General features: G+C 55.1%; 9 protein-coding genes and 1 long non-coding RNA gene across 18 annotated transcripts; 4 read left to right on the top strand and 6 right to left on the bottom strand.

Annotated features, from left to right (window-relative positions):
* Positions 1 to 20272: 20272 nt before the first annotated feature.
* SMAGP (small cell adhesion glycoprotein) lies at positions 20273 to 25406 on the bottom strand. The gene is made up of 4 exons (XM_079329123.1): positions 25108 to 25406; positions 21733 to 21805; positions 21566 to 21640; positions 20273 to 20679 (listed from the first exon to the last, which is right to left on the bottom strand). The coding sequence occupies exons 2-4, from the start codon at positions 21761 to 21763 to the stop codon at positions 20516 to 20518; spliced, it is 270 nt and encodes an 89-aa protein (XP_079185249.1). The 5' UTR covers positions 21764 to 21805; positions 25108 to 25406; the 3' UTR covers positions 20273 to 20515.
* Positions 25407 to 25523: 117 nt separating this feature from the next.
* On the bottom strand, positions 25524 to 31725 carry BIN2 (bridging integrator 2). Of its 5 annotated transcripts, none has more exons than XM_079329108.1 (12): positions 31635 to 31725; positions 29877 to 29957; positions 29707 to 29761; positions 28853 to 28947; positions 28663 to 28758; positions 28474 to 28581; positions 28293 to 28378; positions 27503 to 27578; positions 27168 to 27250; positions 26666 to 26936; positions 26006 to 26530; positions 25524 to 25717 (listed from the first exon to the last, which is right to left on the bottom strand). In XM_079329108.1, the coding sequence occupies exons 1-12, from the start codon at positions 31710 to 31712 to the stop codon at positions 25622 to 25624; spliced, it is 1650 nt and encodes a 549-aa protein (XP_079185234.1). In that variant the 5' UTR covers positions 31713 to 31725; the 3' UTR covers positions 25524 to 25621. The 5 variants fall into 5 exon arrangements, with proteins under 5 accessions (XP_079185234.1, XP_079185233.1, XP_079185232.1 ...); XM_079329107.1 differs by having other exon boundaries at positions 26006 to 26464; positions 26594 to 26936; XM_079329106.1 differs by having other exon boundaries at positions 26594 to 26936.
* Positions 31726 to 33522: 1797 nt separating this feature from the next.
* On the top strand, positions 33523 to 35592 carry LOC306813691 (chymotrypsin-like elastase family member 1; the record flags this gene model as incomplete). The annotated part of the gene is given in 9 exon segments (XM_079329256.1): positions 33523 to 33565; positions 33667 to 33749; positions 33844 to 33912; positions 33916 to 33944; positions 34180 to 34305; positions 34391 to 34527; positions 34775 to 34920; positions 35322 to 35471; positions 35575 to 35592. Coding segments are annotated over 9 exon segments (801 nt in total).
* A 3084-nt stretch (positions 35593 to 38676) lies between these two features.
* Positions 38677 to 40849, bottom strand: CELA1 (chymotrypsin like elastase 1). 2 transcript variants are annotated; one of them, XM_079329120.1, is made up of 8 exons: positions 40678 to 40849; positions 40494 to 40576; positions 40299 to 40399; positions 39939 to 40064; positions 39717 to 39853; positions 39320 to 39465; positions 38913 to 39062; positions 38677 to 38809 (listed from the first exon to the last, which is right to left on the bottom strand). In XM_079329120.1, exons 1-8 carry the CDS (start codon positions 40718 to 40720, stop codon positions 38792 to 38794), a joined length of 804 nt encoding a protein of 267 aa, XP_079185246.1. In that variant the 5' UTR covers positions 40721 to 40849; the 3' UTR covers positions 38677 to 38791. The 2 variants fall into 2 exon arrangements, with proteins under 2 accessions (XP_079185246.1, XP_079185245.1); XM_079329119.1 differs by having other exon boundaries at positions 40299 to 40789.
* A 1192-nt stretch (positions 40850 to 42041) lies between these two features.
* On the bottom strand, positions 42042 to 55648 carry GALNT6 (polypeptide N-acetylgalactosaminyltransferase 6). 4 transcript variants are annotated; one of them, XM_079329100.1, is made up of 11 exons: positions 55108 to 55648; positions 49126 to 49719; positions 47970 to 48142; positions 46849 to 46998; positions 46541 to 46775; positions 45549 to 45666; positions 45248 to 45448; positions 44707 to 44838; positions 43267 to 43368; positions 43027 to 43179; positions 42042 to 42909 (listed from the first exon to the last, which is right to left on the bottom strand). In XM_079329100.1, the coding sequence occupies exons 2-11, from the start codon at positions 49611 to 49613 to the stop codon at positions 42796 to 42798; spliced, it is 1866 nt and encodes a 621-aa protein (XP_079185226.1). In that variant the 5' UTR covers positions 49614 to 49719; positions 55108 to 55648; the 3' UTR covers positions 42042 to 42795. The 4 variants fall into 4 exon arrangements, with proteins under 4 accessions (XP_079185226.1, XP_079185224.1, XP_079185225.1 ...); XM_079329098.1 differs by lacking the exon at positions 55108 to 55648 and adding an exon at positions 52364 to 52502; XM_079329099.1 differs by lacking the exon at positions 55108 to 55648 and adding an exon at positions 52209 to 52316.
* Positions 55649 to 55993: 345 nt separating this feature from the next.
* LOC306813693 (uncharacterized protein) lies at positions 55994 to 58466 on the top strand (the record flags this gene model as incomplete). The annotated part of the gene is made up of 3 exons (XM_079329262.1): positions 55994 to 56139; positions 57064 to 57512; positions 58308 to 58466. The coding sequence occupies exons 1-3, from the start codon at positions 56022 to 56024 to the stop codon at positions 58464 to 58466; spliced, it is 726 nt and encodes a 241-aa protein (XP_079185388.1). The 5' UTR covers positions 55994 to 56021.
* A 3560-nt stretch (positions 58467 to 62026) lies between these two features.
* SLC4A8 (solute carrier family 4 member 8) lies at positions 62027 to 91402 on the top strand. The gene is made up of 24 exons (XM_079329096.1): positions 62027 to 62165; positions 67358 to 67439; positions 69832 to 69966; positions 70637 to 70772; positions 71399 to 71559; positions 73441 to 73626; positions 74926 to 75014; positions 75094 to 75251; positions 75589 to 75676; positions 77151 to 77297; positions 77435 to 77526; positions 78713 to 78887; positions 79111 to 79244; positions 80705 to 80950; positions 82284 to 82389; positions 83135 to 83296; positions 83868 to 83981; positions 85005 to 85166; positions 85700 to 85951; positions 88346 to 88414; positions 89256 to 89429; positions 89527 to 89664; positions 90779 to 90876; positions 91297 to 91402. The coding sequence occupies exons 1-24, from the start codon at positions 62121 to 62123 to the stop codon at positions 91382 to 91384; spliced, it is 3237 nt and encodes a 1078-aa protein (XP_079185222.1). The 5' UTR covers positions 62027 to 62120; the 3' UTR covers positions 91385 to 91402.
* A 24672-nt stretch (positions 91403 to 116074) lies between these two features.
* Positions 116075 to 120445, bottom strand: AQP5 (aquaporin 5; the record flags this gene model as incomplete). Its single annotated transcript, XM_079329122.1, has 4 exons — positions 119320 to 120445; positions 117733 to 117894; positions 117449 to 117532; positions 116075 to 116260 (listed from the first exon to the last, which is right to left on the bottom strand). Exons 1-4 carry the CDS (start codon positions 119680 to 119682, stop codon positions 116075 to 116077), a joined length of 795 nt encoding a protein of 264 aa, XP_079185248.1. The 5' UTR covers positions 119683 to 120445.
* A 4486-nt stretch (positions 120446 to 124931) lies between these two features.
* Positions 124932 to 128739, top strand: LOC306813609. Its single transcript, XR_013777007.1, has 3 exons — positions 124932 to 125013; positions 127532 to 127616; positions 128655 to 128739. It is a non-coding gene; the product is annotated as an uncharacterized lncRNA (long non-coding RNA).
* AQP2 (aquaporin 2) lies at positions 128262 to 134644 on the bottom strand (the record flags this gene model as incomplete). The annotated part of the gene is made up of 4 exons (XM_079329121.1): positions 128262 to 128477; positions 129268 to 129348; positions 129953 to 130117; positions 134282 to 134644. The coding sequence occupies 4 exons, from the start codon at positions 134642 to 134644 to the stop codon at positions 128262 to 128264; spliced, it is 825 nt and encodes a 274-aa protein (XP_079185247.1).
* Between the last annotated feature and the right edge of the window lie 2019 nt (positions 134645 to 136663).

Below are 136663 nucleotides of genomic sequence, written 5' to 3' on the forward strand. Positions count from 1 at the left end.
CACCCCCAAATTTACAGCACCCCCACACCTCTACCAGCAGCACCCCCAAATTTACAGCACCCCCAAACTTACAGCACCTCCACACCTCTACCTGCAGCACCCCCAAATTTACAGCACCCCCACACCTCTACCAGCAGCACCCCCAAATTTACAGCACTCCCAAACAGAGGCAGCACCCCCAAAGAGAGCCGGCACCCCCGAACAGAATCGGCACGCCCAAACCTACAGCACCCCCTGAATAGAGCCAGCACCCCCAAACCTGCAGCACCCCAAAGAGAACCAACACCCCCAAGCAGAGCCGGCACGTCCAACCCTACAGCACCCCCAAACAGAACCAACACCCCCAAACAGAATCGGCACCCCCAAACCTACAGAACTCTGCAAACCTACAGCACCCACAAACAGAACCAACACACTCAAACTTACAGCACCCCCGAACCTACAGCACCCCCTGAACAGAGCCGGCACCCCCAAACCTAGAGCACCCCCAAACAGAACCAACACCCCCAAACAGAATCGGCACCCCCAAACCTACAGAACTCTGCAAACCTACAGCACCCACAAAGAGAACCAACACCCGCGAACCTACAGCACCCCCAAACCGAGCCGGCACCCCGAACCTACAGCACCCCAAACCGAGCCGGCACCCCGAACCTGCAGCCCCCCCAAACCGAGCCGGCACCCCGAACCTGCAGCAGCCCGGCCCGGTCCGGGACGCTGACGCTGAGTGACCCAAAGCCCGCTGCCATGGCCGAGGGGGGCGGGGTGGGGGGTTTGGGGTGCGGGATTTGGGGTTTGGGGTTTGGGGTTTGGGGTGCGGGATTTGGAGTTTGGAGTTTGGGGTTTTGGGTTTGGGGTGCGGGATTTGGAGTTTGGGGTTTGGGGTTTTTGGGGTTCGGGTTTTTGGGGTGCGGGGTTTGGGGTTCGGGGTTTGGGGTGCGGGGTTTGGGGTTTTGGGTTCGGGGTTTGGGGTTTTGGGTTCGGGGTTTGGGGTGCGGGGTTTGGGGTTTGGAGTTTGGGGTTTTGGGTTTGGGGTGCGGGATTTGGGGTTTGGGGTTTTGGGTTCGGGGTTTGGGGTTTGGGGTGCGGGGTCTGGGGTTTGGAGTTTGGGGTTTGGGTCAGGGAAGGGACGAGGCCGCGAGGAGCGGCCCCTGCGGGGGCGGGATTGGGATTTTCACCCTCCCGGACGGAGTTTCTTATCAGGCAGGTCCTGCCCTCCAGAACTGCCCAACTCCCCCGGGCCCGCCCCGGAGCAGCCGGGACGCTCCCAAGGGACATTCCCAAGGGACATTCCCACTCCTAAGGGACATTCCCATTCCCAAGGGACATTCCCAAGGGACATTCCCACTCCCAAGGGACATTCCCATTCCCAAGGGACATTCCCAAGGGACATTCTCACACCCAAGGGACATTCCCATTCCCAAGGGACATTCCCAAGGGACATTTCCATTCCCAAGGGACATTCCCAAGGGACATTCTCACACCCAAGGGACATTCCCATTCCCAAAGGACATTCCCAAGGGACATTCCCAAGAGACATCTCCAAAGGACATTCCCATTCCCAAAGGACATTCCCAAGGGACATTCCCAAGGGACATTCCCACTCCCAAGGGACATTCCCAAGAGACATCTCCAAAGGACATTCCCATTCCCAAGGGACATTCCCATTCCCAAAGGACATTCCCATTCCCAAGGGACATTCCCAAGGGACATTCCCATTCCCAAGTGTGGCCCTGAAGGGGTAAATGGGGTCCTGGAAGAGAAAGAGGATCCCCAGGGAATGAATTAATGGGGTCCTGGAAGGGTAAATGACCACTGGGTTTACAGGGAGAACTCCCAGAGCACCCCAGGATTTGGGGTCACTCCAGGATTTGGGTTCACCCCAAGATTTAGGGTTACTCCAGGATTTGGGGTCACTCCAGGATTTGGGGCCACCCCAGGATTTGGGACCACTCCAGGATTTGGAGTCACTCCAGGATTTAGGGTCACTCCAGGATTTGGGGTCACTCCAGGATTTGGGGTCACCCCAGGATTTGGGGTCACTCCAGGATTTGGGGCCACCCCAGGATTTGGGACCACTCCAGGATTTAGGGTCACTCCAGGATTTGGGATCACCCCAGTATTTAGGGTCACCCCAGGATTTGGGACCACTCCAGGATTTAGGGTCACCCCAGGATTTGGGGGGTCAGAGTTTCACCCTGGAGCTGCCAGAGGAAAAAAGGAGCAGGGAATGGAATCAACACTCAGGAATTTTCCTGGGCTGAATTTTCCCTTTTTATGGGACTGATCAAGGTTTGGGACCAATTAAACTTTTAACTGCCCCCAAATTAACCCTCTGTATTATCATTATCAATTTATTAATAACTGTTGATTTGTTTTTATTGTTGGGCAACTCAATATTAGTGGGATTATCCAAACCAGATAATATTTTATGTGCTGTCAGTTTGATTTTTTTGCTAAATTGATTTTTTTATTTACTGGAAAAAAGAGAATTGTGTGGGAAAAGCTTTTATTTTTCTCTTAGGTTAAATGTACCAGGTGTATTTAAATTAATACTTGAATAAATTTAAATTTATAATTGAAAATCAGGGAGTTGAACTAAATTAAGCCTGGCAGTTGTTACAAACATTAATGATTATTTGGAATCATCCAGTTGAAGGAATTTGTATCAGTTTTGCCTTGGAAAATTTAGATTTGTGATGATTTGGTTGAATTTCAGATTTGTGATTATTTGGCTGAATTTTAAATTTGTGATGATTTGACTAAATTTTAGATTTGTGATTATTTGGCTGAATTTCAGATTTGTGATTATTTGAATTTTAGATTTTTGATGATTTGGCTGAATTTTAGATTTGTGATGATTTGGCTGAATTTTACATTTGTGGTGATTTGACTGAATTTCAGATTTGTGATGATTTGGCTGAATTTTAGATTTGTGATGATTTGGCTGAATTTTTCAGAGGATCAACCAGGGAATAAAATAATTTTGCCAAAACACAAGAAAATGTCCCAGAGCAGGAGGAAGGACAGAACAGTGAAGGGAACAGAGAACAAAAATGAACAAAATGAGCCATTTACAAACTCTGTGCTGGCAACTTCCCTAATTAATAATTTAAATTAACTTTCCTAATTAATGGTTTTTATTAATCACAGGCAGCACTCAGCAGGGTTTGTCACCAGCTGCTATTTTGGGAACCCACTTTGGGAAAATCACTGAAACTTTTTGAGTTTTGCTGAAGAAAAAAAACCCAAAAAACCAACAAAAAAAAACCAAAACAAAACAACTTGATAATTTTTAACAAACAAAGCCTGGGAGAGGGAGATGTTTGGGATTGGAGTGAGGAATGCAGGATTTGCAGAGCTCAAGGACATTCTGCAGCAGCCAGAGATAAAAAACAGACACAGACAGAGACGAGTGACCTGGGAAAAAAATACAATTGTGAGACTAAAAATAGGGGCAGAGCAGGGGGGAAGAGAAATTAATAACTAATAGAGGATAAACTGCTAATTAATGATGATTCTGTAATTGATGGTCAATTCTGTAATTGATGGGCAATTCTGTCATTTGTAGACAATTCTGTCATTTATAGCCAAATCTGTAATTAATGCTAATTTTGTAATTTACAGCCAATTCTGTCATTTATAGCCAATTCTGTAATTTATAGCCAATTCTGTAATTAATGCCAATTCTGTAATTAATGCCAATTCTGTCATTTATAGACAATTCTGTAATTTACAACCAATTCTATAATTTATAGACAATTCTGTAATTAATGCCAATCCTGTAATTTATAGACAATTCTGTCATTTATAGCCAATTCTATAATTAATGCCAATTCTGTAATTAATGCCAATTCTGTAATTTATAACCAATTCTGTACTTAATGCAAATTCTGTAATTTGTAGCCAAATCTGTAATTAATGCTAATTCTGTAATTTACAGCCAATTCTGTCATTTATAGCCAATTCTATAATTAATACCAATTCTGTAATTAATGCCAATTCTGTAATTAAGGCCAATTCTGTAATTTACAACCAATCCTGTAATTTACAGCCAAATCTGTAATTTATAGCCAATTCTGTAATTAATGCTAATTCTGTAATTTACACCCAATCCTGTAATTTATAGCCAAATCTGTAATTAATGCCAATTCTCTAATTTACACCCAATCCTGTAATCTACACTCAATTCTCTGTTTGCTCAAATGTAGAAATAGTGAAAATTTGTGGAAGTGTGTGGTGGGCAGTGAATAAAGCAGTGCTGCTCTCTAGGATTAAAAACAGATTTAGGGTTTGATTTATCCCAATTTTTAGGCAGGAGAAGATGAGCTGAGCCCACAGAAACCTGGAATTTCTTGGAGCTGGGAACTGGAAGCAAATCCTGAATTTTTCTCCAGGGTTATCCCAGCTGGGGATGCCCACAGGGGTCACACCTGGTGGGTCACACCTGGAATTCCAGGGAAAAGGCACAGGGAGCACCCTGGGGAGCCCAAATATCCCAAGAGGAAGAGTTTGGGTGGGAAAAATCCTCCCCAGCTGTGCAGATGTGACAGGGCTGGATCCAAGGGAATGTTGGGGTTTGGGAATTCATTTCACAATAAATGGGAAAGGAAGGGATGGATCCCAATGGGCTGTATGGAAACCAAGGGATCCTGGCAGGGGGAGTGTCCCCAGTGCCACAGACCACATTATCCTCAGAGGAAACTGGTTTATTCTGGGAAGCATCACCTGGCCCCAGCCTGGCTCACAGCCCTGGGCTGGCTGTGCCTTGGGGAAATAAACCCCAGGCCCAGCAGCTCCCAAAACTGCAAAACCATTCCTGTGGGGTTTGGGTTCTGATCCCACTGGGATTGGGGTCCTGACCCCACTGGGATTTGGGGTCTTGATCCTGCTGGGATTGGGGTCCTGATCCCACTGGGATTGGGGTCCTGATCCCGCTGGGATTGGGGTCCTGATCCTGCTGGGATTGGGGTCATGAGCCCACTGGGATTGGGGTCCTGATCCTGCTGGGATTGGGGTCCTGATCCTGCTGGGATTGGGGTCATGATCCCACTGGGATTGGGGTCATGAGCCCACTGGGATTGGGGTCCTGATCCCGCTGGGATTGGGGTCCTGATCCTGCTGGGATTGGGGTCATGAGCCCACTGGGATTGGGGTCCTGATCCTGCTGGGATTGGGGTCATGAGCCCACTGGGATTGGGGTCATGAGCCCACTGGGATTGGGGTCCTGACCCTGCTGGGATTGGGGTCCTGATCCCACTGGGATTGGGGTCATGAGCCCACTGGGATTGGGGTCCTGATCCCGCTGGGATTGGGGTCCTGATCCAACTGGGATTGGGGTTCAGATCCTGCTGGGATTGGGGTCCTGACCCTGCTGGGATTGGGGTCCTGATCCCACTGGGATTTGGGGTCTTGATCCTGCTGGGATTGGGGTCCTGATCCAACTGGGATTGGGGTTCAGATCCTGCTGGGATTGGGGTCCTGACCCTGCTGAGATTGGGGTCCTGATCCCACTGGGATTGGGGTCCTGACCCTGCTGGGATTGGGGTCCTGATCCTGCTGGGATTGAGATCCTGATCCCGCTGGGATTGGGGTCTTGATCCTGCTGGGATTGGGGTCATGATCCCACTGGGATCGGGGTCCTGATCCAACTGGGATTGGGGTCCTGATCACACTGGGGTTGGGGTTCAGATCCTGGTAGGATTGGGGTCCTGACCCTGATGGGATTGGGGTCCTGATCCCACTGGGATTACAGTCTTGATCCCGCTGGGATTGGGGTCCTGATCCTGCTGGGATTGGGGTCCTGACCCTGCTGGGATTGGGGTCCTGATCCTGCTGGGATTGGGGTCCTGATCCCACTGGGATTTGGGGTTCTGATCCTGCTGGGATTGGGGTCTTGATCCTACTGGGATTGGGGTCATGATCCCACTGGGATTGGTGTTCAGATCCTGCTGGGATTGGGGTCCTGATCTTGCTGGGATTGGGGTCCTGATCCTGCTGGGATTGGGGTCCTGATCCCACTGGGATTGGATTTTTTGTCAGGCAGGTCCTGCTGTTCACAGCTGCAAAACTCCCCCAGACCCACCCCCAGAGAAATTGGGCCATTCCCATTCCCAAGGGACATTCCCATTCCTGAGTGTGGCCCTGAAGGGGTAAATGGGGTCCTGGCAGAGAAAGAGGGTCCTCAGGGAATGAATTAATGAGGTCCTGGAAGGGTAAATGGGTTTCTAAAGGGTAAATGGGGTCCTGGAAGGGTAAATGTGCCCCTGCAAGGGAAATGGGGCTCTGAAATGGTCAGTGGTGTCCTGAGGGGTAAATGGGGCCAGGAAATGGGAAATGGGGCCATGAAGAGTCACTGGGGCTCAGGGAGGGACATTCCCACTCCTGGGGCAGAGCTGCCTCAGCCCCCAGAGGGAACACGGGGTCCCAGCAGGGCCAGGAACCCCCAGAGCTCCAAAAGTGCCCCCAGACTCATTTTGGGGTGACCCCGGGGACACCCCAGGGCTGTTCCATCAGAGAGGGCAAAACTCCCCCAAGGGGGGATTAATTAATGATTAATTAAATCTGGCTGTTCCACTAAGCCTGTGAACCCATTGAGCTGGCACCCCCACACCTGGAGCACCCCCAAACCTGCAGAACCCCCTCACCTGCAGAACCCCAAATCTCACCAGGTACCCCCAAACCTGCAGCACCCCCACACCTGCAGAACCCCAAATCTCAGCAGGTACCTCACACCTGCAGCACCCCCACACCTGCAGCACCCCAAACCTGCAGAACCCCAAATCTCACCAGGTACTCCACACCTGCATCATCCCCACACCTGCAGCACCCCCAAACTGCAGCACCCCTCACCTGCAGAACCCCAAATCTCAGCAGGTACCCCCAAACCTGCAGAACCCCCTCACCTGCAGCACCCCAAATCTCAGCAGGTCACACCTGCAGCACCCCCACACCTGCAGCACCCCAAATCTCAGCAGGTACCCCTCACCTGCAGCACCCCTCACCTGCAGCACCCCCACAACTGCAGCACCCCCACAACTGCAGCACCCCAAATCTCAGCAGGTACCCCAAACCTGCAGCACCCCCACACCTGCAGTACCCCCAAACCTGCAGCACCCAACACCTGCAGCACCCCAAATCTCACCAGGTACCCCCACACCTGCACCATCCCCACACCCACAGCACCCCCAAACACCCCAGCCCCCCCCAGCTGCAGTGTCCCCCCAGGTGTGGCACAGCCCAGGTGAGCCCTGCAGGTGTTCCACACACTCAGAGCCCCCCCAGGCAGGTTTTGGGGGGCAGGGGGGCCCTACCTGCTCGTTGACAGTCAGCAGGGCCTCCTGGGGCTGCCCCTGCTCCATGGTGAGCTGGCACAGGTGGGCAGGGTCACACCTGCCACATGCTGCAAGAGGGGACAAGGAGGGGCTGTCACCACCTGGGGGTGCCAGGGGATGTCTGTGACCCCCCCCCGAGCCCTTTGGAACCCCAAAAACCAGGGATGGCCCAGGTGAAACCAGCCCAAAGCTGCTCCCCAAATCTCCAGGTGACACCTGGCTGCCCTCCCAAGCACCTGCAGGGGCTCAAATTTGGGGACACTTCCCTCAGCAGGTGACAGGAGTCACTCCCCAGGTGGGATTCACCTGTCCCTGGAAGGACAGGGATGGGGGGAGCCTGAGTGACACCCCAAAATCCTGGGGCAGCTTTTCTCTCCACCTGAGGCTGCACAAGGTGGGAAAGCTCCAGGTGGGGTCACCACCCTTCTCCCTCCCCAAACTGGGGGGGCTACAAGGCCAAACTGGGACCCCGAAGGGGAGGGGAAAAGGGGGAAGGGGGAGGGAATCCCTGGAGTTTTGGGGGTCCCAGGGGGTCCCAGGTACTCACCCCCTGTCTGCTCTGACCCTCCTGGCTGGGTGGGGCTGGGTGGGGCTCCTGCCCCCAGAAGGGGCTCCTGGGGGGCTCTGGGCTCTGATGGGGGGTCTCTGTGCTGGCTGCAGCTGCCTGGGATTCTCTGCTCTGGATCTGCTGATTTTGGGGTGTCCAGGCTCTGTCTGTGCTGATTTTGGGGTGTTCAGGCTGTGTCTCTGCAGATTTTGGGAAGTCCAAGCTCTGTCTTGTAGATTTTGGGGTGTCCAGGCTTTGGTTCTGCAGGTTTTAGGGTGTTCAGGCTCTGCCTCTGCAGGTTATGGGGTGTCTGGGCTGTGTCTGTGCAGATTTTGGGGTGTCCAAGCTCTGTCTCTGTAGATTTTGGGGTGTCTGGGCTCTGTCTTTGTAGATTTTTGGGGTGACCAAGCTCTGTCTCTGTGCAGATTTTGGGGTGTCCAGGCTCTGTCTATACAGATTTTAGGATGTTCAGGCTCTCCCTGTGCAGATTTTGGGGTGTCCAGGCTCTCCCTGTTCAGATTTTGGGGTGTCTGAGCTCGATATTTGCAGGTTTTGGGGTGTCCAGGCTCTCTCTCTGCAGATTTTGGGGTGTCTGGGCTTGATCTGTGCAGTTTTTGGGATATCCAGACTCTCTCTGTGCAGTTTTTGGGATATCCAAGCTCTGTCTCTGTGCAGATTTTGGGATGTCCAGGCCCTCTCTCTGCAGATTTTGGGGTGTCCAGGCTCTCCCTGTTCAGATTTTGGGGTGTCTGGGCTCGATATTTGCAGTTTTTGGGGTGTCCAGGCTCTGCCTCTGCAGATTTTGGGGTTCCAGCTCTGAGCTGCTCCTTTTTTGGAGTCCCTGGGTGTCACCTGGAGGGACACAAACCCCGAGTTCTTCCCCTGCCCAAAACCACGAGCAGCCCCAAGACCCTCCCCCTTCTCCCCTCCCCCTCCCAGGGGAAAAAGGGAAATTCTGGGATATTTTGGGATTTTTGGGGACACAGAATTCCATTATCCATCCCACCCCAAACTGGATTTATTCCAGTTAAGCAAGAGCAGGACACAAAATCCCCAAAATTTTTGGATTTCTCTCCCTGCTGCTGGTGGGAGGAGACACAAATCACCCAGGAGGGGCTAATTAATGAGAGAATTAATTAGATATTTGTAATTCCAGGCTGGATGCAGGTGGCAGATTTGGGAGCAGGATCCTTTCCCGTTTTTCACACTTTTGGGGGGATTTTTTTTGGCAACAAAAAATTTATCCAGATGGTGCTGAGGGCAGGCAGGGAGGAGCAACAGATGGAGGGAAGGCAAGGAAATGCATGAAATGATAATAAAAATATTAAAAAATTAAGAAAGAGGGAAAAAAAGGTGAGAGAAGGATATTTAGGATGCTCCATGCAGATTTAATTTCCATGTTAATTAATATTTTTTTTCCTCTGAATTTGATATCTTTGAATTTTTTGTGGTATTTACAGGTGGAGAAGCTGAGGCAGGGGATGAGATGTCACCCCCAAAACGCCCCAAATTCAACAAGTTTATATTATGTAGTATATACAAAATATAGAACTTAAAATATATAATATATATTGTATATATTCTATATACTGCATACTACACAATATATAATATATACCAATATGTAATACTTGAATAATTTTATTATTTAAATAGAATACAATATATATTATATATATTGTACACACTATATACTACACAATATATAAATATATAATATTTAAATAATTACATTATTTAAACATAATGTATATTTTATATATTATATACTACACATTATATATATATAAACTTATAATACTTAAATAGTTGTATTATTTAAAGATAGTATATAATATATAATATACAATACATAATGTATAATGTAAATGTATAATATATAATGTATAATATATAATGTATAATATATTATATATAATACATAATATATAATACATAATGTATATTAAATAATGTATAATACATAATGTATGCATAATAATACTAACACTACATAATAATGTATTATAAATTATGTATTATATATATTATATATTATATATTATATATTATATATTATATATTATATACAATAAACACATATAAATACATAATTTTATTTACACTATTATATTATTTACATATTATTATTAATAATAATGATAATAATAATAATAATAATATCACTCCATCAGAGCGGAAATCTCCTGTGGAGTGGCCCCAAACCTGCTGAAAACCCCAAACCAGCAAAGGTCTCCTGCCAGTTCCCTTTTTGCACCATTAAACAGCAATAATTTCCCTGGTTTTGCCATTTTTTTCCCAAATAAAACTCTGGGAGCAGCAGGTGGCTCTGGGACCATTGGAATTCCCGAATCCCAGATTTCCCTCCCACCCCAAATGGGTTTTTGGGGTGTTGGGGTGTCCTGGCCCCGCCCCTGGGGGGTCACCCTGCACTGGGGGGTCACCCCGGGAATTTGATTTTATTTTTATTCCTGGGATTCCAAAGGCTGGGGCAGAGCTCCCCCCACCCCAAAATGTGTCCTGGGGGGCAGCACGGGGGGCTGGGGGGCACGGGACCCCCGGAGATACAGAGCTACAGCCCATGGGGGGGGGGTCAGTGGGACTGATGGGGTGGGATCAGTGGGGTGGGATCAATGGGATCAGTGGGGTGGAGTCAATGGGATCAATGGGATCAATAGGATCAATGGGATGGGATCAATGGAATCAGTGGGGTCAATGGGATCAGTGGGGTGGGGTCAATGGGATCAATGGGGTCAATGGAATCAATGGGATCAGTGGGATCAGTGGGATGGGATCAATGGGATCAATGGGATCAATGGGATCAATGGGATCAATGGGATCAGTGGGATGGGATCAATGGGATCAATGGGATCAATGGGATCAATGGAATGAGGTGGCATCAATGGGATGGGGTAGCATCAATGGGATCAATGGCATGGCATCAATGGCCTCAATGGGATCAATGGGATGGGATGGCATCAATGCAATCCATGGGATCAATGGGATCGATGGGATGGGATCAGTGGGGTCAATGGGATGGGATCAATATGACCAATGGGATCAATACGACCAATGGGATCAATGGGACCAATGGGATGAATGGGATCAGTGGGATCAATGGGACCAATGGGATGGGATCAATGGGATTAATGGGATCAGTGGGATCAATGGGATCAATGGGATAGGATCAATGGGATCAGTGGGATGGGATCAATGGAACCAAAGGGAACAATGGGATCAATGAAATGGGGTCAATGGTATCAATGCTATCAATGGTTTCAATGGGATAATGGGAAGGGACAGGTTGGGATGGGATCAATGGGATCAATTTGATCAACGGTATCAATGGGATCGATGGGATGGGATCAATAGGATCAATGGGATCAATGGAATCAATGGGATGTGGGGGGGTTACAGCTGTGCCCCATTGTTCAGCCAAACCCCCCCTGGAATCCCCCAATCCTCAGCACCCCCATCTGCCCCCCCTCAGTGCATTCGTGTGTCCCCAACTCCCCCAGACCCCCCACAGCTCTCTCACCCCCACCCCCCCCCCCCAAACTGCCTTTGCCCCCCAAATCCTGGCCCCCAAATCCTCTGCACCCTCCCCAGGCAGGACCCCAAAACTGTCCCAAAAACTGCACCCCGACCCCAGTGCCTGCACCCCCAATTCCTCCCGACCCCCCCAATCCTCCCCTTTTCCTGCCGGGGTTCTCCAGCCCCTTTTCCCCCTTCCCTGGACCCCAAAACTGGGGACCCCCACTTAGCCCCTGGCACCCCTCAGCCCCCTTCTGCGCCCCCAAAACTGGTGTCCCCCCAGTTTCCCCCACAAACCCAGCGCCCCCTCCCACCACTCTGCCCCACAGCCCCCCCAAAAATTCCCCAACAACGTCCTGCCCCCCTCAGCACTGCTCCTACTCTCCCACACCCCAAAATCCATCCCCCTTCCCCAAAATTCCTCCAGGGCAGTCACCCCATTCCCTGCCCCGCTCTCCAATCCCCCCTTCACGGACCCCCCCCAATTCCGGGGTGCCCCCAGGGACCCCCCACTTGTGCGCCCCCCCCTCAACTCCCACTCTGCTCCCTCTGCCCCCTCTCACAGCGTTCCCGTCCCCCCAGTTCTCCCCAATTTCAGCCCCCAGACCCAGCGCCCCCCCCCCCGAGACCCTCTCCCAGGACCCCAAAACTGTCCCCACCCCCCCGCCCTGGGTCTCCTCTCCCGCCCCCCCCCGGACAGTCCCCCCCCCCTCCCTTTTCCTGTCCCGGGGCTCTCCAGCGCCCCTTCCCTGCCCCCCCCCCTCCCCAAAAAAAATTCCGGGGTCCCCCAGCGATGCCCCCAAAGCTGAAGACCCCCCTGGCACCCCCAAATTCCCCCCCCGTCCCCATCCCCCCCCCGCCCCCCACCAGTCCCTGCGCGTTTCTCCCCAGTTCTCCCAGTTCTCCCAGTTCTCCCCCCGGCCCCACCGCCCCCCTCCGACCCCCTCAACCCCCCCCAACCTCCCCCGACCTCCCTTTCCCCCCCAAATCCCGCTGCCCCCCCCTCGCTGCCCCCCGTTTTCCGCCGTTTTCCGCCCTCCCCGCCCCCCCCAGCGCTCTTTATCATAAATATATAAATTATGCTAATTACGCCATTGCATATTCACCGCGCCGGGCCCGCCGCCCCCCGCCCGCCCCGGGCCCGCACTCACCCAGCCGGGGGTCGGGGGTGCGGGGGGGCCCCGGGGGGGTCCGGGGGGGTCCCCGCGATCGCGGCGGCGGCGGCGGCGGCGGCGGCACAAAGGGGCGGGGGGCGGCGGGGGGGGCGGGGCGGCCCCGGGACCCCGGGCCGGGCCGGAGCCCCGCGGGGGGCGGCGGGGGATGGGGTCTGGGGGGGTTCACGGGGGGCTCGGGGCCGCGGGGGTCCCGGCGCGGGGGTTTCGCCTCTTGCCGGGGTTTTGGGGCTGCTGCGTCATGAACATAATTTATGCGCAGGCCGCTGCCGCAGGGGCGAGACCGGCCGCGGCCGCTGGGGGCGCTGCGAGCGCCGCGGAGACCCCGAACAGGCGGGACAGGGACCCCCGAACAGGCGGGACCCCCGGGACAGAGACCCCCAAAACAGCCGGGATAGAGACCCCCGAACCGGCGGGACAGAGACCCCCCAAAACAGCCGGGACAGAGACCCCCAAACAGGCGTGACCCCCGGGACAGAGACCCCCAAAACAGACGGGACAGAGACCCCCGAAACAGGCGGGACAGAGACCCCGAAACAGGCGGGACAGAGACCACCAAAACAACCAGGACAGAGACCCCCAAACAGGCGGGACCCCCGGGACAGAGACCCCCAGACAGCCGGGACAGAGACCCCCAAACAGGCGGGACAGAGACCCCCGAAACAGCCGGGACCCCCGGGACAGAGACCCCCAGACAGCCGGGACAGAGACCCCCAAACAGGCGGGACCCCCGGGACAGAGACCCCCCAAACAGACGGGACAGAGACCCCCAAACAGGCGGGACAGAGACCCCCAGACAGCCGGGACAGAGACCCCCCAAACAGGCGGGACAGAGACCCCCCAAACAGGCGGGACCCCCGGGACAGAGACCCCGAACTGGAGGGACCCCCGGGACAGAGACCCCGAAACAGCCGGGACCCCCGGGACAGAGAGCCAGAGGCTCCCGAGACACCCTAGGTCCAAAAGCCCCCCCCGAACCAGAGACCCCCACCCCAGCAGAGGGACACCCCAGCCTGAGACACCAGGGACGCCCCCAGACCCAGGAACTCCCTGAAACCAGAGACCCCCGAGCTGCAGAGGCTCCCTCAGCCCTGGGACCCCAAACCCTCCCAGGTACCTGAACAAGAACCCCCCTCCAGCCCCAAGACCCCCAAATCAGAACTTCCCAGCCCAGAAACCCCCTAATCTCAAACCCCGAAATGCCAGGACCCCCCCAAACCCCAGACCCCCAATCCAGGACCCCCCACACCCCAGATCCCCAATCCAGGACCCCCCCAAACCCCAGATCCCCGATCCAGGACCACCCAAAACCCCAAATCCCAAATCCAGACCCCCCCCAAACCCCGGACCCCCCAATCCAGGACCCCCCCAAACCCCAGACCCCCAATCCAGGACCCCCCAAACGAGAGGGGACAAAGGGGGCACGAATATTAATGACCCCACAGCCAGACCGACCCCTCCTCATTAATAATCATTAATATTCATTAATATCCTGATTAGCCCAGGCTCACCTGTTATTGGCGGCCCGGTTCTGCCGGGCTCATTTGCATGCGCGCTGCCGTGATGATGAATATTTAATAGGAATCGTTAAATACCCACCGCTAGTTAAACCCCGGGCTCATTTGCATACATTTGCATAAGCGCTAATAGGTTGCGTACGGGGAAAGGAAAACAGCTCGGCTGGGGGGGCGGATTTTAATTAACAAAGAATCGGCTGAGGGGGGGGCTGGGGGGCACTGAGGGGGGGGCTTGGGGGGCGAGGGGGGGGTGAGGGGGAGGGGCGCCCCCAAATGGGTCTGGGGTCCCTAGAGGGGTCTGGGGTTCCTTAAAGGAGTCTGGGGATTCTTAAAGGGGTCTGGGGTCCTAAAGGGGTCTGGGGGTTCCTAAACGGGTCTGGGTGTTCCTAAAGGGGTCTGGGGGTTCCTAAACGGGTCTGGGGTCCCCAAACGGCGTCTGGGGGTCCTAAAGGGGTCTGGGGTTCTCAAGCCGGGTCTGGGGGTCCCTGAGCCGGGTCTGGGGGTGGCTGAGGGGATCCGGGGGGTCCCTGAGGAGGATCTGGGGGTCCATGGGGGGGGGCCTGGGTGGCCCGATCCGGGTCTGGTGGTCCCAGCCGGGTCTGGGGGTCTCTGATCGGGGTCTGGGGGGTCCCTGAGGGGATCTGGGGGTCCCAGCCGGGTCTGGGGGTCCCTGAGGGGGTCTGGGGGTCCCAGCCGGGTCTGGGGGTCTCTGATCGGGGTCTGGGGGGTCCCTGAGGGGATCTGGGGGTCCCAGCCGGGTCTGGGGGTCCCTGAGGGGGTCTGGTGGTCCCAGCCGGGTCTGGGGGTCTCTGATCGGGGTCTGGTGGTCCCAGCCGGGTCTGGGGGTCCCTGAGGGGGTCTGGGGGTCCCTGAGGGGGTCTGGGGGTCCCAGCCGGGTCTGGGGGTCCCTGAGGGGGTTCTGAGCCGGGTCAGATCCCCTTTGAAATGATTAATTTTTTTTTTTTTTCCATTTTTGCGCATTTTGAAGGCGAGGAACTCTCCCCCTCATGAATTATTCATGAGCCCGCCCCAGCAGCCGGGTCTCATTTGCATATTCATGAGCAGCTGCTGAATTATTCATGAGCGGCTTGGGGCGGAACAGGAGAAACCGGAGCCGTGGAAAAGGGATGGAAATGAAGGAAAAAGCGCCAAAATCGCCAAAAAAAATCGGGAATTTTGGAATTTCAGAGCTTATTTTCCAATGAACAGAAATATGTGGATTATTTTTATATAGTTTTATATAGGTGATAAACATTATATAAATTTATGTGCTATAAATTATATATTCGTTGAGTTTTTGATATATTATTATGCTGTGTGTCGTGTATTTATATAAATATTTATTGGCAAATATTCATGTTATACTATAAATTATTTTATATATTTATTAACGCATAATTTATTTTATATGTTTATTAAGTCCATGATTTTGGACTAATGCATTATAATATTAATTTAATGTTTTATTTATTAATGCTCGTTAATGTATTATACATTACATGATTATATTGATGTTTTTGATATTTTTTACTGTTTTTATATATAGTATAAACGTATTTATTTATTTATTTATTTGCTTATTTATATATTTATTTGTATCTTTATATGTTTGTTTATGTATTTATGTATTTATACGTTTATTTATATATTTATTTTTATATTCCGTTATTTATACATTTATTTATATATTCATTTATACTCTATAATATGCGTTATGTATCCCTAAAGATTTATAGGTATTTTATAAATATTTATTTAAACTGCATTTGATATTAAATTCTTAAATTAATGCACAAATATAGAACGCGATTGTTTTATTAATTTAACTATTCTAATATTTTTTATGTTATTTATAACGATATTATTTTATTTTATTTTATTTTATTTTATTTTATTTTATTTTATTTTATTTTATTTTATTTTATTTTATTTTATTTTATTTTCTCTCACATCCAATTCCATTTTAAACCATTAAATACTTTATTTTAAATAAAATATTTTCCATTCCCGCTTCGTCTCCCCCTTCACCTGGAGCAGGTGAGCCCCGCCCAGGTGTTCGTCACCCCAAAAAAGGGGGTTCAGGGGACCCCCAAGCGGCTCCAAACCCGGCTGAGGGCGACCCCAGACCCAATTTAGGGACCCCTCCCCCATCCCATAATGACCCCAGACCCAATTTGGGGACCTCTCCCCCATCCCATCGTGACCCCAGACCCAATTTGGGGACCCCTCCCCCATCCCATAATGACCCCAGACCCAATTTGGGGACCTCTCCCCCATCCCATAGTGACCCCAGACCCCATTTAGAAACCCCTCCCCCATCCCATCGTGACCCCAGACCCAATTTAGGGACCCCCTCCCCCATCCCATAATGACCCCAGACCCAATTTGGGGACCTCTCCCCCATCCCATCGTGACCCCAGACCCAATTTGGGGACCCCTCCCCCATCCCATAATGACCCCAGATCCAATTTGGGAACCCCTCCCCCATCCCATAATGACCCCAGACCCAATTTGGGGACCTCTCCCCCATCCCATAATGACACCAGACCCAATTTGGGGACCTCTCCCCCATCCCATCGTGACCCCTGACCCCATTTAGAGGCCCCTCCCCCATCCCATAATGACCCCAGACCCAATTTAGGGACCCCCTCCCCCATCCCATAATGACCCCAGACCCAATTTAGGGACCCCCTCCCCCATCCCATAATGACCCCAGACCCAATTTAGGGACCCCTCCCCCATCCCATAATGACCCCAGACCCCATTTAGAGACCCCTCCCCCATCCCATAATGACCCCAGACCCAATTTAGGGACCCCTCCCCCATCCCATCGTGACCCCTGACCCCATTTAGAGGCCCCTCCCCCATCCCATAATGACCCCAGACCCAATTTAGGGACCCCTCCCCCATCCCATCGTGACCCCTGACCCCATTTAGAGGCCCCTCCCCCATCCCATAGTGACCCCGGGCTCCATTTAGGGACCTCTCCCCCCCGCCCCCATCGTGACCCCTGACCCCATTTACGGACCCCTCCCCTCCAGCCCTTATCGAGACCCTCCCTCATCCACCCCACAATTTCCCGCGGCTCCTTTAAGAACGCGCGGCCCCGCCCCCAGCGCGATGACGTCACGACGTCCGCTTCCTGCCGCGTCTGTCACCCTCCCTCAATGGCCGACCCCGCTTCCTCCTCCCCCCGCCGTGACTCCGGGAGCCGCCGCCATGAGCGGCAAAGGCAAAGCCGGGCCGGGCCCCGGTCCCGTTTAACCGGAGCCGCGAGCGCGGCGCCTTTAAGGGCGCGTGAGGGAGCGGGATGGGCGGGGCTGAGGGGCGGAGCCAGGGTTGCCATAGAGACGCGTGCTCAGCCTCGGTTTGACCCCGGGGCGGGGCTGGGGAGATACCATGGGAGGAGCGCGGGGGGAGATACCATGGGAGGGGTCACGGGGGGAGATACCATGGGAGGGAGCAGGGGGGAGATACCATGGGACGGGGTACGGGGGAGATACCATGGGAGGGGACAGGGGGGAGATACCATGGGAGGAGCGCGGGGGGAGATACCATGGGACGGGGTGCGGGGGGGAGATACCATGGGAGGGGACAGGGGGGAGATACCATGGGAGGGGGCGGGGCTGGGGAGATACCATGGGAAGGGGTGCGGGGGGAGATACCATGGGAGAGAGCAGGGGGGAGATACCATGGGAGGAGCAGGGGGGAGATACCATGGGAGGAGCACGGGGGGAGATACCATTCGGGGGGCAGGGGGTGACACCGCTGGGGGGACACCGAGGCCGGGCTGATGCCATGGGGGGCACTGGGGGGACACTGGGCCCGGGGCGATACCATTTCCCAGCAGGGTGATTCTGGGCTCATTCCCAAACCCCCCAAGCCCCCCGATCCCGGCTCTCCTGACCCCTCTCTCTCCCCCAGGGCCGTCCCCCCCGTGTCCCCAGCGTGCCCAGGTGTGTCCCTGTACCTGCCCCTGGCCCCGCCCCCCCTGGGGGCTCCCCCTGGGCCAGGTGTGCCCACCTGGATCCACCCTGCTGCTGGGGGCGGGGCTGGACTCTGGGGCCAGGCTGGGGGCAGGGGGCACCAGCAGCATCCTGGTGAGTCTGGGGGTCTGGAATTGGGTGGGAATGTTTGGGACAGGTGACACCAGGAGAATCTCAAGGATCACAGGTGGATCTGTGGGATTTGGGACAGGTGACACCAGCAGCAGCTTGGGATCACAGGTGGATCCACAGAACTTGGGGGGGTTTGGGTGGGGAGGGACCAGCAGATCACCTGGCCCAGGTGAGTCCCAGCCCCATCCCACCTGGCCTTATCTGGCCCCACCCCCGGCAGCTGGGGAGGGTCCTGCTCACCTGGCCCTGCTTCCCCCGCCCCCCTTGGCTCCCCTTCCCTGGCACCTGAGGGGCTCCTGCTCCCTGGAATCCCCCCCTGGGGGGGATGGACAGGTGGGGAGTGTGTCCCCAGGTGACAGCACAGGTGACAGTGTGTCCCACAGGTGTCAGTGTGTCCCTCAGGTGACAGCACAGGTGACAGTGTGTCCCTCAGGTGTCAGTGTGTCCCCCACCTGGCCCAGGTGCCACACACCTCAGGACCCAACATGTCCCTCAGCAGGGGTTGGGGACATTTCTGTGTCCCCACAGCCCACGGGGACCTCGTGCCCATCCCAGCTCTGACACCAACCTCAGCTGTCCCCCATGGTGACACTGACATTGGCTGTCCCCTGTCACAGTGTCCCCCCTGTCCCCTGAGGTGACACTCAGCCCCTCCCCCCAGGTACCTGTGCAGGTCTGGGGACCCCCAGAGCCGGGGGAGGGACCCCCCGTGCAGGTGACACGAGTGGGTGCCAGGGGAGGGGTTTGGTCACTCGGGGGTCAGTCACAAACAGGGCTGAGCTCAGCCCCGCCCCATCCTCATTTACACTCAGCTCTAATTAATTAATGGCCTCATTATTCCCTGGGGCTGGGCTTCTCCTTCTGCTCTGCTGGACCCATCCGGGTTTCCTTTTTTTGGGGGGGAAAGTTGGATTTAGGGTAGAAAACAGGCAAAAATCTCCTCTCTAGAGACAAAATCTCCTCTCTAGAGACAAAATCTCCTCTTCAGAGATAAAATCTCCTCTCCAGATGCAGAGTTCCCTTCCCAAAAGCAAAAATCTCCTCTCCAGAGGTCAAAATCTCCGCTCCAAAGGCAAAAATCTCCTCTCCAGAGGCAAAACTCTCCTCTCCAGAGGTAAAAATCTCCTCTTCAGAGACAAAATTCCCTTCCCAAAAGCAAAAATCTGCCTCCCAGCAGTGGGAGGACACCTGAACCTCACTCCGAGGTGCCCCCTCACCCCCTCCCACCTTTCCTCTCCCCGGGGCTGTTTTTAGCTCTCTCCACTGGGGGGTTATCGGTGGGTTTATCAATGAGCTGCTCGTGGCAGGGTTTGGGAATGGGTTTGGGAATGGGTTTGGGAATGGGTTTGGGAATGGGAGGTCGGTGGATTTTATGAATGGGTTGATAACCAAACCCCCAAAAGCGCTGGAGGAGCAATTCAGGGATCCTCAACCTTCTTTTGAGTTATTTGATGAAGAAAGACTCAGATTTATTTATTTCACTTTAATCTGAATCCTCTGTGTGTGTGTGTGACCATCCCTGACTCTTCCCTCTGTGCTGCACTGAACTCGTGGAGTTTTTATACAAAAAAAACCCCCAAAATAAAGATTTTGAAAATTTAAACGAGCTAACAGATTTCTGTTTTCCTTTGAGAACCCCTTTGGCTGCTGCCAGTTGGGGGTTTCCTCACTTCTTTCCTTTTTCCTGCTGGCTTGGGAACTTCCTCTTTTGGGATTATAAATTTTTTTTGGGAGTATTTAGTTTTTATCCCACATATTCCTTCCACTGTTGGCTTAATAAATTAAGTGAGGGGGGAAAAAAATTCACCCAAACCAAACAAAACCAGCCTGTAGATCCTCAGCTTTAGGCAGAATCCCAGGGAATTTAGGTCGATCACAAACTCCAGGGAATTCAGGCAGATCCCAGCTCCAGGATATTTAGGCAGAACCTCAACCCCAGGAAATTTAGGCAGATTTCCAGTTTAGGTGGATCCCCAAATCCAGGGAATTTAGGCGTTTCCAGTTTAGGTGGATCCCCAAACCCAGGGAATTTAGGCAGAACCCCAACGCCAGGAAATTCAGGTAGAGCCCCAGCCGCAGGGAATTTTAGCAGATTCCCAATTTAGGAAGATCCCCCACCTCCAAAATTTTGGCAGATCCTCAGCTCGGGGATATTTGGGTGCACCCCCAACTCCAGGAAATTGGGGCAGCTCCCCGATATCAGGGAATTCAGGAACCATCTTATCTCCTGAAAATCGATGTAAACCCCCAAGTCCAGGGAATTTCGGGAGCGGTGAGGATCCCAGGGCTGTCCTTAGATAAAATATTCCTCTTTTTCTTTGGACGGAGCCTCTTCCCGCGGGGCCGTGTCGGGCTCGGGCTGCTCGTAGGTGCGATAAGAGCCCTGATTCCTGTACAGGTAAATCGCGATCACCACCAGCACCGTCAGCAGCGTGAGGAACACCAGCGTGATCACCACTGCGGGGGGACAACTGCTGTCAGAGCAATCGCTGCCCATTTCCTCCTCATTTTTGAGGTTAATTGTTTTTGCAACAGTATTTAAGCGAATGTTAACGGTAATAATAAAAAAAAAATTTGATTTCAGTGGCGCATCAGCAGCAAAAGTCGCCGATTCCTGCCGAAATCTAAAGCTCAAAGTTAATGGTAATAATAAAAAAGTCTGAATTCAGTGGCACATCAGCAGCAAAAGTCACCGATTCCTGCCGAAATTTAAAAGTCGCTTCACAGTTATTTAGGGAGGGTGTTTGGTGATAGCCAAGCACTGTGGCTCTTCTCTGGCCCATGGAGAGCATTTTATTTATCAAAAGCATTAGAACTCACCCAAAAATTACTGACTTATTGCTGCTTAAACGTCTACTTTATGTGGGAGAGGCTTAATGTACTTTAATTCACCCAAAAGCTTTAATTCAATCCCTGCACTCTGATTTCTCTCCTGGCTCACTAACATCTCCCCCTCCTCTTAGAACTACAAAGATGTTTTAAATAGACTTATTAATTATTTGTTAAATGCATGGAGAAAGCAAGGCACTATGAAACACTAAAAAACCACAACTTTTAAATTATGATGCTAACTTTTAATTTGCTGAACAAACTATTTAAACCTAACTATTTTGAGATTTTTGCAATGATTTCCACCGAGGACAACTCATGGCCGAGGTGGGCACCTGGAAGTATCAGAGCATCAATTGTTTCTGCGCCTCTGCATTCATCAAAAAATAGTTTTTAACTGATGCGTTACGCTGTTCTGACAAGGGAAAGAAGGTGGGAAATGCTGTTTTGTGGGATTCGCGGTAGTCTGAGCCCCTCTGCTGTCCGGGGATGAGGAGGGGAGCGGGAGCCTCACCTGCGATGACGGCGGTGTCGGCGTCCTCACGGCCAGGGGGGGTGGGAGCCTTCCTCAGGTAGGGGGTCGTCAGATCTTCCTCGGGAAAAGGGGAGAGGGAGGTGAGGGAAAGCTGAGCCAGCTGGGGAACGCGGGAAGAACCCGAAAAAGCGGCTCCAGGTGCTCACCTGCGCTCAGGTGGGGCTGAGCTCCCTCCATCGCATCGGCTCCTTCCAGGTGAAGGTTTGGGGTCCTTCAGAGCTGCCAAAAACAGCGATAAAAGCCGTGAATTCCCACTCAACCATCACCTGCGCTCAGCTGCGGCTGAGACCCCTCCTTCAGGCGGCTCCTTCCAGGTGAGGGGAACTGCCAAAAATAGGGAGAAAAGTCGTGGATTCTGGTGAATCGCCCCGAAAAGCTCCTCGCGAGGAGGGTGGTGCAGCCCCAGTAACGCACTGGTGTTACTGGGGCTGGGGTCGGAGCCGGGGCAGGGAAGAACCAGCCCCTGATTGGAGTCACTCCTAAATTTTAAGAGCTTTAAAACGCCTAAAAAACGTCCTTGAAAATGCCTGAAATCCGGGTCGGAGGTCGGTACCGCAGTCGGGACCAGGAATTGTCGGACCCACCTCGGCTGTGCCCGCTGGGGACCCCCGGGACCCCCCCAAAGTGTCCCGGCGGCGGCTCCGGGGCTCGGGGATTCCGTGACTCAGCGCGGTCGGGAGGGAATCAAATCTCATTTGTTGGGGATTTTAAAAAAAGAGGAAATCGAGCGGCGGGAGCGCGGCCGCGGGGCAGGAGCGGGGCGGGGCCATGACCGGGCCGGGAGCCGGGAATTGGGGCTGGGGGAGAGCCGGGAATTGGGGCTGGGGGAGAGCCGGGAATTGGGGCTGGGGTAGGGGAGCGGGGAATTGGGGCTGGGGGAAGAATTTGGGCTGGGAATTTGGGCAGGGGAGAGCCGGGAATTGGGGCTGGGGGAGAGCCGGGAATTGGGGCTGGGGGAGAGCCGGGAATTGGGGCTGGGGGAAGAATTTGGGCTGGAAATTTGGGCAGGGGAGATTAGGGAATTGAGGCTGGGGGAGGGCAGGGAATTGGGTCTGGGGGGGGATCGAACCGGCAGTTGGGGCTGGGGGAGTAATCGGGGTTCGGGGAGGAATTGGGGCGGGGGGAAGAATTGGGGCTGGGAATTTGGGCGGGGGAGATTAGGGAATTGGGGCTGAGGGAGTAATCGGGGTTCGGGGAGGAATTGGGGCGGGGGCCCCCGGGGAGTTCGGGAAGGGAATGTTCTCCTCGGGGAGGGGACCCCGAGCAGCAAAGCCGGGCTCGGGCTCGGGCTGGCAGCAGCCACCCGCTCACTAAACTCAGTTTTAGCTAAAACCAGCCCTGCTTTAAACCCAGTTTTAATTTAAACCTAGCTTTGCTTTAAACCTGGTTTTGCTGTAAAACCAGTTCTGCCTTAAAACTAGTCCTGCTTTCAACCTTGCTTTGTTCTAATCCGGTTGCAATTTAGTTTTTGTTTTGCTTTAAACCCAGCTTTGCATCAACCCGATTTTATTTCCTGCACAATTTTGCCTTAAGTCTGGTTTTACTTTAGTCCAGTTCTATGCTAAACCCATCTTTTCTTTAAACTTGATTTTGCTTTAAACTCACTTTAAACCCAACTTCACTTTAAGTCCAGCTTTTCATTAAACCCAGCTTTGAATGAAACCTGATTTTGCCTTAAAACCAGCTTTCATTTAAAATCAGTTTGATTCAGGAACTATTTTGCTTTGCATTAAATACAAAGCTGCTTTAATCCCAGCTTTGTTTTAAACTCGGTTTTGCTTTAAACCCAACTTTGAATTAAACCAAGTTTTGCTTCAAACAGTTTTGCTTTAAGTCCGGTTTTGCTTTAACCCAACCCCTAATTAAGCCCGGCTTTGCTGTGAAGCTCTCCGGGCTCTGGGCCTTTCCCGAAGCCAAGCGAAGCAGCTGCTGCTCCCGGGCGGCTCCGGACTAGAACCGGGTCTAATTTGCCCAGAGAGGTTTAAGAGTAGAGGAGGAAAAGGCGCCGCTGGGTGGAACGGGAGCTGCTCCCAGTCCTTGGGAAGAGCCTGGCAGCGGGAAACACGAACCGGTTCTGTGCCCCAGCACCAAAAACTGGAATCCTGGGACTCCCCAAGGGTTTAAACCCGGTTTTATCCGAGGGAAAGGTTTGAGTTCCATCTGAGCGGAGCTCCCGGGGAGGGGGATGCTCCCCTGGATCTCCCCTGCTCCGCTTTGGGACCGTGGGAAGGAGCTCCCTGCCCCGACCCGCCGCTTCACAGTGCGAAAACCCTCGGGAATTTTGGCTCCAGCCCGGAAAAGGGGGGCTGGAGAGGGCGGTGAATCATTCCCAGCGCCCTGCATCCCCACGGAATTCCGTGGTTTTAGAGCAGGGTTGTGAAAACCCCTCACGTTCCTCATTCCTGCGCTCCGGCCGAGCGGCTCCGGAGCCGTTCCCGGGGGAAACCCAACCCCGCTCCGCTGCTCCGCTCCCGAGAACTCCTTCGAGGAGCACTGGGGATGCAGCGCTGCCATCCCTGTCCCCATCCCTGCCCCTATCCCTGTCCCCATCCCTGTCCCCATCCCCAATACTGTCCCTATCCCTGTCCCCAGCCCCATTCCTGTCCCCATTCCCATTCTTGTCCCAATTCCTGTCCCCAGCCCCAATACTGTCCCTATTCCTGTCCCCATCCCCATTCCTGTCCCAATTCCTGTCCCCATCCTCATTCCTGTCCCCATTCCTGTCCCCATTTCCATCCCTGCCCCCATCCCTGTCCCCATCCACTATTCCTGTCCCTATCCCTGTCCCCAGCCCCATCTCTGTCCCTATCCCTGTCCCCATTCCCATTCCTGTCCCTGTCCCCATCCCTGTCCCTATCCCTGTCCCCATCCCCATCCCTGTCCCTATTCCTGTCCCCAGCCCCATTCCTGTCCCCAGCCCCACTCCCGTGCCCGTTCCCGGTGCCCGGAGGGCGGGACGAGCGAACCATCCCCACGGGGATTTTTTCGGGGCGCTTGGCAGCGCCTTTACAGCCAAGCCCCGCTCAATTCCCCATTCCCATCCCACTTCCACTCCCATTCCCGTCGGATGGAGGATGGGATCAGCAAACCATCGCCGCAGGTTTCTTTTGGGGTTGCTCAGCAGTCCCTCCCCAGCCCCCGCTCCCCTCCCCAGGAGGGGGAGGGCGGGATTTGCTGCTCACCCTCGTTTCTCCTCCGTCACTTTGGGATGATCCCCTGGGATCAGCCCTTTGCTCCCGCTGTTTCCCCCTCAGCTTTCCTGCCGGATTTCCTTCTTTCAGCCTCTCCCGGTGACAGGATCCGGCCTCTTCCCTTCCCTCCCACCCCAAATCCAGCTGGAAAAGCCCGGCCGAGCCCCGACATTCAGCTCAGAGCAGCTGCAGTCCCGTCCATCTCTGCAGGGCTCCCCTGCCCCCGTGCCCAAATCCCTTTGCCTGCCGTGGCCGCCCCCTGAAGCCCCCCAGGGAAGGGGAATTTCGGGGGGCATCCCGGGCTCCAGGTCCCACTCGTGCAGCTCTTACCTGCCGGCACCATGTGCGGCTGCAGGTGAAGGCCTTGCCCAGGTGAAGGCGTTGCCCTTTTCCTACCTCACCTTTCCAGTTCGGCTGGAATGAGGATCCAGCCCCAGGATTCCTCCCCCGTTAACCCCTCGCTGGCTGTGGGGACAGCCCATCACCCCGGAAATTGGGAACGGGGGAATTCTGCATCACGGGAGGGGAAAATTGGGGTGTTCGGGGTTTTTTTTTTTAGCATGACGGCGCATTTTCCGGGAGCTGGTGGAACAGACTCGACGCCTTTTCCCTGAGTCACGGGTGTTGTGGAGGGGGGGAGAGAGTGACAACGCCCAACCTCCCCCCACTTCACTCCTCAGCCACCCCAAATCCGCCGGAGGGGATCCCCCCCAGACCCCTCTGCTGTCCCAGACGAAGATTTGGGATTTTGCCACCTTTTCCATCTTTATTTCGTGGGGGACAGGGGGCTGGGAAATGCATACCAGGGAATAAATTTGGGGAAGACGCCGCATTTCCCGTGGGATCACAGGGCGCTGAGGGACTCGGGGGGATCCTGGGAGGGGTCTGCAGCACCTGAGGGGTCCTGGCTCGTGTCCTGCTCAGGTGTCGCAGAACAGCCCTGGGGGAGACACGAGGGTGACACCGGCACCTCGTGATTCCCTTTAATCCCACCCAAAAAGGACCGAGCCCCCCGCCCGCTGCACCGCCCAGACCGGGGATCCAGAGGGGGCTGGGGAGGGGCAGCTCCAGCCCCACCTGCAGCCGAGGGTGTCCCACGAGCTGGGTTTGTCCCCAAACCCTCCCTGGTGTCCCTAAATCCCGCCTGGGTGCCCCCCCCAGCCAGGAATCCCCCCGGGCGTCTTCCCCTCTCCCACTCCCAGAACTTTCCCACCCGAGTTTCGCGCACCTCTGGCTCGGCATCCGCCACCTCCGCGCTGTGCTCGGTGTCACCGCCGAGCTGGCACGGCTCCCGGGGACACGCCGCTGCCACCGCCGCGGGACCGAGGACACGGCAGGGGACAGCTGTGCTGGGGGAGCGACCCTCGGCGTTGCTGGCCGTGCTGTCCCCTGCCGGCTCCGCCGCTTTTCCCGGCCCTGGGGACACGGTGCCGGTGGCCTGGGCGATGGCCTCGGATACAATCAGTGACGCCAGGGAGGCGGCGATGCGCTCGGCGGCCCCACGCGCTCCGCTGTCACCCCTCGGCTCCGCGGCTGTCGCCGACGTCTCCTGAGCAGGGGACAGAGAGCCGGGGTCGGAGAACCTCTCCTCCCTGGACAGTGTCACCCATGTCCCCTGCTCGTTGTCGCGGCCAGGGCTGGGCTCCGGTGTCTCCTGGCTGGACACCGACACTGTCACCGATGTCCCCTGCTCGTTGCCGGGGCCGGGCTCCGCGGTCTCCTCGCTGGACACCGACACTGTCACCGATGTCCCCTGCTCGTTGTCGCGGCCAGGGCTGGGCTCCGGTGTCTCCTCGCTGGACTCCGACCCTGTCACCGATGTCCCCTGCTCGTTGTCGCGGCCAGGGCTGGGCTCCGGTGTCTCCTCGCTGGACTCCGACACTGTCACCGATGTCCCCTGCTCGTTGTGGCGGCCAGATCCCAGCTCCGGTATCTCCTCGCTGGACACCGACTCCGTGTCCAGGGAGCCCCCGCTGGTGGGCGAAGCCGGGGGGGGCCCTGGGGAAGCAGCCCCCAGGTCCTCGTTGGTATCGGTGGCAGCGCTGTCCCCGCCGGGGGACCCCGGTGTCACCTCCGCGTCCAGCAGGGGCGCCTTGTCCGGGCAGGGGAACATGGCCGGGGGGCTCACGGGCGCGGAGATGACCAGCGAGCGGCGGTTACTGGGGATGGGGGGACACAGGGGTTCAGCTTGGGGTGTCCCAAACATCCTCGGGGTGTCCCCGTCCCAGCCTGCAGGTGACATTTCCTCATCCAGCAGCAACCCGATCAATTCCCCAGGCCCCCCCAAAAAAACAGCCCATCTTTGGCAGAGCCCGCCCCAGGACTTTGGGTCCGGAGCCTATTTGTGGGGGTTGGGGGCGAATTGTCCCCTCATCTCCCGCAGGTATTACCCGGGGACACCTTTGATGATGAACAGCTTGCCCGAGTGCTTCCTCTCCAGTTTGCTCATCACCTCGTACAGGTCCCGGTTGAGCTGGGGAGGGGGACACAGAAGCACTTTAGCTCCTCCCCCCCACCGTGGCCCCCATCACTCGGGGGCTCAGCAGAGCCCCCAACACCTGGGGACACCCCGAACACCCTCGGGCTGCTCTGAATGAACGAATGAAATTAAGAGCAAGGACTCTGGAGAACGGCACCGGCACCGCCACCCTGGGACACCTGGGGACACCTGGGGACACCTGGTGCTGCCGGGGGCGGGGGAGGTGTTTTGGGGTGCCCTCCCCACCTTGCTCATCTCCTTGTAGAAGACGTCGCGGAGGTTGGAGATGTTCTGGAAAACGGTGACGTAACAGGCGATGCGGCTGCGGGGGACACCGGAGGGGTCTGGGGGTGTCCCAGGATGTCCCACGGAGGGGACACCAGAGGGGTCTGGGGGTGTCCCAGGATGTCCCACGGAGGGGACACCAGAGGGGTCTGGGGGTGCTCAGCCACGTCCCACCCGCTGAGTCCCCAACTCCACAGACACCGCCCAAAGGGGAATATCCCCACCAGGGCCACCCCACTCCTGCCGTGCAGTTGCCACCTCCCACTGTCACAGGCCCCCGTGGCCAATGTCCCCCAGGACCCCTTATGAGTCCCTAGAGTGGACTTTGAAGGGAGACCCCCTCAAGTTCCCCCCAGCCGCGCCCCGCAGAGCCCCCCAGTGCCACAATGTCCCCGAACCCCCCGATCCGTGATGTCCCCAAGCCCTTGCGATGTCTCCCATCCCCGTGGTGTCCCCAAAACCCAGCAGTGCCTCCAGCCCCCTGAATGTCCCCGAGCCCCCTCGCTGTCCCCAGCCCCCTGAATGTCCCCAAACCCCCGCCTGCCCCCAGCTCCACAATGTCCCCAAACCCCCACAGTGCCCCCAGCCCCCTGAATGTCCCCAAACCCCCGCCGTGCCCCCAGCTCCACAATGTCCCCAAACCCCCACAGTGCCCCCAGCCCCACAATGTCCCCGAGCCCCCGCAGTGTCCCCAGTTCCCTGAATGTCCCCGAGCCCCCGCGCTGTCCCCAGCCCCTTGACAGCCCCGTACCTGCTGTACAGGACCGGCAGCTCCTCCCGCAGGTCCCTGTTCAGGTCCTCGAACACGGCCTGGGCTTTATTGAACTCCTCCTCAGCCTGCGGGGAGGGACAGGGGTGGCCGTGGCTTTGTCCCCACGGCCGGGGACTGTCCCCACACGGGGTCTGTGCGGGGGCGTCCCGGGAGCCCCAACCTTGGCGATTTTGGCCTCGTCCTTTTTCTTGGCGCCCTGCAGAGCCTCCAGGTGGTGCCGGGCGCTGTCGTAGTCCACGAGCTTTCGGCCCCGCTTGGCGATGCGCTCCTGGGGGGGGGGGACAGGTGAGGCAGGACCCCCCCCGTGTCCCCGCTGTCCCCAACCCCGCCCGACGGCGCAGGGGGGCACCTTAAAATCCCCGAACTGAGCCAGGTAATTCTCCATGAGCCGCAGGGCTTGGTCGGCCAGCTTCGCCTCGTAGTCATCCCACAGGAGGTCATTGCTCTGGGGGGGACAGGGACAGGGACAGCGGTGACAGCCGGGACCCCCCAACCCCCCCCGGGCCTGCGGGGGAGCCTTGGGGACACCCAGCGCTCACCTCGGCGATGGCTCGGAGCTCCCCGTGCCCGTCCCACTCGGGGCTGTAAATCTCCTGCAGCGTCTCGGCCACTTTGCGGGAGCTCTCGTGCATCACTGCGGGCACGGGAACCCGTCTCATTTATTCATTTATTAATTGATTCATTTAGTCCTTATCGTTATTGATTTATTCACTGCTGTCTGTCGCTGTTTATTAGCCCTGGTGTGTTATTTAAATGATTTATTGTCTCTATTATCTCATATATATCCGACAGATAGTATCTGTTTTCCTATTTAATATCCCATATTTATCCCATATATATTTATTATCTATTATCCCACATATATTTATTATCCATTATCCCACATACAGTATTAATATAGATATTTTATCTTAAAGAATTCTTTGATAAAAATATATTTTATCTCTTCATTATCTCTATTGCTTTTATCTCTTCATTATCTCTCTGTATTATTTTTATCTCTTTAATGTCCCATATGTATTTAATATATAATGAGTTATAAAAACATATATTGAATATGTCACATATGTAAGATATATAATATATAGCTCATATATAATATATAGCTCATATATAATATATAGCTCATATATATTATCTATTATCCCATAGTAATTTTATTATCTATTTTCTCTTTATTATCCATTTGTAGCTTACAATCTATTTATTCCCAATATTTCTTTTTATTGATTCTTTCTTGAAATTTAATACTAACTTTTATTAATAATCCATTTGTTGATTAATAATCAATTTTATTTCTTTCCTCTGCTATTCCCTATTTATTATCCCGGCTCCGCCCCGAGTCCCTCCCTGTTCCCGGGTTTTCCTGGGACATTCCCGGCCGGTTCCTCACATCTCACGGCTCCCACGAACCCCTTGAGGTCCTTGTAGAGTTTGTGCCCCTCATTCTGCAAAACACGGCGGGGAGGGGGGGTCAGGGCTGTCCCTGGGGCTGGGGTCCCCCCGGGGGGTCTGTCGGGGTGTCCCCAATGTCCCTCAATGTCCCTCAATGTCCCCCATCACCTGCTGCAGCTGGAAGTTGTAGGCGCTCTGCTCGAACTGCTCGTCTTTGGTTTCCACCGTTTTGCCCAATTTTTGTAAAACCTGTGATGGAGAGAGAGGGGGGGAAGAGCTCCCTCCCCCCACACACACCCCGAGATCACCGGGCTGTGCCCCCCCGACCCCCCAAAACCCCACCCCGAGGGGCTGCGAGGGTCAGGCAGGGCAGGATTTATGTGGAAATGCAAAATTTCTTTTATTTTTTTCAGGAAAACGGTGAATTTTCGGGTGCCAATAAACCCTGTGGGTGCAGTCCAGTCCTGTGCATCCCAAAACACCCCGAGCCCCGATTGTGGGGCACAGGGGGCACCACGAGGAGGGTGAGGAGGGTCTGAGGCTGAAGGAGACAGGAGAGGCTGGGCCGGGTGGGGAGATTTGGGGTGTCGAGGCTGAGCCTCCCAGGAAGAGGCTGAGTCTGCACTGGGGCAGTTTTGGGGTGTCCAGGAAGAGACTGAGCTCCCCTGGGAAGAGACTGGGGCGAGGCATGGAGGTGTTTTGGGGGTTCCCAAAAAGAGGGTGACCCTATGGAAAATGAGTGGAGATTTGGGGTGTCCAGGAAGAGGCTGGGGCTGAGGGAGGTTTGGGGTGTCCAGGAAGAGGCTGGGGCTGAAGGAAATTTGGGGTGTCCAGGAAGAGGCTGGGGCTGAGGGAGGTTTGGGGTGTCCAGGAAGAAGCTGGGTCAGAAGGAAATTTGGGGTGTCCAGAAAAAGGCTGGGGCTGGGTCAGAGGGAAATTTGGGGTGTCCAGGAAGAGGCTGGGGCTGGGTCAGAGGGAAATTTGGGGTGTTCAGGAAGAGGCTGGGGCTGGGTCAGAGGGAAATTTGGGGTGTTCAGGAAGAGGCTGGGTCAGAGGGAGGTTTGGGGTGCTCAGGAAGAGGCTGGGTCAGAGGGAAATTTGGGGTGTCCAGGAAGAGGCTGGGTTAGAGGGAGGTTTGGGGTGCTCAGGAAGAGGCTGGGTCAGAGGGAGGTTTGGGGTGCTCAGGAAGAGGCTGGGTCAGAGGGAGGTTTGGGGTGTTCAGGAAGAGGCTGGGTCAGAGGGAGGTTTGGGGTGTCCAGGAAGAGGCTGGGTCCCCCGGGAAGAGGCCGGGACCGGCTGGGAGGGAGATTTGCTGCGTGCAGGAAGCAGCCAGAGCCTGGCCAGAGGTGATTGAGCCGTGGGAAAGTCAAATTTAGCACCAAGCCCCGGCCAGGAAACCCGGGAGGGTGAAGGTTTGAGGGGGGTCTTTGTGTCACTCCCCCAAAAGAGGAGTCACAGCTGCTTTTTGGGGGGAGGAAAGGAAAGAGGCCCCCCCAAAGAGCCCCAGGGCAGGGGAGGATCGCTCTGCCCGTGCCGCTTCCGCAGCCCTTCCCCCTCTCTTCCTGCGGGGCCGGTCTCACCAACATTCCTGGGACCCCCGCAATGCCGGGTCCTGCTGGAGACCCCCGGCACCAGCCAGCCCAGGGACCCTCTGCCACCACCCCACAGCTCCCCATCACTCTTTTTTGGGCGGAAAACCCCCCAACATTAGAGAATCCTCACTATCTCGGAGTGCTTTGGGTGATGCCATCCTCCAGACCCTTGGAGCAAGGATGATGCTGACCCAGAATCCCCCAAATTCCCACTCTCTGAGCCCCCGAAACTGCTGAACTGCTCCGCTTGGACCCCCCCCGGGGGCACTGCGGCGGACAAGGAGGACAAATCCAAACCAAGCCGGGATTTGGGGGGTGGGTGGCACCTCCGTACCTTCTCCTGGGCGCGGCTGAAGCGCTTCTGGACCTGCCTGGCGAAGAGCCCGGCGCTGCCGCTCCTGCCCTCGGCCATGGCCCCGGCGCGGCCCCGCCCGGCTGCCGTTGAGGTTTTTGATGGAGGAAGTTGGAGGCGAGGCCAGGCAGCATCCGCTGCTCACCCCGGAACCCCCAGAACCCCAAAATTCTCCTGCAGGGGCTGGGCTGCACGGCTGGGGGGCTGTGGAGGATCCAGCGCTGGGTGGGACTCATAAAACTGGTTGAGGATCATCGAGAGAGATCCTGGTCCTGCACAGGACAACCCCAAAAGGCCACTGGTGATAAAATCCCAATGTTCAAGGTTGTTGTCAAAAAGGTTCCTGAGCTCTCAGATCATGGAATAACCAGAGGTGGGAAGGACCCAAGAGGATGAGAAAGGTCACCTGTTGGTTCTGCAAAAACAGCCCTAAAGATCCCCAAAATCCAAGAGTTTTGTCCAAATCTCCAGATTCATGGAATCATGGATGTCCTGAGCTGGAAGGACCCACTGGGAACAAGGAATTGTGGAACATCTGGAGTTGGATAGGACACAAGTGGTGTCCACCTCTTGGTCCTGCACAGGACAACCCCAAAAATCTCATTAATCCACAAATCCCGACTTTTTAACCCAAAAATGAGTTTCCAGGTCTTGGTTCCACAGCTGGGGGCTCAGTTTTGGGTTGGGGTGTCCCTGTGTGGGGTGGAGCCATTGCTGCTGTCCCTCACCGCGTGCCCTTGGTGCTGACAGAACAAACACGCTGACCCCAAACATGGGGTCCTGCCATGCTGACAGAACAAACTGTGAAATCTCATGTTTTCCTTGCAGATAAGGGCAGAAGTGCACCAGGTGTTTTCAATCTCCTTCATTTCCGTTGACCTGTGTCAGGTTTTGTCCTTTCTGACCCTGAGATTGGCAACCACGAGGTGTTTTACAAAATTTTTATTCCATTTTCAGTCTCAAAAATGGGGAAAACAATACAGATGTTATAATTCAGGCAATCAGAGGTCCCCTATTTCCCAATTAAAATAGACTATAAGCACTTCTTGGCCTTTGTCACATCATGCTGTAAAATGCCTTAAAGCCAATCACCTAAAATCAGTGGGTTTGACTACAATGCACCTCTCCCACTTCTACTTCTCCAAAATATCGAGTCTTATTTGCAAGGACATCCTTTGAAACAATTTTCTAGCTCCATTTCTCTCTCGACAATATCTGTCCTATCCCATGGCATCTCTGAGGCCAAATCCGTGTCATTTTTTACCCCATGACCCCCGTGACCCCAAATGCTGTTTGCCGGTGCCTGTGCCTCCAGGGACAAAATTCCCCCCAAAACAGCCTCGATTTGGAGTTGAAGGGGTGAAAATGACCCGGTGTTGGCCAAATCTCCCGGGTTCCTTTCGAACCATGTGGCTGTGCCCCAAACTCAGGCCCGGGGGGGCCGAGCCCCGGCGCTGTCCCGGCGCTGCCCGTGCTGGGCGCTCGGCGAGGGGCTGAAGGTCGAGCCCCGCTCGTGCCTCCATTCCCCCAGCCCTGCAGCCGCTGTTGGATCAACTCTCGGAGCCAGGGCACGGAGCGAGGCCCTGGAGAGCCGCCCCAAGGCCCCGGGGCCGAGCCCGAGCCGCCGCTCCGGGACACGGCAGCGGGAGGTGCCGGCCGGGGCAGCGCCTCCCGGGGCTGCGGAGCCGAGGGGCGCTCGGGGGTCGCCGCGGTGCCTCGGCCTCGGCGCCGTGTGTGCTTTGGCACAGGGGCCAAGGCCGCTGGCCGCGCCCGCCGCACCTGGGGCCCTTCCCGCGCCACCCCCGCCGCCCCGTTAAAGCGCCCGCGGGGCAGCGCCCCGGTCCCGCCGCGGACCCCGCGCTCCACCACGATGATGCTGCAGCTCGTGCTCCTCGCCGCGCTCGCCCTGTGCGGTGAGTCCCGCCCGGAGCCTTCGGCCTCCCTCGGCGCCTCCTGAGCCCCCCCGCACCCACCCCCAGCCCGCGGGGGACTCAGGCCGCCCCTCTGTCCGCAGGGCGCTGCTCCGAGCTGGATCTCGATGCGATGCAGCGCGTGGTCGGCGGCACCGAGGCGCGCTCGCACGCCTGGCCCTACCAGGTGCGTCCTGCCGGGGTCCCGCCGCCGCTGCCGGGGCTCTGCTCGCGCCGCGACCCCGCGCTCAGCCCCGCCCGTGTCTCGCCCCCCTCCCCAGGTCTCCCTGCAGTATTACTCCAACGGCGGCTGGTACCACACCTGCGGAGGCTCCCTCATCCAGAGGAACTGAGTGATGACCGCCGCCCACTGCGTCAACAAGTGAGCAGCGCGGGGACCCCTCCTGCCTCTCGGCAGAGCTCCTCTCCCCCAAAAACCTTTCCCAGGAGAAATTCTGGCTGCCCCGACGCACAGAGGGACCGTAGGCTCCTCAGGCGCGGGCTCCGTGCGGCTTCTCCGGGAGCATCCTCTCCCCGCTCCGCCCGTCCCGGGGCAGCGCACGCTCGCAGTGACCGCAGCTGGGGACTGACGGGGGGTTTTTGCACCTTGCCGGCAGTAACCTGAACTACCGTGTGGTGGCCGGAGAGCACAACCTCAACGCCAACGAGGGCAGCGAGCAGATCTTCAGCGTCAGCAAGATCATCGTCCATCCCTACTGGAACAGCAACAACGTGGCCGCCGGGTAAAGCCCGCGGGAGGGGCACGTGGGGGGAGCGCGGCCGGGATTTGGGGGGGTCCCGGTAACACCCTCTCCCTCGCCCCGGCAGCTACGACATCGCCCTGTTCCGCCTGAACGGCTACGCCTCCCTGAACGGCGCCGTGCAGCTGGCCGTGCTGCCCCAGGAGGGCACCATCCTGCCCAACAACTACCCCTGCTACATCACGGGCTGGGGCCTGACCCGCAGTGAGTGCCGGGGGACCCCCGCCCCGCATCGCCCCGAGCCCGCCCCGCCGCCGCCGCCGCAGCTCCCGGAGCGCTCGGCGGCCGCGGGAGGCTCCGCTCGGGGCTCCGCTCGGGCCCCGCGGGTGCCCAGCGCCGGCCGGGGCCGTGCCGAGCTTTGGGGGGCCGCTGGGGGCCGGAGGGGCTGCGCGGGGCCCGCGGGCTCTGCTCCGGCTGCGCGGCGGCGCTGACCGGCGCCCGCTCCGTGCAGGCAACGGGCAGCTGTCCAGCGTCCTGCTGCAGGCCTACCTGCCCGTCGTGGACTACCAGACCTGCTCCAGCGCGTCCTACTGGGGCTCCACCGTCAAGAACACCATGGTGTGCGCCGGCGGCGACGGCGTGCGCTCCGGCTGCCAGGTCCGGCCGCGGCCCCGGCTCCCCCCTATTCTCCTTGTGCCCTCCTGTGCCCCCTGTGGCCTCCCCTGTTCCCTCCTGTTCTCTCCTGTACCCCCCTGTGCCCTCCTGTATCCTCCTGTGCCCGATGTGCCTTCCTCTTCCCCCTGTGCCCTTCTGTGCCCCCTGTGCCTCCCCTGTGCCCTCCTGTTCTCTCTTGTACCCCGCTGTGCCCTCCTGTTTCCCCTGTGGCCTCCTGTGGCCTCCCGTGCCTCCCTGTGTCCTCCTGTACGCCCTGTAGCCCTGTGTCCCCTATTGCACCGCTGTGCCCCCCTGTGTTCTTCTGTGCTTTCCTCTGTGGCTCCCTATGCCCCCTGTGTCCCCCTGTGCCCCCGTGTCCCACTCACGCTCTCCTCGCTCCGCAGGGCGATTCCGGCGGTCCCCTGCACTGCGCCGTCAATGGCCAGTACCAGGTGCACGGCGTCACCAGCTTCGTGTCCAGCCAGGGCTGCAACGTCCTCCGCAAACCCACCGTGTTCACCCGCGTCTCCGCCTACGTCTCCTGGATCAACAGCGTAAGGGCCGGGCCGGGCCGGGCCGGGCTCAGCCCCGCGCTCTCGGGCTCCGCTCGCCGGCCCCGGCCCCGCGCGGCTCAGCCCGGCCCTTTCTCCCTTCCAGGTCATCGCCCAGAACTGAGCGCAGCGGGACCAGCACTCGCTGCCCCTCGCCCATCGACATCCCCTGACTCCCCCCCGCCGCGCTCCGGCCTCCTCGGCCCCGAGCCGGCCGCAATAAAATCTCTCCTCCCGTCTCTGTGCCTCCGTGCTGCCTTGGCCCGCGCCCGCCGAGCCTTCCTCCCCCGGCCCGACACCATCCCCCCCTCCCGGCTCCCGCACCAGCCTTCCCCGCCTCCTCCTCCTCCTCCTGCTCAGGGAACAGCCCTGGCGAGCAGGAGCCGGCTCCGAGCTCTCGGGGCAGCCCGAACATCTCTGGGGTGCTGGAAAAGGGGACAGTGCTGCAAATCCGCTTCTTGGGCAGCGAGGAAATGGCCCTTGGGAATATGGGGGGCACACGGAGGATTCGGGGCGACCCCATTAGGATTCTCCCTGACACTTGCTCCCTTTCCCTCCCCGAACTGACCTCCCCGGTCGTGAGAGGTGTCACATTCGGGGACTGCCACCTCCTCGTCCCTCAGCTGCATACTGGGCCACTCTCCCCCAAGCCTGGCGACAATCCGCCAGCCCAGCGTGCCCCAAACACCAATTCCCACCCGGAACTGGCCCCGCTGACAGGATCCAGCGCCCGCGGGGGCTCCTCTCACCCCGTGCTCGTCTCCTGCTGAACAAAACTGCCGAGTGGGACCAGGTGGCTCTGCCAGCACCGCGCTGGCCTCAGGAGCAGTGGCTGCCCCTGGCACTGCTGCAGCCACTCGGGGGCTGCGTCCAGCTCTGCCCCTCCCATCAAGGAAAACACGGAGGGGCTGCACCGTGTCCAGAGAAGGGACCAGAGCAGCTGTGGGAGCTGGGGAGGCTCAGCCTGGAGAAAAGGAGGCTCTGGGGGGCCCTTGTGGCTCTGCACAACTCCCTGGGAGGAGAGGGCAGCTGGCTGGGGTCGGGGTCTGGGAACAGGGACAGGAGGAGAGGGGAGAGTCTCGAGCTGGGCCAGGGGAGCTCAGGGTGGACACCAGCAGGAATTTCTCCATGGAAACGGTGCTCTGGCCTTGGAACTGCCCAGAGAGATTTGGAGTCCCCATCCCTGGAGGTGTCCAAGGAATGCCTGGATGTGGCACTCAGTGCTCCGGGCTGGGACAAGGGGGGGGATTTGGCACAGCTTGGACTCCATGGCCTGGAGGGATTTTCCCACCTCAGGCATTCTGGGGTTCTGTGCTTGGTGTGTCGAGGGATGCAGCTGCTGCAGTAGCTGGGTTTGAGTTTGAGATGAAGGTTGATCTCTGGGTGGTACTGAATCATTAAAAATCAATATAATCACGTACAAAGGTCCTCTAAATAATTAAAGTTAGAAGGTGGTGTGTTTATTCAGCAGCTGGCAGCGTGGGAGTCACCTCCAAAAGGCATGACCACTCTGAACAAGGTTCTTTGCCATCCATTTATTTCCCAAGATCTTACATTCCACACACATGCACAACCCTAGCACCTCCCATCCCATTCTATATTAACATGAGGCTGTGAGTCCCTCACTCATGTGCAATTCTTCTCTTGAATTGGGTTGGTGGTCTCGAAATAGGTCAGTGGCCTCAAAGGATGAAGTCAGGAGAGTCTTCGTCAGGTCTCAGTGACCCCGTGCTTCATGATGCAGTCCAGGTGCTGGCCATTGTTCTTACTGGTTTCAGTTTGATCTTATAACATTTCACTTGCTCTGTGTTCTATACTCAAACTGATAATAGCAGATAATACAGCAATTAGCCCTAGCTTCAATATCTAGTAATCATTCACCTACCATGTGCCTTCCTAACTTACGTCTTGGTCACAGAAGTTGTTTCTACCCTTAGCAAAAATCTTAACTCTTTAAAATCATGATCCAGTACAAGAGGCAGTTACCTGCTGTGCCCTTGCTGACCTTCAGAGAGCAGTGGCACAGCCAGATGGGAGGAGACAAAGATTTGGGAGGAAGAGCAAAACTTGCACTCTTGGAGTGTGAGGGGATAAACCCCAGGGGTTCCTCCTCAGTGGCACCAGCTCGGGCTGTGTCTGTGTCCCTGCACTGGGAATCGATGGATTTGTGGAACAGCAACATCTGTACTCCAGTCCCTGCAGTGAAAACCCCTTGAGGTGAAAGTGAGACAGAGAACCTTGGGAATGCTCAGACTGGGAATTTTCCTTAACAGGAGCACCAGGCCGGGCATCATGGCGGGTCAATGGAGAGGAATGTGACAATCTCCTGATGTCCACCCTGAGCTCCCCTGGCCCAGCTCGAGACTCTCCCCTCTCCTCCTGTCCCTGTTCCCAGAGCCCGACCCCAGCCAGCTGCCCTCTCCTCTCAGGGAGTTGTGCAGAGCCACAAGGGCCCCCCAGAGCCTCCTTTTCTCCAGGCTGAGCCTCCCCAGCTCCCACAGCTGCTCTGGTCCCTTCTCTGGACACGGTGCGGCCCCTCCGTGTTTTCCTTGATGGGAGGGGCAGAGCTGAACGCAGCCCCCGAGTGGCTGCAGCAGTGCCAGGGGCAGCCACTGCTCCTGAGGCCAGCGCGGTGCTGGCAGAGCCACCTGGTCCCACTCGGCTGTTTTGTTCAGCAGGAGACGAGCACGGGGTGAGAGGAGCCCCCGCGGGCGCTGGATCCTGTCAGCGGGGCCAGTTCCGGGTGGGAACTGGTGTTTGGGGCACGCTGGGCTGGCGGATTGTCGTCAGGCTTGGGGGAGAGTGGCCCAGGATGCAGCTGAGGGACGAGGAGGTGGCAGTCCCCGAATGTGACACCTCTCACGACCGGGGAGGTCAGTTCGGGGAGGGAAAGGGAGTAAGTGTCAGGGAGAATCCTGATGGGATCGCCCCGAATCCTCCGTGTGCCCCCCATATTCCCAAGGGCCATTTCCTCGCTGCCCAAGTGGCGGATTTGCAGCACTGTCCCCTTTTCCAGCACCCCACAGATGTTCGGGCTGCCCCGAGAGCTCGGAGCCGGCTCCTGCTCGCCAGGGCTGTTCCCTGAGCAGGAGGAGGAGGAGGAGGAGGAGGCGGGGAAGGCTGGTGCGGGAGCCGGGAGGGGGGGATGGTGTCGGGCCGGGGGAGGAAGGCTGGGCGGGCGCGGGCCAAGGCAGCACGGAGGCACAGAGACGGGAGGAGAGATTTTATTGCGGCCGGCTCGGGGCCGAGGAGGCCGGAGCGCGGCGGGGGGGAGTCAGGGGATGTCGATGGGCGAGGGGCAGCGAGCGCTGGTCCCGCTGCGCTCAGTTCTGGGCGATGACCTGGAAGGGAGAAAGGGCCGGGCTGAGCCGCGCGGGGCCGGGGCCGGCGAGCGGAGCCCGAGAGCGCGGGGCTGAGCCCGGCCCGGCCCGGCCCGGCCCTTACGCTGTTGATCCAGGAGACGTAGGCGGAGACGCGGGTGAACACGGTGGGTTTGCGGAGGACGTTGCAGCCCTGGCTGGACACGAAGCTGGTGACGCCGTGCACCTGGTACTGGCCATTGACGGCGCAGTGCAGGGGACCGCCGGAATCGCCCTGCGGAGCGAGGAGAGCGTGAGTGGGACACGGGGGCACAGGGGGACACAGGGGGACAGGGGGTACAGGAGAACAGGAGGGCACAGGGGAGGCACAGGGGGCACAGAAGGGCACAGGGGGAAGAGGAAGGCACATCGGGCACAGGAGGATACAGGAGGGCACAGGGGGTACAGGGGAGAACAGGAGGGCACATGGGGAGGCACAGGGGGCACAGGAGACACAAGGAGAATAGGGGGGAGCCGGGGCCGCGGCCGGACCTGGCAGCCGGAGCGCACGCCGTCGCCGCCGGCGCACACCATGGTGTTCTTGACGGTGGAGCCCCAGTAGGACGCGCTGGAGCAGGTCTGGTAGTCCACGACGGGCAGGTAGGCCTGCAGCAGGACGCTGGACAGCTGCCCGTTGCCTGCACGGAGCGGGCGCCGGTCAGCGCCGCCGCGCAGCCGGAGCAGAGCCCGCGGGCCCCGCGCAGCCCCTCCGGCCCCCAGCGGCCCCCCAAAGCTCGGCACGGCCCCGGCCGGCGCTGGGCACCCGCGGGGCCCGAGCGGAGCCCCGAGCGGAGCCTCCCGCGGCCGCCGAGCGCTCCGGGAGCTGCGGCGGCGGCGGCGGCGGGGCGGGCTCGGGGCGATGCGGGGCGAGGGGTCCCCCGGCACTCACTGCGGGTCAGGCCCCAGCCCGTGATGTAGCAGGGGTAGTTGTTGGGCAGGATGGTGCCCTCCTGGGGCAGCACGGCCAGCTGCACGGCGCCGTTCAGGGAGGCGTAGCCGTTCAGGCGGAACAGGGCGATGTCGTAGCTGCCGGGGCGAGGGAGAGGGTGTTAGCGGGACCCCCCCAAATCCCGGCCGCGCTCCCCCCACGTGCCCCTCCCGCGGGCTTTACCCGCCGGCCACGTTGTTGCTGTTCCAGTAGGGATGGACGATGATCTTGCTGACGCTGAAGATCTGCTCGCTGCCCTCGTTGGCGTTGAGGTTGTGCTCTCCGGCCACCACACGGTAGTTCAGGTTACTGCCGGCAAGGTGCAAAAACCCCCCGTCAGCCCCAGCTGCGGTCACTGCGAGCGTGCGCTGCCCCGGGACGGGCGGAGCGGGGAGAGGATGCTCCCGGAGAAGCCGCACGGAGCCCGCGCCTGAGGAGCCCACGGTCCCTCTGCGCGTCGGGGCAGCCAGAATTTCTCCTGGGAAAGGTTTTTGGGGGAGAGGAGCTCTGCCGAGAGGCAGGAGGGGTCCCCGCGCTGCTCACTTGTTGACGCAGTGGGCGGCGGTCATCACCCAGTTCCTCTGGATGAGGGAGCCTCCGCAGGTGTGGTACCAGCCGCCGTTGGAGTAATACTGCAGGGAGACCTGGGGAGGGGGGCGAGACACGGGCGGGGCTGAGCGCGGGGTCGCGGCGCGAGCAGAGCCCCGGCAGCGGCGGCGGGACCCCGGCAGGACGCACCTGGTAGGGCCAGGCGTGCGAGCGCGCCTCGGTGCCGCCGACCACGCGCTGCATCGCATCGAGATCCAGCTCGGAGCAGCGCCCTGCGGACAGAGGGGCGCCCTGAGTCCCCCGCGGGCTGGGGGTGGGTGCGGGGGGGCTCAGGAGGCGCCGAGGGAGGCCGAAGGCTCCGGGCGGGACTCACCGCACAGGGCGAGCGCGGCGAGGAGCACGAGCTGCAGCATCATCGTGGTGGAGCGCGGGGTCCGCGGCGGGACCGGGGCGCTGCCCCGCGGGCGCTTTAACGGGGCGGCGGGGGCGGCGCGGGAAGGGCCCCAGGTGCGGCGGGCGCGGCCAGCGGCCTTGGCCCCTGTGCCAAAGCACACACGGCGCCGAGGCCGAGGCACCGCGGCGACCCCCGAGCGCCCCTCGGCTCCGCAGCCCCGGGAGGCGCTGCCCCGGCCGGCACCTCCCGCTGCCGTGTCCCGGAGCGGCGGCTCGGGCTCGGCTCCGGGGCCTTGGGGCGGCTCTCCAGGGCCTCGCTCCGTGCCCTGGCTCCGAGAGTTGATCCAACAGCGGCTGCAGGGCTGGGGGAATGGAGGCACGAGCGGGGCTCGACCTTCAGCCCCTCGCCGAGCGCCCAGCACGGGCAGCGCCGGGACAGCGCCGGGGCTCGGCCCCCCCGGGCCTGAGTTTGGGGCACAGCCACGTGGTTCGAAAGGAATCCGGGAGATTTGGCCAACACCGGGTCATTTTCACCCCTTCAACTCCAAATCGAGGCTGTTTTGGGGGGAATTTTGTCCCTGGAGGCACAGGCACCGGCAAACAGCATTTGGGATCATGGAGGTCATGGGGTAAAAAGTGACACGGATTTGGCCTCAGAGATGCCATGGGATAGGACAGATAGTGTCGAGAGAGAAATGGATCTAGAAAATTGTTTCAAAGGATGTCCTTGCAAATAAGGCTCGATATTTTGGAGAAGTAGAAGTGGGAGAGGTGCATTGTAGTCAAACCCACTGATTTTAGGTGATTGGCTTTAAGGCATTTTACAGCATGATGTGACAAAGGCCAAGAAGTGCTTATAGTCTATTTTAATTGGGAAATAGGGGACCTCTGATTGCCTGAATTATAATATCTGTATTGTTTTCCCCATTTTTGAGACTGAAAATGGAATAAAAGTTTTGTAAAACACCTCTTGGTTGCCAATCTCAGGGTCAGAAAGGACAAAATCTGACACAGGTCAACGGAAATGAAGGAGATTGAAAAGCACCTGGTGCACTTCTGCCTTTATCTGCAAGGAAAACATGAGATTTCACAGTTTGTTCTGTCAGCATGGCAGGACCCCATGTTTGGGGTCAGCGTGTTTGTTCTGTCAGCACCAAGGGCACGCGGTGAGGGACAGCAGCAATGGCTCCACCCCACACAGGGACACCCCAACCCAAAACTGATCCCCCAGCTGTGGCACCAACAGCTGTAAACTCGTTTTTTGGCTAAAAAGGGATTTTCTAGAAGAAGAAGTGGGCGGGAAATCAAGTGAATTTGGGGAGCTTAGAAGCACCGGGGACAGGATTTGTGTAAAATAAATCATCTCTTTATTTGAGGTTGCAGGTCTAGGACAGATTCTCCCCCCTCCTGTCATGTCCAGGAGGATTTTTCCCCTACTATGAACGAAATAGCAACAAAAATGGCAGGTACAGGAGTTGGAATAGACAAAAAACCGAGATGTGGCACCTGGGACCTTCTTGAGAAGGATTCTGTGGTGCCATCCAGGTAAAACTCTTCCTGCTCAGCACAAGCAGAATCGCACCCAGGAATAATTATAATTTAGTAATAACAATAATAAAAACAATCCAGCTTGCTCCCCACTCCAAGTCCAACTTGATTTCTAAGGCACAGATCCCAAGTCCTCCCATTGCCCGCCAGGGGCCACCTCAAGCCACGAATCCCCCCGGACGGGAGGAGCCCCACGGTCACCATCCTCCTCCTCCTCCTCCTCCTCGCCGGATTTTCCCGCCCGGATTCCCCATCTGAGGAGGCGCACGCACGTTTTTAATGCCCGATATGGACCGAAGAGGCTCTGGCTGGAGCCGGGATGGGGAGGACGAGCGGCGACACCCGAGGAGCATCCGCAGGAGCGTCCCCGCCACGATCGCTGCGTTTCGGGGTCCGCGGGGCCCCTCAAAGGCACGGGAGTCAGTTCAAGGCAACCACGAAATGCAGCATATTTAAGGCTTTTCACGTCTTAAATTCAAGCGAACGAGGAAGTTTTTTTTTTTTTTTTGGATCCTGGTTTCTTGAGCGTGGCCGGGGGCTCCGCTCTCCTTTAGGTGAAGGACCAGAGCTGGTGCGGGTCCGTGAGGTCGCAGGGAACGAGCGCCGGGTGCTTCCCCCGGGCCGTCAGACACAGCCCCGAGCCCAAGCTCTTGATCAGCCGGTTCTGCCGAGAAACAACCCAGGAGATCAGTGAGCGACCGCGGGATGCGCCCGAGGGGAGCAGCAGCTCGGTGCGCACCGTGCCCGGGGGCGATGCCCGGGACGGAGGGGGTCTCCTCACCTGTGCCAGCTCCCACTCCTCGCTGGCGGGCACCCGGCCGGGCTTCCCTCGGAACTGGCACTCGCCCAGCTCTGCCGAGCCCCCTCCCGCTCGCAGGCACAGCTCCTTGCCGATGTTGTGGCGCAGCTCCCGCTGGCTCGTGTACTCAAAGTACTGCGGGAAGAGCCAAGCGGGGCCGTCACTGCCGCGCCCCGGGAGATGAACCCCAGGGAAAATGATGGGGGTGGTTTGGAGACCCACCTGGTTGCCCCCCAGCCCGTGGCAGGGGTACATGATGAGAGGTTTTCCACCGTGGTTGTTCTCCCCGACGTCCAGGCAGCTCTTGGTGCCATCATTTTTTATCTGTGGGGGGAAGAGAAATGTTGGGAGGGGGAAAGAGGTGATGGGGAAAAGAGCGGGGAGAAAAAGAGGGAGAGGAAAAAAAAAGGGGAAGAGAGGGGGAAAGGAGGAGGGGAGGAGAGGGGGGGAAAAAGACGGGGAAGGAGTGAGGAAAAAGGTGGGGAGAGCTCAGAGGAGCCGGGGTGGGACCCGCCTCGGATTTGGCTGTGCAGGGCTCTGGGTTATTGCTGTGCAAACACGATCCCGGCTCACAGCGCCGGCTCCGGGTCCCGTGTCCTTTCCAGGACACGGGGAACGCCCGAGCCACCGCCTCGGGCACACGGAGCCAGAGGGAAGCCGCCCGGGCTGAGTTTCAGCAAATAAAGCTGAATGAAAAGAGCTGGATGGGAGCCAGCACCCTGCACCCGGCTGTCACCCGGCCGTGCCTGCTGCTGTCACATCAGCCGGGCTGAGAGGGGCAGACTCAGGATCCAGCACACGGCTTGAAGGAAAGAGATTTTCCAGCAGCTCATCCTCAGGGATGGAGCTGGAGCCCTTCACCCTGTCTGTCCCGATTTCCTCAGGGATGGAGCAGGAGCCCCTCACCCTGCCTGTCCCGATTCCCTCAGGGATGGGGCCAGAGCCCCTCACCCTGTCTGTCCCGATTCCCTCAGGGATGGGGCCAGAGCCCCTCATCCTGCCTGTCCCGATTCCCTCAGGGATGGGGCCGGAGCCCCTCACCCTGTCTGTCCCGATTCCCTCAGGGATGGGGCCAGAGCCCCTCACCCTGTCCCGATTCCTCAGGGATGGGGCCAGAGCCCCTCATCCTGCCTGTCCCGATTCCCTCAGGGATGGGGCCGGAGTTCCCATCCTGCCTGTCCCGATTCCCTCAGGGATGGGGCCGGAGTTCCCATCCTGCCTATCCCGATTCCCTCAGGGATGGGGCCGGAGTTCCCATCCTGCCTATCCCGATTCCCTCAGGGATGGGGCCAGAGCTCCACATCCCGCCCCCAGCTCAGGTTTTCCAGCCCTCCCTGCTCTTCAGGACAGTGTTTGGGGCTCAGAAATCTTTTCAGCTCTTCCCCTGAGTTTAACCCAAGTCCACGTCCCCGTGGGTCCCCCACTCTGGAACTCAGCCCAAACCCGCTCTGCTGGATTCCAGCTTAGCCGGAGCCCAAACCGGTGACAGATGAGGTGACAGACAGACGCGGTGACCGGTGACAAACGTGGCAGCACTAACCCCGCCCCAGTTTAACGCAAAACCCCCAAACCCAACCTTCGGGCCCTTCCCCTCCTCGCTGTTCCCAGCCCGAGGCTCCTCGGGCACTCCGGCAATTCCCCCAAAAAATCCGGCAAACTCACCGCTCCGTAGAACGTGGGGGTCAGGTCGGGCACGAACATCTCGGGGTAGACGTTCTGCAGGTACCAGGTGAAATTCCTGCAGTGCAGCCGCTCCCGCAGCCTGCGCCGCTCGGAGATGTCACCATACGTCTTCTGTCATCGAAGTCACGGGAGAAAATTCAATTCGCTTCAGAAAACAGCAGGGAAAACCCCCCAAAAACCCTTTCTGAACTGAGGGGTCACCCCAGCTTTGTCATCATCCCTCACGGTGTCACCAACACGGAAATAACTGGGGGGGGGGGGTCACCTGGCAGGTACCCACAGGCTCCAGCAAGAGCTCGGAGATATTTTGGCACAAAGTTTCGGTATTATGGGAAAAAAAAAAAATAAAAAAAGTTTTCTACTAGGAAACATTCTGGCCACAGGGGGAAAGAAAGCCAAAAAAAAAAAAAAAAAAGAAAAAAAAAAAGGCTTTTTGCTATTTCTGTAGCCACGGCTACCACCCGTATTTGGTTTATCCCCTCTCCCCCTGCTCAGGTGGAGCTCCCAGTGGGACCAGCACCTCTCTGGCCATCTGCGAGGCTTGCTGGTTGCGGCGGTAGAAGATCTCCTTGTAATCGTCCATCCAGACCTCGGCCAGGCGCACCTGGTTCCGGGAGATCACCTGGGTGCCCTTGGGGAAGGTGTGGGGGCTCTTGGAGCGGAACACGTGGCCCACGACGGAGCAGGGGATGATCTCCACCTGTCCCCCGCACTGCCACACCTGCGGGGAAGCCACACCTGAGGTGGGGGGGTCCAGCTCCCGGGCCCCCCGATAGGGAACTGCTTGGAGGTGCCTTCGAAGGAGACCCCCCCGTCCTTACCCTGAAGGACATTTCCACGTTCTCACCCCCCCAAATCTCCATCTGGTCGTCGTAGGAGCCGATGTGCTCGAAGTAGGACCTGGAGATGGCAAAGAGGCCACCTGCGAAGGTCGGGGACCTGCGGGGGCCAAAGAAAGGCAGAAATCTGAATTTTGGGACATCACAGCCCCAAAATCAGAGTTCCCCTCCATCCAGCTGCGGTGGCTTTGGTGGACAGGCCGGGCCTGGCTGCTGGGAGGGGACAGAGGTGACAGCGTGACACGGAGGGGCCTCGCAGCCGGCTGGATACAAAAGGAAAAGAGGATATTGTTACCAAAAACCTGTCGCCAAAAAAAAGAGGGAGGTCAGAGCTCGGTGCCCCAATCCCTCCTCCCTCTTCCCTAATCTTTTCCATCTGAGGCTGGAACAGAACCTCGCTTTTATTCAGGAAAAAGAATAAAACCCCGAGGGTTCTCTGAGCTGCTGGAGACGCGGCCCCGCCGGGAGCCGAGTGCCCGTCTGGAGGTGAAAAGAGCCTTTATTGGGACCGGAGCGTCTCCCAGGTGACCCGCGCACAAAAGCGGCCCCGCGGCCGGGCTGGGGCTGCGCCAGGCGCGGTGTCCGGTGTCTTCCCCCCGGGAGCGCCCGGCTGATCCTGGAAAACCACTCAGACTCTCTCTGCGTGTAAAACAGAGGGAGAAAAATGTTGGTGCAGCCTGATCCGCAGGGGGCATCGGGGAGGGAGAAGGTGCAGACAGCAATTAAATCCTTAATGGGCCACTCTGCCGGAGCGAGAGGCGATTCCAAGGTCCGCGTTCCCCAAGCCCCAGGTGAGGTTTGTCCTCCACCATCCCCACGGAACAAACTCCCTGAGATCTCCCATGCCAAGAATCCCAGGGCAGAACCGTGCTGGGCAGGGGCAGCACCACCCACCCACCAACACCGAGGACACCGTGGATTTGTTGGGAAAAAGAGCAAACCCAGCTGGACGAAGCGCCCCGTGCCGGGCTTACTTGATGGGGAAAGTCTCGTCCTTCCTGCGCTGCCTCTCCCGGGCAGGAATGACCTCCCAGCCGAACGTCAGGCTCCAGTCGAAGTTGCCCCGGCTGTGCTGCTTCCCGTTCTGCACGGGCTTGGAGAACTCGAAGGTGTTGAGGTCGATGGTGGCGATGTCGGGGCTCACGACAGCCGTGGGCTCCTCGGCGATGCGCGACAGGAGCGGCTCCAGCCACCCGTGGAAACACTCGCCTGGGACACGGGGCAGGGTTGGAGCGGGGACAGCGCCGCTCACGCGGCGGGGGGGTCACGGGTGGGCACTCACAGTGGGCATCCAGGAAGGTCAGCACCTCCCCGCTGGCCACGCTGGCCCCCAGCAGCCGCGCCGTGATGAGCCCCTTGCGCTCCCGCTGCCTCACCACGCGCACGATCTGCAGCTGCTCCACGTAGCGATCCAGCTCCTCCTTCAGGTACTCTGCGGGTGGGAAGAGAACCCGGATCCATCAGAGAGGCAGGTGTCAGTCCCTGCAACCCACCAGCCCATCCCCTCCCGTCCCATCCTGTCCCACTGGCGGCTGCTGGATTTGGGTTCAGGGACACCTGAGCCTTTGCTCCAAACACAAATGTATTTTCGGCTAAAGAAAATGAGTTTTATCATGGTCTAATTCCTCCCTGGAGAGGGACTGGGACGCTGACAGGGTGAGGAGGGCACATCCCTGTGCTCAAAGTGTCACCAGAGGAACCCGGGATTTCTTGGCAGATGCAGCCAAGTCAGGAACTGGGAATGGCCAAGTGAGAGCCGGGACTCCCAGAAAACCGTCCTGGGAAGAGAATCCGAGTCCAACCATGTCCAGCCACGGTGGGAGTCGAATTCTGGGGCAATGAAACCCCAGGGCACCGCGAGGTTCCTGCTCCTCGGGAGCCCGTGGGTGGAAAGGGAGAATTTATCTGGGACAAGGGCAGAGTCCACTTCTCCCAGCGCCCCGACACTGAACTCCGGGTTAATTAGCTCTGGGTGCTAATTAACGAGGGTGGGTGAGTGTGGTGGTTTGTGGGGCACCTGCTTTGTCCCCAGGGCTGGCTTTACAGCAGTGCTGGGGAAGGGAAAATCCCAGGGGTGCTCTGGGGTGGGTGTGAGATGGGATATCCCAGGCTCGGCATCCCCTGCATCGTGCCAGGGCTCCCATCCTTCTGATCCCACGTCCTGCCATGGATTCTGCCTTCCTCTGAGCCCCAAATCGCAAACCCCAGCGCCCTCACAGCTCCCCCTGCATCCCTCTTGCTCCCACATCCCATCGCAGCTCGTCCTGCCTCCCTCTGGCATCCACATCCCGCATGGTTCCAGCATCCCTCTGACCCCGCATCCCATCACAACTCCTGCATCCCTCTGTCCCCACCCCCCCGCCCTGGTTCCTGCCTCCCCCCGCCCCCTGTGTCCCCACCCACCGTCCGTGCTGGCATCATCCACCAGGATGACCTCCCGGAGCAGCCGAGCCGGGGACGAGTGCAGGACGCTGTAAACGGTCCGCAGCAGGGTGGACCAGGCCTCGTTGTGGAACACGATGACCACGCTGGTGGTGGGGAGGGGAGGGCAGCGCTTGAACTTCTGATCGATGCACCTGGGGGACAGAATGAGGGGGAAGGGGGTGAAGGGCGAGGCACGACCGGAGTGACCCCCCCGATAACCCCCCCTCCCCAAAGCCCACAGCGGGGGAGCAGCTCTGGCCCCTCTGGACTCATCCCTGCTTTGATTCCCATTGATTTTGGTTGAGTGAGTCCCATTCCCGGCCTCCGTGTCCCCCCTTTGTCACCGCTACACCTGCTAAGCACGGATAATCGCCTGCCAGCGCGGGGGGCTGGATTCCTCCGGCCTTTCAAGGCTTTCTCCATCCCGAATTCCCCCCGTGTCTCCCCCATCCCATCCCCCCGCACGGACAGGGCCGGGGGCGGGGGGAGCCCGCTTTAATCCGGCAGCCCCCGGCCGAGGGCAGGCGGGGAAATCTCTGGAGCTTCCCCGTTTCCCTCCCCCCTACCCCAGCGGGGTCCGAGGCTGTTCCACTCCGCTAAGAAAAGAAAAAGTCTGAGCGCCGGAGCCGCTGGAATAAAGGAGGGAGAGGAGGGAAGGGCGGGGAGGTGCCGGAGCCACCACGCAGGTACAGGAGACACAAAGAGCCTCTTGCCATTAAACCCGCCCCGAAAAGGGGCCAAATTAGGGAGAAATTATAAGAAACGAATTCTCTTTTTCCCCAGCTCTGTCTCAATTCAGTCCTTTGCCAGTGCTGGGTCACATCCTGGCCCCAGTCTGCTTTAACTTCCTCTGAAATGTAAGGGAGTCAGTGGCCAGATTTCAGGGGGTCAATGGCCAGATTTAAGGGAGTCAGTGGCCAGATTTGAGGGAGACGGGGGCCAAGATTTCAGGGAGTGAGTGGGCGGATTTGAGGGTGTCAGTGGCCAAATTTCATGGAGCGAGTTGCCAGATTTGAGGGAGCCGGGGGACCCAAGATTTCGGGGAGACGGAGGGGCCGAGATTTCGAGGGCCAAGATTTCGGGGGCCAAGATTTCGGGGAGACGGGGGCCCCGCGGTCCCGAGCCCGGCTCTCACTCGGGGGGGCGGCTGTCGGGGCCCAGCGCTCTCTGCAGGGAGATGCGGTCGCTGGCGAAGGCGTTGAAGCAATGCTTCTCATAACCCCGCTCCTTCTCCTTCGTCTCCTCGGGTGTCCAGCGATCCTTCTTGAAGGCTTTTCCGTCGGCCCCGGGACTGGCGGGGTCCTGCGGGGGTCTCTCCATCAGCGGCCGCAGCTCGGCCGCCGTGTAGACGCCGGGCAGGCAGGAGCGGCCGCTGGGCAGCGGCTCCGGTGGCGGCTCCGGGGCCCCGATCTGCAGCCGCGGCATCGAGTCCCGCAGGTCCCGCACGGCGCCCAGCATCAGGTCCAGCACCTGCCCCTTGCCCTGCACGATGTTCCGCAGCCACGGCTCCTCGCCCGGCTCCTTGCTGCCCGCGTCCTTCTGCAGCATGAAGAGGAAGAGGACGAAGACGGCGCCGGCCAAGGCCACCTTCAAGGGGCTGTAGCGGCGGCGGAACAGCCTCATTTTGGGGTGTTTGGGTGGTTTTTGGAGGGTTCTCCGGGCTGGGCTGAGGGATTCAGGAATGTGGGGGTTCGGGGTGCATCACGATGCGCTGCTGTGCTCCTGTGACCTGGGGGATGGAGAGACACCTGCAGTTAATTCCCGGGCTGGATGCATTCCCTTGATGTCAAAATAAAAATATTGAACTGAAGATATCACATATTGTATTTGAAATTCTATTCTAAGATTCTGTTGTACCTAAACAGAATAAAAAAATATAATAAAGTAATGGAATATTTTTGTTAAGGACCTTTAAGATCGTCCACGGGCAGGGAACCTCCCACGAACCAGGTTAATAACAAAGAATAATATAATAATACAATAGCAACATAATGCATGAATATAATGACAAAGTAATATTAGTAACATACTAACATATCAATATTGCAATACAGCGTTAGTGATACATTAATATAGCAATATAATATTAGCAACATATTAATATAAAGTTTGGCACAAGCGACACCTGTAAAATTCATTCCCCCCCAGCCCTTCCAGCCCCCAAATTCATCCCAAAACTAAAACATCAAGAAAAGTGCCGGTTAATAAATGCCGGAGGATGTGTCACCCCCCACCACCACACACGGGACCCTCCAAAAGTTCTGTCTGAGGCTGCAGCCTCCCCTCGCACGCCGAAGTCAAAATAGAACAAAAAATTTGCCAAAATCTTTCTGGCCGCGGGGAAAAAAAGCCTTTTCCTGGGTATTTTCCTGCCTGCGAAGGAAAACTCGAGCAGACCATGCAGCGCTGCGGGTTCGGCCGGGCTGCAGCAGCAGGTTCGGTGTGCGGTGCCGTGCCCGGTGCTGCGGCCACCGGCAGCTCGGTGCCAGCTCCCGAACTTGCCCCGGGCTCCGTCGGAGGCTCTGAGCTGCCCCCAAACTCCCCGCGGCTCCTCTTTGTGAGCCGCGGCCGCCGGAGCATGGACGAGCCCGGCGGGATCCATTCACCGCCATCTCCTCCTCCTCCACTTCGGGGTCCCCCCCCCTCTCTTCCCCTGATTCCTTTTTTTTTTTTTTCCTCTTTTTCTTTTCATTCTCTTGGAAATGGGGCGGGGAAGGGCACCTGCCACAACTTCAAGGCCGAGGAAGTTTGGGCTGGGGAGGAGGAGGATCCCCGGGGTCCCCGCTTTGAGCGCCGCGGGATCAAAGCTGGACCACGCTTCACTGCCAAGGTCCCCGGCCCCATCCACGGAAAAGCAAAATTGGGGGAAAAAAACCCCCATCAATCCCTTCATGTTTCCTGCTATTTCCTTGAAATTCCTGCCCGAAGCTGAGCGAGGGTGCCCCCACTCCACTCGTGCCCCCCGAGGTTTTCATCGCACTGCTCACGAGGAGGGAAAAGCAACGGATTTTGGGATAAAAAAAATCTGTTTCCATCAACCCCACAGCTCTCTGAGCTTCCTTCCTGCCACGTTGCTAACGAAGCTCGTTAGGTGTCAGTGTTAATTAAACCCAGAGGGACACAGGTGTGCGGGGGGGCACAAGAGCTCCCAATCCCTTCCCCTAAAGGGCCAAAAAGCCAAATAAAAATAAAAAATTTCCCCCTGAAAGGCTGGAGTGGATTTGGCACAGAACTCCTGGTGTTGAACTCTCCGCTACCTGCCCTGCAAACCCCCGGAGGATTCTGCTCCACCCCATCCCGAAAATCCCGTGCTAAGACGGGGCTGACCCTGCACCCTGGAAAAACAACACCGAAATGACCCAGGGGAGCCTCCTGGGGTCAGAAAAGGGGAAAAGGGCTCGGTGGGAATTCGAGGAGCAGCCCCCCGGGTGTGGGGGGGAGGGATGGTGGGGAGAAGTAGAAACAGAGATACACTAGTGGAGAAAAAAAAGGAAAATAAATAAAATAGAAGTGAATTGACACCGACACCACCTCAAGGCGAGGTGGCCACCGGCTCCACGTGGCAGCAAGCCACGATGACATCGGGAGGGGCAGGGACTGGGAAAAGCCAAGAGCGGGAAGGGAGGCGCGGCAGGGGACAGCGGGGTCGCTCCCGGGGGGATTCAGGTGCAGGGGGAGGAACAGGGAGTGCGAGGGGTGGGAGCTCGCAGGGAGCGGATCCTGTCGGGCTCCCCCCGTGCAGGTGCTGCCCTCACCCCTGGGGATGAGCCCCGGGGTCCTGGAGCCGCTCCCGGGGCTGTGGGGTGGGGGCTGTGCGAGGGTCTCTGCCCCGCCGGGGGTCCTGGGGTGCCCATGGGGGTGACGGGGGCTGGGTGCCCCCGCTGCCCTGCCCGGAACTGCCGCAGCCCCTGGAGCCGCTGGGCTGCTCTGGGGGGCTCCATCCGGACCCCCCACCCCGGGGGGCTCCATCTCAGGACCACCTGACTCCCCTTCCATGGAGGGTCTCTGCACCGGGACCCCCGAGCACCCAACCCCAGAAGGGCCCTCCCCAGGACCACCCTGCTCCCCCCCGGGACCCTCCTGTCTCCCTGTCGTGCAGGGGGGGGTACACACCAACACTTCCAGACACCCTTGCCGCGGTGGGGGGCTCCACACCGAGACCCCCGGACCCCTTCTCTGAGGCAATGACTTCACACCGGGACCCCCAGACCCCCTTACCACAGAGGGGGGCGCCACACCACAACCCCCGGGACCACCGGACCCCTTTCCCTGGGGCGAGGGACCCCCTTCCCCGGCAAGAGCTCGGCACGGGAACACCCCCAGACCCCTTTACAGCTGAGGGGGGCTGAACGCCCCATCCCCTCCCCTCTCACCGGCTCCACGGCGGCTGCGGGGCCGCAGGTGCGTCCGGGTGGGGCGGGGTCACCTGCGCTACCTGTTCCCCGCCCCCCGGGGCAGGTGCACGGGGCGGGGCCGCCGCGTTCCTAAAGCCGCAGGGCCGGAAAAAACGCCAGGTCCTGGAGATACCTGAACAGGGGAAACACTGAATCCTGGAGAAACCTGAACAGGGGAAACACTGAATCCTGGAGATACCTGAACAGGGGAAACACTGAATCCTGGAGAAATCTGAACAGGGGGAAACGCCGAATCTTGGAGATACCTGAACAGGGGAAACACTGAATCCTGGAGACACCTGAACAGGGGAAACGCCGAGTCCTGGAGGCACCTGAACAGGGGAAACGCCGAGTCCTGGAGGCACCTGAACAGGGGAAACACTGAGTCCTGGAGATACCTGAACAGGGGAAACAGCGAATCTTGGAGGTGCCTGAACAGGGGAAACACTGAATCCTGGAGAAACCTGAACAGGGGAAACACTGAATCCTGGAGATACCTGAACAGGGGAAACGCCGAGTCCTGGAGGCACCTGAACAGGGGAAACACTGAGTCCTGGAGATACCTGAACAGGGGAAACGGCGAATCTTGGATGTGCCTGAACAGGGGAAACGGCGAATCTTGGAGGTGCCTGAACAGGGGAAACACTGAATCCTGGAGAAACCTGAACAGGGGAAACACTGTATCCTAGAGAAACCTGAACAGGGGAAACGCCGGGTCCTGGAGGTGTCTGCCTGTCCCGGGAATAACGCTGCGTTCTGGGGCCGCCCACTGGGCCCGTGCCTGAAATGGCAGTGCTGTGCTGGGACCACTGGGGACACTGGGAACCTCAGGATGTCACAGGATGCGAGCCCAGGTGTGCTGGGACCAGTAAGGGACTGGTACTGGGGACACTGGGAACCTATGGAGGTCACAGGATGTGAGCTCAGGTGTGCTGGGACCAGTAAGGGACTGGTACTGGGGACATTGGGAGCTATATGGGTAGAACCCCACGGGTGCTGGGACCAGTAAGAGACTGGTACTGGGGACACTGGGAACCTCAGGAGGTCACAGGATGCAAGCCCAGGTGTACTGGGACCAGTAAGGAGTTGGCACTGGGGATACTGGGAGCCTCAGGAGGTCACAGAATGCAAGCCCAGGTGTGCTGGGACCAGTAAGAGACTGGCACTGGGGATATTGGGAGCTGCATGGGTAGGATACTACGGTTGCTGGGAACCAGTAAGAGACTGGTACTGGGGACACTGGGAACCTATGGAGGTCACAGGATGTGAGCTCAGGTGTGCTGGGACCAGTAAGGGACTGGCACTGGGGATACTGGGAGCCTCAGGAGGTCACAGGATATGTGAGCCCAGGTGTACTGGGACACTGGGAACCTCAGGAACCTGTGGAGGTTATGGGATGTAAGCTCAGGTGTACTGGGACCGGTAAGGCGCTGGCACTGGGGACCCTGGGAGCTACATGGGTAGAACCCCACGGGTGCTGGGACCAGTAAGGGACTGGCACTGGGTGTGTTGGGGGTCGCAGTGATTTATGGAGATTCCAAGGTCACGACCCGAGGTGTGCCGGGACCAGTAAGCTCCTGGCACTGGGGACACTGGGAACCTCAGGAGGTCACAGGATGCCAGCCCAGGTGTGCTGGGACCAGTAAGGGGCTGGCACTGGGCGTGCTGGGGGAAGCGGGATGGGCCCGGGCGGGATCCATCACCCAGACGAGGATTTTCCTTTGGCTCCGGCGCTGTGCGGAGGATTTGGGAGATTTGAGCTGGAGCAGAGCGAGGATTAATCAGGATTATCGGGATATTAGCTGCAATATTAACTGGTTTACAGGGATGAAATCTCCGGGGCACAAACACCCATCGGCCCCAAATTAAAGCGCTAATGAGCTGGAATGAGGTGCGAGGGGAAACTGAGGCACGGACTGGAGCCAACCCTGGCCCCGCTATCCCCCCGGGGCCTCCATCGCCCTCCCCGGGGCTTTTTCGAGTTCATTTCGAAGTCGTCGCTCTCGCCCATTTCGTTTCCTGCTTTGGAGGTTTCGCTCTTCGCTCAAAACCCCAAGGGGAAATTCCCTCCCCCAAATTTGCTGCCGCTCGAATTTCGGGCGGCCGCCACTCTCAGACATCACCGCTGCCACCGGGCAGGGAAAGCAGGGTTTTCAGCAGGGTAAGTCACTTTTTGGGGGAAAGAGAAGGTTTTGGGGTCCGCCGATGGGATTTTGGGCACCCTGAACTCTCCTCGTTCCCCCGTGCCGGGTTCTGCCCTTCAGAGCTGCTCTGCCAACCCCCAAAATTGAGAATTCTGTGCTGCCAAATTGCTGCTTTTAATTGCAGCTTGGGAGAGGCTTTTTTTGGACATTAAAAAAAACCCAAAAAAACATCTCCTGCGGCTTCGTCCTGGTGACACCAGTGTGGGGGAAACGAGGAGTCGAGACTCGAAAAGCCCCGGCAGGGGTGGAAGAAATCCATAACAAAAATCTTTCCAGGCTCGTTCGGGAGCAGCGGCTCCGTGTCACACTCCAATTAATAATCAATTGGCGTCTCTATAGACAACTCTTAGGCAAAACAGAACTTGAAATAGAGGTGAAGCTGGCTGCCTGGGGGGTGAAAAAATGTTTAATTTTGAGGTTTTTAAGGAGGAGAAGAACCCAAAGAGCCAAAATTGGGGTGAAGTTACCCCTCGGTGTGGGGCGAGCACCGCAATTCCCTGCGCTGGGAGCAAACCTTACCCTTGCCTCGGAGGATTTCCCTGCTCCAGGTTCATTTCCTTCGGGATTTCTGCCCTTCATCCCTCCCGGGGCATCCACAGTGTCGGAGGCGGTTCCATCCAGCCCTCCAGCCCAACCCCTAATTTGAGCCACAGCTTAAATTTAACGCCGAGCTGAAACTTGCAGCGCTGAGCGGCAGCAAACCTGGAGGAGTTGACAGGAAGCCAGGCTGATTTTGCATATTTACGAACCTCTCAGATCCCCTCTGCAGATGGTTTGCAGATTTGTGCCCAGCTTTGGGTTTATTTATTATCTTTTCGCTCGGTAATAATTGGTGCAAGATGGGAAAACTGGGAAGTTTAATCCATAATACAGCTGTTAGAGAGGGGACAAAGGCAGGGAACACATTTTCCTCCATGATGCCAGTATTGGTTAATTGATGCTGGGTGGTGTCTCCTGGAGTATTTTTGGGAGGAGAAGGGGCCGAGCAGCTCAAAAAACGGGAATTGTGTCCCCACTCATGGAGATCATTCCTTGGATGTGTTTGTAGTTGGGCGTTATTTGCTCTCGAGCCCAAAACTTCAATCCTTTGGTACTGAGCTGGAAACACAACTTTTTCCAGGTAGATTTTCGTACTAAATGGGATTTTTGAGTTGTTTGGAAGCTGTGGGGGAGAGGTAGAAAAGCCAAGCTTGTCTCCTTTTAGGAAGAACCTTTTTTTTTTTATTTTAAATTTTTTTTATATAAATTGAGAGAACTGGGAATGCTCTCTGTGCAACCCCACCCACCTGCAGCACCTGATCCCATCCCAGCGGCTCGGGGTGACCCCGGCAGCTCCTCCCTGCCTTTGGATAACAGCCCTGACCAGGGGGTGATTATTAATCCGTTATCATTGTCACCAGGTGATTCCCTCCCCCCTGCCCTGCCCAGGTGTGATGGACATGCAGCAGATGCTCCTGCAGCTCTGGGGGGAGGTGGCCAGGCTGCAGGAGCTGTGCTCGCAGCAGGGGAGGCTCCTCCGGAGGCTGAGGGCCAGGAAGGGGCCGGTCCTGGGTGAGTGGGGTCTGCGGGGTTCCCAGGTGAAACATTTGGGTCATTCCCACCTTTATCCTGGCAGGGTCACTCCCATTTTTATCCCGCCAGGATCAATCCTATTTTAATCCTGCCAGCGTCATTCCCACCTTTATCCTGGCGCGGACAATCCTATTTTTATCCTGGCGGGGTCGTTCCCACCTTTGTCCAGGCAGGACCATCCTCACCTTTATCCCGGCGAGGTCTCTCCCACCTTTATCCCGGTGGGGTCAATCCTATTTTTATCCTGGCAGGGTCATTCCCACCTTTATTCTGGCAGGGTCAATCCCACCCCCATCCCGGTGCCCTCAGGATGTTCCTCGGGAGAGGGGAAGGGGCTTCGAGCAGGAACGTGCCCTGAGCCCCTCGTGGTTTTGGGTGTCGCCGCCAGGGACACTCCTGGTCCCTGGAGCATCACCTGGAGAGGGTGGGACAGGGGTGGGGGGGGGGGATCCACAGCCCAGAAACTCTCTGATTTTCCAGGGATTCCCCCTCTCCGTACTCTCCTCTCCCCACCCAAACACATCACTCCCACGGGCTCTGGCACCATTTTCCCAACCCTAAAATACGAATTTTGTGGCCAGGAGGGATTGGTTTGGACAGAGCTGTGCTGGGGACCTGCAGCCTCCCTGCCCTGGGGCTCCCTCCTTGCCACCTGTGTCCTTCCAGGACTTAGACCAAAGCCTTTCCTGGGATGGAGTTGGGGGGCACAGGGGGGTCCTGAGGGAGCTCCTCCAGCCCTGCCTACTTGTCTTCAGTGTCCTTCCTGCCCCACGCTCAGAGGGGACAGGCGAGCTCAGGTGAGGGTTCCCCAAGCCCAGGAGAAAAATGGAAAGGGAGAAAAAACCAAACCAAAATTCCCAAGAATTGCCAGGAATGACAGCTCTGCCTCGCTCTCTCCCGAAGACATCCCGGTGTCGCTGCCTGTGCAGTGCACGGAGGACGCGGTGACAGGGGATGGGCAGAGGTCACCTGAGAGCTGCCAAAAGCACCCGGGGGCTCTGACATCCTCCACGCCCCCCCCGGAGGGCTCTGCTTGTCCTGTGGAGCAGCCCCGGGTCGCCAAGAGGCTCCTCCCGAGCCCCGGGAGCGGCGCTGGCACCGGAGGAGCCGCAGATTTGGGCAGCACCGAGGGGCAGGAGCGGGATGAACCCACCTGGAGGAGCCCCTGGATCCCCCCCGCGCCCTGGGGAGCAGGGGGAGCCCCCTGCAGCCCTGGAGGGCTGGAGACACCCAACTCAGGGGCTGGGGGCTCCTCCTCAAACCTCCTGGATCTCTACAAAGTCCCGGAGCTGCTGCAGAGGGAAGATGCTGGCAGGGATGTGGCTCTGGTGGAGATCCGCGGGCCTCTGAAGGTAATTTGGGAGCCTGGCAGGGAATTCGGTCCATGCTGGAGTTACAGCATCCTTCACCCTCCTCTTCCTCAGCCCTGCACACGCGGGAGGGGTGGCAGGGTGGGGTTATTCCCTTAGAAAGTCTCAGATCTCTGGTTTCCAGGGGAATTGAGGTCTGGCTGTCCAGCCAGGACATCCCTCACTGAGGATCCCTTGGAGGGGTCACTGGGGGGAAAAACTCTCTCAACTCCTTTGAAACTTCCACTTCAACAGCTCCAAAGCATTTTCTTCATCCTCTCTCATCTCCACACCCAAAACATATTTCCAAATCATTCCAGATTGTTCCAGCCATTCTGATTTCTAAAGAATCCCCGAGCTCTGGCCTCTCAGGTCTCCTGGTGAAGCTTCACCCCGGGATCCCTGGGATGCCAAACCCCTTTTTTTTATTAATGGAAACCCTTAAAAATTCTGTCATGGCTTCAGGGGCTGAGGATTCCTGGGGATAACTCCTGATTTTGGGCTGATTTGGGAGGGAGTTTTTAAAGGAGAAGGGGGAAGTGGGGCAGTGTCTGTCACTCAAGTGAATGGCAGGTGACAAATGTGCTCCAGTTTGTCACTCAAAGCCAATTTTCCTCCTGGTTTGGCCCGTGGGAAGCGCTGGGGGAGGCTCAGGAGCCACACCAGGATTGTCCAGCGGGATTTAGGGAGGATGGGGTGAGGGGCAGCTCGAACTCCAGCCCAGCACAAAGAGGTGGGGTCGGGTTTGGGGGCTGCCCCGGGGGTCTCCCTGCCCCCAAACCCCTTTTCTCCCCGCAGAGCTGCTGGAGCCCGGGCTGGGCGCTGGAGGAGGGGGCGCTGGGGGCTGACCCCACCCGTGGGGTCGCTCCCACCTGTGACCTGTGCCGGGAAATTCTCCCCTCGGGGGCAGCAGCACACACGGAATATCTGAACCACGCCCTGACTCACCTGGAGTAGGATTCATCTTCCCAACGGGAGATCCATGGATTTAACACCCGACCCATGCGACAGGCTCTGGTCATTCCCAAATAGCACTCGGTGCCCTCTTCCAGCCCCGGGGGTCTGTGGTTGGTGAGGAATTTTGGGATCCTGCTGCTGCTTTGGACTGGGTTTCCACCTTCCACATCCTTCTCCGGGCTGAATGAGCTCTCAGATTTGCACCGCGGGTGTGTTTTGGGTTATTGATCTCCGTGGATATTGGTGATGATCCCATCCCGGGGTCTGGAGGTGTGAGGGGGAGCTGCAGCTCCTGGCAAAAGGGAATTCCTCCAAATTTGCCTTTGAGTGGAAATGAGTCTTCCATAAATACTTAGGGATGTTTGGGAAGGCGTTTTCTGGGAATTTTTGAAGGTTGCGTGAAGAATCTCAAGGCTTTTAGGGTCTAAGAATTATTTTAATTCATTAACAGTAATTTGAGTGTTTTATAGCACTTCCATCAGTGGTGTCCAATGTGTTTCCCAAAGGAATTTGCTGCAGCAGGGGAGAAATGAGGCACAAATCATGGATCAGCTCCAAATCCCTCTTTTCTTTTGGAAAAATCTAATCTCAGGCTTTTCTGCTTTGCAAGTTTCTCCCAAAGTGGATTTGACATCTCCTGTTTGAGGAAACTTTGTGTTGAAATGGAGAGCCAGGCTCTCCTGAAATTCCAGGGATCAGGAAGAATTGGGATCTCCATCTCCACAGAGAAATCAGGAGTGAAGTTTCTTCCCCAGAACATTAATGGATTTACTGGTGGCAAACTTCTGTCTGTCCCCAGGGTCCCTGGAACCATTTCCCAAGACAAATCCCACAGCTTTGACCTTGGATTCTCCATCCACGTGGATATTGGAGCTGCTTCCAGCTCTGGGTAGAACTGGGGCCTTTATTTCAATTAAAATGGATTTTTCCCCCTGGATTTTTCCTTGAATTTCACCCTGGATTTTCCCTGGATTTTCTTCACAACAAACTTTCCCACCACCCTCTTCTGCTCCAAGATTCATCCTGTGGCTCCTCAGATTTATTGGGATTATTTGATATGATTTTATGCTTTTCTTAGGGGGCACACCCTCATTTCCCAGGTGAATCCCTGGAAGCTGGAACGAAAATTCCATCAATTTATTCCCGTTGATTGGGAATAATCAATGGGATTATTACATCCCATTATTCCAACCAAATGGCCTGAGCTGGCTGGAAGGAGGAACCCAGCCAGGCTCTCCTCACCCAGGAAAAGGAATTCCCAAAGCAGGAGCACGGATTTGTGTGGGGATGGAGTGACTCTGCAATGCCCAAAATGCTGTGGGGAAACCCCCCTGGCAGCATTTGGGGTGAGCCAGGAGGGAATTTTGTGTTGATCCTCCATCAGGAGAGCAATGGAAGCTCTGCAGGACATTTTTAGCTGTGGGGGGAATTAATTCCCCCCTCCCAGATGGGACATGGAGCCTTTTTTTGCTCCTGCCTTTTCCAGGGCAGGAACGTGGATCTGTTTCTGAAATAACTTTAATTGCAGGGTGCTGGTGGGGCCCGTGGGTGGGGGTGTGGTTTTTTGGGGTCAGGTTGGGCCCCAGGTGGGTGGGAGTTGTTTTGGGACAGGCAGATTCCCGTCAGGAGAAGTTGGAAAATAAGGATTGGGTGAATTCAGTGTTTTCTCCAAGCAGGGATGGAGCTGCTGCTGCTGCTCCTGGAGAAGCCATGGCAGCAAAAATGCAGCTGGGAATGGGATTTTGGGTGGAAAATGTTGATTTTTGAGAGTTTCTAATCCAGGGTCTGGGCTGTGGGGAGGGGGAAGGTGTGGCCCTGGTGCTGGGGGTGCCCTGACACTGAGCTCTGGGCACCAATCTCACCCTAAATTCCAACATCCAACACTTTGGAGGCCACAGGAGTTAAAAGAAATGAGGGTTGGCATGTCAGGATTTCATCCCTGTAATGGGAGATTGAGGAAAAAGGGAAATTTCCTGCCCAACAACAGCATTTCTCTGACTGCTGTGGTTGTCCCAAACCTGCTGGGAATTTCCACTGGAAATGAGGGAAGGGAGGGGGGGTGGGAATCATCTCTCCCCCTATTTGCAGCAAGATCCCATCTGTGCCACCAGCAAGGATGGGAAGTCATTAATGCCTCTGTTAATTAATAACTGACCCTCGATTTTCATCCCTCATTAAGGGAAGGGAAATGTTCCGTGATCCTGTTGTGTTTGGATACGAGCTGGAGGAAGCAGAGACTGGAAAATGGGATAAAAAAAAAGTGAATTTCTGAGCAAATCAGTGATTTGCAAGTGTCGTTTTTAGAAGAGTTTTAGGTGACAGCTCAACCCTCCCGAATTTCTGAGCCTTTCCTGCGGGGACAAGGGGAGTTTTGGGGAGCAAAGGGCCGGGTTTGGCCTCAGCTGGAGGGAAAAGGGGGGTGGGAGGTGGTGGAGGATACTGGGGGGGTTTGGGGGGATGGGAGTGCAGGGGGAGGTGAGGAGCAGCTGGGGGGGATGGTGGGGGACAAGCGGGGTGCTGCTGGGGGGGTTCTGGGGGTGGCACTGGAGAGGATCTGAGGGGACACTCGAGGGGATCAAGAGGGGGGCTGAAGCAGAGTGGGGTGATGTTGGGGGGGTGAGGGTGGTGCTGGGGGGCACCGAGGGGGCGTGGTGGTGCTGGAGAGAGGGGACCTGAAATGGCAGAGGGGATGGGGGGGATGGGCTGAGAGGGGGTGGGGGGGAGGATGGATATGGGGGGGGATGGATATGGGGGGTGGATACTGGGGAGGGGGATGGATGGGAGGGGTGGATACTGGAGTAGGGGGATGGATATGGGGGGGTGGATATGGGGGGGTGGATACTGGAGTAGGGGGATGGATATGGGGGGGGTGGATACTGGAGTAGGGGGATGGATATGGGGGGGTGGATATGGGGGATGGATATGGGGGGGATGGATATGGGGGGTGGATACTGGAATGGGGGAATGTATATGGAGGGGTGGATACTGGAGTGGGGGGATGGATATGGGGTGGGATGGATATGGGGGGGGATGGATATGGCGGGTGGATACTGGAGTGGGGGGATGGATGGGAGGGGTGGATACTGGAGTAGGGGGATGGATATGGGGGGGTGGATACTGGAGTAGGGGGATGGATATGGGGGGGTGGATATGGGGGATGGATATGGGGGGGGATGGATATGGGGGGGTGAATACTGGAGTGGGGGGATGGATATGGGGGGGTGGATGCTGGGGGGGGAGGGGCAGTTCTGGACGGGGGCACTGAGATGCTGAAGGGAATGGGGGGGGTGAATCTGGGGAAGGGCTGGGGGTCATCTGAGGGCAGGGGCAGGAGGGAAGCTGGGGGCGATGCTGGGGGGCAGCAGCGGCGATCCTGGGGACGATTCCGATGACGGAGGGGTCTGTGCGGTGCTGGAGGGGGTCGGGGGGGCCGGGGGCAGGAAACCCGCCGGGCATCGCCCCCCCCCCCCGGCCCTGCCTCCTCCCTCCGCCTTCCTCCTCCTCCTCCTCCTCCTCCTGCTGCCGCCGGCCCTGGGCGGGGTTTGGCCCCGGCGCCGGGCGATGCTGGAGCCGGTGTGAGCGGCACCGGGGCTGCAGCCGGCGGCCCCCCCTGGCCCCACCCCGGGGGGGTGCCCGGCGCCCCCCGGCCCAGCCATGCCCGCCGGCAGCAACGAGCCCGACGGCATCCTCAGCTACCAGGTGGGGGCGGGGGGCGCCCGGTGCCCCCGGCGCGGCCGGAGGATGCTCGGTGGCGGCTTCACTGCGGCATTTCCGACCGAGGGGGGAGAAACGGGGGCAGATGCAAGGGGGGGCGTGCCAAGGAGGGGAGGTGTCCGTGAATTGGGGTGGGGGGGGGGGGAGTCTGGCCTCTGAAACGGGAGACAGGGCGGGGGGCGCAAAGGCGGTGGGGGAGGCTCAAGGTGGGCGCAGGAGGGAGGGGAAGGGGGGGAAGGGCACCTGCGTGGTGCCTGCTGGGGGTCCCGATTGGGCCCCCCCCCGTCTCCTCCTCTGCCTCTGGTTGTGCCTCCTGCTCCCCCTCGGAGAGGGGACAAAGGACACTGTCCCCGCAGAGCCCCGCGTCACCCGGTCATTGTCACCCATCCCTGTCACCCATCCCTGTCACCCATTCCCATCACCCGTTCATTGCCACCCATCCCTGTCACCCATCACCCGGTCATTGTCACCCGTCCCTGTCCCACAGTCCGGGGCTCTCCGGGGTTGTGTCCCCAGCTCGGTGCGGGAGGGGGGACAGGAGGCAGCCGGGTTGTCCCCTCCCTCCCCCCCCACCCCTTTCAGCCTCTCCTTGTCCCTGTCCCCCCCCTCACCTCACCCATGGGACCGCCTGGAGCTGCTCTGGGTGACCACGACAGGCCGGCAATTAATTAATGAGAGGTTTGGAATTAATTAATCTACCCGGAAATTGCTGCATGCAGGGAGTTTCTGTCCCCTCCTGCACTGGTGACCGTTGTGTCCTGGTGTGACCAGCGTGTCCCTCCCCAGCCCCATTTTGGGGGTTCAGACACCTGTCCCCTCCCCCATTTCCAGTCCCGGTCCCGGCTCAGATCCCAGGAGTGTCCTTGGGGGTCACACGGCCCAAGGGACACAGGGGTGGCTTTGTCCAGCAGAAGGGAGATGGGGAGGGAGGGGAGGTCTCTGCTTTGCCACCTCAGCAGCCCCCAGGTACCCCCTGCTGCCCTCATCCCACAGGAACAGTGGGTCAGTTATTAATTAATTATTAATTACACCTCAGCTGAGGTGAGTGACATCAATCCTCCCTCCCAGCGCTGCTGGTGGCTGCTCCTGGTGTGTCCTGGGCTGGTCCTGAGCCTCTGCTTGGGGCTCTTCCTCATCTTCAGTTATCCCAAAACATCCCCAGAGCAGTTTTTCTTTCCTAACCTGAGGAGTTGCAGGGCGTCAGGGAAACTGAGGCAGAACCCCCCCAGAATCGCTCTGGAGGACACAAAATCCCAACAAAATATCAATTTGGAGAGGGGGACAGGACACACCGAGCTCGTGACATGGAGGGGATTGAAATGGGTTTTCCTGCTCTGCTCAGCCCCTTCCATTCCTAGCGGCAACAATTCCTTCCAGTCTCCCAAAAAACAACTTCCAGGCAGCCAAACTGAGGGTTTTTTTCCTTAGAAAACAGCAAATTGAAACAACTCTGGCTGCTCTGAAACCTCAGGTGAGCCGTGCCAAGCTCGACGTGCCCTTTGCAGCCCGGTTTGGACGGTTTGATGGCTGTGGGCAGCAGAGGGAAGGCTGATCCCATCCAGGTGTCCTGACTTTGGAGCCATCCCTCCCTCCTTCTCCATCCCATCCCACTCTCCACAGCCACAAACTCCTGAAATCCCCCGGATTTCCACAGGGAAATCTGAGTGCCCGACTGGGATGGTTTGGAAATGATTCCGCATTCCCTCCGTGCGATTTTGGGGACGCTGCTGTCCAGGGAAGGGCGATGGGATGTCGCAGCAGGTTCCCACCTGCCCCTCCTAAAGCTCCTGGAGCTCCAATCCTGGCTAATAACCCGGCTCCGAGCTTGGATCCGGCGGGATTTGCCCTGCTCAGCCCTCGGTGTCGCCTTCCCTGATCATTTTACAGCCGGGTCACCTTTCCGGGCAGGTGACCTTTGAGTCCGGCGGCGCCGGTGAAGGGAGCTCATTAAAGATAACGAGTCTGGAGGATGGAGATGCCTGATTAGCTCAGCTCGGGAAGTCAGGCAGAGCTGGAGGGCGAGGAGAGGAAAAAGGGGCTGATCTGGAGTCTCTGCCCTGCAGCTGATGAGGGTCCCCCAGGGATGGGGCTGGTGCCAAAGCGAGCCCTGCCTGGAATCCCCCGACTTTCTGCAGGAAATTCGGATGGAAATCAGCCCTGCCCATGATGTGTCTTTTCCTGACAGTTTCTACCTCACTTGCTCTTTGGAAGTTTGCGTTTAAAATCCACCCAAATGCTGATTCTCCCAGCAGGATGTGGTGTTTTCACCCAATTCTGCAGAATTTTCCTTAAAACTAAGCTGAGTTCTTTCCCTCCACTCTGTTTTCCAAGTGGGCAGAGTTTTGGGGAGTGTAGCTCTAAATAACCCCTGGGTGGGAATCACAGATTCTGATTCCTTTCCCTTTTGTCTCTGGAGCTGAGGGACACAAGGTGCCACCTTGTCCTGACCCCTGATCTATCTGAGTCCCCCAAAACAGGGGAGTGGCATCAGGATGGACAGGAATGGGGTGTCCTGAGTGGGAAAGGATCCACAGGGTCATGGCAGTGACAAAGTGACCCTTTCTGGGAGTCCCCAGGGAGCACAGCCAGGGCTCTGCATCCCCCTGATGGAGGCAAAGCTCCCCCAAATCCTGCTGGAGTTTCCCTGGAGTGCAGGATGGGAGATTTGACAAAATGTGTGTTGGGAGAGAAAGGGGCTGCCTGTGTCATGGGAGGTTTGAATCTGCCACTCCCAAATCCCTCCATTTACTCCCACTGCCACTTCATTAAAATTCCCATTTTTAATTGTGATTAATTGAGCCCTTTCACCCCGTGCCGTTTCCCAGGTTGGAGTTTGGTCCTTTTTGGCAGATCTGGAGGGAGCAGGGTGCTGGGAAGGACAGGAGGGTGCTGATAGGTGGCACTGGAGCAAGGATGGAAAAGCCACTGATGCAGGAAAATCCGGGTGCTGGGAAACCTGGGCAAGGCTGGAGCAGCAGGGAGGGAGCAGCAGTGAACTCTGGAATTGGGGCTCAGGGACCAGCAACTCACTCCCAGTGGGAATGCTTCTTCCTCCTCCTCTTCCTCATCAAACTCACCAGTGAGTGGTACCCAAAGGGTTTCCACCCTTTGGTTAAAGCAGGAATTTGGGGGATGAAGAGCAGATTCTCTGTTGTGTTTTCTAGCTGAAATCAGAATGCATTTTTTATTCTCCATTTTCCACTAACCTCACGGTTGGGTGTCCTGGTTTGAAGGACAGATGTTTGCCAAGAAAGGCAGGAGCTTCTGTTTGAAATGGAGAATGTAAACCCCCTCCCTCCAAATTATTATAATTTTGAAATTAAGGGGCTCTCAGGCAAGGATAGGGGAATTAGGAATAACAGTTCTTTAGTAGGAAAATTAAAATAGAAATACAGTATTACAAAGAACAATCCCAATCCTGCCAGAGTCAGAATCCAAGCTGACACCCGTCAGTCAGTCAGGGTGGTGGCAGCAGTCCCATTCAATGGTGGCTGCATCCTCCTGCAGGGGCAGATGTGGTTCAGCTGGAGCAGTGCTCCTGGAGAAGGTGCAGTTTCCTCTGAAGGTGCAGGGATGATGTGGAAAGGTCTGGCTTTCCTCTGGAATCCAGTGGGAAGATGGATAACTTGCTGTCCAAAATCTGAGTTTTTCTCTGGGTAGGAAAGTCTTGGCTCCTGCCCTGGGTGGAGCATCTCCCAGTGGGATGATGGAATTTTATCAGTCATGCACTGGGACTCAGTGGCCATGAACAGGAGATATCTCCTGGAGGGAGGATGGACTGTGGGAAGATAAAGATGATTGCCCAGCTGGTTTAAAGATGGCCCATTAGCAGAGAATGTGTGCCAGGAGATCAGGGGCACTGACACACCCGGTTTTTAACAATGACCCATTAACAGGAGATATCCCCACAGAGATAAGAATCACTGCCACATCTGGTTTTAACCCCTGACCCATTAACAGGAGATATCTCCTGGAGGGCGGATGGGCTGTGGAGAGATAAAGATGATTGCCCAGCTGGTTTAAAGATGGCCCATTAGCAGAGAATATGTGCCAAAAAATCAGCGGCCCCAGCCAGTTGCAGCAGATGGGGACAGAATTCAATTTTCTGGTCACATCAACCCAACACATTGGGGCATCATTATCAACACAAGTGCAGCATCTGCCCAATGACATTGGAAAATTTCCTTACAAATTCCTGCTGTGCTTGCTCTGAGCTGGCTCCCAGGGCACAGGGGAGTTGTTGCTCCTGGAATTTCATCCAGCAGCCCTGCCAGATTCCCCAGTGCCCTCAGGATTTTGCTCCTTTTCCACTTTCAGTTTCAGGAATCAAAATCTGGGTGTGATTTTTGTTGTTTGAATAGTTTCCTGTTTCCACAATGGCATTGACATGAGAATGAACCTCATCCACTCAACCATACCAAACCTTCCCTTTGAGCCTTTCAGTGGGGAATAATTGGATAGAAAATGTGAGTGGCTGGGCATTGCAGGGGGTTTGTTTGCACAGGTTTTTGGGTTTTTTGTTTTCTTGGATTGTCCAGGGGACAAGGAAGGGGAAGGTGAGCAGTGGTGACGTCTTTCCTTTGGTATTTGAGGCATAAAAGAATCATAGAACGGTTTGGGTTGGAAAACCATCGGGTCACCCTGCTCCACCCCTCTGCCATGGACTCAGGGATACTCCCCATGAGTCCAGGTCCTTCAGAAATCTCAATGAAAAGATGGAAAATGAAGTTTTCCATGCAGATCTCACACTGAGCCTTGCTGGGCTGAAGAGTCACCTCTGCAGGACTTTGAGGGCTTTTGGAGGTTGTTGGTGGCCACGTTGTGGCCAAGACCCAGCCAGGGAGACCTGCAGGAACCACCCTGAGACCAAAAGTGGCTCTTCCTCCCCAGCTTGGAAATCCTTGTGTTTCTTCTTTTTTAAGAAAGGAACCATAAAAACAAAGCAGATGGTCGGGTATTTTTAGGTCTGAAACACCCAAATTTGGGTCTCAAGTCCCTCTCCACCTGTGGTGGACTCCCAGTGTGTACAACACGGATGGGTTTATTTGGGGATGGGAAAAGATCTTTCCTTGGGTCTGGAGGAGAAGCCGTGGTCCTCGTGGGGTGGTAGATGGACAGAGAGGGTGGAGGCAGCTCCACAGATCCATCCCCAAATTTTCCCTTCTTGTCCTTGTCAGAGACACGACGAGGAGGCCGTGATTGACCAGGGCAGGACGAGCAACGTGGTCAACATCCACTATGAGAAGGAGGAGCTGGAAGGTGAGATCCTGCTGGGATCTTGTGAGACCCTGCTGGAATCTCCTGCTGGGGTCCTGGTGAGATCCTGCTGGGGTCTGGTTGGGATCCCGGTGAGATCCTGCTGGGATCTCCAACTGAGATCCTGGTGAGATCCTACTGGGATCTTGTGAGACCCTGCTGGGATCTCCTGCTGGGGTCCTGGTGAGATCCTGGTAAGATCCTGGTAAGATCCTGCTAGGATCCTGCTAGGATCCTGCAGGGATCTCCTGGTGGGAATCTGGTGAGAACCTGCTGGGGTCCTGATGAGATCCTGCTAGGGTCCGGTTGGGATCCTGGTGAGATCCTGCTGGGGTCCTGCTGGGATCTTGTGAGATCCTGCTGGAATATCCTGGTGGGATACTGGTGAGATCCTGCTGAGAGTTCCTGCTGGGATCTCCTGGTGAGATCCTTCTGGGATCCTGCTGGAATCTCTTGCTGAGATCCTGCTGGGATCGTGGTGAGATCTCAGTGAGATCCTTCTGGGATTCTGCTGACATCCTGCTCTGATCTCGGCAAGATCCTGCTGGGATCTTGGTGAGATCCTGCCGGAATCCTGGTGAGATCTCGGTGAGATCCTGGTGAGGTCCTGCTGGGATCCCTTGCTGAGATCCTGCTGGGATCCTGCTGGGATCCTGGTGAGATCCTGCTGGGATCTCTTGCTGGGATCCTGCTGGGATCCTGCTGGAGAGGCCACCAGTCCCTGGAAAAAAGCCCCCACAGCGCCCCTTGCCCATTGTCACATCACAAGCAGCAAAACCTCTCGTGGTTCCTGATTAAACAACAAATTATTGATTTATTTGTTAATGCCACGGCTTTTAAACCCTGGCAGAGGCCCCAGTGGGAATTGTGTCCATGGAATTGGATAATTCCCATCTGCTTTTCCCACAGCAGCTGCTCCTGGCTCAGAGAGGGCAGGAGAACCATTCCCTGTTTTCCCCCCAGAGTTCATCCTCATGGGACTCCTTTGACCTTTCCTCATCACCTTCTGCCATAAAAAGATTTCAAAATTAAAATTATTGTATTATCTCGTCCTTAACGAGCAAATCCGAGGGCTGTGGGTGGTGATGCTGCCCAGCCCAAGCTGGAATTTGAGGTTTTGCTGCTTTCAGGGCACTTTTAGGGGACCCCAAATCATCCCTTAGTGTGAAGCTTGAGTAAAATGGGCTTGGAAAAAAGGACAAGTCTGGGAAAGTCAGGGATCCACGGAAATTTGCATGAAGGGAAGGCAGTGTGGGATTTTTGGGGTGTGTGGGATTTTTGGGGTGTCCTGTGTGGGATTTTTGAGGTGTCATATGTGAGATTTTTGGGGTGTCCTGTGTGGGATTTTTGGAGTGTGTGGGATTTTTTGTGTGTCCTGTGTGGGATTTTTGGGGTGTTCTGTGTGGAATTTATGGGGTGCCCCGTGTGGGATTTTTGGGATGTTCTGTATGGGATTTTTGGGTGTGTGGGATTTTTGGGGTGTCTTGTGGAGGATTTTTGGGGTGCCCTGTGTGGGATTTTTGGGGTGTCCTGTGTGGAATATTTGGGGTGTCCTGTGTGGGGTTTTTTGGGATGTACTGTGTGGGATATTTGGGGTGCCCCGTGTGAGATATTTGGGGTGTCATGTGGGATTTTTGGAGTGCCCTGTGTGAGATTTTTGGGATGCCCCATGTCAGATATTTGTGTTGCCCTGTGTGGGATATTTGGGGTGCCCCATGTGGGATTTTGGGGGTGCCCTGTGTGGGATTTTTGGGATGTTCTGTATGGGATATTTGGGGTGCCCCGTGTGGGATTTTTGGGTGCCCCGTGTGGGATTTTTGGGGTGAACTGTGTGGAATATTTGGGGTGTCCTGTGTGGGATTTTTTTGGGATGTACTGTGTGGGATTTTTTGTGTTGTCCTGTATGGGATTTTTGGGGTGTCCTGTGTGAGATATTTGGGGTGCCCTGTGTGGGACTTTTGGGTGTCCTGTGTGGGACTTTTGAGTGTCCTGTGTGGGATATTTGGGGTGTGTGGGATATTTGGGGTGTCCTGTGTGGGATTTATGGGGTGCCCCATGTGGGATTTTTGGGGTGCCCTGTGTGGGATTTTTTGGGATGTACTGTATGGGATTTTTGGGGTGTCCTGTGTGAGATATTTGGGGTGCCCCGTGTGGGATATTTGGGGTGCCCTGTGTGGGATATTTGAGGTGCCCCATATGGGATTTTTGGGTGCCCCGTGTGGGATATTTGGGGTGCCCCGTGTGGAATATTTGGTGTGCCCCATATGGAATATTTCTTCTGTCCCATACCTTTCCTCCACCATCCTTCCCGCTGAGCCTCTCCCTTGTCCATACTCTCCTTGTGGGGTGCCTGCACCATCCCATCCCCCCTGACTCCCCCCTCCCCATCCCCCAGGCCACCGGACGCTGTACGTGGGCGTGCGGATGCCGCTGGTGCGCCAGAGCCACCGGCATCACCGCGCCCACAGCCAGAAGCACCGCAAACGGGAGCGGGACCGGGACGCGGCCCCGGCCGAGCACGGATACCACTGTAAGCCCCTGGGCTGGCACTCCCAGCCAGATCCCCTGGGATTATTTGGATGGTTGTTTTAACAGCAAGTGGCTTTTTTTTTTTTCTCTCACTTTTACCAATTTTTTCTCTGGTTTTGGAGGTAAATCCATAATGGGTTTAGGGATCCTGGGGTAAAACTGGAAATGGAGCAAGGTTGATCTCCTCTGTGGCTCTTACTTCTTTAAATATATTTTCCCACTTCTATGTGGATTTACCTAAACACTCAGCTTATCTTAAATATATTATTTATATATAGTATATATAAGTTCTGTAAGTTAAGTTCTGTAATTTTTCTCATTTCTGCTCTTTTGGCATAATATTTCCCATGCTCCTAGATTACCCCAAAGTTACTCACCTCAATATAAGATAAGAGATGAGAAATCCCAGTCCTGCTTGCTTCTCCCAGCAGGCAGCAGGGGCTTTCTTTGGGCTTTCTCCTTACCACACTTATTTCAGGCCTTTGAGGGGCCTGACAGTAATTTAAAGTTATTAGTGAAGCGAGTTAAAGCAACGTACCAAACACAGAGAGCCTGGAGAGAGCTGTGGGAGAGGGGCCAGCCCAGCATTTATGGCTGGGCTGCTGGAATGTGAGCATGCTGGGATGGATCCAAGCTCAGTAATGGGATTGGGAATCTCCTCCTGTCCCCAGACACCCCATCCCAGCGGGTCCAGTTCATCCTGGGCACGGAAGAGGACGAGCAGCACGTCCCCCATGACTTGTTCACGGAGCTGGATGAGATCTGTGTGAAGGAGGGGGAAGATGCTGAGTGGAAGGAGACAGCCAGGTAAATCCCTGGGGTTTGGGAATGGCAGGGAGCTGTCCTAGGATGGGTTCAGGTTGGCTACTGGGAAAAGGTTCTTCCCCTACTGGAACAGCTCCCCAGGGAGTGGGCACAGCCCCAAGGCTGCCAGAGCTCCAGGAGTGTCTGGACAAAGCTCTCTTGGACAGAGTGGGATTTTGGGGTGTCTGGGCAGGGCCAGGGGTTGGATTTGATGATCCTTGGGGTCCCTTCCCACTCAGGAGATTTCATGGAGGTCAAGGAATGCTTGGACATTGGGGTTTGGAGATTAGTGGGATTTTCGGGGTTGTCCTGGGTCAGAAGTTGGGCTTGATGGTTCTTGTGGAACCCTTGCAGTACCAGAGTTTCCATGATCCTGTGATAGGTCCCTTCCATCTCTGGATATTCCATGATTCCAGAGGTCAGGGTCAACACTCCTAGTGGGATGTTGGGGTGTCAGGGTTGTGCTCTGTGACCCTTGTGGGTCCCTCCCAGCTGAGGATATTCCCCGATTCTGCTGCCAGCTGTGGTCCCTGTTCTCTGGGATATGGAACTTTCCCCACAGTTTTATCCGAGGTGTTTCAGGGCTGGAGAAGTTATTTTCCCTGTCTGATCCCACCCCAAATCCACAGGTGGCTGAAGTTTGAGGAGGATGTGGAGGATGGGGGCGAGCGCTGGAGCAAACCCTACGTGGCCACGCTGTCCCTGCACAGCCTCTTTGAGCTGCGCAGCTGCATCATCAACGGCACGGTGCTGCTGGACGTGCGCGCCACCAGCGTCGAGGACATCGCCGGTACCGGGGGCTGCTCCCCAAAATCCTGCCCCAGGGGTTTCCACCTGTCCCAGTGTCGTGTCTGGGATGGGAGTGGGGTTTGGGTGTTGTCCTGGTTTGGAGGATAGGTGTTTGCCAATGAAGGCAGGAGCTTCTCTTTGAAATGGAGAATGGAAACCCCCTCCCTTCAAATTGTTGTAATTTTGAAATTAAGGGGTTTTCATGAAAAGAGATGGGAATAAGGAATAACAGTTCTTTACTAGGAAAATTAAAATAGAAATGCAGGATTACAAAGAACAATCCCAACCCTGCCAGAGTCAGAATCCAAGCTGACACCCGTCAGTCAGTCAGGGTGGTGGCACATACCATTCAATGGTGGCTGCATCCTCCTGCAGTGGCAGATGTGGTTCAGCTGGAGCAGTGCTCCTGGAGAAGGTGCAGTTTCCTCTGAAGGTGCAGGGATGATGTGGAAAGGTCTGGCTTTCCTCTGGAATCCAGTGGGAAGATGGATAACTTGCTGTCCAAAATCTCAATTTTTCTCTAGGTAGGAAAGGCTTGGCTCCTGCCCTGGCTGGAGCATCTCCCAGTGGGATGATGGAATTTTATCAGTCATGCACTGGGACTCAGTGGCCATGAACAGGAGATATCTCCTGGAGGGAGGATGGGCTGTGGGAAGATAAAGATGATTGCCCAGCTGGTTTAAAGATGGCCCATTAGCAGATAATGTGTGCCAGGAGATCAGGGGCACTGCCACACCCAGTTTTAAACAATGGCCCATTAACAGGAGATATCTCCCACAGGGATAAGAGTCGCTGCCACACCCAGTTTTTAACAATGGCCCATTAACAGGTGATAGCTCCTGGATGAAGGGTGGGTCATGGCAAAGATAAAGATGATTGCCCAGCTGGTTTAAAGATGCCCATTAGCAGAGAATACGTGCCAGGAGATCAGGGTCACTGCCCCACCCAGCTGCTGCAGATGGTGACAGAATCCACATTTCTGGCCGCATCTTATATTGCAACCCAAGACAGTTGTGCGGCTCTTGCTGGTCATGTGGGGTCTGTTGGGAAGCAGTTTTTGGGTTAGAGAGCGACTGGGCAGAGTTCTACAGAAAAAATTAGAATATTCTGCAGAAGAAGGGAGAATATTTTGCAGCAAAAGAGAAAATATTCTGTAGCAAAAATGAGAACATTCTGCAGCAAAAGGGAGAATGTTATACAGCAAAAAGAGAGAATGTTCTCTAGTAAAAAGGAGAATGTTCTGTAGCAAAAAAGAGAATATTCTGTAGCAAAAAGGAGAATATTCTGCAGTAAATGGGAGAATATTTTGCAGCAAAAAGAGAAAATGTTCTGTAGCAAAAAGGAGAATATTCTGTAGCAAAAAGGAGAATATTCTGCAGTAAATGGGAGAATATTTTGCAGCAAAAAGAGAAAATGTTCTGTAGCAAAAAGGAGAATATTCTGTAGCAAAAAGGAGAATATTCTGCAGTAAATGGGAGAATATTTTGCAGCAAAAAGAGAAAATGTTCTGTAGCAAAAAGGAGAATATTGTGTAGCAAAAAGGAGAATATTCTGCAGTAAATGGGAGAATATTTTGCAGCAAAAGAGAAAATGTTCTGTAGCAAAAAAGAGAATATTCTGTAGCAAAAAGGAGGATATTCTGCAGTAAATGGGAGAATGTTCTGCACCAAAAAAGGGGAATAGAATGTCCTGCACATTTTTGAGTATTTCAGGACCTGGCTCTTTGGCTCTCCCTAGGAGCTGACCCTCATTCAACGATTCCAAGCCTTTTCCTCACATTCCATTGCCTCCATTTCCCTCCCACCTCGGGGTTCAGGGCCGTGAGGGCAGAGTGTCTCTGCCAGGGCAGGCTGTGCTCTGACCGTGTCCCTGTCCCACCCAGACCTGATCCTGGCCCAGCAGGAGCCGTCGCCGGAGTTCGACGAGCGCACGCGGGCCAAGGTGCGGGAGGTGCTGCTCAAGAAGCACCACCACCAGAACGAGAGGAGGAGGAACAACCTGCTGCCCATCGTGCGCTCCTTCGCCGACGTCAGCAAGAAACAGGACCTGCACCTGCTTGAGAAGCCAGGTGAGGTTTGTAGGGTTGGGAAACAGGTGAGGTTCTGTGGGGTGTGGAGTCAGGTGAGGTTCTGTGGTGTTTGGAGCCAGGTGAGGTTCTGTGGGGTTTGGAGCCAGGTGAGATTCTCTGGAGTTTTGAACCAGGTGAGGTTCTGTGGGGTTTGGAGCCAGGTGAGGTTCTGTAGGGTTGGGAAACAGGTGAGGTTCTGTGGGGTTTGGAAACAGGTGAGGTTTTGTGGGGTTTGAAACCAGGTGAGGTTCTGCAGGGTTGGGAAACAGGTGAGGTTCTGTGGGGTTTGGAAACAGGTGAGGTTTTGTGGGGGTTGGGAGACAGGTGAGGTTCTGTGGGGTGTGGAGCCAGGTGAGGTCCTGTGGGGGTTGGGAGACAGGTGAGGTTCTGTGTAGTTGGGAGCCAGGTGAGGTCCTGTGGGGTTTAGAGCCAGGTGAGGTTTGCAGGGTTGGGAGCCACGTGAGGTTTTGTGGGGTTGGGAGACAGGTGAGGTTCTGTGGGGTGTGGAGCCAGGTGAGGTTCTGTGGGGTTTGGAACCAGGTGAGGTTCTGTGGGGTTGGGAGCCAGGTTAGGTTCTGCAGGGTTGGGAAACAGGTGAGGTTTTCAGGGTTTGGGAGCCAGGTGAGGTTCTGTGGAGTAGGGAACCAGGTGAGGTTCTGTGGGGTTTGGAGCCAGGTGAGGTTCTGTGGGGTTGGAGTCACGTGAAGTTCTGCAGGGTTGGGAAACAGGTGAGGTTCTGTGGGGTTTGGAACCAGGTGAGGTTCTGTGGGGTTTGGAGCCAGGTGAGGTTCTGTGGGGTTGGAGTCACGTGAAGTTCTGCAGGGTTGGGAAACAGGTGAGGTTCTGTGGGGTTTGGAGACAGGTAAGGTTTCTCCCAGGGCTTTACCACCATGTGAAGGTTTCTGCAGGGATTTGGCACCAGGTGGGTGTTTCTGGATGAGGTTGTTGCTGAGTGAAGGTTTCTGTCAGATTTGGCACCAGCTGAAGGTTTCTATTAGGAGTTGGCATCAAGTTAGGATTTTTATTAGGATTTGGCACCAAGTGAAGTGTTCTCCAGGAATTTGCACTGGGGTGAAGTTTTCTCCCAGGGCTTAAGCACCAGGTGAGGTTTTCTGCCTGTCTTTAGCCTGAGGTGAAGGTTTCTCCAGAGATTTGACACCAGGTGAGGGTTTCTCCAGGCTTTGGCACCAGATGGGGGTTTCTGGGTGACTTTGTCCCCGTTTGACTTGTTCTGGCAAATAACAAACACCCCAACTCCTCCTTTCCTCCCTCTCTGAGTGTCTTTCTCTTCCCTCCCAGCCCAAACCCTCACCCCTCACCCTTCTCCCACCACTGCAGAAGCGAAAAACGGGGTGACCCCTGAGGCCAGTGCCATGGACCTGAGCAAGGTGAGACCCCTGCGCCTCTCCCACCCCTCCAGGGGGTCACAGAGACCTGAGGGTTTTGTTTTTGGGGGTTCCTGCCCAGGCGGAGCTGCACTTCATGAAGAAGATCCCCAGTGGAGCGGAGGCGTCCAACGTGCTGGTGGGAGAGTTGGATTTCCTGCACCAGCCCCTCGTGGCCTTTGTCCGCCTGACCCCGGCCGTGCTCCTGTCGGGAATGACCGAAGTTCCCATCCCAACAAGGTCTGAAGGAGAAGCAACAGGTTTTTATTTAAAAAAAACCAACCCAAACCCACCTGGAATCACCCCACAATTTGGGGCCCAAGAGAAAAAGTGGAAGCTGCACATTTTTCTTGTGCTGCTCCTCACCCTCCTCCCTTCCCTGCTGGATCTTTGAGACTTATGGACCATTTTTAATGAAATTGGCCCCAAAATGAGATTTGTGGTTGGTTTTGGTGAACGATTCAGCCCATGGAGGATTCAGGGAACCAACGTGCGCCCCGTTGAGGTCTCAGGGATTTCCCTGGGTGCTCTTGGAGTGCAGCCCCTTCCCTCCCTCAGTCTGGTTTTCCTTGCCCAGGTTCCTGTTCATTCTGCTGGGGCCAGGAGGAAAAGCCCATCAGTACCACGAGATCGGCAGGTCCATGGCCACCACCATGACGGATGAGGTGTGGTGACATAATTGGGATTTGGGGTCACTTTTGGGGTTCTTCACCATTCCCTGTCCCTGGAGCGGTGAGGAAGAGGATTTGCTGTCCCAGCCCTTCATTTGCACCCCAGACCAGACAGATTTCCATCACCCCAAATCCTGGGGGCTGAAGTACCCCCTGGATCCCTACACCCCATCCTTCCCTAGGGGGTTCCTAGGACATTGTCCCCAGAACTTCTCTCCTTTAAGCCAACACCTTCAGTGTGGCTCTGGGGTGTCCTGGTTTGGAGGACAGGTGTGTGCCAAGAAAGGCAGAAGCTTCTCTTTGAAATGCAGAATGTAAACACCCTTCCCTCCAAATTATTATAATTTGGAAATTAAGGGGCTCTCATGCAAAGATAGGGGAATTAGGAATAACAGTTCTTTAGTAGGAAAATAGAAATAGAAATACAATATTACAAAGAACAATCCCAACCCTGCCAGAGTCAGAATCCAAGCTGACACCCGTCAGTCAGTCAGGGTGGTGGCAGCAGTCCCATTCAATGGTGGCTGCATCCTCCTGCAGTGGCAGATGTGGTTCAGCTGGAGCAGTGCTCCTGCAGAAGGTGCAGTTTCCTCTGAAGGTGCAGGGATGATGTGGAAAGGTCTGGCTTTCCTCTGGAATCCAGTGGGAAGATGGATAACTTGCTGTCCAAAATGTCATTTTTTCTCTGGGTAGGAAAGTCTTGGCTCCTGCCCTGGGTGGAGCATCTCCCAGTGGGATGATGGAATTTTATCAGTCATGCACTGGGACTCAATGGGTCAGCAGCAGATGATATCTCCTGGAGGGAGGATGGGCTGTGGAAAGATAAAGATGATTGCCCAGCTGGTTTAGAGATGGCCCATTAGCAGAGAATATGTGCCAGGAGATCAGGGGCACTGCCCCACCCAGCTGCAGCAGATGGGGACAGAATTCACATTTTTGGCCACATCCTGTCCCCCAAGACAGGGAACAAGGCTGGAATCCCACCAGGATTCATCCTGCACCTCACTCCCAGGGCTGGCCCCGTCCCAGGTGGCATTGCCAGGCTCAGGTAGAGCCCCTCCTGCCCAAAGCCATGAGGGAGGTGACCTCATGGAGGTGACAAGCACCACAGTGCCCGGGTTTTACTGCTGGGGGAATGTTTCCAGCAGGAGATTTGGGAAGATGATCCTGCTGTAGCCAAAGGGGAGCTGCCCTGGCCAGGGCACCTGGGGCAGGCTGTGCTCTCACCTGGAGCAGGGTGTGCTCTCACCTGGGGTGGGTTATGCTCTCACCTGGGACAGGATGTGCTCTCACCTGGGGCAGGTTGTGCTCTCACCTGGAACAGGTTGTGCTCTCACCTGGAACAGGTTGTGCTCTCACCTGGGGCAGGTTGTGCTCTCATCTGGAACAGGTTGTGCTCTCACCTGGGGCAGGTTATCCTCTCACCTGGGCCATGTTCTGCTCTCACCTGGGAGTCTCCTCTGGGCAGGTTTTCCACGATGTTGCCTACAAAGCCAAGGATCGGGCTGACCTGGTGGCCGGCATCGATGAGTTCCTGGACCAGGTCACGGTGCTGCCCCCAGGAGAGTGGGACCCATCCATCCGAATCGAGCCCCCCAAAAACGTCCCCTCCCAGGTGGGTGCTAACAACAACCCACATCCTGGAAAACTTGGAATCCCTAGTTTGCCACAGCCACAACCAGTCCAGCAGCAAGACAAGCTGGTGGTTGATAGAACTGAAAAATTCGAGTTTAGAGCTGATTCTGTTGACAGGAAAAGAGGAAGGTGCCGGGAGCTCTGGATGAGAGCTCTGCCCACAGCAAGCCGGAGAAGCACAGTGGGCCTGAGCTGGAGCGCACTGGCAGGTGGGACCTCGCCTGGTTTGGGGGCTGCTTCTGTTTTCCTGCAAAATCTCAGCAGGCACCTTGCCTTCAGCAGCTTCTGGGGTCACCTGGTTCAGTGAAAGGGGTCCAAGTGGCCACCTTGGTCCCCTGGGCGGGGCAAGGAATACCTGGGCAGGGGGAGCACCTGGGTTGGGGAACACCTGGGTAGGGAGGAGATATGACAGAGGGACTTCTGGGCAGGTGTGAGATCTGGGCAGGGGGACACCTGGGCAGGTGTGAGATCTGTCAGGGAGCACACCTGGGCAGGTGTGACATCTGAAAGGGGCACACCTGGCCAGGTGTGAGATCTGACAGGGGGACACCTGTGTAGGTGTGAGATCTGACAGGGGGGACTCCTGCCCAGGTGTGAGATCTGACAGGGGGGACACCTGGCCAGGTGTGAGGTCTGACTGGGCAGGTGTGATGTCTGACAGAGAGACACCTGGGCAGGTGTGATGTCTGAAAGGGGGCACACCTGGACAGGTGTGAGATCTGGGCAGGGGGGATACCTGGCCAGGTGTGATGTCTGACAAGGGCACACCTGGCCAGGTGTGATGTCCTACAGGAGCCACACCTGGTCAGGTCCAGCCCCACCAGCAGCACACTGGGGTTTCCTGGCTTTGGGGCGGGGCCAGGTGTGGATACCCCTGCAGGAGTTGCTGCATTTTGTGCAGGAGGGAATCTGCAGGGCTGTGTCAGGACAGGCTGGTGTAGAAGATGTTACACTCCCTAAATACCCCTGGGATGCCATCCCATGAAACAAAGAAATTCCTTCAAACGAAACCCCCCCTCCCTTACTGAAAACCCCGTTATCTCTTAGGATTTCTATTGGCTCTTAAAGTTACAAGTTAATTGGTTCTTTTTTCACTTAGAGTTTTAAGATAATTGGTTAGTCTGTAAGTTGTAGTTTTATTGGTTAAAAACTCAATCCTCTGGAAACCTATATAAAGTGTTTTGTAATCTGATATAATTAGACCGTTGCTAGCATTCCCCTTCGAGGATAATAAAGTTATCCTTGGAACTTTCAGCACGATCTCAAACCTTGGTTCTTTGCTAGTGAGTAGCTCAGGGCTCCGCATCCGAGGTTCTGGACTCAAGGCTGCAGACCCCAGGGTTGGAAAACACCCAACCCTAAAAAACATCTACAGGCTGGTGGTTCCTCCCGCAGGCTCTTCGGGGGGCTGCTCCTGGACGTGAAGCGCAAGGCGCCGTGGATCTGCAGCGACTTTCGGGACGGGCTGAGCCTGCAGTGCCTGGCCTCCTTCCTGTTCCTCTACTGTGCCTGCATGTCCCCCGTCATCACCTTCGGGGGGCTGCTGGGGGAGGCCACCCACGGCCACATCGTGAGCGTGGGGAGGGGGAAACGCCCCAAACTGAGCCCCCAGCCTGGGGGGAATTGTCCCTGTCCCTGGGGAGTGCTTGGAGCCCAAACCAGCCCCTGCCTACCCAACACGCTGGTCCCTTCAACCCAACCCGCTCTGTAATCTCTGAAATCTGTTTTTTTTTGGGGGGAGGTTTTTATCCCCCGTGATTTATTTACCTCCTGCTCTCTCCCTTCCCTGTCAGAGTGCCATGGAGTCGCTGCTGGGAGCATCCATGACGGGCGTGGTTTATTCTCTCTTTGCTGGCCAACCCCTCACCATCCTCGGCAGCACTGGGCCTGTCCTGGTCTTTGAGAAGATTCTCTACAAATTCTGCAAGTGAGATGTTTGTCTTCTATTTTTTGGGGGGGAATTTTTTTTTTTTTTTTTTTTTTTTGGGCAGGGAGAAGATATTTTTCTCATTTTCTTGGTGGGAGCTGTCAGGTTTAAATTGTTTGCTGGGTCACAGTGGTCTCATGCTGCTCACAGGAAGGGTGAGAGCCCTTGGGCTTGGGGCCATTTGGGATTTTGGGCTTGGGGTCATTTTAGGATTTTAGGGTTAAAATGAAGCAGTGGCAGAAGGAGGAACCAGAGGCTCTGCATGGATGCCCAAGGTAGGTGAGACAAATCACTCTGGTTTGGGAATGAAGGAGGATCTGTTTTCCACTGAGTACAAAATTTTTAAACCCGTTTTTTGCTGGAAGAGGAAATAGATTTTGCCCAAATACCCATGTAGTTTTTGGTTGGAATATTTTGAGTTTTGGGGACTTTATTCAACAAGGAGGAGCTTTTCCTGGGAAATAGCTCTTTTTTATGCCAGTCATTTCCTCTTGGTGATTTTGGTGTGAGATTAACCCCTCTCACCAGAATTAAACTTCTTATTCAGCCCCAAGCTGAGGCTAACCCAGTTGGTTTTGGTGTCAGGGCTCTGGGGGACGTGAGAGAACCTTCCACAACCTCCATCAGCCTTCAAGGCATTAACTCAACATTAATTTATACTAATTAAACCCTTGGCTTTCCCACCCACACCCTGCAACCTTAAGGACATGAAAGCCTCAATTACCACCTGCAACCTCCACAGCTCCTAATTTCCTCTGGAGAGAGGATTGGCTCTGAGGCCTGTGCTGGCCATTCCCCTGTGGGAGCCCAGGGTGTGCCCCTGGCCTCCTTGGGGGTCTCAAACCCCCCTGGAGAGGGTCTCAAAGACCCCTGAGTGAGACCCTGGTGTCTGAATTCAAACCCCTGGGGGAAATTACCAACACAGAGGGAATGGAAATAAGCCACCAAAATTAGTAAAGTGTAAATTAGACTTTTAGAATGTAGATAAATAGACTTTTTGGAATGTTTATGATAAGGGACACGTGGCCAAGATGGAGAATTTGGGGGGTGGACACCTTTTTCTCCTTCTTCTCCATGTCATCCATGTTGGGTGACACGTTGGCACTCTTGGATTGGATGGGGTCAGGGCTGGACCATTTAATAAAATTGTATTGTATTGGGAAAATTTTGTAAACATAGAACATGTAATTTAGATGATGTAAGATAAGCCCTGCCCTCACCAGGCAGATACCACCATGGATGCCAGGCTGGGCAGACCCTGCTGGCCAAGCAAAAAAATCCCTGAGATAAGAAACAATAAACAATCCTTGGAACAAGAGAAAACCATCTCCAGCAATCTCTCATCAGCTCCTTTTGGGAGAACCAGTGTTTGAACCACCTCATGCCCCTCTGAGGTGATCTTGGGCAAAGGATCAACCTCAGACCGGGCCATTCCCCCAGCAGTTTTCCTGGTTTTCCAGGGAATACACTCTCTCCTACCTGTCCCTTCGCACGTGCATCGGGCTCTGGACGGCGTTCTTCTGCGTGCTGCTGGTGGCCACGGACGCCAGCTGCCTGGTGTGCTACATCACCCGCTTCACTGAGGAGGCCTTCGCCTCCCTCATCTGCATCATCTTCATCTACGAGGCGCTGGAGAAGCTGAGCCACCTGCGGGAGACCTTCCCCGTGCACATGCACAGCAAGCTCGACCTCCTCACCATCTATTAGTGAGTGTTTTTCCCCCTCACCATCTATTAGTGAGTGTTTCCCCCTCACGATTTATTAGTGAATGTTTCCCCCTCACCATCTATTAGTGAGTGTTTCCCCCTCACCATCTATGAGTGAGTGTTTCCCCCTCACCATCTATGAGTGAGTGTTTCCCCCTCACCATCTATGAGTGAGTGTTTTCTCCTCACCATCTATTAGTGAGTGTTTCCCCCTCACCATCTATTAGTGAGTGTTTCCCCCTCACCATCTATTAGTGAGTGTGTTTCCCCCTCACCATTTATTAGTGAATGTTTCCCCTCACCATCTATGAGTGAGTGTTTCCCCCTCACCATCTATTAGTGAGTGTTTCCCCCTCACCATCTATTAGTGAGTGTGTTTCCCCCTCACCATTTATTAGTGAATGTTTCCCCTCACCATCTATTAGTGAGTTTCTCCCCCTCACCATCTATTAGTGAGTGTTTCCCCTCACCATCTATTAGTGAGTGTTTTCTCCTCACCATCTATTAGTGAGTGTTTCCCCCTCACCATCTATTAGTGAGTGTTTCCCCTCACCATCTATTAGTGGGTGTCTCCCCTTCACCATCTATTAGTGAGTGTTTTCTCCTCACCATCTATTAGTGAGTGTCTCCCCCTCACCATCTATCAGTGAGTGTTTCCCCCTCACCATCTATTGGTGGGTGTCTCCCCCTCACCCCTCAGGTGTCTCCTGAGGGATTCCCTCAGCCTGTGGGAGCCTGGTGGATGGTGGTCAGGACAAACTCAGGCTCTCCTTATATTCTGGTCTTGAAGTTTGCAGTTTATTGCATAGGGCATGGGTGAAAATGGCCCTGCAGCTCAGAGCAGGACAGAAAGAGAGTGGGGGGTAGTAAAAGTTCTAAGAGATAAGACAGTGTAAGAGAGCAAAGTAAGAGAGTGATTTTCCCATTTACAACACAATAAATCTTCTATGTTGAATATTCTAATTTCTACTAACCAATCTAATACAAGATACAAATTCTCTAACGTTTACATACAACCTGTAAGAATTGCTACATTACCATGTTTTACAACTTTCTTGTCTCTAAACCTTATCTTGGACCCTTCCTGTCATGCCTGAAGGGGGTCTCTGCTGCTCTTTGGTATTTGCAGCAACTGATGTTATCTTAACAAAGGGAGAAGATCTTCAAGCATCCACATTGATATTCTCCAACCACTTAGTTGAAAACTGCTTTCATTTCAGTCTTGCTTTTGGTTTCCATATTCTCAAAACCTTTTTGCTAGGCAATCATATTTATAATGTTTTCCTGATTCATCCTTCCCAACATCATCCCTGTCCCAATTTCCCATCCCCAGCTGTAAATGTGAGCCCCCAGCTCATCCCAGCAATGAAACCCTGCGGCTCTGGCGGAGCAGCGGCGTCAACGTGTCGGGAATCACCTGGGAAAACCTCACAGTGACTGTAAGTGCCTTCAGCCAGCTCCTCGGGGAGCCCAGGGATGTCACAGCCACACCTTCGGGTGACTCTGGGCTTTGAAGTGCTCTGAGAAGTCCCTGCTTGAATCTCATGGGTGCTTTTAACCTGTTTGGCCCCGGGGAGGAGAGCCCACCTTGCCCAGCCCACCTGGGCCAGCTCACTTTGTCCCCAGCCTTAGGGATAAGAACTGTCCCCCTCGACCAAGGTTAAGGGAGTGCTTTGATTCCTGGAGCATTTGGAGGGCTGAAGTTCCTGCCTAAAGGCAGTGATTGGCTCCCTTAATTGCTTCCTAATGACTCCAGGCCCTGCTGTCTGTAAATTTGCATGTCTGAGCAGCCCCACAGGGATTGTCCCTGGGAGCAGAGCCCAGGTGTGGGACAGGAGCTCTTTGGGACATCTCTGGCCCCTTTTGGCCTTGTCCTGAGAGTTCTGACTGCAAAAGGATGATTTGTCTCTTTTTCCCATGGTTGTCCCAGCCCTCCTTCCCTGTTCCCTCTTTATCCACAATTTTCCAGCTTTTCCTTCCCCTCTGGTGTTCTCAGCCATGGTGGAGTGGAGGATGTGCTGTGGGTCCCACCACATCCCACCTCTGCTCCTCTCTGTGCAATTCCAGCTGTCTGTCACTTGCTCAGGCACTGCTGCCCATTATCCTGCACCAGGACCCTCAGCACCCCCTTCCCCCTCCCCATTATCCCAATTTTCCTCGTGTCCCCGTGCTGTGTTTCTCCAGGAGTGCCGCTCTTTGCACGGGGAGTTCCAAGGACCTGCCTGTGGACACAACGGCCCCTACGCGCCCAACGTCCTCTTCTGGTGCTGCATCCTCTTCTTCTCCACCTTTGTCCTGTCCAGTTTGTTGAAGAAATTTAAAACCAGCCGTTACTTCCCAACCAGAGTAGGTAGAAGGTGGTGGCCTGTGGCAGACTCCACGCTCTTCTCCCCAAATGCCATTCCTGGAGCACTGCAGGATTTGCCAGGAAATGCTGAGCTGGGATATCCCTCCCTCACTTCCCTGAGTGCAGAGAGGTTGTAGCATTCCCCACCTGCCTCACGACCTGCTTTTTGGCTCAGGCAGGGGGAAATCAGCTCTTCCAAAGTTATTTATTTCTTTTCCCCTTCTGAGCAGCATTTGCTGGAGTGGCATTCAAATGAGGAGTTGCCATGGAAAAACAGGAACGAATGATGCCTCAGTGCCTTATTCCCATTTTACCCAAAAGTGTGGCTCCTTCATAATTTTTAGTATTTTTGTTAATGCCTGATTTAAAATTTGAATTTTCTCCCTAATTAAACTCTTTCTGCTGTCCTGCACCAGATCCCCAGATCTCCAACACGGCAGCAATATCCACCCAAGGGAGCATGTCCCTGGAGTGGTGGGATTTTAGGGATTAACCAGTCCAAGCATTGTGGGTGTCCCCAGGTTTCCCATCTCGTGTCTGGCCCCTCTCAGCCCCAGTTTCTCGCCCCAGGTCCGATCCACAGTGAGTGACTTTGCTGTGTTCCTCACCATTGTCATCATGGTGCTCATCGACCTCGGGATCGGGATCCCGTCCCCCAAGCTCCACGTCCCCCACGTGTTCAAGGTAACGAGGTGTCCTGGTTTGGAGGACAGGTATCTGCCAATAAAGGCAGAAACTTCTCTTTGAAATGGAGAATGGAAACCCCTTCCCTCCAAATTACTATAATTTGGAAATTAAGGGTTTCTCAGGCAGAGATATGGGAATTAGGAATAACAGTTCTTTACTAGGAAAATTAAAATAGAAATACAGGATTACAAAGAACAATCCCAACCCTGCCAGAGTCAGAATCCAAGCTGACACCCATCACTCAGTCAGGGTGGTGGCACAGTCCCATTCAATGGTGGCTGCATCCTCCTGCAGGGGCAGATGTGGTTCAGCTGGAGCAGTGCTCCTGGAGAAGGTGCAGTTTCCTCTGAAGGTGCAGGGATGATGTGGAAAGGTCTGGCTTTCCTCTGGAATCCAGTGGAAGATGGATAACTTGCTGTCCAAAATCTGAGTTTTTCTCTGGGTAGGAAAGGCTTGGCTCCTGCCCTGGCTGGAGCATCTCCCAGTGGGATGAAGGAATTTTATCAGTCATGCACTGGGACTCAGTGGCCATGAACAGGAGATATCTCCTGGAGGGAGGATGGGCTGTGGGAGGATAAAGATGATTGCCCAGCTGGTTTAGAGATGGCCCATTAGCAGATAATGTGTGCCAGGAGATCAGAGTCACTGCCACACTTGGTTTTAACAGATGGTGACAGAATCCACATTTCTGGTATCACCAACCCAACACATGGGGTTGGGGATTGGTGGAGAAGGCTTTTGGCACCTCAGCTACCAACCAGGTGATGTCCAGGCAGGTCAGGGCTGGGCTGGAGGAGGTGCTGATGGTGTGAGCATCTCCTCTGCCACATCCAAGTGCATCGATTCCTTCCTGTCTTTTGGGAAAACAGCCCCAGAAATAATGGAGAGGGGACTCTGGGACAGAGGACACTGGCACAGCAAAGTCCCCTGGGAGAGGGTGACACAAAATGCTGGGAAACGCTTGGGCACAGGGATGGAGGGGAATGGATGCCAGGGAAGCTGATCCCACCTGTGTCACAGCCCACCAGGGATGACCGTGGGTGGCTCATCAGCCCCATTGGGCCCAACCCGTGGTGGACAGTGCTGGCTGCACTCATCCCAGCCCTGCTCTGCACCATCCTCATCTTCATGGACCAGCAGATCACGGCTGTCATCGTCAACAGGAAGGAGCACAGGCTCAAGGTGAGGGGCTGGGGGGTCACCCATCCCCACCCCGCTCGGGCTGTGAGGCTGGGACAAGCTCCTGTCCCAAATGCTTTGGAAAGGTTTGGGATTACACCAAGCTGTGTGACAGAAGCTCTCCTGGACACAGGGAGGGGATGACAACTTTTGGGAGCAGCAAATGAATTTTGGAGTGATGTAGAAGGGTGGGGTTTTGGTCAAAGGTCAGGGGCAGCTGGGGCAGGGATCTCAACGAGATCCAGGGATCACTCAGAGCCATGTCCTACCTGCAAGTGCTGGAATTCCTTTATGAATGAAAAAATAATCAATTTAAAAATTATTTCTGAGAAGCAGAGATAGTGCAAACCCTCCAGACCCACTTTGTCTAATCCTCCATGTTTTCATGCAAGATATGAAATTTGCATTTGATCCCAGCTCTTATTTCAAACCTTAAATTTTCCATCAGTTGACTTGAGCTTGAGCAGGGTTTGAGTCCCACCCGTGGTGTCGTGCCGGTCCCTGAGGGATGCTCCTGTTCTGTTTTTGCCCCCCAGAAAGGCTGTGGGTACCACCTGGACCTGTTCATGGTGGCTGTGATGCTGGGGGTGTGCTCGGTGATGGGGCTGCCCTGGTTTGTGGCCGCCACCGTGCTCTCCATCACCCACGTCAACAGCCTCAAGGTGGAGTCCGACTGCTCGGCGCCGGGCGAGCAGCCCAAATTCCTGGGGATCCGTGAGCAGAGAGTCACTGGCCTGATGATCTTCGTGCTCATGGGCTGCTCTGTCTTCTTCACCTCTGTGCTCAAGGTGAGAGCGGGATGGTGTCCTGGTTTGGAGGACAGGTGTTTGCCAATGAAGGCAGGAGCTTCTGTTTGAAATGGAGAATGTAAACCCCCTTACACGAAATTATTATAATTTTGAAATTAAGGGGCTCTCAGGCAGAGATATGGGAATAGGAATAGCAGTTCTTTACTAGGAAAATTAAAATAGAAATGCAGTATTACAAAGAACAATCCCAACCCTGCCAGAGTCAGAATCCAAGCTGACACCCGTCAGTCAGTCAGGGTGGTGGCACAGTCCCATTCAATGGTGGCTGCATCCTCCTGCAGTGGCAGATGTGGCTCAGCTGGAGCAATGCTCCTGGAGAAGGTGCAGTTTCCTCTGAAGCTCCAGGGATGGTGTGGAAAGGTCTGGCTTTCCTCTGGAATCCAGTGGGAAGATGGATAACTTGCTGTCCAAAATCTGAGTTTTTCTCTAGGTAGGAAAGGCTTGGCTCCTGCTCTGGCTGGAGCATCTCCCAGTGGGATGATGGAATTTTATCAGCCATGCACTGGGACTCAGTGGCCATGAACAGGAGATATCTCCTGGAGGGAGGATGGGCTGTGGGAAGATGAAGATGATTGCCCAGCTGGTTTAGAGATGGCTCATTAGCAGAGGATATGTGCCAGGAGATCAGGGGCACTGCCACTCCTGGTTTAACAGATGGGGACAGAACACACTTTGCTTGTCACATCAACCCAACACAGATGCAAAGCACCTGGCGGCCCACGGAAGTTTGGGAGGGGATGCAAAATTAGGGTCCCTTCTCCCCCAGCAGGTGACACCCAAGCCTGGAGGGAAACCAGCCTTGGTGACTTCCCAGCCATTCAGACCTGGTTTGGGGCACTCAAGCCAAGTAAACAATTAAAATCCCTTCATATTCCTTAATTCCCAGGTGTCCTCCAGACTCTGTAATGAAAGAGATCCTGCTGGGTCCCACTAAAGTTGGTCTATCCCTGCCCCTCCCAGCTGATTGGAGAGAAAATAGAGCAAAACTTCATGGCTTGAGATAAGGACAGAGACAGATCCCTCACCAGTCATGATCATGGGAAAACAGGCTGGAATTAGGGATATTAATTGAATTTATTACTGAGGAAATCACAGCATAATCATGAGAAGTAAAACCAGACCTTAAAAACTCCTCCCTTCCCTTCCCTTCCCTTCCCTTCCCTTCCCTTCCCTTCCCTTCCCTTCCCTTCCCTTCCCTTCCCTTCCCTTCCCTTCCCTTCCCTTCCCTTCCCTTCCCTTCCCTTCCCTTCCCTTCCCTTCCCTTCCCTTCCCTTCCCTTCCCTTCCCTTCCCTTCCCTTCCCTTCCCTTCCCTTCCCTTCCCTTCCCTTCCCTTCCCTTCCCTTCCCTTCCCTTCCCTTCCCTTCCCTTCCCTTCCCTTCCCTTCCCTTCCCTTCCCTTCCCTTCCCTTCCCTTCCCTTCCCTTCCCTTCCCTTCCCTTCCCTTCCCTTCCCTCCCTTTTTCTCCCTTCCTCCCTCTCCTGGAAGTTGAGGAACCTCCAGCCCTCTCTCTCTGCATCCAGACAGGAGAAGAAACCAGGAAAACCAAAATTACCCAAGTGTAGGATCCCACTCTTCCCCTCTTTCCCTTTCTCCAGAACTTATTCCATTTTTCAGCCTCCTCTCCTTCCCCGAGGCCCAAGGCAGCTTTTCCTGCTCCATCCCAGGCTGCCAGGAGTTCAACTCCACATCCCAAACCCCACCCATCACATCTGATGCAGTTTTGCCCTTCCTGGGGACGTGGCACTGCCATCCTTGCAGAGCAATTCCACATCTCCTCTTCCCCAGCCCTTGTCCTTTTGGGCTGGTTCCGTGCAGGAAAAGGCTCCTGGCTGGGTGGGATGAGCTGGAGGCAGGAGCGGCTGTGCCCCTGTACAGAATTTATTACTAGCACAATCACAGTGGGATGTTGAGAAGTAAAACCAAATCTGAAAAAGGAAGGACTGGAATCTTTCCTTCCTGGAATCCCTCCTTCCTTCCTTTCTGGAATTCTTCCTTCCTTCCCACAGGCTTTTCTACCTGTTCTTCCCATCAAACACTCCCATCTCCAGGCTCAAAGGAGATGTCATTTCCAGGCATTCCCATAAGAGTTTGTCAAGATATTTTTTTTAACCCACAGGAGGTCTCAGATGAATGAAATTTGGTCCTAATGGATGAAATCTCCTTTTCGTTTCCAACCTCTCTGGAAAAGAGGATAATTCTGATGAAACATTGCTCTAAAGCCCAGCCTGACTCAGAGAACAAAGTCTGTGCTGGATAAAATCCAAGATGGAAAAGCTGGGAATCTTCAGGCAGTGCCTGAGAAAGGAGTGGTAAAATAGAGTGGCAATACTGCAAATTAAATGTAAAGCCATTAATTGTTGTGTTTTTCCCTAGTTTATCCCGATGCCAGTGCTTTATGGGGTCTTTCTGTACATGGGGGTCTCGTCACTCCGAGGAATCCAGGTACGGCTGCTCCGGGGAATTTCCTCTCCCTGAAGGCCTTGGGATGGGAAAAAATGTCTCTGAGAGCAGGAAATTCAAATATTTGGTGTCTGGGACTGATGGGTGGAGACTCAGAAAGTTTTTAGGGCTGGGATGCCCCAGTTCAGCACTGGGAGAGCCCAGTTCAGCACTGGGAGAGCCCAGTTCAGTAATAGGTGAACCCAGTTTGGCACTGGGAGGGCCCAGTTCAGCACTGGTAAGGCCCAGTTTAGCACTGGCAGAGCCCAGTTCAGCACTGGTAAGAGCCCAGTTTAGCACTGGCAGAGCCCAGTTTAGCACTGGCAGAGCCCAGTTCAGCACTGGTAAGGCCCAGTTTAGCACTGGCAGAGCCCAGTTCAGCACTGGCAGAGCCCAGTTCAGCACTGGTAAGGCCCAGTTTAGCACTGGCAGAGCCCAGTTTAGCACTGGCAGAGCCCAGTTCAGCACTGGTAAGGCGCAGTTTAGCACTGGCAGAGCCCAGTTCAGCACTGGCAGGGCCCAGTTCAGTGCTCTCTGTTTCAGGCTTTAGTACAGGCTGGTGTTTGATGATGGGAAATTGCAGGAATTTGGTGTGAAGGGAAGAAAATTCCACTGGTGGGAACCCTCACTGGGGATTCCCTGGGCCAAGAGATGCTGGCAAGAGAAAAACCTGGAATAATCTGGAATTTGATGGGCAAAGCCAGGTAGTTTTTGGATGAAGCAAAGGGAAAACAGCTGCTGCTCCCAGGAGGAACAGAACAGGATCCTGGATTTCTTCTTGCTCCTAAAAACTCCACATCTCAGCAGCTCCAGGATCATTGGTTGTGCTCCCTGTTCCCTGCAGTTCTTCGACCGCCTGAAGCTGTTCTGGATGCCGGCCAAGCACCAGCCGGATTTCATCTACCTGAGGCACGTGCCCCTGCGCAAGGTGCACCTCTTCACCCTCATCCAGCTGCTCTGCCTCGTGCTGCTCTGGGCCATCAAAGCTTCCCGTGCTGCCATCATCTTCCCCATGATGGTGAGAGATGATATTCCTGGTGCTCCCAGTGCTCGCAGCCCTGCAGGGATGGAAGGACCAGTTCTGGCCTCACCCATCTTCGTTTTTCTTCCTGAAGGTTTTGGCTCTCGTTTTTGTCCGGAAAGTGATGGATTTCTGCTTCTCCAAGCGGGAGCTCAGCTTCCTGGATGACCTCATGCCAGAAAGCAAGAAGAAGAAGTTGGATGATGCCAAAAATGAAGCCAAAGAAGAGGAGGTAATGCCAGGAGCTGGGAATCTCCTCTGGGCTGTGAGATTCTGTACTGGTTTGAAAGCAAAACCAGTGACAGTCTTCAAGTCAGAAATACACTTTAATAAAAATAAAATACATGCAATAGTATAAAAGATAAACAACCTGACACCCTGCTAGTTAGGGTGGTGGCAGCAGTCCAGATGAAGTGGTATTGTTGAAGCAGTGATCCTGTAGAAATATCTGGTAGCTCTTATCCTCTGGAAACCAGTGGGTAAGGGCTGACATGGTCTTCCAAATGTCAGTTTTTCTCTGGGTAGGAAAGGTTTGGCTCCTCCCCTGGCTGGAGCATCTCCCAGTGGGATGATGTAATTTTATCAGTCATGCACTGGGACTCAGTGACCATGAACAGGAGATATCTCCTGGAGGGAGGATGGGCTGTGGAAAGATAAAGAACACTGTCCCAGCTGGTTTTCAACATATGGCCCATTAACAGCAGATACCCCCTCTGGAGATAAAGATTTTAACACCTGGCCCATTAACAGGAGATATCCCCCACAGATATAAGATCACTGCCCCACCTGGTTTAACAGCTGGTGATAGAATACAAACTTTTGGGCACATCTTTACATTGTAACCTAGGACAGATTTCCTGTTTGTGTCACAGTTCATCCTTAAATCATGGAATTGTGGGATCATGGAGTGGTTGGGTGGGAAGGGACATTAAAGCTCATCCAGTGCCACCTCTGCCATGGGCAGGGGCACCTCCCACTGTCCCAGGTGCTCCAAGCTCATCCAACCTGGGCACTGCCAGGCTGGGGGCAGGGATGGGGAATCTCATGGCTTCTCATAGCCTGGATGACACATTCTGAACTTTTTCCCCTAAATTCTCAGAGTTTCACACTTGAACAAAGACATCATTATAGTTTTAAAATGAGTCTTATAATAAAAATAATTCTATTTCTGTGAGGGTTTGTTCCCAGCAGATCCACTAACCCTAGAAACATCCACAGGGAAAGGTCTTTACCTGCTGCTGAAGGTGCCAGGGGTCAGAGGAGAGGGCAGCATGCCAGGTTTTTACTGGAATTTCATCGATCCTCTCTTGGATCAAGGAGTGAAAACTTGATTTGTCTCTTCTCAGGAGTCCCAGAAAATGATGGAAGCGGCTGCTGCGAATTCTGTTCAGCTGAAGCTGGGCAAGACCAGCAGGGTGGACACCCCAAAGCCCAGCAGTGACAGGTAAAGCCCCCCCAGGTCAGGACCCCCAGCAGGAGCAGTGGGAAGTGTCTGGCTCAGGTTTCTCCACTTGCAGATTTATCCCCAGTCATCTTAATGAGTAAATCCCAATTTATTGGCAATTTAGGAGGTGATGGCACAGCTCTGACCCCACACAGTGGCTGCATAATTCCTGTTTTATTCCAAAACTGCATCTCCAGTGGCTTTGTGGGATCTGGAGACCCTCCTGCTCCTCCACCTGAGAGGTCTCAGGTGGAAACACCAGCTGTGGGTCTGCAGCTCTGGGGCTTGATTCCCAAAATTCCTCATCCAGCCAAACCATCCTCACTGGCTGAGCTCCAGCTCCTCTGCTCCTCTGGTTCCAATGCTCCTGGTGGGATCAGACCCATCCTCATGGAACACTGTGTGGAATATTCCTTGCAGGGCTGATCCTTCCGAGATCAACATTTCGGACGAGATGTCCAAGACCACGGTGTGGAAGGCTCTGACCATGAACACAGAAACGCTCTGAATGCAGGAGGAGAGAGGTAAAGGCTCAGCTGTGGTGGCACCTTGTGGGGACCCCAGGACCCCCTTTTCCTTTGGCTGAGCAGAGGGCACATTCCTGGGAAGAGGCAGCAGGACTGGGGACAGCAGCTCCTCTCTGCACCTGGAGCTGGGATCAGACTGGGACCCCCACCCAGAGAGGCACCGAGGGGCTGGGGCATCTCCAGAGCTAGGAATGGAGCAGGGAAAGGGCTGGAGCAGCAGGAGGAGGGTCTGGAGAATTCCTGAGAGAAAAGGAGGCTCCAGGGGGAACCTTCTGGCTCTGCACAACTCCCTGACAGGAGGGGACAGCTGGGAAGGTTTGGGATCTGCTCCCAAGGAACAGGGATAGAATGAGAGGAAATGGCATCAGGTTGGCCAGGGAAGGTCCTGGTTGGATACTGGGGAAAATTCCTTCATGGAAAGGTTGTCTAAGCCCTGGCACAGCTGCCCTGGTAGTTCCAAAAACTTGGATGTGGCCCTTGGGGACATGCCCTTGGTGAACACAATTGGATTTGATGACCTTAAATGCCTTTTCCAATCTGAACAACACCCTGGATCTCTGATTCTGTGTCTTGCACTGCTGACCCTCTCCCTGTTTTCCCCCGGACGCCCCTCGGGGAGCAGGATGTGACTCAGGGATGTGCCAAGGCAGACACGGAGGAGCGAGCGGCTCGTTGCCCACCGAGGGTCCCTCCAAGCCATGCAGAGTTTCCCGTTGCACCCCAGGGTGTCCGTGTTGTCCAGCCTCGTGTGTCCGTGTGTGTGTGTGTGTTGTGCAGTGGTGGAGGCTCCGCTACCGCTTCCCATCTGTTCTATTTTTTTAATCTCAAATTCCTCCTCTCCTTCCTCTTTTTTTCTTTTCTTTTTTTTTTTTTTTTCTTTTTTTTTTTTCCCCCCCAAATATAAACTCTGAATGTACAAAACCATTCCCTGCTCGATCTGGTGCCTTCTTCTTCCTCATAGAGGGGTTTTGGTGTGGTTTGGGATCCTCCTTTGGGTAACTTCTGTCTCTTCCTGGTACAAGAGGGATGTTCTCCATGGTGGGAGCATCTCATAAATTGGGATGAACCAGCCCTGAACATTTGGGATAAGACAAAGAAAAAACATTTGTCCCTATGCTCAATTTTCCCTTTTTTTTTTGAGAGTTGTTTTTGGGCTCTGCCACTGGGGTGAAAGTGGTAAAATCCAGAAATATTCCTTTTTAAGGGAAGCTTAAAAATCCAATCCCTGGGTTTTGGTGGTGGGAGCAGCCAGGTGAGACGTGGAGCTCTGCACTCCCAGAACCCTGTTCCTCCACTCCTCTTCCTGTCCCCTCCCTGCACTCTGGATTTTCCTTCCCTTGCAGAGCCAGCAGGGAATTGGGAAATGCCTTTTCCTCCTCCTTGTCCCTGTTGCCTTGCAGGGAGAGGCTGGGAGGGCCCTGAAGCTCTGCCCATTTTGGGGGCTCTGGTGTCCCCCTGGAAGGTGTGGAAGGGTTTGGGGACCATGGGGCTGGAAAGGGAGAACATTCCAAGGGAGAAGGAGCTCCCACAGCCCTGAGAGGTTTGGAACAGCTCCAGCCTCTTGAAATCTGGACAGGGGTAAGACCACTCCTGCCTCCAGCTCATCCCACCCGGCCAGGAGCCTTTTCCTGCATGGAACCAGCCCAAAAGGACAAGGGCTGGGGAAGAGGAGATGTGGAATTGCTCTGCAAGGATGGCAGTGCCACGTCCCCAGGCAGGGCAAAACTGCATCAGATGTGATGGGTGGGGTTTGGGATGTGGAGTTGAACTCCTGGCAGCCTGGGATGGAGCAGGAAAAGCTGCCTTGGGCCTCGGGGAAGGAGAGGAGGCTGAAAAATGGAATAAGTTCTGGAGAAAGGGAAAGAGGGGAAGAGTGGGATCCTACACTTGGGTAATTTTGGTTTTCCTGGTTTCTTCTCCTGTCTGGATGCAGAGAGAGAGGGCTGGAGGTTCCTCAACTTCCAGGAGAGGGAGGAAGGGAGGAAAAGGGAGGGAGGGAGGAAGGAAGGAAGGAAGGGAGGGAGGGAGGGAGGGAGGAAGGAAGGAAGGAAGGAAGGGAGGAAGGAAGGAAGGGAGGGAGGGAGGGAGGGAGGGAGGAAGGGAGGAAGGAAGGAAGGAAGGAAGGAATTTATTTTGGGAGGATTTAATATTTCCTTGTGAAAACAACACAGAGGGAAAACCTTCCACAAACGGTTCCTGGAGCTGCTTTAGGATCAAACCCGAAATATCTTTGGAATGATCCAGAAAGTGAAATCTGCCATTAATCCCCTCCCACTTCCTCCCGAGCCCCTGCAGAAAATTCCCCAAAGGAAACCCACGGAATGGGGATGACAAAGGCTGTAAACAGGGAATTAATCAAACAGGGAATAAACGAGGTGCTGACACTTCCTTTGTGTTGTTTTTGTGCTCTCTGTGAAAATCCTGGAATTGTTTCTCTTGCTGAGAGGCTGAATAATTTTATTTATTTTGTCCCAAGGGAGTTTGGGAACATTCTGGGCTGGAAATAAAACCAAAGGGTGAAATTTTTAACTTAAAAAAATATTTTATTTTACATTTATTAAAAAATTATTTTATTTTAAATTTATTTTATTTTTAGTATTATATTATTTTTAAATTAACATATATTTAATTTAAAATGATTTGATTTTAAAATTCTACTTCTACATTATATTTTCAAATTATTTAATTTTTAAACTACTCAATTTTAAAATTATTTTCTTATTATTTTTACTATTTCCCAATTATTTTATTTTAAAATTATTATGTTTTTAAAATTATTTTGTTTTTTGATTCTATGCTTTTAAATTAAAATAATTTTATTTCTCAGTGGGAGTAGCTGTGTCTCCTGTGCCAGCCCTGGAACACCTGGAGAGGTGAAATTCCCCATCCAGAGCTGTTCCCTCTGTTGCCTTTCTGGGCTTTTTTGGGACCCACTTGTCCTGTAATTAATTAGAATGAAATTAACTCCAAAGAGGTTCTTTGGATTCAATTAAATTGGAATAATTTAACACCAAAAAGGCTTTTTCCTAAATTTCTCTCCAATTTCTTTTGGCCCTGGTCTGTGGGGTCAGGTGGGCACATCCTGGTTTATCCCTTTTACCTGAAAATTGAGGAATTGAGAGAAAAATGAGGCAGCAATGGGGAGTGAGAGACTGGAAATCCCCTGAGTGTGTGTGGGATCCCAGTGGGACGCTGGGGAAGGTTGGAGACGTCAGGAACCAACAGCAGGATTGAGCAAAGGTTTTATTGGCATTTAGGGAAAAATGCAGGGGAAAGGAAATCAGAGAAAGCCAGGCTTGATCCATGGGGGCAAATTTCAGGAAGAGGTGCCTGGGGAGCAGGGGATGGCTCCAGGAGCTGAGTGTGGGGGATGGATCCTTCAAATCCTTCCCATGGAACAGGGGATGGCTCCAAGAGCTGTGTGGGGTGGGTGAGTCCTTCCCATGGAGCAGGAGATGGGTGCAGGAGCTGTGTGGGGTGGGTGAATCCTACAAATCCTTCCCATGGGGCCAGGGATGGCTCCAGGAGCTGAGTGTGGGGGATGGATCCTTCAAATCCTTCCCATGGAGCAGGGGATCACTCCAGGAGCTGAGAGGGGTGGGTGAATCCTTCCCATGGAAGAGGGGATGGCTCCAAGAGCTGTGTGTAATGGATGAATCCTTCCCATGGAGCAGGGGATGGCTCCAAGAGCTGTGTGGGGTGGGTGAACCCTTCCCATGGGGTCAGGGAGGGGTCCAGGAGCTGTGTGGGGTGGGTGAATCCTACAAATCCTTCCCATGGGGCCAGGGATGGCTCCAGGAGTGGTGTTGAGGATGGATCCTTCCAATCTTTCCCATGGAGAATGAAATAGCTCCAGGAGCTGAGTGTGATGGATGAATCCTTCCCATGGGGCCAGGGATGGCTCCAGGAGCTGTGTGGGGTGGGTGAATCCTTCAAATCCTTCCCATGGAGCTCCCAATCCTGGCTGGTGATGGAGAGGTCCAACGTTCCTATGTGGATGTGGCTGGAAAGCTGCTGCCCGGATTTCCTGTTAATTGTACCTTAAAAACAAACCCAAAGAGCTTCAGGGGATGGAGACTCCTGCTGAAATCAGGAGCTGGGAAAGGGCAGTGAAGGTTCCCTTGTTCACAGAGGAGCTGCCCCTTTGGAATGGCTGAAACAGGAAAAAAACCCAGAATGCCAAGGTAACGCTGGAATGAGGAGGAAAATGTGAGGATAAATCATGGAGGGGATGAAACAGCCCCTTCACATCCCAGAGTTCCAACCCCACCCTAAACACCTCCATTTTCCTGACCTTGTTACAAGAGACCAGAGGATCCCCAGAAGCCATTGGGCATCAGGAAAAGGGAGACCAATCCCACCTTGGCACCAGATGCACGGATTTCATGGAATCATGGACGGTTTGGGCTGGGAGGGACCTCAGAGCTCATCTCATTCCACCCATTGCCACGGGAGGCCACCTTCCACTAGCCCAGGGTTCTCCAGCCTGGCCCTGGACACTCCCAGGGATGGGGCAGCCACAGCTGCTCTGGGAAATCCATCCCAGGGCCTCCCCACCCTTAGAGCCAGGAATTCCTTCCCAACACTCCATCCATCCCCGCCCCCTGGCACTGGGAAGATGTGGACATTGCTGAAGGCTCAAGGAAAAACCCAACCCGGATTTTTCCCAGGCTGTTGCCTTCCTCAGCTCCAGCTCAGATCTTTCTTAGGCTGGAGACTTTCTCAGAGATAAACAAGAAAAGGAAGAATGAATAACACAGATTAACAGCTGCTGTTGATCACAGAGCAGTACGTGTGCCATGTGATGTTTTGCACGGAGCATGTTTTCAAAGAGGTGTTGCCCTCCTGGGCCAATGAGCCTTTTCTATTCTGCATTGCACGATCTACCCTATATAAGTGTGGTGACCTTTCAATAAACCACTTCTACTGCCTGGGAGGAATTCATGAGAGTGTGTGTGTTACTATGTTGACTGTTCCTAGTCTGACAGCAGCAGGGAGCTGTGCCCTGTGTGCTGGCACTGTTTCAGGCTCTCCATGGGGATCAGGATTGGGGTGCTGGGTGTTTCTTTCCCCACCCCTCTCCCTGCTCCCGGCACCTCTTTGTGTTGATGAGCCAGTGCACGAAGTCCTTGGCCTTCATCCTGTCCAGGTACCATGTGAAGTCACTCGTGAAGGTGCCCTCTGAGTGTCTCTTGATGAGGGAGGGGAAGCTCTGGGAGTTCTGGGCTCCAAACAGCTTCCATCTGCTCGGGGTGGGAGGAGAAAGGAGGAAAATGGGGTTTGATGAACACCCCAGCAGGATCCTCCCCCAGGAGGGGCCCAGGGCAGGGCTCCAAACCCTGTCCCTATGCAGAGCATCCTCCAGAAAGGATGGAATAGTGCAGAGGAATAAATCTGGAATATTTAATGTGATTGCTACAAATCAAACACACAATTCTCGTTTCAGTTTCTGGAGATTTGCCAAGCCTGGTCTGGGCTTTCCTGGCACTCAATATCCAGTCCCAAATAATTCTCCTCTGTCCTGCTCTCTGAATCCCAAACTCCACCCTGGTCCCAACATAGGGCTGCTCTGAGGTTTGGATCATCCTCCTGCAGCTCCAGGGTGATTTAGGGATTTACCACAGAGGGTTCCCAAAGGACTTTGTGCCAAGGGAGCACCAGCCCAGAGGTGCCTGGCTGGTCCTGGTGCCCCTGCTCTGAACCAGCCAGGAAATCCTGGGATTCCCTACAGAGGAATGTCCAGGGCTGTGGGGAGCCAGGAGGGTTTGTTTGGATCCAGACAAAATTAACAGGAACACTGGAATAGGGAGAGCTGGGACAGCAACAGGGGTGGAGAGGTGTGGAGGGCAATGGCCTGGTGGGAATGTTCTTTGAATGGGGTTTCCCTTGAATGGGGTTTCCATTGAATAGGATGTCCCTTGGATGGGGTTTCCCTTGAACAGGATGTCCCTTGAATGGGTCCAAGCTTATCTCAGCCCTCCTGGAAAGATGCCCCTCAGGCTGGCACATCCCCCTTGTCATGGTGAGCCCAAAGGATTCAGTGATTCCCCCATGCCTTGGTACCCAGGGTAACCCTTTGTCACCCATTGCCCTTTCCCCCTTGGTACCAGCCTTGCTTTCCCCCATAAATACCCCAGTTTTCTCCCAGTTCTTCGGGGAAGCTGTTGTCCTTGCCTCATCAGGCTGTAGATCCTCAGAAGGCTGTAGACCTTCCCCCCCCCAAGCAGGCTGTAGACCCCCTTAGAAGGCTGCAGACCCCCATCAGGCTGTCCCTTGCAGAATCCCCTCTCTGGGAAGGTTGGTGGCCCCCAGGTTGGAGCATTGGACCCCTACAGATCCCCCCAGCAGGCTGTAGACCCCCTCATCGGGCTATAGACCCCTCAGCAGGTTGTAGACCCCCTTGGAAGGCTGTAGACCCCCAAGAAGGCTGGTGACCCCCTCACCAGACTGCAGACCCCCTCTCATCAGGCTGTAGACCCCCATCAGGCTGTCCCTTGCAGGACCCTCTCTCTGGGAAGGTTGGTGACCCCCAGGTCGGAGCATTGGACCCCCACTGAACCCCCCCCCAGCAGACTGTAGACCCCCTCATCGGGCTATAGACCCCTCTGCAGGCTGTAGACCTCCCCTCAGGCTGCAGACCCCCCAGAAGGCTGTAGAGACCCCCCCCAGAAGGCTGTAGACCCCCTCAACAGGGTGTAGACCCCCTTAGAAGGCTGTAGACCCCCTCATCAGGCTATAGATCCCCCCCCCAGCAGGCTGTAGACTCCTCAGCAGGTTGTAGACCCCCTTAGAAGGCTGTAGACCCCCAAGAAGGCTGTAGACCCCCATCAGGCTGTCCCTTGAGGGACCCTCTCTCTGGGAAGGTTGGTGGCCCCCAGGTGGGAGCATTGGACCCCTACTGACCCCCCCCAGAAGGCTTTAGACCCCCTCATTGGGCTATAGACCCCTCTGCAGGCTGTAGAGACCCCCAGAAGGCTGTAGACCCGCTCAACAGGGTGTAGACCCCCTTAGAAGGCTGTAGACCCCCCTCAACAGGGTGTAGACCCCCTTAGAAGGCTGTAGACCCCCTCACCAGACTGTAGACCCCTTTGGAAGGCTGTAGAGAACCCCAAAAGGCTGTAGAACCTCCTCAACAAGCTGTAGACCTTCATCAGGCTGTCCCTTGCAGAATCCCCTCTGAGAAGGTTGGTGACCCCCAGGTCGGAGCATTGGACCCTCCAGACCCTCCCCCCCCCCCAGCAGGCTGTAGACCCCTCAGCAGGTTGTAGACCCCCTCACCAGACTGCAGACCCCTTTGGAAGGCTGCAGAGCCCCCAGCAGGCTGTAGAGACCCCCAGAAGGCTGTAGACCCCCTTCAACAAGCTGTAGACCCCCATCAGGCTGTCCCTTGCAGAATCCCCTCGCTGGGAAGGTTGGTGACCCCCAGGTTGGGCCCCCCCAGACCCCCCGGCAGAGAGGGAGAAGCTGCTGCCCCAGCCCCGCCCCAGCCCGTACCTGGCCAGGTGCCGCAGCTCGTCGGGAGCCAGCTGCCAGCCGGCCGGGATGAGCACGGCCAGCACCAGCCCGGACAGGTAGAGCCAGCGCACCATCTGCGGAGCAGAAACCACCGACATTCCCTGCCTGCAGCTCCCAAACCCTGCGGGGAACCCTGGAGGGACAGCCCCGTCCCAGGGTGTGGCACTAGGGATGGGTGGGTGTGAAAAATCCCATCCCGGCCATTCCCTGCCGGCAGAATGACACCCAAAGGTAAAATTATCTGCAATGAACTTTATCCCAAACCTCCCTTCTCTGTCTGCGGGTGACATTTCTGTCCTGGAATTATCACCACAGTGCTGAAGAACTTTCCCACAGCTTGGAAAAGCAAATTCCAGATGAGCAGGTCTATTTGTATTTTCCATTCCTTATTTTTGCCGGATACCTCAGGAATTCTGTGGGAATAAAATGTCGCCTCCCACCCTTCATTTGCCAAAAATCAGATTTCTGTTGCCCATCACCAAATGCGTTCCTCATCTGGTTGGATTCTTTGGGAGATTAGGAGAAGGAAGAGGCACCTACCTTGGGCAAAGAGCTGCTCCCTCCACACCAGATCCGATTTTCCTCCTTCCAGCCGGTTCTGGCTGAACTCTTCTCCTTCCTGCTGCTTTTAAACTTGTCTGGAGGATGCCCAGAGCTGACAGGTGGGTCACAGGGATCCTGCTTCTCCTTGCATGGGTCACTGTGAATCATTACAGCTTTGCTGGAGTGGGGCTGCAGAAAATATCCTCACTGGCGGATTTTCCAACTGACGCCTTCAATTAATTTTTTTATTTACATCATTGGTGCTGTTTCTCTTACATTTGTGGGTTTTTTCCCTCACTTTTTGGACCAAAGCAGTGACCTGTGGGTTTCCTCCTCTCAGGTGAGGTGGCCTCTTGCTGGCACTGCCCACGGGCTGCTCTTTCCAGCACCTTCACTGGAGCTAAGACACAAAAAGGAGAAAAGAGCAAAGGTGTGAATCAAGGATTTGTGTCTCCAAACACTTCCTGATGTGTGAAATTCCTGGTGCAGCTCCTCAGCCAGGCAGATCCCACTTGTGATCCCCGAGTCCAGACCTGAAACTGGGGATTTTCCCTGTGATTTTTGGGGTTTGGGGGTGAAATGAAGCCCCATGAGGGGCAGTGCTGGATCCCTATGGAACATCCCAGCTCAGCCCAGGAGCCCTGGGAACACCTGGAACTCGTTGGTTCATCGTTTTCCAGGGTGTCCCGTGGGAACCGGGCTGGTTTGTTTGATATCCTTGAATCCAGCAAAAGAAAAAGGAGAAGAGGGAAACTGAGGGCAGCTGGATCTGCCTGGAGGAGGGTGAAGAGCTGCTCCCCACCTGGGGCCAGGTGTGCTCCTGAGCTCTCTGCAGGATGGCAGGAGGCGTTTCCAGGGCACTTTTGAGATCTCTGGGGGGTTTCCACCAAAGAAGAACATCCAGGATTTGGTGTTTGGGGTCTGAACGTGCCTTTTGTGCCAGGCAGTGAGAGACAGGAGCACTGCAGGCTGTGCTGGAGGGAGAACCGGGCTCTGCCTGTCCCACCTGGGGCTGGATTTCTCTGCTGCTTTCTGTGCTCTCCCCCCCAGGACCTTTCTGCTCGTGCCTGGCTAATTACTGTCATTCCAGCAGCGAGAGTTCTGTAATTACTGCCACTGTCAAAATAAGGTCGGCGTGGGGAGGACACTCATCCTGAGGAGCCTTTAATGAGGGCCCTGGAGGGAGCTGCCACCGCCCGAGGGAGGGGGACATTAATTAGCTGAGTGTGGGGGGGACAGGGCCAGCTCTGCTGCCCCTCACTGGGGTGGGATGTTTGTAATTAACGCCACCAAATTAGCTCATGATGTCACTGTTTGCAACGTGCCCCCGGTGCTGCCTGCGGAGGCGGCGGCTCGGGGAGGGGAGATCCAGCTCAGCTGAACTCAGCTCAGCCCAGTCCAGCTCAGCTCAGCTCAGCTCAGCCCAGCTAAACTCAACTCAGCCCAGCTCAACTCAACTCAGCCCAGCCCAGCCCAGCCCAGCCCAGCCCAGCCCAGCCCAGCCCAGCTCAGCCCAGCTCAGCTCAACAGAGCCCAGCTCAGCTCAGCCCAGCCCAGCTCAGCTCAGCTCAGCTCAGCTCCTCTTGTGGCTCCTCGGTTTTCTGTTGGAGTGGCCTCAGGAAATGGCCCACGGGATCCTCTCTCCACATCCCCGGGTGATTTTCTGCTGCCCTTTGGGACGTGCTGCTTTCCCCATCCCAAGCAAACCCATCCTTGATCCTTTCCCCGGGGCTCTGGGCAGGATCCTGAGCTTTGGGATCTGCAGAGCTGAACTCATCCCAGCTCAGAGGTGAGAGGTTTTCATGGACAGCAGGTGGCAGCGTTCGTCTGTCCGTCCTTCCTCTGCCCATCCTTCCTCCCCTGCCCTTCATCATCCTCTCCCCTCCGAGGCTCCAGAGCTCCCGTTCTGCCCCTCTAAGGGCTGTGGGGATTTTTGGGGGTGGGAGGCCCCAGGCTGGGGGGGTGCTGTCGGTGACATCACAGTGACATCACAGTGACATCACAGTGACATCACAGCCGGGTTGGGACGGTTTGGGGTCAAACTCTGGCTCTGGGAGCATCCCTGGAGAAGCAGCTTTGAGCCACCTGAGCATCCTGTGCTGCTGGAACAGGGATCAAAACAGCTGGGGAGGGAAAACTCCCGGGATGTGTCCAGGCTGCTCTAGAGAAACTCATCCATCCCCATCCAGCCCTTTTCATTTTCCCCTTTAGAGAAGCTCACCCACTCCCCCCAGCCCTTTTCCTGTTCTTCCCTCTAGAGAAGCTCATCCATTCCCCCCAGCCCTTTTATTTTTCCCCCTCTAGAGCTCATCCATTTCCCCCAGCCCTTTTTATTTTTCCCCCTCTAAAGAAGCTCATCCATCCTCCCAGCCCTTTTCCTGTTCCTCTCTCTAGAGAATCTCATCCATTCCCCCCCAGCTCTTTTCTTGTTTCCCCTCTATAGAATTTCACCCATTCCCACCCAGCCCTTTTCCTGTCTCCCCTCTAGAGCTCACCCATTCTCCCCCAGCCCTTTTCTTTTTTCCCCCTCCAGAGAATTTCACCCATTCCCCCCCACCCCTTTTCCTGTTTCCCCCTCTACAGAATCTCACCCACTCCCCCCCAGCCCTTTCCCTGTTTCCCTCTAGAGCTCATCCAATCCCCCCCAGCCCTTTTCCTGTTTCCCCTCTATAGAATCTCACCCATTCCCACCCAGCCCTTTTCCTGTCTCCCCTCCAGAGCTCATCCATCCCCATCCAGCCCTTTTCTTTTTCCCCCCTCAGGAGAAACTCACCCATTCCCAGCCAGCCCTTTCCCTGTTCCCCTCTATAGAAACTCACCCTTTCCCACCATCCCTTTTCTTTCCTCCACCCTAGAGAAGCTCATCCATCCCCACCATCCCTTTTCCTGTTCCCCTCTACAGAATCTCACCCACTCCCTCCAGCCCTTTCCCTGTCTCCCCTCTAGAGCTCATCCATCCCCATCCAGCCCTTTTCCTGTTCCCCTCTGGAGAATTTCACCCATTCCCCCCCAGCCCTTTTCCTGTTCCCCTCTGGAGAATCTCACCCACTCTCCCCCAGCCCTTTTCCTGCCTCCCCCAGTCTCCCATGGTCTCCAGGAGTGGGGAGAGGCAGCAGGAGCCCAGGCTGCTCCCATGGGGTCCATGGGACATGGTCCTGCTGGGACTGCCCAGAATCAGGCTGGGAACATGATGAGCTCATCATGGAATCACAGATGGTTTGGGTTTGGGGGAATCTCAAATCCAGTTCCACATCTCTGCCATGGGCAGGGAAGTTTATGCTTAAACCTGCTCTGAAATTTAAACTGGATTGCTGAGGTGGGGCCAAACAGGGGATGCTTCATTCTGAGGGGATTTCCAGCTGACAGGGAGGAATGAAGCTTTGGCTTCACCTTGGCTCCTCTGAGAGACCTTTGCTGCCCAGGGTCCACCCAAGGCAGGGGCTGCAGAATGTCCCCATCTGTCCCCCAGCAATGATTCCCAGCCTGGAACCCTGGGGATCAACAATTTCACTCCCATTTTCCTCATGAAGGAGTTTGTGGCCTCCTCCTCCCCACCACAGCTGGAGTGGCCAAAACTGGCAAAAAAAAAAAACAACCTTTTTGGGTCACTGGTTCCACCTGGAACCTCCCAGATGACGCTGAGTGCCTGGGTTTGGTCTCAGCATTTTTTGGGCTGGTTTTTTTCTGTTTTGCTTTGCAGGTATTGAAGAGCCAAGGGAGGGGCCATTGCAGAGTGAAACTCTGTGTTCTCTCAGGTATTTTGGCAGCTCTGAAGGGCTGGGGATTATTTCCTCTCCCCTTTGTGCCCGGTTTTGAGGCAGGAAACACCTTGGAGGTGATGTCCAACAGGCCTGGTGCCAGGGAGGAGCAGAGTGGGAACCTGAGATGGTGCCAAGAGTGGGACCTGATGGGTTGAGCTATGAGAAGTCAAAAGTTGGGCCCTTCCCAAAACCCAGCTCAGGCTGATCCCTGTAGTGGATCCCCATTTCTGATGGATTTATGACTCTTCTCACATTGCTGGTGACAAACTGGGTGAGTCCCTCTCATCCCCAGTGCTCTCCTGGTGCCTCCCCAAGCTCTGAATGTCCATGAACTCTGGACATGGAGCCACTGGGGCCAAGGGCACCTTTCCCCATGGGAAACTGAGCCTGGAGAGGGGCAGTGGGGGTTTCATCCGTGGGGCTTGCAGCAGAAACCAGTTTGAGCCCTTTGCTGGGCTGGGAGATGGGTGAGAAAACAGGATTGGGCAGGTGAAATGTTTTGGGGTCCAGCATGGGGCTGTCAGCTCTGGGATCTGGATCTGTGGGTCCCCAGGTGACACTCTGGGGCTGTCCCTGCTCCTCCTCACCCTGGGAGCTGGTCCTGGGGTCAGGCTGGAGCCTCAGTGCTCTCACCTGGTGAACATCTCACCTCTTGTGGCTGAGCCCTCGGCCTTGGTGGCTGGAGCAGGGCATGGGACACACCCAGATGAGCCCCCACTGCAAAAAACTGGGCTACAAGTCCTGCATGGTCTGGAACCACGACCCTCCTTGGTTCCCCCTGATCCCTGTTCCTCCTTAATGATCCCGGTTCCTCCTCAGTGATCCCTGTTCTTCCCTGTTCCTCCTCAGTAATCCCTGTTCCTCCTCAGTGATCCCTGTTCCTCCCTGTTCCTCCTCAGTGATCCCTGTTCCTCCCTGTTCCTCTTCAGTGATTCCTGTTCCTCCTTAGTGATCCCTGTTCCTCCCTGTTCCTCCTCAGTGATCCCTGTTCCTCCCTGTTCCTCTTCAGTGATTCCTGTTCCTCCTCAGTGATCCCTGTTCCTCCCTGTTCCTCCTCAGTGATCCCTGTTCCTCCCTGTTCCTCTTCAGTGATCTCTGTTCCTCCTCAGTGATCCCTGACCCTCCTCAGTGATCCCTGTTCCTCCCTGTTCCTCCTCAGTGATCCCTGTTCCTCCTCAGTGATCCCTATTCCTCCCTGTTCCTCCTCAATGATCCCTGTTCCTCCCTGGCTTCTCCTTGGTGCTGCTCCCTCACCCCCTGTGTGCTCCCAGCACGATTCCCTACAGTGATTCCCAAATATTCCTTTATGGAGGAAAGACTTTTCTGGGGACTTTCAGATGTTTTTGGGGATCCCTTGGGTGCAATGAGCAGCCTCAGGCTCCCAGGGCCCAGCACCAGTGATTGCTGGTTCATACTGGGACCCTGCAGGAGCTGAACTGGGGCAGCTCTGGGCATCACCAGCTGTGAGCACTGGTTTAAAGGGGCTGTGGGGTGGTTTTGGGATGGTTTAGGGGGCTGTGGGGTTGTTTTGGGATGGTTTAGGGTGGTTTTAGGATGGTTTAGGGGGGCTGTGGAGTGATTTTGGGATGGTTTAGGGGGGCTGTGGGGTGATTTTGGGATGGTTTAGGGGGGCTGTGGAGTGATTTTGGGATGGTTTAGGGGGGCTGTGGGGTTGTTTTGGGATGGTTTAGGGTGATTTTAGGATGGTTTAGGGGGGCTGTGGGGTGGTTTTGGGATGGTTTAGGGTGGTTTCAGGATGGTTTTGGGTGGCTGAGGAATGGTTTAGGGTGGCTGTGGGATGGTTTAAGGATGGTTTTGGGAGGCTGTGGGATGGTTTTGGGATAGTTTAGAGTGGTTTTGGGATGGTTTAGGGTGGCTGTGGGGTGGTTTTGGGATGGTTTAGGGTGGTTTTAGGATGGTTTTGGGTTGCTGTGGGTTATTTTAGGATGGTTTTGGGAGGCTGTGAGTTGTTTAGGTTGGCTGAGGGATGGTTTTAGGTTGGCTTTCAGTAGCTGTAAGATGGTTTTGGGATGGTTTAGGGTGGTTTTAGGATGGTTTTGGGTGGCTGAGGGATGGTTTTGGGATGGTTCTGGGTGGTTTGAGGTTGGTTTTGGGAGGCTGGGGGGTGGTTTAGGGTGGCTTCAGGATGGTTTTGGGATGGTTTAGGGTGGCTTCAGGATGGTTTAGGGATGGTTTAGGGTGGTTTCAGGATGGTTCTGGCCCAGCTCCTCAGTGGTTTCACACCTGCAGCCTCACAGCTGCTGGTCTCAGGGTGGGGTGAGATTTATTTCCCCTTTTTATCTGAGATAGGGGCTGGTTAGATAGATGGTGGTTAATGGTTTATCCTGGTTAAAGGCTTATTTCTGTTAATTGTCCCTCTAGCTTTGAGTGTGGAAAAACATCAGGGTTTTATTTCCCTGACTCCTCTTCCTGCTCACAATTCTGTGGAAATCATATACACCCTCCCATGCAGGAGACAAAAACCCTCAGTGGAGTCTGGAGCAAATGTGGCCAAGTTTTAATTTACTCCTCCTGCAGGCTTGGGGATTAAACAACCCAAAACCTGAAAAAAAACACCCTATTAGGGCCCTTTTTGCTGTTTGCAGTGCTTTTAGCTGGCCATCAATCACTTGTAACTGATGAAACCTGATGGGGCCATAAATCTGCCCTGCTTTGCATTCAAATGCAGCAATTAATCCCGGGGGGGGTGTGGCTGCAATTAGATGACAAATTGTGCCTCCAGATTCACTTGCCTGCTTGGACAGAAGCCGCCCGTGTTTGCTCAGCCGAGCTTGGCTGGGCTGCTGCTCTTCTTCCCCCGGGGATGGAATGAAGAGCCCCGGGGGCTGTGAGCACAGTTTTGGCCTCAGCTCCTTCACCTCGGGAAGTTTGGGGGTTGTTTTTTTTTTTTTTTTGGCTACCTGGGGTTGTGTGAGTTCTGGTAAAAGTTGCAACCTGATGTCTTCAATAGAGGCTCCAAGCCCACAGCTGTAGACAGGACTGAGTCATAATAAAGGTATAATAGGAATATTGGTTGCATTTTTAAAATAGAACAAGATAAGTTGTATGTGTAGTTCTATACATAACCTAAGAAATTAAACTTCTAATAAGCAAAGGTGGTCTGAGTTTGCATTTTAGCTTGTTAGAAAAATCCTGTATAAATGTATGTATTACAGAAAGTTGTTGCTTTTAGCCACTTGATTTTAGCTGTTTGTTTATTGCCTGTTGGAACTGAGGTGCTTTGTAATAAATAACCTTTTTAACTATTAGCTGCTTTGCTTTTTTAGAGAATTACCCAAAGTAAGAGCCTAAGAGCTCCAAAGTTGGTGCTTAGAGAAGCCTTAACCTCACACCTTCCTTTTCCCAAGGTTGTAGAATCCTGGAATCATCAAAACTGGGAGAAAACCCCCAAACCATCAGCCCCCACCACAAGCAGCATTGACCCAGCTCCCCAAGGGCCACACTCCCGTGGGTTTGGACATTTCCAGAGTGGTGACTCTGCCCTGCTGCCATGGCTGGACAGCTTTTTCCATTCAGATTTCCCAGTATCCAACCTAAATTTCCCCAGGCACTTTCATCATCCGTGTTCCCTCTTGTCAGAGCCTGACCCCCTCTGGCTGTCCCCTCCTGTCAGGGAGCTGTGCAGAGCCACAAGGTCCCTCCAGAGCCTCCTTTCCTCTTTCTGAGTCCCCCAGGAGCTTTCCCTGGTGCTCCAGCCCCTTCCCCAGCTCTGTTCCCATCTCTGAACTCACTCCAGCCCCTCAGGGTCTCATTGTGGGTGGCCCCAGTCTGAGCCCAGCATTCAGATGTGGCCCTGGCCCAGTGCAGGGTGCAGATTTATCCTGACCATCCTCAGACCCGGGGCAGGAAGATTTGGGACCCCCAAATGCAGCAGGAGCTGTCTCCACCTGAAACAACCCTGGCAGTGCCTGATTTGGGCTGGTTTTGGGACTAGAACTGGTCCTAAATAGCAACAGCCTGAGCTGAAAGAGCTCATGCAGGGTTTGCTGCTGGATCTGCTGCTGATCCCAGGGATGCAGGCGGCTCCTCCTGGGATGGTGTGGGGTCCATGGGTGTTATGGGGTCAGTGCTGCAGGTGGCTCATCCATGGAAGGTGTGGGGTCCATGGATCCATGGAAGGGTCAGTGCTGCGGGTGGTTTATCCATGGAAAGTGTGGGATCTGTGGAGGGTGTGGGTCTGGAGCTGCAGGTGGCTCATCCATGAAGGATGTGGGATCATGGGTGTTATGGGGTCAGTGCTGCAGGATGGCTCATCCGTGGAAGGTGTGGGATCCATGGAAGGTGTGGGGTCAGAGCTGCAGGATGGCTCATCCATGGAAGGTGGGGGATCCATGGAAAGTGTAGGGCTGGAGCTGCAGGATGGCTCATCCATGGAAGGTGTGGGATCCATGGATGGTGTGGAGTCAATGGATGGTGTAGGATTCATGGGTGGTGTGGGATCCATGGAAGGTGTGGAGTTGGAGCTGTAGGATGGCTCATCCATGGAAGGTGTGGAGTTGGAGCTGTAGGATGGCTCATCCATGGAAGGTGTGGGGTGGGTGCTGTAGGTGGCTCATCCATGAAAGATGTGGGATCCATGGAAGTTCTGGGGTCAGTGCTGCAGGATGGTTCAACCATGGAAGGTGTGGGATCCATGCAAGGTGTGGGGTTGGAGCTGCAGGTGCCTGATCCACGGATGATGTGGGGTCAGAGCTGCAGGATGGCTCATCCTTGGAAGGTGTGGGATCCATGGAAGGTGTAGGGCTGGAGCTGCAGGATGGTTCTTCCATGGAAGGTGTGGAATTCATGGAAGGTGTGGGATCCATGGATCCATGGAAGGGTTGGAGCTGCAGGTGGCTCATCCATGGATGGTGTGGGATCCATGGAAGGTGTGGGGTTGGAGCTACAGGTGGTTTATCCATGGAAGTTCTGGGGTCAGTGCTGCAGGTGGTTTATCCATGCAAGGTGTGGGATCCATGCAAGGTGTGGGATTGGAGCTGCAGGTGCCTCATCCATGGTTGGTCTGGGATCCATGGGTGTTATGGGGTCAGTGCTGCAGGTGCCTCATCCATGGAAGGTGTGGGATTCCCTGGAAGGTGTGGGATCCATGGAAGGTGTGGGGTCCATGGAAGGTGTGGGATCCATGGAAGGTGTGGGGTCCATGGGTGTTATGGGGTCAGTGCTACAGGTGGTTTATCCATGGAAGGTGTGGGATCCATGGAAGGTGTGGGGTCCATGGAAGGTGTGGGGTCCATGGGTGTTATGGGGTCAGTGCTGCAGGTGCCTCATCCCTGGAAGGTGTAGGATCCCTGGAAGGTGTGGGATCCATGGAAGGTGTGGGGTCCATGGGTGTTATGGGGTCAGTGCTGCAGGTGCCTCATCCCTGGAAGGTCATGCCAGGGTGGGTGGCTGTTCCCTGCTGGTTAATGGCCCCAGAATGATTTTGCTGCAGAGCCTGGGGGATGAGCGTGGCTGCTGGCACAGGGAGGGGGCAGTTCTCAGGTACACTGCAGTTTCCATGGCAAGAAAGGAGCATTTGGGGGTTGGATGGTGCAGGAGGGATGAGCAAACCCCAGCCCAGCTCTGATGCTGCTGCAGACAGGCAGAGCCGAGCTCTGCCTAGCCCAGCTCAAATCCAAACAGAACGTGGCTGAAATCCAGGACAAAGCTGTGGAGATGCAAGCCCTGATGTCAGCAGCAGGATAAGGTTGTGTTTGCACACCCAACACGCTTTTATCCACTGATTAACTGTTCCTACAGGGCTCCTTTGCCAAACACACGGGGGTTTTCGGTTCCAAGAGATAAGAAAACAAGCTGGGTTTTATATCCCTTCCCCAGGAGGGTGATAACAGCTCTCAGAATTCCTGTGGACTCTGATCTCCAAGTGAGGGGCTCTCGGTGCAGAAATAATTGACTGTTGGGATAAGCAGCTTAAAACATAAGGAATTAAAAAAAAAAAAAAAAAAAAAGGAGAAAGGTCTCATTTTCTTTGTCTGCCTGGCAGGAATCCAACTTCCCTGTCCTCAGAGAAACCAGCTCCTGGACAGGAGGGAAAAATCCCCACTGGAAAAAGCTGAAAGATTACTTGGGGAAGAGGAATTGATTTTTTTTTTTTTTTTCTTTCTGACTTTTTAAAAAAAACTCTGATTGTGCTGGACATTGAGGTTTGTTTTCATCCCCATTTCTAATCCTGCCTGCACAAGAGGGCTTTATCCCAGGCTGCAGCTGCACCTTGCTCTTGGGCACAGCAGCTCCCCTGGCCTTTGCCAAGCAGGATTAATGTCAAGTGGCAGAGCCAGGCCTGGATCCTGGAGGCCTCATGCCAGGGGATTTATTTGGTTTATTTTACTGGTTTGCTGATGGTTTTTCAGGGGTTGTTTCTGCTGTGGATCAGGTCCCAGCCCTCCTGAGTGGTTCTGTGTCACTCTGGGGCTGGGAAATGATGAAAGAACACAGCAACATGACTCCTCTTCCAAGCAAGGAGTGATTTATTGAAAAGCCATGGCGTTTATATAAGGGAGATAGTGAAAAACAAAGCAGAAAAGACTCATTGCTCAAAGAAGGCAACACCTCTTTGAAAACATGCTCTGTGCAAAATACCATGAGACACACGGCTCAGTGGTCAACACCAGGTGTTTATCTGTTTTTAATTTCTTCCTTCCCTTGTTTTGTCTCTGAGAAAGATCCCAGCTGGAGCTGAGAAAAGTCAACAGCCTGGGGAAAAAACCAGATCAGGTTTCTCCACGAGCCTTCAGCAATGCCCCCAGCTTTGTGCATGGAGAGGGGCTTCAGGTCTTGTCCTTCTCATGCACATCCTGGAGCTGGGTGGATGCACAGAGCTCCGAGAGTTTTATTTTGGAGGAACCCAGCCCAAAGCCTGGCTCACCCCAGGGCTGTGGTTTAACAAAGCTGAGTTTAACCCCCTCCTTGCCTGCTGGGCTGTTGCTTTCTGCAGCCTGGGAAGTCTGAGCTTTCCCAGCACTGCCCCTCTGCTGGGCTGAGCTCAGTGGTGCCTTTATCTTCCTTTAGGCTCGGTTTTATCGATGTCACCAGCAGGAGCCCTCAGAGGAGCCGCTCTTGGACTTTGTTTGGAGAGGATTAAGAACAAACAGATCCTGGAAAGCCAAGGCAAACCCTTGAGCTAGAGGGAGCAGGGAAGAGGGGCAGGGATGGAGCCTCTGTCTCCACGGGGCTGAGCTGAGCTCAGGGAAGGTTTTCCTCCCCACACAGGAGTTTCCCTCAGCTCCAGCTGAGGGTTTTCCTGGGTTTCCAGAGTTTTCCTGGCCACTCTCCTTTCCCCAGGGACAATCCCAGCAGAGGGCAGCAGGAGATGCCCAGGGCACCCTTTTCTCTCTGGGCTGCTCTGGAGCACCCAACCCACCTTGGGACATCTGCTAAAAACTCCCAGCTGTGCTTCAAAGAGATGTTTTTGGGGCTGAAGGAGTTGGAACTTATTTGGCTTATTAAAAGCTGAGTTGGGACTCATTAAGGTTGTTGGGAGTTATTAAAGAGGCATTTTTTGGGCTGGAGGAGGTGTTTGGTGGGAACAGAAGCACCTTTGGATCTCCCCTTGCCCTCCCTGCTCTCTGGGTGTCTCCAGCCCTTCGCCTCCTCAATGCCCTGGCTGCTTTTTGGGCAATTCCCACCTTCCCACGAATTTTAGTGCTGCCCCTCCCAGGCACACATTGGGGTCTCGGTGCCCTGTGGGGACCAGGCAGGGCACTGGTGGCACTGGTGGCACTGGTGGCACTGGGGGGATGCCCCACCTGGCCCAGCATTGCTCTGACCCCCAAATGCCACGAGCTGAGCCAGGAGCCAAACACAAATTGCAGGAGCCGGGGTGACAACAGGAAGGGTGGCTGCTGTCCCTTGGTGGCCTGGGAGCTGTTTCCTGGCTCCTAACGAGGGATCTGATGGCACAACAGGCTGAGTAGGAGGAGGAAGGCTCTGGAGGAGGTGGGTGCTGGCACAGCCTGAGCCATGACTAATGCCAACACCCAGGCTGGGCTCTCCTGGGGCACAGCTCGCTCCTCTGCGAGCAGCTCACCCTGGAAATGCTCTGGAAATGTCAGTTTAAAGCTTCCTGCTGTGGAGCCTGCTGCTCTGTTCTGGGTTCTTTGTTCTGTATTTATTCTGAGCTCTGGCTTGTGTTCTGGATCCTGGGTTCTGTTCTCTGTTCCATTTTCTGTGCTCTATTCTGTATTCTGGGTTCTGTTCTCTCTCTGGGTTCTCTATTCTGTTCTGTTCTTGTTCCATTTTCTGTGTTCTGTTCTCTATTCTGGGTTCTGTTCTCTATTCTGGGTTCTGTTCTCTGCTCTGTTCTGTGTTCTGGGTTCTGTTCTCTATTCCATTTTCTGTGTTCTATATTCTCTATTCTGGGTTCTGTTCTCTCTCTGGGTTCTGTATTCTGTTCTGTTCTTGTTCAATTTTCTGTGTTCTGTTCTCTATTCTGGGTTCTGTTTGCTCTGTTCTATCTCTATCCTGGGTTCTGTTCCATGCTCTGTTCTGTCTCCTGGGTTCTGTTCTCTATTTTGGATTCTATTCTCTGCTCTATTCTCTATTCTGGATTCTGTTATCAGCTCTGTTCTGTCTCCTGGGTTCTGTTCTCTATTCTGGGTTCTATTCTCTGCTCTATTCTCTATTCTGGGTTCTATTCTCTATTCTGGGTTCTATTCTCTGCTCTATTCTCTATTCTGGGTTCTATTCTCTGCTCTATTCTCTATTCTGGGTTCTGTTCTCTATTCTGGGTTCTGTTCTCTGCTCTGTTCTCTATTCTGGGTTCTGTTCTCTATTCTGGGTTCTATTCTCTATTCTGGGTTCTGTTGTCTGCTCTGTTCTCTATTCTGGGTTCTATTCTCTGCTCTATTTTCTGTTCTGGGTTCTATTCTCTGCTCTGTTCTCTATCCTGGGTTCTGTCCCATGCTCTGTTCTGTCTCCTGGGTTCTGTTCTCTATTCTGGGTTCTATTCTCTACTCTATTCTCTATTCTGGGTTCTATTCTCTGCTCTATTTTCTGTTCTGGGTTCTGTTCTCTGCTCTGTTCTCTCTCCTGGGTCAGCTCCTTCCTGGAGCTCCTGAGCCTCTCTCTGCCCTGCAGTTCCCCCTGCAGCAGGGAGGTTCTTCCTGGGCCAGCTGGGGTTCAATCCCCTCTGTGATGCTTTTCTCCCTCTCTGGCATTCCCTGGGTTGTTTTCTCCTCATCTTTCCAGTGAGCTGGGCTCAGCTTTCTGGACCTCCCCCTCTGCAAGGAGCAGAAACATCCCTGCATCCCATAGAAAAATCCTTAAATGGGCCATTCCCAATGAGTTTTGCTTCTTCTGCTGCCCCTGGTTCCTTCCCCTGTCCAGAAAACTTGGGGTTCAGGGAATTTAAATTAGAGACCTTCCTCAGTTAGACTTCAGTAGACCTGAGAGCCCTTTGATGTGGGAGAAATGTGAAGTTTATTGTTGCAACCTGTGAAAATCGTTGGGCTTGTCCTCCCTCCAGAAAAGAAAAGAAAAAAAAAAATCAAATTTTTAAAGCTGAGCCGTGATTACCTGAGGATGGAAAAGGAGTGAGGAATTATCTGTGAAATCTTCTTAGAGCAGAGCAGCTGCTTGTGGGCATGTTCAGGGAATAACCCTTAATTAGAGCCCAACCACACAGGAATGGCAATGATGTGCCTTTGGAGTGGTTTCACCTGGTGAGAAACATTTAAATTAGGGTGAGAAAAGCTGGTTGTAAAGTGAAATTCACCTTTTTATACCCCAAGTAAAGCTGGGAAGGGTGTAGGATGGGATCAATGGGATGGGATGGAAACTTCTGTTTTTAGGGAGAAGCAGAAAAGCAGGGCAGCGCTGCAGGTAAATGAGCTGTGAGCACAAAAGGTTTGTACCTGGTCCTGCTGGAATAAAGGTGGATTTTTCTGTGAAAAGCCAATTTCTGCTCAGGCAGTGAGTGAGGCTCTGCTGCCTCCCAGCCTTACAACCTCATTAAAAATTGGTCTGAAGGAGCTGGAATGTGAAAGAAGCAGCAATAATAAACTCTCCATTGGTTTCCAAGTGCTGCTGTTGCCATTCCTGGACAGGTGAGGACAGGTGGGAGGACCTCAGCCTTTCCCAGCCCTGCCCTGGGCCCTGCCCTTGGCCAGGTGAGGTCACGGGGTTTGCTGGATGCCAAAATTCAGTCTGGATTAAATTCACCTCCCTGCCTGCATCAGATCCCCAGGGAAGCTGGGTGGGGAAGGAGCTCCAGGATCTGAGTTCCTGAGCTGGGCTCAGCTGCCCCTGCCCCACTTTGGGGTCCCACTGACCCCAAACCCCCCCAGCAGTGCCGAGCTGGGCTCAGGGCTGGGCCTGGGTGTTTTTTGTGCTGACACAGAGCTGGAGCTGCAGCTGATTCATCCCAGGAGGGCTCACACCCAGCCCGGGCTCCTTCCCCTGGTGTTGATCCCTTGGAGGGACTGGGGGGGCTGGGCAGGGCTGGGGGAGGCTGTGCTGGCCCCCAGTTCCCCCATCCCTGCTCTGGTGTGGGGGTTCAGAGCCCCAGGATCAGGGGGTGGTCCCAGTTTGGGGACCCTTGGTGAGCATCCCCAGGGTGCTGGGGCAGGGGAAGCACTCTGGGGTTTTGGGGGGCAGGTTTTGGGGGGCTGTCCTGCCCAGCCCCTATGGGGTCTCTGGGATCTGGATGTGCTTCAGCCTCCCCAGGGCCGGTGTGTTTCCCATCTCCCCCTTTTGGGGGTCCTTCAAAAGGGGGGACTGAGGGGTGGGAGGGTCCTCAGCCCATCCCTCAGGATGGTTCGGGGGGGTTGCTGGGTTTAATTTCCTGGCCCTGCTGCTGACCCAAAGGTTCCTCCACCTCCCTCCTCCTCCTGCTTGTCCCCAGCGGGGGGAGTCACGGCGCTGCTCCCCAGGGATGCCAAAATCCAGCTGAGGCTGCCCATCCCCCCGCCAAGGCTGCAGGACCCTCCGGGCTGGAATCGGGCTGAGCCTGGGGTGGGGGTGCCCCGGGGAGGGGTCTGGAACCGGGGGTGGGGGAGCCCCGGGGAAGGGTCTGGAACCGGGGGTGGGGGAGCCCCGGGGAAGGGTCTGGAACCGGGGGTGGGGGAGCCCCCGGGGAAGGGTCTGGAACCGGGGGTGGGGGAGCTCCCGGGGGTCTCGAACCGGGGGTGGGGGAGCCCCCGGGGGTCTCGAATCGGGGGTGGGGGAGCCCCGGGGAAGGGTCTCTCCCCTCCCCCGGTGTCCGGTGGGAACCTCCCCTTGCAGGGGGGAGGGGCTGGGTGTGGGCAGGGGTGAGAGGGGCTGGGCCAGTGTCCTTGTGTCGGTGTCCCTGTCCCAGTGTCCTGGTGTCCTTGTCCCGGTGTCCCTGTCCCAGTCCCAGTGTCCCTATGTCCCCGTGACCTAGTCCCGTTGTCCCTGTCTCAGTGTCCCTGCCTGGGGTCCTTGTGGCAGTGTCACATCGTTATGCCGCTCTCCGTGTCCCAGTCCTAATGTCCCTGTCCCAGTGTCCCTGTCCCCATACCAGTGTCCCTGTCCTGGTGTCCCAGTGTCCCCATCCCTGTGTCCCAGGGTCCCTGTCCCAGGGTCCCTGTCCCAGTGTTCCTGTGCCTGTCCCTGTGTCCCAGTGTCCCTGTCCCCGTGTCCCCATACCAGTGTCCCTGTCCCCATACCAGTGTCCCTGTCCCAGTGTCCCTGTCCCCATACCAGTGTCGTGTCCCTGTCCCCACCCCTGTGTCCCCATCCCAGTGTCCCTGTCCCCATCCCAGTGTCCCTGTCCCAGTGTCCCCGTGTCCCTGTCCCCACCCCTGTGTCCCCATCCCAGTGTCATGTCCCTGTGTCCTTGTCCCCATCCCAGTGTCCCTGTCCCAATGTCCCTGTGTCCCCATCCCTGTGTCATGTCCCTGTGTCCCTGTCCCCATCCCAGTGTCCCTGTCCCCATCCCTGTGTCCCCATACCAGTGTCGTGTCCCAGTGTCCCTGTCCCCGTCCCGGTGCCTCGGCTGGGACCTGCTGTGCCAGCAGCTTGTGGTAGAACTGGAAGAGCAGGGCCGGAGCCCAAGGTCAGGTGAAGGTGTGGGTTTGGCACAGCTGAGGGGCTGGGGAGTTGTGGGGCATTGTTTGAGGGCACTGTGGGAGAACTGGTAGGGCTGGAGTCCCGTGTGGGAAGGGTTGGAAGGATCCCTGCTGCTCCTGCCAGCCCCAGGATGGGCTCCCAGCTCTCCTGCACCCGCTGCTCTCCCCACCCATCACAAGTGCCCACTTACCCTTCCCAGCATTAATGTTCTCCCAAACCAGCTCCCACAGGATTTAGGGTCTGAGCCCTTGATTTTTCCCCACCCCTTTGGGATCAGTTTGTGCCCAGCTCAATCATTTTCCCCTCCTAAACTTTGAGACTTGAGCTGCTCTGCACTCAGGATTTATTTATTTATTTTTTAAACTTTCCTTTATTTGCAATAAATAATAAACTATAATACAAAGATCTCAACACAGAATCCAAAAAAGTCTCATTCTTTGGGAATAAAAAGGACTCCCAGCACCAGGAAAGGCGAAAGAGCATCTAAGAGCATCCCCTGGGCTGGGGGGTAGCTGCACCCCCTGCCCCAAGCATTCCCTTCCCCCAGGTGCTCCCACACCTGGGCCAGGTGAGATCCTGCAGCTGGCCCGTGGTGCAGAGGTGGAGCCGGGGGTTTGTGGCTGTGGGGGAGCTGGGGAGGTTCTGGAGCTCACGCAGGGGTTCCTCACACACACCCAGAGCCCCCCTGCCCCCCGCGGGGAGGTTTGGATGAGAGTCTGAGCTGCGGCTGCTGCGGGCATTGCCTGCCTTGGCTGTGGGGCGCCGGGAGCCGCGCTGCGCTCCCTCCCTCGGCTCTCCAGCTCTCTAGGGCGGGGTCAGCTCCATGGACTTCTTCCTCTCCTCCCGCTGCTCTTCCCACTCCTCCTCGGACTCGTAGGTGCCCTTGATGATGGCCACCCTGTCCGACATGTTCATGCAGTAGGGCACCAGGATGTAGAAGTAGAGCAGGGAGGCCAAGCAAGCCCCGAGGATGGGCCCGACCCAGAACACCTGGAAAGCAGCAGGGGCAGGGTGAGAGCAGCTCCTGGGGCTGCGGCTGCACCCAGGGCACCAGCACCCCTCCCTGCCCCACAGCTCCTGCACACAGAGGGGAAAATGCTGGTTCAGAGGCTCCCTGGGCTGAAAAACCTGCACACAGAGAGGAAAATGCCTGTGCAGACTCCCTGGGCTGAAAAACCTCCTGCACACAGAGAGGAAACCCTTTTCCAGAGGCTCCCTGGGCTGAAAAACCTGCACACAGAGGGGAAAACTCTGGCTCAGAGACTCCCTGGGCTGAAAACTACCTGCACACAGAGAGGAAACCCCTGTCAGAGACTCCCTGGGCTGGAAACCTCCTGCACACAAAGGGAAATGCCTGTCCAGACTCCCTGGGCTGAAAAACCTCTTGCACACAGAGAGGAAACCCCTTTCCAGAGGCTCCCTGGGCTGAAAAACCTGCACACAGAGGGAAATGCCTGTCCAGACACTCTGGGCTGAAAACCTCCACCACACAGAGGAGAAAACTCTGGTTCAGAGACTCCCTGGGCTGAAAACTACCTGCACACAGAGAGGAAAACTGTGGTTCAGAGGCTCCCTGGGCTGAAAAACTTCCTGCACACAGAGAGGAAAACACTTGTCCAGAGACTCCCTGGGTGAAAAATCTGCACACAGAGAGGAAAATGCCTGTCTAGACTCCCTGGGCTGAAAAATCTGCACACAGAGAGGAAAACTCTGGTTCAGAGACTCCCTGGGCTGAAACCCCTCAGCCTGTGCTCACTGAGGACCAATCCTGCTCTGTGAGTCTGGGGCTGAGCTCCCAGGAATTGCTGGTGAGAGTTAAGACCAGGCTGGGCTTCTCCTGGGCCCCCTTCCCCTCAGATGATGAACCAGAGGGCTCAGAGGGCTGATTTCAGAGCCTGGAAGTGTCCAGGGCTGGGTTGGATGGGGCTTGGAGCAAGCTGGGCTGCTGGAGGGTGTCCCTGCCCACAGCAGGGGTGGGACTGGATGAATTCTCAGGTTGTTCCCACCCAACCCACCTGGGATGGGTTCGTTTCTCTGCGCCAGGGGATTAACTGTTCCCCATGCGTCAAGGGGCAAAACCTCCCTTGTTCTCCAGCCCCTTTTCATCCTCCCTGCCTGGGGTGGGCTCTGGAACCCCCACCCCTGTGGTTCCCTGTCCCCAGTGCCAGCAGCACCCACCCAGTGCGCGGGGCTGAACCTCCTGGTGACGACGGCGGGCCCGAAGGAGCGCGCGGGGTTCATGGAGCAGCCGGTGAAGTAAATCTGGAGGGGTGCAGAGAATCCCGGGTTAAGGAGCAGGGCACAGCCACTCTTGGCCAGCAGGCTCTGACTGAGGTGGCCCCTGCTGGTCTCTCTGTCCCACGCCACGACAGAGCCCCGACTCCTCCCGTGTTTCCCCCTCCAGAGCCGAGGGCGTTTTGGGCAGCTGTGCACGCAGCCTCCCGAGCTGGGCTCGCACTCACCCCCACCAGGTGGCCCACGGTGACCGAGAGGCCGATGGAGAGCGCGGGGGAGCCGACGCCGCTGCGCCGGTTGTCGGTGGAGGCGAAGATGCAGGCGGCCAGCTGGAAGGTGAGGATGATCTCCACCACCAGGGCCTGGCCTGGGGTCACGTTGCTGTTGATCTGGAACCACGAGAGGGACAATGGTTAACCCTCCCCAGGGCTCCCCGGTGCTTTGCTGGTGGATTTGGGGGGTGAGGTTGAATGAGGAGCCCCCCAGGGCCCCTGCCCAACCCCTGCTTGAGCTCCCTGGTCTTTCTCTGAAAGGAAAGAAATTATCTTTCTTTGCAATTCTCCAAAATCTGTCTCCTCCCCCAGCCTGTCCCTTCTCTGGCCTTTCCACACCTCTCTCCACTTCCCTGTCTCCACAGCACTCAGGACTCCCCCACCAAATCCCTTTTTTCCTGCATTTCCTTGATCCTTGTAGGCTGTTGTACCTTGACTTGTGCCTTGCACTTTGTGCCCAGGAGGATGAGGAGCAGCTGGGATGGGATGGAGGGAGAGGGTTGGGATGAAGGCCATGGCTGGGATGGGCTGTTGTGCCCCAGTGACTGCACAAAGCCCTGCAGGCTCTCAGGGGAACTCGACCCCACTGGGCACGGGAAGGACAAAGTATCCCAACCCATCACAGCTCATTTTTTATCGAAATCTGCCTTGTTTGGGATGCAGAACCTGTGGAATGAGAGGCACTGCAGCTCCTCATCCCAGGGACCGAGCCCTCTGAGCGTCCGTGCTGCTCCCGGGGGTCCGGACCTGCCCCTGCCCGGAGCTCCAGCTCCGTCATTCCAGCTGTTTTCCCAGCACTGCCCCGAGGGTTTCAGGCTGTGCCGCATTCCCGCTTATCTCAGAGGGTCCCGCTGTCCCCCCTCCTCCACAGGGAGCGGCCCCTGGACGCTGTCCTGCCCCTCGCTCCTTCTCCAGCTCTCCCCGTCCCTCTCCGTGCCCAGTTTCCCCAGCGCGCTGGTTCCAGCGGGCTCCTGCTCCCCGTGCCCGTACTGGTCTGACTGGGCTCCGCTCCCTCCCTGCCCCCTGCCGCTGGCACGGTTCCTATCCCGCGCTAATCTCCATCTGGAGAGGCTGCGCTCGGCAACATCTCGACGGTGCGGGTGACTCACGGGGCCCTCGGGATAGAGGAAGCCCTCATTAAAGGAGGGAAAAACATCCCACTCATCACCCGCACAATAAAGCCGTCATGTCAGAGCTCGGCTTCGCTCCCGTCCCATTCCCAGCCCGCCAAGCGTGCGGGACACAGCAGAGCGCCCGGGATCCAGCCCGACGGATTCTGCTGCCCGAGCCGGCCCGGAGGAAAGGCAAGGGAGAGGGGAGGAGGAGGAGGAGAGAAGGTGAGAGGGGAGAAGGGAGAAGAGAGGAGGAGAAGGTGAGAGGGGAGAAGGGAGAAGAGGAGAGGAGAAGGGAAGGGGGAGAAGGGAGAAGAGAGTGGAAGGGGAGAAGGCAGAGGGAAGAAGAGGAGAGAACGGGAGAGGGGAGAAGGTGGAGAACGGGAGAAGTGGAGAGAGGGGAGAAGGGGCAGCCCCGGGCAGGACTCACGGCGTTGATGGCCAGGTTGCCGCGGGTGTTGGCCGGGGTGACGCCGTACAGGATCCCCGCGCCCGCGATGGCCCCGACCAGCTGGGCCAGCACGTAGAGCAGCGTGCGCAGCAGCGAGATCTGGTTGCCCACGAAGAAGGCGATGGTGACGGCCGGGTTGATGTGCGCGCCGCTGATGTGGCCGAAGGCTTGCACCAGGGTGCCGATGGCCAGCCCGAAGGCCAGCGCGATCTGCAGGATGCTGGGCAGCGCCGACGGCCACTTCAGCGCCGAGCCCAGCCCGATGAAGACGAAGATGAGCGTGGAGAGGAACTCCACGAAGACGGCTCGAGCAAAGGCCAGGGTTAGTATTTCCTTCTTCATGGTGGGGGCAGGTGGAGGTCAGCCAGGGAGGAAGAAGGTTTAGGGCTGCTCTGGGTCCGGGCTGTGGTGTGTGCAGCCAGGTGTAGGGCCATACCTATCTATATATGCAAGAGCAGCAGGAGCTGTGTTACAGGGCGGTGGGTGGAGCCGGGGAATTAGCCAGTCCTCCCAAATTACCATGTGAACCTGCAAAAGTTTCCACCTGAAAATGTCTTCGGAGCCTCTTGGTGAACCAGTGACTCAGAAATTGGTGGCATTTCTCTCCTTTCCCTCTGCAAACAAAGAGCCCCTATAGGGTGTCTCTGTGGTCGTTAAATAACCGGGTTGCATAACGAGGCTCAGCTCCCTCCTCTGCTTTTCCCTTTTACTGCCTCTCGCCAGGTCCTGGGTGTTTCATTAGCACAGGTGCAGTTCATGTTCACTCCCTCCCTTCCTCCCCGTGCTCGCACACTGCTCCTGTTGGAAAACCCTGGTCGGGCTGGAGGAGCTCTCCCGGGGCTGGGCTCCAGCTGCGTTCCACCTCCACGGGACCCTGAAATCTCAGGGAAAATCAAACACCTGGAGCTTCTCCCAGGCTCAGCTCCAGGAAACCAGTGGTTTGCAGTTGTCCAGGGAGGGAAGGAGGGTTTGGGGAAAGCTTTGTCCACCTGGGAGCTGCAGATGAGCTGGAGCTTCCTCACAGTGTGTGGATGGAGAAATGGGATGGAAGGAGCTCCTGGTGCAGAGCCAGGCTGGAACCTCTGCTCCCTCCCCTCCCTGCTGCTCCTTCCCGAGCACTGGGGGCTGCTCCCAGCCCGGGCTGACGTCTCCTGCCCTGCCACCCTGCTCCCTTTCCTTTGCTTTCTGCCTTTCCAGCTCTTGCTCAACGAGCAATGATTTTGCTGCTGGGAATGCCAGCACCAAGCACAGGCTCTGGATGGACACAGGCTGTGTTTACACATCTCCTTTCATGTTCCTGGGGCTCTGCCCTCCATCCCAAACCCAATCTGCTGGCAGGGAGTGGCTGGGGAGGCTCTTGGGGCTGAGCACGTGGAGCTGGTGGGGACGGAGGTTTTGGGGTGGGAAAGGTCTCAGGTGACACTTAACAAAGAATTCTTGGTTCTCTTGTGCCAGGATTTGTTTGTTAGGTGGGGTTGGGTGCCAGATCTGCTCTCCTTGCTCGGTTGATCCAAGTTTCCTTTCCCAGTGATGCTCAGCTGGGTTTTCCCCTGGCTGCCAGGCTCCAGCACTCAGGCAGCTAAAGCTTTGCAGGACACTGGTAAAATCCTCCCTAAATCCAAAGAGTTGGATTCCCTGCTGCCTCCTGAGGAGGCTGACAGGCCTGGGAGGTCAAACACAGGAGGATTCCTGTCCAGAGCAAGGAGAGGGGACCTTATCCAGGACTGGAAATAAATGAGCTTTTCCCTTCCTTAGTACCCAAAATCCCGAGCAAAACAGACCTGGAGGGCCTCAAGGGACTGAGTATCTGTTACAGCCTTAATTCCTGATAATTGTTTTCTCCAGGATCTGCAGATCCTAGGGCTGATTGCAGAGCCAAAGCCCAGATCTGTTATCCTCGAAACACCTGCTCCGTTGGCGTGTTTTGGTGAAAGTTTTGCAAGCTGGTATTTCAAGGTACCCTGGCTGGATTCCAGCTGCCATAATTACTTGCCACTTCCCTTCAGCCCTGTCTGTGGCTCCAGCTGGATAAAATGCTCCCTGTTCAAACCATCCCCATCCTGCATCTCCCTTGGTGGTGGCATTTTGCTGTTGGCTCCTCCAGCACACTCCTGGCTTTGGCTGAAAAGACAAAAATTGCTCTTCCATCCCCCCAAGTGTGGATAATAACAAGCAAAATCCTGCAGCTGACTGGGGCATATCATCAAACAGGGCTGGGAATGGCAGAGAAAACTTCTGGAAAGCACAACCAGGCAGAGCCTCCTGTCCCCAGGCAGTTTGGAGCCTTTTCTCAGCGGGGCATTCCTGCCTGGCTCCCCGGGGTTTGGAAGCTCCCTGTGGCTCTGTGCCACCCCAGGAGCTTGGCTGAGCTGGAAGTGCTTTGATGTGTCAGGTTTAATGGGGTTGGGCAAGGTGCTGACAGACGGACACCTACGTGGAGGGGTCACACACGCCGCGCCTCACACGTCCTGCAGCAGGGCCAGGCCTGGCTGCCTCCTCCTCCTCATCATCATCCTCCTCCTCCTTCCTCCTCCTCCTCATCATCCTCATCCTCCTCCTTCCTCCTCCTTCTCCTCTTGATCCTCATCCTCCTCCTTCCTCCTCCTCCTTCTCCTCTTCATCCTCATCCTCCTCCTTCCTCCTCTTCCTTCTCCTCCTTCTCCTCTTCATCCTCATCATCCTCCTTCTCCTTCCTCCTCCTCCTCATCCTACTCCTCCTCCTCCTTCCTCCTCCTCCTTCTCCTCTTCATCCTCCTTCTCCTTCCTCCTCCTCCTCATCCTCCTCCTCCTTCTCCTTTTCATCCTCATCCTCTTCCTCCTTCTCCTCCTTCTCCTCTTCATCCTCATCCTCCTCATCATCCTCCTTCTTCTCCTCTTCATCCTTTTCATCATCCTCCTTCTCCTCCTCATCCTCCTCCTCCTCCCTCCTCTTCCTCCTCATCATCCTCCTCCTTGCTCCTTGTCCTTCTCCTCCTCATCCTCCTCCTCCTTCTCCTCTTCATCCTTTTTATCCTCTTCATTCTCCTTCCTCCTCCTCCGTCCTCTTCCTCCTTCCTATCCTCCTCCTTCTCCTCTTTCTCCTCCTCCTTTTCCTCTTCATCCTTCTCCTTCTCCCCCTCCTCCCTCCTTCTTCCTCCTCCTTCTCCTTCCTCCTCCTTTTCCTCTTCATTCTTTTCATCCTCTTCCTCCTCCTTCCTCCTCCTCCTCCTTCTCCTCTTCATCCTCCTCCTCCTCTTCCTCTTCATCCTTTTCCTTCTCCTCCTCCTCCTCCTCCTCCTCCTCTCTGGCATCACAGACAAACAACACAACCAAACCTGCCCCAATCCAGCGCTCAGGATGGGGACCCCAAGGTCCCCAAGGTCCCCGAGGTGGGGAGGAGGTGGGAGGGAGGCTGCTGCTGCCTCAGCCTCACCTGGGGCCACCTGGGCTCTGCCTCACCCAGGCAATGTGTGTCATCGAGGCCACCCTGTCCCTGCCAGGCCCTGCTGTCACCCAGCTCCTTGTCAGAGCCTGCACGGGGCTGTTGTTGATTTGCAGTTGTCAATTTGCATTTCCTCGCTGGTTCTGGGGGGTTCAGCTCCCTGCTGCCCCTCGGGTCCTGGCAGAGGCTGCTCCAAATTCAGGTTACAAACGCTGCTGAGCCAGGGTTTGGGATTTCCTCCTCACCTGGCTCCACACCTCAGCCAAGGACTTTAAAATTGGCCCAGTAACAGAGGCAGGAATAAAAATAAATCATGTCAGCAGGATGTCCCAAACAGGAGACACCAATTCTGCTTGAACTGGGATCAGAACCACAGAATCAATTGAGCTGGAAAAGACCTCTGAGATCTTCCAGTGCAACCCATGGGCTGGGATTAGATGACCCAAATTCCTTGGTTGGGATGACACCAGAGGAGAAAGTTTGGTTCAGTTATTCAAGAGAAAAGGTGTTTATTGCCAGCTGTAAGGAGGCATTGATAAGGAAAAAGTGAAATATCACAGAGCAGCAGCAAACTTTGCCCAGGTGATGCTCAGGTTGGGGGCTGCAGGGAGGGGTTGGGTGCACCTGTGCAGGTGACTCAGGTGGGGCATGCAAGGATCCCTCTTATCTGACCCCATTCCTTTGAGGGATGATGCTGCTGGCCTGGGGCTGGTGGTATTTCCACTTTCTCCTGCCCTGCAGCAACGAGCCCTTGGCTTCCTCCAGTCCTGGCTGCAGATCCAGAGCTCTGGGACACGAGGCTGGGGCTGTTCTCACGTCCCCTCTGCTGCTCCAGGGGGTCACAGGGACGGTGGCTGGTGACCCTTGCTCTGTGCTGAGTGGTGACAAAGCTCAGTCACAGCTCTGCTCTTTGCTGAGTGACTCCTGGCAGTGCCCAGGCAGCCCTGGGGCTGCTCTGCCTCCTCAGGAGCTCATTTGCATTGAAATATCCTTAATTAACCCATGGGATCGTGGTTGGAAAATCACATTCTCAGAGTGAAAGGCGAGATGAACCCCCAGAATTTCATCCTGATTTTGCTGCCCAGCAAAGCCACCAGCAGCAGCAGGGACATCCCCAGGCTCATCCTGCTCCCTGGGAATCCTCAGGGGCTGTTTGTGGTACCCTCAGCACTCAGAGTTGGGGGCAGGTTTTTTTTTTTTTTTCTCAGGAAAGGTGTTTTCTCTGGAAATATCTCCACCTGTGCAGGTTTACAAGGAGCACACCCAGGAATCAATGGAAAGGATTGGGGAGGGAGATTCCCCCTCCCCCTGGCACTGCCATCCCGCCTGGGGTTCATCTGCAAGGCAGAGGGGTCTGAAATCACAACCAGGCTCTGATAAACACCAGCAGTGAATTCATCAGTTCTTGATACCATTGCTGGAAGCTCCTAAAAACATTCTGGGGGTGCTGGGGGGTGGGAGCTGGGCAGGACCCAGAGACCCCTGAGCCTGGGCTGAGCCCCCAGAGTGGGGTCCTGCCCCTGTGCCCAGGTGAGACCCCACCTGCAGAGCTGCCCCTGCACAGGCAGAGCCCAGAGGAGGCTCCAGGGTGAGCAGAGGATGGAGCAGCTCTGCTGGGAGTGTTCAGCCTGGAGGAAAGGAGGCTCTGGGGTGAGCTCAGTGTGACCTTTCAGTGCCAGGGAGGATGAAAAGAGAATTTCTAAAGGGTTGGAGTGCCAGGATGAGGAGGAACAGCTTCCCCTTGCAGAGGGCAGGGTTAGGTGGGGTATTTGGAACAAATTTCTCCCTGTGAGGGTGAGTTTTGAGGTCTCTTCTCAATCAAACCCTCCCATTTTTCTATGAAAAGCTGAGATTTTCACACATCCCCCTGGCTCCAAGTGCCCAGCAGAACACTGGGGACAATACAGGGACAGCTGGGGAATGGGAAAATCCATTTTCCCCCTGTTCTGCCTCTGAAACTCAGAGCAAATGCACCAAGGGATTTCTCAGCTTTGAAAATTTTCACTGGGGAGTTAAATAGACCCAGCCTGGGAACATCCCTTGTGCCATCAGATCCTGAGCTGAAGATTCTTGCACTGAGTGGTGTCTGGAAATGTGGGATTTTTCTTTTGATTGTTTGGATTCTTGGGAAATTTGGATAGAAATTGAAGCAGAATCTCCATTCTCTCCAGCAGATCTTCTGGCACAGCCCTTGGAACAGAAGAATTTTGGGATGTTTGGCTTCCCCTGGAGCACCAGCACCTCCTGGGAAGGTCTGTGGTCATTTCCCCTCCTCAAATGTTTCTCCACCTACAACAAGATCTATAAAACTGATGGAGAATAAGGATGCACCTGATCCCAGGTGGGCTGTGGGTGCTCTGGGGGTGGCACTGGGACAACTTTGAAAGGCCAGGCCAAGAAATCCCAAAGGGGGAGCTCAGCTCTGTGCCCACCAGGTGACCCTGGGCTGAGCTGTCCCTGCCCCACAGGTGTGACCAGGGCTGGGATTCCCCAGGTACAGCTGAGTTTGGGCTTCTCCAATGACTTTACTTCATGTTCTCCCATGGGATGCAGGAGTCCTGCAGGCACTGGGATCCAGGCTGGTGCTCCCAATCCCCTGAGCAGGGATTTGGATGCTCTCAGGTCCCTACAACAGGTGAGGGATCATTGGAGGGGGGGTGTGGAAATGCTCCTTCCTGGAGCTGGAGTGGGAAAAGGAGGGAATTCCTTGGGATTAACTAAAACTCTCAGAATTTGGGGAGCAGGAGCAGGGCACTGTGCTGGGCTCAGATCTTGGGGTTCCTTTGGGGTTCTGCTGCCCAGAGAGACCCTGGGGGGCTGGAGCTGGTCCAGGCTGGGAATGGAGCTGGGAAGGGGCTGGAGAACTCCTGAGGGAGCTGGGAAAGGGCTCAGGAGGAGAAAAGGAGGCTCAGGAGGGACCTTGTGGCTCTGCCTGACAGGAGGGGACAGCCCAGGCTGGGCCAGGGGAGCTTTGGTTTGATATTGGGGGAAACTCCTCCAAGGGTTTCCCAGACCAGGCACAGCTGATCTGGGCAGGGCAGGGTCCCATCCTGGGGGGGTTTCAAAGCTGTGACACCTGGGACAGGGTCAGGGGTGGCCCTGGCAGGGCTGGGGAAATGCCTGGACTGCATTTTCCAACCTGAACAATTCCAGGGAGGTGGCAGCCAAGCAGCAGGCACAAGGAAGAGGAGGTGGGGTGTGCAAAATGGAATTTTCACAGCTCTGAAAAATGCTGAGCCCAGCCCTTGACCCCAGGGTGGGAGAAGAGAAAAAAACCTCGTGGTCCTGCGGGTGGAAGGACATGGGAATGCTTCAAACCCTGGCTCAAATCATTCCCTTGACACCTCTGGGCTCCTGATCCTGCCCCCAGCTCCAGCTCCCCTGGAATGCCTGGGAGCTTTCCTGACTGGGTAATTTTGGAAAGGTGAATTTGTATTCCTGGGAAGATTGGGGCTGCCTGGCTGAGGGGTTTGGGGTCTGGGGGGGGTTTTATGGGAATTTATATTTATTATTTGACATAGATGTGTCAATGTTTCCCATAAATGTGTCAATATTTAATCCCCCTGTCTGAATTCAGGGGCTAAAAGGGAATTTAAAGCTCTTGTGAAAGAGAAGAGCCATCATCAGACATTAAATCAGGTTCAGGCCCTGTGAGACTTAAACATTGTCAGGGGAAATAATAAATGAAGTGCTTTGATCTGGAGAAGAGACATTGAACACATCAACATTGATTTGAATAAATAAATGAATTCAGCTGTGGCTTTTTCTACAGGGTGACTTCTGGAAAAGCCTGCTGGGATTTTCCTGCACACATACAAGGATTCATTTTCCTTTAAAAAGCATCAAAAACCCCTTACAACTTTTTAACAGAAATACAATTTGACACTGGGATTGATTTAAAACATGATTTTATTGCCATTGCTGAGAACAGGAGGGAATTTTTGAGAAGTCTCCTGTGAGGAAAAACTCAAATTCACCATGGGGGAGCAAAGGGAAGCAGAACCCCCGTTTTTGGGGGGATCAAACCAGGGCTGGGGGTGCTGCCTTGGCAAAGCCTCTGGGGGTGTTTGCATGGATTGGCTGTGGATAAACACAGGGCTGGGCTCCCTCCCTGTCACTGCAAGAGCTGAGGAAGAGCACGGGGAGAAAGGCAAGGGTGGGTGTGGTGGGGGAGGGGAGAGAAGAGCATCCTTTGGTGGGGGGGGGGGTCAGAACAGGGGGAGGGAAATGCTCCAGAATGATCCACAAATCATCCCTGGTGAATATTCCCAGTTAAAGCCTTTCCAGGGTAATCCTGGTGGGGCTGACACTGCTGAGATTCACTCTGGGAATGGAGAACTTGGGGCAGTGCAGGTGAAATGGGGTTAAATCAATGGCTGAAAGAGCAAAGTTCACCCAAAGATCACCCCAAACTCCTTGGCCAGGTCCTGGCAGGGCAGAGGGAAGGGGTGGGAGAGGTTTGGAGTGATGCAGCCATGAGAAAGGGATGTGAGAAGCAAGTGATGGAGATGGGAGGGAATTACTCCCTGTGAGGGTGGGGAGGCTCTGGAATGGAATTCCCAGAGAACCTGGGAAAGATTCCACATCCCTGGCAGTGTCCAGGACCAGGCTGGACAGGGCTTGGAGCAGCTGGGACAGTGGGAGTGTCCCTGCCCATGGCAGGGGTGGCACTGGGTGGGGTTGGAGGTTCCTTCCCATCCAACCCATTCCACGATTCTGATTCTTCTCCTGAAACACGTTGGGTGTGAAATCCTTCCTCTGCATGTTCAGGTGATCTGAGCATTGGAGGGGAACAGGAAAGAAGAGAAAAGCAGGGAGAGAGAGAGAGGAAGGACAACCCTGGCCCCATAATCAGGTGGGTCTGAGGTTGGGCTGTCACCTGGGCTTGTCGTTCCACAGGAGGGAGGATTTGCAGGTGCTCCCCCCTCGCGGCCACGCTGCCACTCCCATCTTCCTTGGGAAGCTCCTGTGGGAGCAGCTCCGTGTCCGTGGCAGGGGAAAAGGGGCACCTTGGTCCCTTTGACACTGATTGTGTGATGCTCAGAGGGAATGTTCCTGCTCCTGATGCTGCTCCTGCTCCTGCGTGATCCAGGAGCCGAGCAGGGGCTGGAGACGGGAGCAGAGTGCAGCAGCACTGAGCCATGGGCTGGCAACCTGCACACCCAGGGTAATGAACACTCCTCAGGCTCCTCGGGGCTCCCCGGGGGGAGCAGCCCCAGCCAAGCTCCGTGTCCTGCCAGGGGGACGCGCAAGGGGGAATCCTGGGGAGATCCCTCGTTCCTGCAGGGATTTACCGGCTCTCCCCCAGATCAGAAACCCCCCCGGGCGTGGGGAGAGCTGGGACAGGAGGCGAGTGGGGCCAGCACAGCATCCCCCAGGAGAGGAGCAGCGCCAGCGCCCCAGGGGGAGCGGAGGGACAGCGGGCAGAGGTGGGATGCGCCTCTGGACGAGCGCTCGGCCACTCCAGAGGTTTGCAGCCGCCCTGGGCAGGGGGGTCTGGCTACACCTTCTCGGACATGCCCCGGGGCAGGCTCTGGGGCGAGTGCAGCTCCACGGACTGGCGGCGCCGCGCCTCCCGCTCGCTCCAGTCCGGCTCGGGCTCGCAGCCCTTGAGGATCGCCAGGCGCTCCGAGAGCGACTTGGCCTGCGGGAACAGCACGTAGTTGTAGAGGATGGAAGCTGCTGCTGCCCCGATCAGGGGGCCCACCCAGAACACCTGGAGGGGAGAGAAGGGTGCGGTGAGCTTGGATGGGGAGGGTGGGGGGTGTTCCAGGGGTTGGGTTCCTTCCTGGGAGCAGCACACACAGAGCAGTCAGTGCCTGGATATTCCCTGGATATTCCCAGCCATCCTCTTCCACCTTTCCCCCTCTGTTAGACTCTGCATTCATGACAGGCCCATTGTGAATGTGCTGAGTGATGTGGCATCATCTGCAGGAGCATTTTCCTACCCACTCGTGGGTTGCTGTGGGAGGAGGAGGCACCTTGGAGCACATCAGGAGCCACCACAGCTCTGCCTCCAGCTGGGCTCTTGGCAGATGACAACAGTAAAACCATGGAATCTCCTGAGCTGGAAAGGACCCACCAGGATCCTCAAAATCCAGCTTCTCATCCTGCTCAGGACACCCAGCACCAATCCCAGCCTGTGCCTGAGATCTGGCAGGCTCAGAGACACAGCCATTCCCTGGGGAGCCAGGGGGTGTTCCCAAAGGTGTACCTAGATCCAGGAACAGGAAAATTCCCCTGTTGCAAACAGCTCCACGCTCCATGGGTTTGTTCCCTGTGCTAAGTCATGTCAGCAGACCTCACACCCTGATCCTGTTACAATGCTCCCAGTTTGGAGCTTGGAAAAGCCAATTAAGCACCCAGCAGCTCCACCTCCTGCTCCTAATCTCTCCATCTCTCCTCCAGCTGGCAGCTGGCATGGAAACGCCGGGAATTTGGTGAGTTTCAAGGATTATTGGCGGTCTGGGGGTCTCATCCAGCCCCAGCCCAGAGGCAAATCTTACCCAGTGGTCGCTGAAGTCTCCCACGATGACGGCGGGGGCGAAGGACCGGGCGGGGTTCATGGAGCAGCCGGTGTAACGGATCTGCCGGGAACAGCACTCACCATTAAACCCTTCTGACACTTTTAAAAAAATGTTGGGGTGTCATTAGGGTGATTCACCCCCTGAGCTTCACCCTCCAGCATTCCTGTTCCAGGAAAAGGGATTCCAGGAGCTGCCACCACCTGAGTCAGCACCGTGAGGTTGCTGAGCTCGTGTGTCCCCCAGTCCTGCAGAAAATTCCCTCTCCTGCCTCGGAGGACAAGAGGGGGACAGTCCCAGGGGCTCGTGGGTGCTGAGGATGGTAAATGTGCTGTGAGAATGCAGCAGCATTTCCTCTGTGCACTGGATCTGGGGGCTGCTTTGGACCCAGCCCAGGTTGTCCAGCTGGGATTTCCCTGAGTCCATCCCAGCCCCAGCTGCCAACAGGACAGATCCCGTGGATCCCTGGAACTCCCCATGGCACTCAGGCAGAGTCAGAGTCCAGAAAATCAAGTTTTCATGCCAAATAAAAGCTGATCTCAGGCCACAACTCTCCCATGGCTCTTTTCCCTCTCTCCTTTCCCAGCAAAGCCCGGAGATGCAGCCAAACCAACTTCGGGCAAAACCAAAGAACCCCAAAACCGCCAATTTTGGCTGATGCACTCACCCCAAGGAGGTGCCCCACAGCCACAGAGAGGCCGATGGAGAGGGCAGGGGAGCCCAGGTTGTCCTCCCGGCGCTCGTCCGTGGAAGCAAAGACACAGAGCACCAGCTGGAAGGTGAGGAACAGCTCCACCGTCACTGCCTGCCCCGCCGTGGTCTCATTGTGCAGCTGGAACGGCAGCAAAAACATCTTCCACTTCTCTGAGAGGATGGGAAATATGGGGGATGAACCCAAAATCGGGGGCAGCCAAAGGAAACGGGAGATTTTTGGCACCAGGAAGGAAGTGGCTCAATGGGAAACGCTTGATGGATCTCTCAGGGAATTTTTTTTTTTTTGGGGGGTGTTTTTCCATTGCTTTTCTTTTCCTCGTACTCAAAATGCCTTTTGGAAAAGTTTACAAGTTTTGAAGGCTTTGAAAAGAAGTATTTTGGCATGAAAAGAGAAGAAAATTCACTTTCCCTGTTTTTTTTTCCCCAGAGAATTTGTGAGCTCTGATCTGGAGCTGTTCCTGGCTGCACCCCCCTCTCCTCCAGCTCAACCCCTTCTTTCCCTGTGTCCCCCCAAATCCAATCCCACTTCTTGGTGCTCCCAGCAAGTCCTGCTCAGCTCAGAGCCAGCTCTGCCTCATCCTCCTCCCCAGTATTCCCATCCCTTTTTATGCACAGGGATAATCTCTGCAGGCAGCCACACGATGAACAGCCCAGAGGGGGGGAAAAAAAAAAAACCTCCTTGAAATCCCCAGTTCCCACTTTGAGGTGATTTAAGCTGTAAACCAACCGAGCTGGAGCAGTCTGAGTCTCCCTTAAACCTCCTGCTTTTATTACCCTCAGTCATTACCAGCCTAAATGCCCTTGTTCAGATTAAACCACAATCCCTCTTTTTAACCCTCTTAATCACTCTGGCAGTGTGGCTGAGTCCTGGCAGTGCCTCCCTGCTGTGGGAAAGGTGATTTCCATCTGCTGCTTCCCAGCTCAGCTGCCCTGCCCTGCTGATCCCAGGGATGGAGAGGGGACACGGAATCCTCAGATTTCAGCTCCTTTCCCCCCTCCTGTTGTTGTGTGCAGTGGGGAAGGGGTGTGGGAGGCTGGGATACCACTGGAGAATCCCATATGGCTTCCTAAGATTCCCTGGATTTATTTTTTTCCCTGTCTGAAACCAGCCTGAGATCCTTGTGGAGCTTTAGGGAATCCACGTGTTGGGTTTGGGATGAACCAGCTGTGACCATCCCACCGTCACAATGGGAATCTAAAGAGCTGAATCTAATGAAAATCTGGGATTTAGACCCAAATCTCTCCTCTCCCCACTATCCAGAAACCTGGAAATTGTGGCTTTGCCAAGGCAGAGCCAGGAAAAGGCTGCCCCACACCAGAGGGGAAATTGGGATGAGATTGGGACAAGAGGAATGCAGAGCTGGTATTTTGGATATGTCCTTTCTTAAACCCCTGGCACCCCCCAAATCCAGGGGAAAATGAGATGGTTGTGACTCCAGGGCCAGTCTGTGGCCAGCTGGATCCTTCCTCTGGCTTTAGCCCTAAAAACAGGGGACATTTTTGGCACCAATATGAAAAGAGGAAAAATTTCCCAAGTGGAAGAAGTGGCTCACTGGGAAATGCTTGGCTGACCTCAGGAAAATTTTAGCCCTAAAGGGAAATCTTAAATTTCCTAAATCCCCTAAAAGGGATTTCCTGAAATTTCCTAAAAAGAAAATTTTAACCCTAAAACCAAAGGAGGAAGACGAGTCCTGCCTTCATCCCTGCTCCTGGCAGAACCCTTGGAGCATCAGGGTTCTGCTGCTGGGCTGTGTCATTCAGATTCACAGAATTCACAGAATTTTGGGTTGGAAGAGACCTTCAAGATCAAGTCCAGCCCATGCCCTAACACCTCAACTAGACCATGGCACTGAGTGCCAGAGGGTCTTTGATTGTAGATGCTTCAGACACCCCTCTAGAACTTTCCCCTTGGAACTTTCTCCCCTGAGATAAGAAATCCTTCCTTAGAATGACTCATGCTAGAGAAATGTTCACCCCCCTGTAGATCCCTTCTTATCTTTTAGAGTTTCTGTTGGTCTTTATCTTTCCTAGGTGATTGGCCACTTCTTTACCTCAAACCTTCAAGCAATTGGATAGTTTTCAACTTATAATTCTACTGGTCACTTTTTGAGTCACCTCCACCCTATAAAACCCCCTTTGATATTCCCTGTATTTGGATTTTGCTGTTGGACCCCTCCATAGACATAAAGGTGCCTGCAGAACCTCTGTGCAGCATTCCCAGATTTCTTTCTCTGGCTGGTTAAGAGAGAGCTGCAAGAAGAAATCACAAAAGAGCTGATGGCCTAAGCTTAGGCCTAAAGCATTTTTTAGCTGAATTCTGCCTCAAAGGAGGCAGGATTTGGAACACCTGCCTGGGTTTGTGAGGTTACAGCCTCCAGTGCTCAGGGCACCAACTCTGGAGCTCTCAGGCTCCCACTTTGTCAGGTTATCTCCTAAATAAGCAAAGCAGCTAACAGTCAAAAAGGTTATTTATTCCAAAGCACATCAGTCTCAGCTGGCAAGCAGACAAGCAATGGCAAATGCAGTGGCAGTAGCAAAGCAAAAACCTGGCAAAGAGCAAATGGCTAAAAGCCAAATTCAAATGGTCAAAAGCAGCAACTCCCATCACCTTATAGATCACTTTTCCAACAAGCTAAGATGCAAACTTGGGCCACCACTCCTTAACCTATTAGAATTCTAGTTTCTTAGCACACCAGGTTATGTCTAGAACTACACATACAATTTATCTTGCTCTGTCTGAAAAAATGTGAGCAGTATTCTTACTATAGCTCTACTATGTCTACATCTGTGGGTCTGGAGCCTCTGCTGAAGATATCAGTGTGTTTCAACCTTCACTAGAATACACTGCTACTGAGGCATTTGAAATCTTTTACTAAAAGCATCAGAACTCACTCTAAAACTAATGACTTCTGCTTAAATATCTGCTTTATGTGTGAGTGGGTTAATATACTTCAATCCATCCAAAGGGTTTGAATCAATCCATCTAAGGGGTTTGATTCAATCCATCCAAAGGGTTTGATTAAATCCATCCAAAGGGTTTGAATCAATCATCTAAAGGGTTTGATTCAATCCATCTGAAGGGTTTGAATCAATCCATCCTAAGGGTTTGAATCAATCCATCCAAAGGGTTTGATTCAATCCATCTGAAGGGTTTGAATCAATCCATCCTAAGGGTTTGATTCAATCCATCCAAAGGGTTTGAATCAATCCTAAGGCTTTAAATCAATCCATCTAAAGGTTTGATTCAATCCATCTAAAGGTTTTGATTCAATCCGTCCAAAGGGTTTGATTCAATCCATCCTAAGGGTTTGAATCAATCTGTCCTAAGAGTTTGATTCAATCCATCCTAAAGGTTTGAATCAATCCATCCAAAGGGTTTGATTCAATCCATCTAAGGGGTTTGAATCAATCATCTAAAGGGTTTGAATCAATCCATCCTAAGGGTTTGAATCAATCCATCCTAAGGGTTTGATTCAATCCATCTAAAGGGTTTGAATCAATCATCTAAAGGGTTTGATTCAATCCATCTAAAGGTTTTGATTCAATCCGTCCAAAGGGTTTGATTCAATCCATCCTAAGGGTTTGAATCAATCCATCCTAAGGGTTTGAATCCATCCATCCAAAGGGTTTGATTCAATCCGTCCAAAGGGTTTGAATCAATCCTAAGGCTTTAAATCAATCCATCTAAAGGTTTGATTCAATCCATCTAAAGGTTTTGATTCAATCCGTCCAAAGGGTTTGAATCAATCCATCCAAAGGGTTTGAATCAATCCATCCTAAGGGTTTGAATCAATCCATCCAAAGGGTTTGATTCAATCCGTCCAAAGGGTTTGAATCAATCCTAAGGCTTTAAATCAATCCATCTAAAGGTTTGATTCAATCCATCTAAAGGTTTTGATTCAATCCGTCCAAAGGGTTTGATTCAATCCGTCCAAAGGGTTTGAATCAATCCTAAGGCTTTAAATCAATCCATCTAAAGGTTTGATTCAATCCATCTAAAGGTTCTGATTCAATCCGTCCAAAGGGTTTGAATCAATCCATCCAAAGGGTTTGAATCAATCCATCCAAAGGGTTTGATTCAATCCATCCAAAGACTTTAATTCAATCCATCCAAAGGCTCTAATTCACTCCCTGTACTCTGAAGAATTCAGAGACCCCTGACTCCCTGACCCCACCATCCTTTCTGTGGAGGAACCCCTGGCCCTGTAGCCACCCTTGCTGCCCACAAACCCATTCCCTCAGCCCATCTCCATGCCCAGCACTCCCCATGCCGGGTGCTCACCTTGTTGACGGCCAAGCCCTGCCTCGAGTCGGCGGGGGTCACCTGGTGGAGGATGGCAGCGCCCACCACCCCTCCCAGCAGCTGTGCCAGCACGTAGAACAGGGCTCGGAGCAGCGAGAGCTGCGAGCCCAGCAGGCAGCCCAGCGTCACGGCCGGGTTGATGTGCGCGCCGCTGACATGGCCCAGGGCTTGCACCAAGGTGCCGATGGCCAGCCCGAAGGCCAGAGCGACCTGCAGCGCGCTGGGCGCCGGAGCCGATGGCCAGCTGAGCGCCGAGCCCAGCCCCAGCAGCACGAACAGCAGCGTGGCCAGGAACTCGGCAAACACCGCCTTGGTGAAGGCGATGGAGCGCAGCTCCCACATCCTGCGGCTCCCGGCGCCGTGTCCCAGCGTCGCCTCCTCCTCTGTCCCCCAGGGTCACCCGCACGGCGTTTATATATCTGGGGGGTCAGCTGTGAGGGGGATGGGATCACGGTCCCAGGAAATCTGATGCATTTTTTCCTTCTGTGTTCCAGCTGAGGGAACATCAGATCCTGCCCCTTCTATTAAAGCTGGGGAATGCGGCGCTCACCACCCTCGGGGGTCATGGACCAGCCTGCAGCAGTGCTGGCAATGACTGCTCCCCTCCTGCTCCCTTCCTGCTCCCTTCCTGCTCCCTTCCTGCTCCCTTCCTTCTGCTCCTTTCCTTCTGCTCCTTTCCTTCTGCTCCCCTCCTGCTCCCCTCCTGCTCCCCTCCTGCTCCCTTCCTGCTCCCTTCCTGCTCCCCTCCTGCTCCCTTCCTTCTGCTCCCCTCCTGCTCCCCTCCTGCTCCCTTCCTGCTCCCTTCCTGCTCCCTTCCTTCTGCTCCCCTCCTGCTCCCTTCCTTCTGCTCCCTTCCTTCTGCTCCCTTCCTTCTGCTCCTTTCCTTCTGCTCCTTTTCTTCTGCTCCCCTTCTTCTCCCTTTCTTCTGCTCCCCTTCTGCTCCTTTTCTTCTGTTCCTTTCCTTCTGCTCCCCTTCTCCTGCTTCTTTTCTTCTGCTCTCTCCTTCTCCTGCTCCACTTCTCCTGCTCCCCTTCTCCTGTTCCCCTTCTGCTCCTTTTCTTCTGCTGGTTTTCTTCTGCTCCCCTTGTTCTCCCCTTCTCCTTCTCCACTTCTCCTTTCTCCTGTTCCCCTTCTGTTGCTTTTCTTCTGCTCCGTTTCTTCTTCTCCCCTTGTTCTCCCTTTCTCCTCCCCTTCTCCTTCTCCTTTTCTCCTGTTCCCCTTCTCCTGCTCCTTTTCTCCTGCCCTTCTTTACCTTGGATCTATCCCCAGATACTCCTGGGCCCTGGGAAAGGGCAGGAATCCATGGGGATCTGTGGAGCTGGAGCTGAGGTCAGGTTGTGTTGAAAATCAGGCCATGGGCTGTGATTTAACAACCAGAAATGTCCCAGAACATGGAGAGATTCCTAAGGTGTCCTGTGCAGGGCCAGGAGCTGGATTCAATGATCCTTGAGGGTCTCTTATAACCAAGGATATGACCTGATCCATGAAAAGTGAGTGCAGGGGAGGCACAAAAGTGATTCACTCCAGCTCAGCTCCTCAGAGTGCCAGGATTTGGCAACCTGGGCACAGATTTCCTACCCAGAAAAGGGGGAACCAATCCCAAAGCCAAGACTGTCAGAAACTCCCATGTGAAAATATGACCCCAGGGCTGGAGCACCTGTGCCCTAATTATGGCCATTTTGGCCAACTCAGAAACATTTTTTAAGTTCTTGGTGTCAGTCCCAGGGTGAGAATTTCTTCTCTGGGATTTGGTTCTTCTCATCTGCTCCTTGCCCAGAAAGTTTCTTTTCCCTTTTCTCCATTTCCCATTCTGTCTGTAAACCCTTTTCCTTGCCTTGTCATTGGTGGCTTTACTGGAAACTGAGGAGTTGGATTTTCCTCTCCAGAGCTGACTCTGTGGTGGGACCATTTGATCCCAGAGGGATGCAGAGCACCAGGACCAAGTGTCCATTTCTGGGCTCTAACAAAGGCTCTTGCTCTACAATAATCAGAGTATTTTCCCTTCCAGAGTAGCTGTGCAGGTGCCAAATGATGGCAAATGCTCCATATTACTGGAATTATTCATGGAATGATGGGATATCCCAGGCTGGGAGGGACCCACAGGGATATATGAAGGTTCTTTTTTCCATGGCAGGTGGGGAACAGAGCTCCTGGGGGGAGCAGAGGATGGATGTGGGTCCCTTCCAGTGGAACTGCTCATCTTCCCCCTTCTTGTCTCCCTTCCTTGCTCCTCCTCTTTCCCCTTCCCCTTTTCCTTTCTCTTTCCCACTCCCCTTTCTTCCCTCTAAGAAAAGCTTTGTGGGAATATTGCTCTTTACAAGTGGGAAAAACAAATCCAGCCCATGGCTGAGTCCGAACAAG

Source organism: Erithacus rubecula (genome assembly GCF_903797595.1).
Source record: "Erithacus rubecula genome assembly, chromosome: 31".
Taxonomy (NCBI): domain Eukaryota; kingdom Metazoa; phylum Chordata; class Aves; order Passeriformes; family Muscicapidae; genus Erithacus; species Erithacus rubecula.

Bases quoted from the DNA above. Each gene is read 5' to 3' on its own strand.
- SMAGP (XM_079329123.1), bottom strand. From the start codon at position 21,763: ATGGAGGGAGCTCAGCCCCACCTGAGCGCAG. The intron at 21,641-21,732 runs GTGAGCACCTGG...TTCCCGAGGAAG, and splicing joins TCAGCCCCACCTGAGCGCAG to ATCTGACGACCCCCTACCTG. The intron at 20,680-21,565 runs GTGAGGCTCCCG...GTCCCCCCGCAG, and splicing joins CGACACCGCCGTCATCGCAG to TGGTGATCACGCTGGTGTTC.
- BIN2 (XM_079329104.1), bottom strand. From the start codon at position 31,712: ATGGCCGAGGGCAGGAGCGGCAGCGCCGGGCTCTTCGCCAGGCAGGTC. The intron at 29,958-31,634 runs GTACGGAGGTGC...TCTCCATCACAG, and splicing joins TCAGCCGCGCCCAGGAGAAG to GTTTTACAAAAATTGGGCAA. The intron at 26,937-27,167 runs GTAATACCTGCG...CCCCATCCCCAG, and splicing joins ATCATCAAAGGTGTCCCCGG to TAACCGCCGCTCGCTGGTCA.
- CELA1 (XM_079329119.1), bottom strand. From the start codon at position 40,552: ATGCGATGCAGCGCGTGGTCGGCGGCACCGAGGCGCGCTCGCACGCCT. The intron at 39,466-39,716 runs GTGAGTGCCGGG...CGCTCCGTGCAG, and splicing joins GGGCTGGGGCCTGACCCGCA to GCAACGGGCAGCTGTCCAGC. The intron at 39,063-39,319 runs GTCCGGCCGCGG...CTCGCTCCGCAG, and splicing joins GCGTGCGCTCCGGCTGCCAG to GGCGATTCCGGCGGTCCCCT.
- GALNT6 (XM_079329100.1), bottom strand. From the start codon at position 49,613: ATGAGGCTGTTCCGCCGCCGCTACAGCCCCTTGAAGGTGGCCTTGGCC. The intron at 46,776-46,848 runs GTGAGTGCCCAC...CCCGTGTCCCAG, and splicing joins GACCTTCCTGGATGCCCACT to GCGAGTGTTTCCACGGGTGG. The intron at 42,910-43,026 runs GTGAGGAGACCC...GTTTCTCGGCAG, and splicing joins AGGAGTGGGAGCTGGCACAG to AACCGGCTGATCAAGAGCTT.
- SLC4A8 (XM_079329096.1), top strand. From the start codon at position 62,121: ATGCCCGCCGGCAGCAACGAGCCCGACGGCATCCTCAGCTACCAG. The intron at 67,440-69,831 runs GTGAGATCCTGC...CCCATCCCCCAG, and splicing joins TGAGAAGGAGGAGCTGGAAG to GCCACCGGACGCTGTACGTG. The intron at 85,167-85,699 runs GTGAGGGGCTGG...TTTGCCCCCCAG, and splicing joins GGAAGGAGCACAGGCTCAAG to AAAGGCTGTGGGTACCACCT.